This window comes from Pan troglodytes, chromosome 20 (genome assembly GCF_028858775.2).
Source record: "Pan troglodytes isolate AG18354 chromosome 20, NHGRI_mPanTro3-v2.0_pri, whole genome shotgun sequence".
Lineage (NCBI taxonomy): Eukaryota > Metazoa > Chordata > Mammalia > Primates > Hominidae > Pan > Pan troglodytes.
This window is the reverse complement of record NC_072418.2, coordinates 24,060,906-24,200,806: the sequence shown is the minus strand read 5'-3', so window position 1 is coordinate 24,200,806 and position 139,901 is coordinate 24,060,906. Positions and strand designations below refer to the sequence as shown.

At 42.2% G+C, this 139,901-nt stretch overlaps 1 protein-coding gene, 2 long non-coding RNA genes and 2 pseudogenes across 4 annotated transcripts; 3 read left to right on the top strand and 2 right to left on the bottom strand.

Moving 5' to 3' along the window:
- Positions 1-18,467: 18,467 nt before the first annotated feature.
- On the top strand, positions 18,468-66,043 carry LOC455894 (zinc finger protein 100). Its single transcript, XM_054672864.2, is given in 6 exon segments — positions 18,468-18,669; positions 20,321-20,413; positions 45,035-45,161; positions 45,990-46,085; positions 62,103-63,369; positions 63,371-66,043. Coding segments are annotated over 6 exon segments (1,863 nt in total). The 5' UTR covers positions 18,468-18,666; the 3' UTR covers positions 63,648-66,043.
- Positions 38,441-39,662, bottom strand: LOC107969850 (cyclin-Y-like protein 1; annotated as a pseudogene).
- On the top strand, positions 68,752-69,223 carry PANTROV1R-PS269 (vomeronasal 1 receptor panTroV1R-ps269 pseudogene; annotated as a pseudogene).
- On the bottom strand, positions 93,352-110,286 carry LOC107972488 (uncharacterized). The gene is made up of 4 exons (XR_002940786.2): positions 109,977-110,286; positions 109,089-109,170; positions 102,867-103,032; positions 93,352-94,046 (listed from the first exon to the last, which is right to left on the bottom strand). It is a non-coding gene; the product is annotated as an uncharacterized LOC107972488 (long non-coding RNA).
- A 1,533-nt stretch (positions 110,287-111,819) lies between these two features.
- On the top strand, positions 111,820-114,738 carry LOC107972489 (uncharacterized). Of its 2 annotated transcripts, none has more exons than XR_001715132.3 (3): positions 111,820-112,015; positions 112,523-112,758; positions 113,804-114,738. It is a non-coding gene; the product is annotated as an uncharacterized LOC107972489 (long non-coding RNA). The 2 variants fall into 2 exon arrangements; XR_001715133.4 differs by having other exon boundaries at positions 112,612-112,758; positions 113,804-114,737.
- Positions 114,739-139,901: the final 25,163 nt, after the last annotated feature.

The window sequence follows — 139,901 nt, the reverse complement described above, 5'->3', positions numbered from 1 at the left end:
AGTGCAATGGCATGGTTTCAGCTCACTGCAACCTCTGCCTCCTGGGTTCAAGCGGTTCTCCCACCTCAGCCTCCCGAGTAGCCAGGACTACAGGCATGTGCCACCACACCCAGCTAATTTTGTATTTTTAGTAGAGATTGGATTTCACTATGTTGGCCAGGCTGGTCTTGAACTCCTGACCTCGTGATCCACCTGCCTCGGCCTCCCAAAGTGCTGGGATTACAAGCGTGAGCCATTGTGCCTGGTCTACAGTTTGTGTTTTTAATCCTCACGTTTTTTTGGCAGCTAAGAAGGACCAGCTCCAGGTAAACAATACCCAACTGACCTGTAAATCTTGCCAATTATATCACTGCATTAATCATAGCACATTGCAAACACACAGTGTCTTTACTTTGATGATTTTAGATCGCATCCCTGGACTATGGATTCCTGTCAGTCTGTCCAAGCCTTGTACTCTCACACCTCCTTTGCATTTTGTGAAACTTCTTCTAACTCAGCTTACTCATCATGTACGTAGAGCCTTAGGCATGATAATTTTCACTATTGTTTCCTTGGTCACACTAATAACTTCTGTTGTGATGTCCTCTGTAGCTTTGCATAGTTCTATTCAAACAGCTCAGTATGTGGAGAACTGGACGCGCACAGCTGACCAAGCATGGCTACTTCAGAATAAAATTAACACTGAGTTTCAAACTGAAGTGGCAATGTTAAAATTCATGGTTCTATGGTTAGGAGAACAAGTACAAAGCTTACGATTGCAGGAGCAATTGCGTTGTCATTTTAATCACACTCATATTTGTGTAACCAACTTAGAATATAACCAAAGTGAGTATCCATGGGGCCTTGTGAAAGCCCATTTGCAGGGAGCTTTCACATCCAACATCACCTTTGATATTGGTGAATTACAAAACAAAATTCTTATTTAAATAGGCAAACTCAAGAGTTTCAGCCTTCTTTAGAAGACTGGACTGAATTCCAGCAAGGCCTGGAGAGCCTCAACCCTTGGAACTATCTAAAGCACCACGTTAACTAACATCTTGTATGTAGTTCTTGGAATAATGTTGTTTTGTCTCTGTCTTCTGTTCACAGTCTGTAAAATCAGATGGAATGCCAATTGGAAAATGAGAGCTGCCCAGCCCGGCCTTACATTGTTTTAATTAATACATAAACACAAAGTGGGAGAGGTTGAGAGCCAAAAAGGCCAAAGGGATTGTGACCAACTCAGCATTCCACTAGAGGCCATATGATCAAACAGCAAGCTGTTTGTCATGAATGCAGGATGTGAGCAAACGCACAACTGCGCCTACCACCAGAAGGTTTGCTGAGGGTGGTCACTCCCTGGCACTGGGCTCCTTGAGGTTATCTACTGGGACATCTAGAGCCTATTGTTCAAGGAATGCAGTCTTGCAGGCCTACTCTGGACTGAGCAAATGACCTCTTCTTCCATCCCCCTTCTCACTATCTCTTTTACCAATAAATACGAAGGGCTGTGGAAAATCTGGGCCCTTGTCTACTAGAGACAAGGTGCCCCCGACCCCTTCTTTCAAATATACTCTTTTGTCTTTGTCTTTCTTTCCACATTCACCCTCCTTTCTTCAGTCCACCAGGGATCGAGGTCAGTAACAGACTCAGAACTTTGGGAGGTCGAGGCAGGGGGATCATGAGGTCAGGAGTTTGAGAACACCCTGACCAACATGGTGAAACCCTGTTTCTACTAAAAATACAAAAATTAGCTGGGTGTGGTGGTACGTGCCTGTAATCTCAGCTACTCAGGTGGTTGAGGCAGGAGAATCGCTTGAGCCTGGGAGGCAGAGATTGCAGTTTGCCAAGATCACGCCACTGCACTCCAGCCTGGGCGACAGAGCAAGACTCCATGTGAAAAAAAAAAAAAATAGAATAAAGAGTTTATTAAGAATTTTATGGCTGGGCACAGTGGCTCCCACCTGTAATCCCATCATTTTGGGAGGCTGAGGCAGGTGGATCATGAGGTCAGGAGATCGAGACCATCCTGGCTAACATGGTGAAACCTTGTCTCTATTAATAATACAAAAAAAAAATTAGCTGGGCATGGTGGTGGGCACCTGTAGTCCCAGCTACTGGGGAGGCTGAGACAGGAGAATAGCGTGAACCAGGGAGGCGGAGCTTGCAGTGAGCGGAGATCACGCCACTGCACTCCAGCCTGGGTGACAGAGTGAGACTCTGTCTAAAAAAAAAAAAAAAGAATTTTATAAGGTTGTTTGAGTATTAAATTTAAAAATGCATTTGAATTTTGTGCTTTGTAAATAGTAACAAGCTGCAGAAATTTTTGTTACTTGTTCTTTGTCTTAAGCTTTGCACCCATCAACATTAAATACCATTCATTGCACAAAATAGTTATTTAGTTGTCAGGAACTAAGTAAATTAATATGAGAAAATAATATAAGATTTTGGTAAAATAAAAACAACCTTCCATTTACTGACTCTCTTTATCTGTGTTGTGTGTTACACCAGATGAATAACGTAAAAATCCCTTAATGATTCAAAGCAGGAATTCTTTACACTTAAAGCTCAAAACAGCATTCTATGCAAGTGCTGTTTTCCACATTCTCAATCATTCTACTTCTGTCTTGCATTTCCACCTGGAAATATGCCTTTCAGTATCAGTTTTGAATTGTCAATGTTTCTGCCATTTTGCTAAGATCATTCCCTTCCTTAATCACAAAACTGTGCGAAACCATAAGAAACCTCTGGTAGGGTCATTGTTCCCATAGACCTTTTTTTCAAGATATGCTCAGATTCCCTAAGACAAAAATGGGAAATAAAGCATTTGAGGAGAAGAATATAAATGATTTACAACAATATTCACTTTGAAAACAGAGCCAGACTTACAAAGAAATGGTATCTTTTTTTATTTTTTTTTTTGAGACGGAGTTTTGCTCTTGTTGCCCAGGCTGGAATGCAATGGCGTGATGTCAGCTCACCACCATCTCCGCCTCCCAGGTTCAAGTGATTCTCCTGCCTCAGCCTCCCAAGTAGCTGGGATTACAGTCATGCATCACCAAGCCTGGCTAATTTTTTGTATTTTTAGTAGAAACAAGGTTTCTCCATGTTGGTCAGGCTGGTCTCCAACTCCTGACCTCAGGTGATGCACCTACCTCACCCCCCAAGTGCCGGGATTACAGGTGTGAGCCACCATACTTGGCTGAAATGTTTTCAATAATTTAAAGACACTAGAAATCAAGGTGTTATCCAGGAATATAAATTGTTTAAATTATTTAACCTTTTTGATATATTAACTTAGATGTCAGGGGTTTCTGGAATTCAATTCTAGTAATTTCAGATATTTAACAACTTTATCTGCATCATTAATTTAATTTTACAACTTTATCTGCACCATTAATTTAATTTTTGCAAGTTTGTGACTTGTGATTCTTTTTTGCCAAATAAGTTAATGTCTTCTATATTCTACAATAGAAATAAATTTTAGAGTCATAAAATATGTCTAGAAAAAGGGTCTGTTTCAAATTCTTTCTCACTAGTAGTTTATCAGAAAGTTGTGATTAAGATATCAGTGGGACATCTAGGAAATACTGATGTTACATTTACAGAGAAAGTAAACAAGCAATTGCTCTGGTGGGTTCAGATAATCCCTAAATTATCTAGTTTAATCTGGTGTACTTAAAGATATCCTGGCTGCAGAAAATCTGGTTGAATTTGCATGAGTGTAAGAATGTGAGGATGTGTGTGTGCCTGTTTGTATATACATGTTTGCATAGTGGGAAAGTTTAGAATGAAAATCAAGTTCTGATGCAAAAGAATTAATGTCACAGATATTCATTAAAAAGTAATCTCTCTGTCATTCTGCTATTAGTGAGTATGCATTCTGTCCACACAAGCCTGTTTTCTGCTTTCTGAGGTTGCCACAGGCCATTTCAGCTTTTCTGATTCAGTTGCTTCTAGTGATTGCAGATATCTTCCACTGCAGAAAATTGCAATTTATTAGTTCCTATTCTGTTTCCTAGACTCATCTACATAGAGTGAGTACTAAAAGATTCAGTTTTAAAAAGTTTTTATGCACATCAAAAATATTATTCCTCTTTTGTTACTCGTTCATGTCTATGTCTATTATTTGCATCAGGTAATGACTCAAACATTTCTCAAAATCTAGGAAGTTTACTGTATTTCTCTTAAAGTTGGCTTATTTAGGGACTATAAGGTAATAAAATTCAATAAGAATAGAGCTAGACCTACTAAAATTATTCAGGACTATTAGATAATCTATTAAATAAATTCTACGTCAATCTCGAGATAATTATGTATTTCAAGTTTTACTCTAAAAAAGTATTGTAGGCGGGGCGCGGTGGCTCACACTTGTAATCCCAGCACTTTGGGAGGCCGAGGGGGGCAGATCACGAGGTCAAGAGATCGAGACCATCCTGGCCAACATGGTGAAACCCCATCTCTACTAAAAATACAAAAATTAGCCTGGCACAGTGGTGCATGCCTGTAATCCCAGCTACTCAGGAGGCTGAGGCAGAAGAATCGCTTGAACCCGGCAGACGGAGGTTGCAATGAGCTGAGACCGCACCATTGCACTTCAGCCTGGGCGACAGAGCGAGACTTCGTCTCAATAAATAAATAAATAAATAAAAGCTCAGAATTATAGGAAATGTATTTCGTATAGACTTAGAAAATTCCCATTTTTGTATGATCTTGGGTGCCTTATGTTTTTAATTTTTTCCTTTTTTTTTTTTTTTTTTTTTTGAGATGGAGTCTCGCTTTGTCGCCCAGGCTGGAGTGCAGTGGCGCGATCTCGGCTCACTACGAGCTCCGCCTCCCAGGTTCACAGCATTCTCCTGCCTCAGCCTACTCAGTAGCTGGGACTACAGGCGCCCACCACCACGCCCGGCTAATTTTTTGTATTTTTAGTAGAGACGGGGTTTCACCGTGTTAGTCAGGATGGTCTCGATCTCCTGACCTCGTGATCCGCCTGCCTCGGCCTCCCAAAGTTCTGGGATTACAGGCGTGAGCCACTGCGCCCGCCCTCTAGTTTTTTTGTTTTGTTTTGTTTTGTTTTTTTTAATATATATGACTGAAGACTGTGTGTACTTATCTGCCCTTACTGACAGAAAATCAAGAGTGCACATGAAAGCATTCTCTTGAATAAGGAAGGAAGCCTTATTTCTAATCTTCTGTAGACTGAATTATGGAAGGTAAGATTAGTGAAACACTCTATGTCCAGAGCACTGAATGTCTTTCTGTCCACTGGCCACAGTAAGTTTGAATAGGTGGAGGTCAATGGTCAACACTAGGAATCAACAGGAATAATGCCAAAAATAAGGGGTCAGCTTATGAGAGACTAGATGACAAAATATGGCTTGAACTCACTCAGCAAGTATTACAAACTTTAGCAACTGATGCCCACTGACACTTTACTTAACAATAACAAGGACTGGTGGCTGGGCATGGTGGGTCACGCCTGTATCGAACACCTGAGTTCAGGAGTTTGAGACCAGCCTGACCAACACGGAGAAACCCCTAATATACAAAATACTAAAAACACAAAATTAGCCAGGCATGGTGGTGGGCGCCTGTAGTCCCAGCTACTCAGGAGGCTGAGGCAGGAGAATTGCTTGAACCCAGGAGGTGGAGGTTTCGGTGATCCAAGATCAAGCCACTGCACTCCAGCCTGGGCAACAAGAGCAAAACTCCATCTCAAAAAAAAAGAAAGGCCAGGCGCGGTGGCTCACGCCTGTAATCTCAGTACTTTGGGAGGCCGAGGCGGGCAGATCGCCTGAGGTCAGTTCAAGACCAGCCTGACCAATATGGTGAAACTCCGTCTCTACTAAAAATACAAAAATTAGCCATGCATGGTGGCAGGCACCTGTAATCCTAGCTACTCAGGAGGTTGAGGCGGGAGAATCGCTTCAACCCTTGAGGCGGAGATTGCAGTGAGCCAAGATCGCACCACTGCACTCCAGCCTGGGCGACAGAGCGAAACTCCGCCTCAAAAACAAAAAAAAAAACAGAAAAAAGAAAAAAAAGAAAAAAAAAGAAGGCCTAGTGACTATAAGAATCTTTATATTAGTATTTATTTATTATGTTGTTTATATATTTATTAATTATGTTTATTTATTAATTATATTGTTTATATTAATTATGTAGCTTATGTTTTTAGCAAGAACATTGAGTCTGCACATGTGTGCACAAGTTCACATTTTAAAACAACAGAGAACATTAAAACAAAAAATCTTTCATTAAAGTGAACCATTCCAACCTCAAAAAAGATTAAGTTAAAACATGAAACCACTCTTTATATCTTGCTTCAAATACCTCATAATTATCACAGAGATTGTAGAGAGCACCTGTTTTGTTTAATAAAATATAAGCATATAAGTTTAAGATGGTCTGGGGCAAAGGTAGCAGACAGTGGGAAAGTCTTCTGGATTTGTTTTTGTTTTCCACATTCTGAAAAAGTCCTACGAAATAGCAAAAAAAAAAAAAAAAAAAAAAAAAAAGACTTCTTAAGCTATTGCATGCAAACCCAAACCCAATAAGATATTAAAGTCAACTGATTCCCTATGGATTCACTGAGGGGGGAGAATTTCAGTACCAGTTGTCTAGGTTTCAGATTAAGTCATGGGCTCAGTGAGTGAATTCATGGTATTAGCTCTGTGTGTGTACACAGGATGCTGTCATTGCATCACTGTGAGGACACAGATGGCAGCATCACTCATATATATCTTGGGGCTCTTATAATACTGTTATAACCATGGGTGTGCAAGTATTACTTCCAGTTCCTGCTTTGCATACATAGGCTTTTTCTGTATAATGTTCAAAGAAAGAGATCAAGCTTTTTTTTTTTTTTAATTTAAATATTGAGTTTTCTAAACCATTTGTTGGAGAGTCAGTTTTTCTCCCCATTGTTTGGTCATGATAATGGCCATGCAATGCCAAGCTGGAGCTACTGCTTTGTCCATTTCTGGAGCACCCAGTCCGTGAGTGCCTTCAGATTTGCCCCAGTGCCCCTGCCTGAGGTGTGAAATGGTGGCAACTTCTGGCACCTGTTACTGCCTGACCCATGGAGCTCCCAGCCCTGCTGTCCCCTCTGTCCTGGGTATCCTGTGCCTGGAGGTCTGGTCACTCCTGCTTCCACAGCACGCCTCCTATTCTGGCTCCTTCAACTCCCTTCCTCCTAGTTCTCATGGTCGGGCACCTGGCTTCTTAGAGATGCAGAAGCAGCATGGCACCTTGGGTTCTGAACAGGGTGAGCAGATGCAGAAAATGGGGGCAAATAATATTTTGTAATATGTTAGAGAATATTTATTAAATATTAAGCCAACACTTATTTTGTGAAAAAATATTACTTGATTATGGTATGTAATTTTTTTTTTTTTGAGACAGTCTCACTCTGTTGCCCAGGCTGGAGTGCAATGGCGTGATCTAGGCTCACTGCAACCTCCCCTTCCCGGGTACAAGCCATTCTCTTTCACCAGCCTCCCAAGTTGCTGAGATTACAGGTGCACACCTCCACATTCAGCTAATTTTTGTATTATTATTATTATTTTTTTTTTAGTAGAGACAGGGTTTCACCATGTTGGCTAGGCTGATCTCGAACTCCTGACCTCAAGTGATCCACCTGCCTCGGCCTCCCAAAGTGCTGGGATTACAGGCCTGAGCCCCAATGCCTGGCCTGTAATCTTTTTTTTTTTTTTTTTTTTTTTTTTTTATTGAGACAGAGTATCTCAGGTGGCTCATGCCTATAATCCCAGCACTCTGGGAGGCTGAGGTGGGCGGATCACCTGAGGTCAGGAGTTCGAGGACCAGCCTGGCCAATATGGCAAAACCCCGTCTCTACTAAAAATACAAAAATTAGCCAGGCGTGGTGGCGGGCCTCTGTAATCCCAGCTACTTGGGAGGCTGAGGTATGAGACTCACTTGAACCCGGGAGGCAGAGGTTGCAGTGAGCCAAGATCTCACCACAGCACTGCAGCCTGGGTGACAGAGGGAGACTCTGTCACAAACAAACAAACAAATATACAAACAAAAACAAGAAAAAAATTACATGGGGTAGAAAAGTACATCAACAACTAATAGCTGAAAACTTTAGCAATTGGTAAAACCTTATTATGTTGATCTAAGAAGATTAACAACCTGACAAGGAAAATACAAATTAAAGCACATCTTAGGCATATCATAGTCAAACCACTAAAAATCTAAAGATAAAACAATATAAGAAAAAAATTATACAAACCTAATAGTCTTTTTTTTTTTTTGAGATGGAGTTTTGCTCTTATTGCCCAAGCTGGAGTGCAATGGCACAATCTCGGCTCACCACAACCTCCCTCTCCCGGGTTCAAGCGATTCTCCTGCCTCAGCCTCGAGAGTAGCTGGGATTATAGGCACCCGCCACCATGCCTGGCTAATTTTTGTATTTTTCTAGAGACGGGGTTTCACCATGTTGTTGGCCAGGCTGGTCTTGAACTCCCGACCTCAGGTGATCCGGCCGCCTCGGCCTCCCAAAGTGCTGGGATTACAGGCGTGAGCCACTGCGCCCAGGCTCAAGCCCAATATTCTTAAATGTCTGTAAGTTACTCTAAAATATCTTTGCTTTACCAGAAACATTTGTACATATATAAAAATTCTGGTTGAACTACCTCTGAATTCATTACTTAGATAGGCTTCTATTTTATTAGATTCACTAAGCAAGTCACACCAAAATACCTTAAAAGTAAGCCTTTTGCTGTTTGCCATGTTGACAATGTGTATTTAGCTAAAATATGGCTGTTTTTTCCCCTGACAAAATTTGCCTGCTTGTAAATGCCCAGAGTGAAAGGACTAAAGTTCATAAAATATAGATACAAAGTCTGGCACTGAAAAGATTCAAGAGTTTAAATTTCAATGAGCCTAAAATTATGGTATTTACCCAAAATGTGAGGATTCTAAATAACCAGCTGTGGGAGAGTTAAAGAACCACTTAGGGTTGCATTCCCGTGGAGGCTCCCTTGATCAGAAACACTGCCATAGTCACGAGGGATGTCTACAAACCAAGATTCAAAGTATATGTTTTTATAGCTTAAGATACCCCATTTTAAGGCAGGAAAAATCTCTGTCAGATGGTCTAGTTTGATGCTAATTTTAATGAGTGACATATTCTAGTTGAACTAATTTGATATTTGTTACAGAAAAAAAGGCAGCAGGTGGATTCCCATTTCCAGGGCATTAATAATTGGATGCTTGGTGTCTCAGGGTTTATTCTAACCAAGATGACTGAGAGTAATGGACACAGTTTTACCTTTACCCAAAAAAGTTTATTTCAAGTGAAACATTTTTTAAAAGTTTACTTTATTAAATATAACTCTAAGAATATAGAGGTTTTTTTTTTAATGACTTCTCAAGAACAGGTATTGGCAAACTTTTTATAAGAAAGCAGAGAGTAAATAATGTATACTGTACCACGTGACATTTGCCACATCCACTTTCTTCAGCCCTGAAGCTCTAAGAGGCTGGAATAAATGAAGGCAGTGAAGGGGTGCCCAGTGGGGCCTCAGCCAGCAGGCCCATGGCTGCTGCTGGTCCCTGATATGGGGGGATCCACAAGGGAACACAGCAGGTTATGCAGGACACAGACCCTTGAGTTTGCTGAAGTTTCCCATGGGGCCAGGCTCTGCCCCAGAAATGCCACTAACAGTACCCACTCATCGTGAGGGCTGTACGCACATCTTTTGCCTGCTCCCACCCTTTGCCCAGCCTGGAGCCTGCTGCTGCCACTGCCAGGGGAACATGGCCACCTGCAATGAGATCAGGCAGAGGAAATAGTGTAAGGGTCAGGATTTCAGCAGCTCCCCATGTTTCTACAGGCAGCTTCTTTTTCCAGGAACAGGGTCCTGCTTCCAAGCTAGCATCTGGGATTGTGGGGGTTCTTACGTGCTGCTGGAAGGGGCTCTTGGCTGCAATCTTGGGCAAGGGTTTTAGGAGGTCTTCAAAGGCACAGGACTAAACTTCTAAACATGGCAGCTGTGCCCTGGGGTCTTCATGCCACCATTCTGACTGTGGATTTATTCATAATGATAAGATTTCACATTTTTATCACTTTAAAATAAAGAATTTTTATTTTTAATTAAAACTTCCATGCCTTCTGTAATATTTTCAGATACTATATTTGAGGCTATCCTGCAAATGTCTTATACTTGTATCTTTTGTGGTTGTTTGCATGTTTCAATAGTGATGTTATTATTACTGTAAAAGTTTTAAGTTTGTGTTTTAGGAGACTTTGACCTATTTGTGGCCTCTTTTTGAGACTCATGTTTATTGTAGAAAGAGGAATCACAGAGGTCCATGTTTGAGTCAGATCAATCTCCTTTTGCCATCAGGGATTTAACATCAGAGGCTCCAAAAATGTAAAAGCTGATTTAATCCTGAACAAAAAGCGTATGTATTATTAATATGACACAGTAAAATATTTTTGTTCATCTTTTGAATAAATTGAAAAGGAAAAACAGAAAAAATAGGACTTTTTTCATGCTGGCTTTTTCAGGTCTTTTGATTGAAAAACTGAATCTCCTGTATCAAACAATAAAAGATTATTTATTTTATTTTTTTCTGAGGCGGGAGTCTCACTCTGTCACCCAGGCTGGAGTGCAGTGGTGCAATCTCCACCTCCCAGGTTCAAGCGATTTTCCTGCCTCAGCCTCCCAAGTAGCTGGGATTACAGGCGCCCACCACCACGCCTGGCTAATTGTGGTATTTTTAGTAGAGATGGGGTTTCACCATATTGGCCAGGCTGGTCTCAAACTCCTGACCTTGTGGTCCACCTGCCTTGGCCTCCCAAAGTGCTGGGATTACAGGCGTGAACCACTGCACCCAGCCCAAGATTTTGGTGTTTTTTTTTTTTTAATCTTTTAATTATCACTTTGGCTAAATAAGTGGCTATTATTTTATGAGAACTTGTGGTTCTATTTTGGTCAAGTGTTTTAACCCTTTGACGTATTTGACAGGTTTTCCAGAATGAAATTTCAGCTTAATAATTGTCTTTTCTTTGACCCTTAACTTTTAGATGCTGCAGAGGGCTAATGCAACATCCAGAAGAGTAATCATCAGAATTATTTGATATGTTAAGTTACATGGAAGGCATCATAACATTAAAAATGATGTCTGACCTTCTTCAACTTATATTTTAATAAATGCTATTAGCATTTATTTGAAAATTGTATGAAATTTCTGAGTATATGCTATTAGTCATAATTATGGCTATTATGATAGGTTATTGTAGGACACAGATAAAATCAATTTTTTCATTTGTTTCTTTATAACTATTTTATTTCCACAGTTAATGAATTAATTTTAGCATAGTTTTATGAAAAGATGGAAAGGACCCAGACAAGTTGAGTACAAGTTTCTGATAATTTGACAATCAAACTGTTTAGACTGGGTAAGAATTGTGAGAATTCTAATGAAGAGAATGACTCTTATGAAACTAGTAATCCAGACAAAACAAAAATTAATTGAACATCATGAAAATACTCTACCACATTTTTATACTAAATTAGCCAGTACTAAAATTGTTTTAGATATGCCATTTGAATAAACTCTGTGGTACAAGTCAAATTATGTATGATAACTTCTCAGTTATCAGTGCTAGGCACCTGAATTGAAGAAACAAACCAGATATTGAAGAGGACATAAATTTAATGTTGTGTGTGGACTCATGGAGAACCTAGACAGCCAACAGCCACTTGTTTATTTCTGAGTTCTTAAAGTTTCCTCTATCAAAATCACCGCATTTAATTACTCATCACAGAAGAGATAAAAAATAAATTAAGTTAAATATAAATTGAGTGTGTGTGTGTGTATGTGTGTGTGTGTGTTTGGTGACTATTCTAATTACTAAAATAGGTTAGGACCAATTTTTTTTTTTTGTCAAACAGAATCCCGAGAAGACAATCAAAACTTCATGTACATTTCTGCTACCCAATGGGCTATTTAAACATTTGTAAAGAAATTTTAGGCCGGGTGCAGTGGCTCACTCCTGTAATCCCAGCACTTTGGGAGGCAGAGGTGAGTAGATCTCTTGAGGTCAGGAGTTCGAGACCAGCCTGGCCAACATGGTGAAACTCTGTCTCTACTAAAAATACAAAATAGCTGGACATGGTGGCACCCACCTGTAATCCCAGCTACTCAGGAGGCTGAGGCAGGAGAATCGCTTGAACCCAGGAGGCAGAGGTTGCAGTGAGCTGAGATTATGCCACTGCACTGCAGCCTGGGTGACAGAGCGAGGTTCTGCTTTAAAAAAAAAAAAAAGAAAGAAAGAAATTTTATTTAATTGTCATTTTTAATTCATGTCTCTAGAATAAAAGCTTTCTCAGGCCGGGCATGGTGGCTCACGCCTGTAATCCCAGTACTTTGGGAGGCCGAGGTGGGTGGATCACCTGAGGTCGGGAGTTCAAGACCAGCCTGACCAACATGGAGAAACCCTGTCTCTACTAAAAATACAAAATTAGCAAGGCATGGTGGCACATACCTGCAATCCCAGTTACTTGGGAGACTGAGGCAGGAGAATCGCTTGAACCCGGGAGGCAGAGGTTGTGGTGAGCCGAGATCGTGCCATTGCACTCTAGCCTGGGCAACATGAGCAAAACTCCATCTCAAAAAAAAAAAAAAAAAAGTTTTCTCATGCAAAAAGTTTGATGTTATAACAGTAGCCAAAATAATATTAGGAAATATGTTTTGCTCGTGAAACATTTCTTAAAAAGTCTCCAATAATAGGGATACTTATTTTACTAGACGTGTTATAAAACTGTTAAATAAGGTATTACAGAAACAGTAATATTGAGCAAAGTTAACTAAATTGACAGAATTGCTTTTGTAGTTGCAGATTGATGACAATCAGGTTAACTGAGAGTGAAAAAATGTGTTGACGATTGTAAAATAGTCATTGGAAGGCTTATGCACCTGATAAAAGAACCGCATGTATCTTCTGCTACTGAAGTCTAATATGACTAAATGCAGCAAAGCTTTAATGCATTACGGCAAAGCATATTTTCACTAGGTAAAGAATGCTTTTAATGGTTTACTGATGGAATACTATAAAACCCTTTATAATTTAGAAACCAGAGAGATTGAGTCTGCCTGCCATCTACACTGCAGCAAGACTTCAGGACTTTAAACCTTGGTTTGATAATCTCATGACTCAGAAGGGCCCCTCCAAACTTGCAGTTGTATACCCATTGGAGATCTTAAAGTAAAGCTAAGCAGGGAAGCTTCTCCTCAAAAGCAGATGGTAACATTAACATAGATAGCTTTTTTTTTAACAAGATAAAAAAATCAAGAAAGACATCTCTGCTATTACGACACTCTTAGTCCACTGTTTTTTTCTTATGGCTCTCCAAATGACAGAAATAAAAAAGGGGTCACTTGTGTGCCTTCGTGAGCTACACTTTTACATGAAAATGATTTTGCAGCCAACCTTCTATATGGGCAACTTATGCCTTGATAGGTAAAAGACGAAGGGCCAATATGGGAGAGATTTTTTTTTTTTGAGATGGAGTCTCACTCTGTTGCCCAGGCTGGAGTGCAGTGGTGCGATCTCAGCTCACTGCAACCTCCGACTCCGTGGTTCAAATGATTCTCCTGCCTCAGCCTCCCGAATAGCTGAGATTACAGGCACATGCCATCACGCCCAGCTAAGTTTTGTATTTTTAGCAGAGACAGGGTTTCACCATGTTGGCCGTGATGGTCTCGATCTCCTGCCCTCGTGATCTGCCCGCCTCAGCCTCCCAAAGTGCTGAGATTACAGGCGTGAGCCACTGCACCCGGCCTGGTGAGAATATTTAATAGGACATCTGTTGCCTCATAATATCAAAAATGGAATATTTGTCCACTGCTCTTAACCTACCTTATAAGTTAAAGAGAACTTATTCAGAATAGATTACAGAGTGTTGCCAGGAGGCCAGTACTCTTCTTAATGGGTATCACTTGTTAGGTCTTTTTTTCCCCCATGGTTTAGAGTAAATAGGCAATGGTTAAAAATTTATTCCCTATGCTGGCGCAGTGTCTCATGCCTGTAATCTCAGCACTTTGGGAGGCCGAGGCAGGCAGATCACCAGGTCAGGAGTTTGAGACCAGCCTGGCCGACATGGTGAAACCCCATCTCTACTAAAAATACAAAAATTAGTAGGGCGTGGTGGCGTGTGCCTGTAATGCCAGCTACTGGGGAGGCTGAGGCAGAAGAATCGCTTGAACCTGAAGGCAGAGGTTGCAGTGAGCTGAGATCATGCCACTGCACTCCAGCCTGGGCAACAGAGTGAGACTCTGTCTCGGAAAAAAAAAAGAAAAAAAGAAAAAAAGAAATTTATTCCCCATAATAGGGCTCTATAGCAAATTCTATTGTAAAGGCTATGGTTACACAATAGACTTTAATTTTTCTTAGTAAAATTGTGGTAAGTAATAGAATTTCTCTAGATTATTTACTGGATAAACAGAGAAGTATCTGTGAAGTTGCTAATACTTATAGTTGCACATAGAGAAATTCACCAGGTATTACAGAGATTCAGTTGTAGGAGATTAGTGAATAGGCTGCTTGTTTGAAATGAGGAGAACATTTATGTAGCTAATTATTTGATCTATTTAATTTTAGTTGGTGGGTTCATGGGACCCTGACTAAAAAGCATACTTGAAACTTTTGATTATTACCCCCAGATAGTCAAAATAGTAGTCTCCCTACTGCACTATATTCTCTCAAAAGTTATTGAAGTTTGCATGCAGTTATCTCTAGAATGTGAAATAGTCTCTCTTTAACTGGAACCACAAAAAGTCAAATACATACGTGACCATGAGGACATCATAACCTATGAATGACCTGATAAAAACAAAAACCAAAAATAATGGAAACTGAGAGTGACACTAAGACCCTGAGTTTTAGTCACACTCTGACCTATTTGAGAACTTAACCAAAAGGTGGAAAATTTTTAAACAAAATTATTGGAGGCCATTATTCTGGACTGACCTTGTGCACTAGGCCCAAACAGACCAAATCAAAGTAAATGGAGTCACTCATGCTAAATGTGAAATAATCAAATTTAAAAATTTGAGTAAATAGGTAGATCTTAAAACAGGGCAGGTTTTATTTTTATTTTGGAAACAGCGGATTTCGATACAAGATGGTCTCCTCTACTGCAACCCTAAAAAACAAATAACGTGAAGTCCTTGTTTCCACTTTTAAAACCCACAGTTCTGCTATTTCACAGTGGGATTTGAGACTAAATAAGTACACTTTTGATGGTGACAGAGTAATACCAATGTCTAAAGTTTTGGTCTATCTCTCAAAATTGAGAACGTGACCAAAAGGGAGAAATTGTTAAATTAATTATCTCTAAAGCTGCCCCCTTTCCTGTTTAACTTTGGTCACTAGGTTTTTTTTGTACATAGTAAACTGAAACCTAACTGGATATATAAATAGACTGTAACCCATTATTGTACCAACCACTGTGCTTCTGCCAATAAAAGAACATCAAGTGTTCAAATCATGATTAAATAAGGCAAATCCCAACCTGTAATCAATCTGGCTGTTTCTGTACCTCACTTTCATTTTCTGTATGTCACTTTGCTTTTGCTGTCTATAAATCTGTTTTCATCATGGGGCTGTGCTAGATTCTCTCTGCGCCTACCCTGGATCCACAGGCTACCCAATTTGCAAATCATTCCATGCTCAATTGAACTCTGTTGCTCACGCCTGTAATCCCAGCACTTTGGGAGGACAAGGTGGGCAGATCACGAGGTCAGGAATTCGAGAGCAGCCTGACCAACATGGTAAAACCCCGTCTCTACTAAAAATACAAAAATTAGCTGGTCGTGGTGGCGGATGCCTATAATCCAGGTACTCAGAAGGCTGAGGCAGGAGAATCGCTTGAACTGGGGAGGCCGAGGTTGCAGTGAGCCAAGATCGCACTGCTGTGCTCCAGCCTGGGTGACAGAGCGAGACTCCATCTCAAAAATAAAAAATAAATTTAAAAAATTTATTAATTTCTCTAAAGATTTTTCCTTTTAATGGATTTCAACTATTTTCTATGATGAAAAATAAATAATGTGTTGTTGGTCTTTGATTTTCTAAACTCATCCTTCAGCTATTTCCCCAAATTATTTTATATCTTTTCAAAATGCTTCTCCAATTTTTTTCTTTCTTTTTTTTTTTTTATTTTTTATTTTTGAGACAGGGACTCACTCTGTCACCCAGTCTTGATTGCAGTGGTATAACTACTCATAGCTCACTGCAGCCTTGACTTTCCAGGCTTAAGCAATCCTCCTGCCTCTGCCACCTAAGTATCTGGGACTATAGGCATGCACCACCATGGGTGGCTAATTTCTTCATTTTTGTCATGGAAACAGAATCTTATTATGTTGCTCAGGCTGCATTGGAACTCCTAAGCTCACATAAATCTCCCATCTCAGCCTCCCAAAGTACTAAAAATACAGGTGAGAGCCACCGTGTGCTTCTGCAATTTTTGTGAGGATTATTCCCAATGATAAAAAGTACTCTATGAGCACAAATCTAAAAGGAATCTGACTTCTACTATGGAAGTGTCACTCCCCAGGATTTCAATAGTCTAGGGCAGGGCAGCTACTTTAGTAGTGTGATCTATGGAGGTGCATGGGCTTTGGAGTCAGATAAAGTTGATCCTGAGTCTCAGCCCAGCCACTTAGTAGCCGTAGGACTTTGCACAAGTTTCCTGATGTGGAAGAGTTCTATATACCACATATGCAAAAAAGGTAGAATGATACTGATTGCAAAATGACATTTTTTCATCCCTCTTGTATCTATGCCCATAACCAGGTGCTTTTACAGCTGTTTCCATCAAGATCTGGAATCTGTTTTCAAAACCCTATATCTGGCTGCCCTTATTTGCTCAGGTCAATAGAAACCTGTGAACATGACAGTGGGCCAGTTTGGGGCCCAGGCTCAAATGGTATTGACTGCTTCTGTTTTTCTTTTAGAATGCTGCCATCTCCATGAATAATGCCCATGTTAGCCAGCTGGAAAATAAGATACCATGAGGAGGAGAAGCAAGGTGCCCCTGTTGACAGACCCAGGAGCAGAAGCTCACCCCCAGATGCACAGCTGTCTAGTCAAAAAGCAGGTGATGATACATGTCTGAAGGAGCTCAGCTGAGACCAGAAGAATGGCCCCACTCAGCTCGGCCTAAATGGCCAACCATTTCAATTCTAAACTAATAAGTTTTGGATGATTTGTTATGCCTCAATAGCTAACTAATACATGCACCCAGTACAGATAAGTTGCCAGGATTCAGTGACAGGTTGACTAAGAGTTGGCTTCTAACAGTGGACACCCTCTAGGTACTGATTTCTTCCCCTGATTTAAAGTTCGATGTTTTGTAAGAGAATTTTGGGTAATGCAGAAATACCTGTAGACATGTATGCGTGTGATTGGTGCTTAGACTCACATAGTCCCCCACACCACAGGAGAAAACAGATAAACACAGCCTGATCGTTAGGGCCAAGACCATATAGCAAACTATGTTTGTTTTTAATCTATTTTCTCCATCTCTAAATACTGGAGTTCAAGTGTGTGGACAGAACTGAAGACATAGTTGTTTTTTCTCCTGTGGCCCCATCATCCTTTGTTCTCTATCTGGTCTCTAAAAGAAAGGTGGGCAACAGGTGGCCAGCAGTTTTTTATTACCTGTGGCTATTTTATTCCTATTGCCCTCAGCTCTTTCTATGGGCACTATCTGGTCCACCCTAGGAACCAAAGAGAGATGTTTGTAGGGAGAGTCTCTTCTTTCACTCTCGCAGGAAAGAGATGTTCAGGCCCTTCACACCGCTGACATCAGAGCTGCACTTCAATGTGACAGCTATTGTCCATGTGTGGCTACTGGGTTCCTACAATGTGCCTGGTCTGAAATGCGATATGCTAGAAAGGTAAAATACAAAGTCAGCTTCAAAGATTTAGTTCCAAATATTTATATATTTTATCAATAATTACATATTCCTCACACATTAAAATGATAATATTTTGAATATAATGGGTGAATTACATTGTTAACAATCAGTTCAACTTGTTTCTTTTTAAAGTTTGGCTACTAGAAAATTTCAAATCCACATGTGGCTTACATTCATTTTAGATGATTTTCTCTTTTCTAAAATCTCAGGCTGCCTGCTCAAAGGGCCAGAAGCCAGGAAGGTCATAAAAGCTGAAATTTTAAAATAATTGTTATATTCTTTTCACTTGTGTATAGCTATATAATGTATTATTTATTTATGCATATGACCTTATACACAAATTTAAAGGCAAATACTCTCTGGGATGGGCCTGGCTCAGCTGAGGGAGGAAGCCCTGTCAGAAGAGGGGGCAGTCTAGGCTGTCACTCTTTCTTCATTGAACCCGCATCTGATCACATCTTCTGTCACTCAAAGCCTGACAGGGCGGGGATTTAAGCATTATCCAACCAGGGACGCTGGGCTGGAAACCGTCCAATCAGGCATGCAGCTGGAGCGGACTGGACGGCTTCCGGGTTTGGCGGGGTCTTTGTCTCTCGCTGTAGCCGGAGCTCCAGGTTTTGCCCTCACTTCTCTGTGTCTTCTGCTCCTAGGGGCCCAGCCTCTGTGGCCCTGTGACCTGCAGATATTGGGAGATCCACAGCTAAGACACCAGGACCCCCTAGAAGCCTAGAAATGGTGAGAGTGCCCGGTCCGACATCCCGAGAGACGGCGAAAGGGCTGGTTGGAACTGGTGGGAAGTAGCTGTGGCGGGACTCAGGCCTCTCCGCAGTCAGGTTCACAATCTGCGCCTTGCCCAGCTCGGCCTCCGTCCCCTTCAGCCATAAGATGGCGGCTGCGCTGACAGCCAGGACCCCAGGCGTCCTTTCTCTTCTCTGCGTAGTGACTGTGCCCTGGCCTGGAGCCCTGTCTTGGCAGCTCTGCACCCGCAGCGCCGCGTCTCTCTCAGATTGTGCAGGGACCACGGGAGGGTCGTCAGGGGAAAATCCTGACTCGGGGTGCGGGTTCATGAATGGGAAGATCTTTGGTCCGTGGCTTTCCCAGTTCCTCTTTTCTCCTATTAAAAATGTATGGGAGTCACTGCACAAATATTAACGATTTTTTTGTTTGTTTGTTTGAGACGGAGTCGCTCTGTCGCCCAGGCTAGGGTTTAGTGGCGCGATCTCCCCTCACTGCAACCTCCGCCTCCCGGGTTCTGGAGATTCTCCTGGCTCAGCCTCTCGAGTAACTGGGATTACAGGCGCCTGTCACTGGGCCGGCCTAATTTTTTTGTATTTTTAGTAGGGACGGGGTTTCACCTCGTTGGCCAGGCTGGTCTTGAACTCCTGACCTCGTGATCCGCCCGCCTTGGCCTCCTAAAGTGCTGGGATTACAGGCGTGAGCCACCGCGCCTGGCCTAAAGAATTTAATCAAACAGTGATTCAGAATCATAGAGTATCCAGCTATGGTTTGTAGTTTGTTGTCTATGGGAGAGGCTTGAAGGAAAGTCATTTATAAAATGTATGATGAAGAAAACTAAATTTAGTAATTGGTTAGTTACAGTAACGTAGTTTCTTGATTTGTACAATACAGGTGAAGATTTCCTGGTTGTGTAATCAGAGGTTAATTAACAGTTTATAGTTGTTTAAGCCTACATTTTCTCTGAATGTAGTAATTTAAAAAAAAAAATGCACCTGAGTTAGATTTTTTTTTTTTTTTTAAGTAGGAACCCAGGGACTAGAGACACCTCAGTGGAATTGCCTGTCTCTTAATTATTTTCACACTCCACGGGGAACTGATTTTCTGCTGCATTTTTCACCTGTGTCCCAAGCAGGTTGTTAAGTCTAACCCCCGTCCCCCATTTCTCCAGCCTCACTCTGGCTTGCAGTAAGATACTAAATTTCCAATTTCTTCTGGCGTTCCCAAATGTCAACTTTTCCTTCCTAATTCACATTATCACCTATTTGTCCTTTAGTGTACTTGTTTATACCATATTTTAATTAATTGTTTTTGACAAAGCATTAAATGGCGCTTTTAAGAAGATGTGTTATCCCCTTGTAAATATTTCCCACGAAAAGGAAACAAAGACTAATCCTCTGACACTGTATTGTAGAAAATCTCTGTGTCTCTTTTCCTTTTACCTTCTCTAGGCACAGAGATTTATCAGAATGTTTTTGGGTCAAGGTTTTGGTTTGGAAAAATCTATGGGGTGATGTGTCCTCAGCCACCCTTTAGTTTTTTCCTGGTCCTGGGTTTCAGTACTATCTGTGGATAAACCGAGATATCTGCCATGGTTCTGTCAGCTAAAGTGCCTAGTGAATGTCAGCTTCTGGTTTATTTTCTCCCGTAGGATGACCCGAGGTATGGAATGTGTCCTCTCAAGGGAGCAAGTGGATGCCCTGGGGCTGAGAGGAGTCTTCTGGTGCAGTCTTATTTTGAAAAGGTAACCCCTTGAGACATTAAAATTGTCTTCACCCAACCCAGCTTTCATTTCTTGGAGACACGTTGCTGGTCAGCCAATCAGATGCTGGTATTGAGGGGAAACACAAAAATAATTTCTGCTCCCTGGATCATCTAAGGGGGGCAGAAAAATAGTGAAATAAATATAAAGAAAAATATTGGGAAAAAAAGTGAAAATTTTGATACCAAAAAGTATTCCAAAAGACAAACAACAACAGAACTGACCCCAGTGAGATGGTGTAAGAGCTTGCAAAGTAAAATGCACCTGGGGCAGTCACTGGGGCATAATGCAGTGTCTTCTGAGTGGGTGGTTCTTGAGCACATAAGTGAGCAGGAGTGGGTGGAAGAATCTCTCCAGTGATTGAATGACCTGACTTGAAACATGAGTCAGACACATCTATTATTTAATCAACACTGCCACTACCTGGGTTTGTCACCTTGAAGATATTTGTCACTTATTTTGACCTCAGTTTTTTAGCTGTAAATTGCATTATATTAGTAGGGCTTGAAAGGTAGAAAAATATTTACAAAGGTCATAAAAGAGGGGGGTTTCAGAAAAAAATGTCTGATCATGTATTTCATTTGTCAAAAATTTGTTAAAAATTCTCATTTACCGTTTTTCCCAGAGTGAGTTAGGAATTTTCTCAGGTGTGTTTTTTTTATGGCGGGGTGATTTCAAACAGAATTTCAAGGCTTAGCTTTTAGAATGCTACTCCCAGGCAAAATCTCTCAATTTTAGCTGTAGAAAATGAATACATTTCCACAAGAAAATGTGGTGGATAATCGGTGAGTTACATAGATTCATTAAAACATCAGTTTCTTTTTTTTCAGGGTAAATTTGTGACAGTGAATATCTGTGTTCAGATCCTGTTACATTGATTTTTGAGTTTTATGCTAAATTTTATGAGATGAAACTCGGTACTGTCTAGAAGTGCTCCCATATGACTCATTGTTTACAAAATAATTTTAAATGGAATTAATAAAGTAATACATTTATTGTCTGAAAGAAATAGATACTTTTGCTTTTTTTTTTTTTTTTTTTTCCCCACACAGAGTCTGGTTCTGTCACCCGGGCTGGAGGGCAATGGCACCATCTTGGCTCACTGCAACCTCCGCCTCCCGGGTTCAAGTGATTCTCCTGCCTCAGCCTCCTGAGTAGCTGGGATTAGAGGCGCACCACTATGCCCGGCTAATTTTTGTACTTTTAGTAGAGGCAGGGTTTCACTGTGTTGGTCAGGCTGGTCTCAAACTCCTAACCTCGCGATCCGCCCGCCTTGGCCTCCCGAAGTGCTGGGATTACAAGCATGAGCCACCATGCCCGGCCTGATACTTTTGCTTTTCTTATTGAGGTATAAAATGTAAGCACCTTAAAATTTCCTTCCCTTATATGAACACTGAATAATTTTGCTGGATTTTTCAGACACTTAATTTCAACAACCAAGTGAATAACTTTTAACATGGAAATTAGAGCTTGGTCCCAGTGACTCAGAGCTAAGGCTAATATTGAGCCTGCAGAAGAAATTTAATAACGGCGTTGTTAGTTTTTTCTGGGGAGTCTCTCCTGCAGATGTCCCAGCCTTCTCACTGCAGCCATGGAAGACGCCTATCTGCTGAGAGAAGCTAGAGAGTCCTGGAAAGCTGGGGGCTCACAGGCAGATGCAGTTAAGGTTAACATAAAAGGGGATTGGGAGGGTCTTGCTGATGATGAAGTTGTTATTGTTTTAAGGCAGTTTCTAGACTTTGTAATGTATAACCAAGTTCAATTTATTTAAAAAATTTGAATTCCAAAAAAGTATTGGAACAGGAGGAATACCAACTATAAAAACTTGAAGAATTGCCAAGTTCAGGCAGACAAGGGCTTTCTTTCATACAGTGGAGCAAAAAAGATTAGAGAGAAGGTGGGAAGGGGAATGGCAGTTGGAGATTGAAAAGGTTAGAGTTTAGATTAGAGAATGTTTTACCCTGAAGTCAGCATGTTCTTAGGAGGGGCACAGAATGAAGTTGTAAGTTAGCTCAGATTGAGGGTAGCTCAAAGTTCAGGAGCCCACGTAAAATTTTATTTAGACCACTGAAGACAAATTTAGCTGATTTTTTTCCCCCCGGGATGGAGTCTCACTCTGTCACCAGGCTGAAGTGCAGTGGTGCAATCTCGGCTCACTGCAACCTCTGCCTCCCAGGTTCAAGCGATTCCTTTGCCTCAGCCTCCCAAGTAGCTGGGAATACAGGTGCGTGCCACCATGCCCAGCTAATTTTTGTGTTTTTAGTAGAGACGGGGTTTCACCATGTTAGCCAGGATGGTCTCAATCTCCTTGTGATCTGCCCACCTCGGTCTCCCAAAGTGCTGGGATTACAGGCATGAGCCACCACGCCCAGCCTTAGCCCATTTTTTTTTTTCATGAGAAAAAGAAAAAATATGTGCAGAGATTTTACCGAAAAGGGTCCCAATCCAAACCCCAAGAGAGGGTCCTTGGATTTCACTCAAGAATCAAGGTGAGTCCATAAAGTGAAAGTAAGTTTATTAATAAGAAATAAAAGAATGGTTTACTCTACAGGCAGAGCAGCCCCAAGGACTGCTGGTTGCCCATTTTTATGGTTATTTCTTGATTATTTGCTAAACAAGGGGTGGAGTATTTATGCCTCCCCATTTTAGACCCTAAAGGGTAACTTCCTGATGTTTCCATGGCATATGTAAACTCTCATAGCACTGATGGGAGTGTAGCAGTGAGGATGACCAGAGGTCACACTCATCACCATCTTGGTTTTGGAGGGTTTTATCTCACTTCTTTACTGCAAGTTGTTTTATCAGCCAGGTCTTTATGGCCTGTATTTTGTGCTGATCTCCTGTCTCATCCTGTGACTTAGAATGGTTAACTATCTGGGAATGCAGGCCAGTAGATCTCAGCCCTGTTTTACCCAGGCCCTATTCAAAATGGATTTGCTTTGGTTCAATATGCCTCTGACATTTTCCCCCTCTATTATTATTATTATTATTTTTTTAAACAAGGAAACCCTTAATCCTAAGGGTTGTAGTGGGACCAAGATCAATCTTCTGTTACTACTTCATGCTGAATAGAGGTGATGATATTCTTGCCTATTAGCGTCTTTTGTATTTGAGGTAGAGAGGAGCTCAATCAGAAAGCATCAGTTTGATGAGGGCCATTCCTAACTCCCAGTTCCAACAATAGGTGATATCTGGAAGATTAATAAGGGTTCACTTTAAGAAAACACCCAGTAAGTTTATTCTGCATTTCTACACAAGGAGTAGAATGGCAATATATTCTACAACAGTAAAGCAAAATAAGCAAAATTCTTCCAAGGAAACTTAAGAAAGCTTTTCATGAACTGGGCATTTGTTGGAACCAAGCTGATAGGAAGTTGGTGGCTGATTGTAATGTCTTCATAATTCAAACAGTAATCCAGATTTTTACATAATCCATCTTATGACACTGTTAGTAGTAGAAAGAGAAAGCTAAGCTTTGTGACTGTTTTGTTTAGTAGTGCTATTTTTTTTTCTTTTTTTGAGGCATAGTCTTGCTTTGTTCCCCAGGCTGGAGTGCAGTGGCATGATCTTGGGTTACTGCAACCTCTGCCTCCCAAGTTCAAGTGATTCTCCTGCCTCAGCCTCCTGAGTAGCTGAGATTACAAGTGCACACCACCATGCCCAGCTGATTCTGTATTTTCACTAACTCTTAACCTCAAGTGATCTGCCTGCCTTGGCCTCCCAAGTGCTGGTGAGCCACTGTGCTTGGCCTACTGGTGCTATTTTAAAAATATCTTTCAGATTTGTGCTTTCTGACCGGCTCTAGCCACAGACTCAACTCTGTGAACTCTGTTGTCTCCAAGATGTGAGCAAAGCAAGATCAGCAGGATGCAGGTTGGGAGTGGGTGGTGGATATTACCTGTTGTGTTAGCCACCAAATTAACATGAAGAAGTGAACTGCTATGGCTGGAAGATATGCCATCTTCAAGTTCAAAAATAACTGCAAATAAACATAAGACAATGTGAAGTGTGAACATAAAAAAAAAAGTTTTAGTCTTATACTTGGCCCGATTATTTCTATAAAGTGTAGCAAGAATAATTATTTTTCACATAGGCCTTTTAAATTGGCTTTGATGGAACCTTGTTTCATAAAAGGAATCTCAGATAAGAAACTTTTTTATTTACCGCTAGCCAGGAACCCTGTACAGGGGCTGTGTAGACAAGGTATAATACCAGTTTTCCCATGGAGCTTTATTGGTTCTACAAGTCAAGTTTAGTTCATTAAAGCAAAGTATGTCATTCTAGTCAAAAGCCTTGGTAAAATAACAAGTTTCTCTAATTGTGTCCTGTTGTAAAAGAAAACAGTTTCTTATTGCACTTATATAAATAACTAAATTGTTTTAAGTTCAGAATACTCACAAATATTTTCCAAATTTTTTTCACAGGTGTATACTTTACTCAATTGTTAAAAGGTGTGAATAGTTCAAAAGAATAGTTTTTTTGACTCTGAAAAACAAAACAAAGGATCAGTGATGTTTTAGGCAAAGTCAAAAAATATTACTTCAGTCTTCTATTAGTTCAGTCCACTCAGTTAATTCCTGTTCTGTTTGATAGTCATGACCATTTTAGTTCTCCATTAGTATTGAAAGTTCTTCCTTAGGCCGGGCACGGTTGCTCACCCCTATAATCCCAGCACTTTGGGAGGCTGAAGCGGGCAGATCACGAAGTCAGGAGATCGAGACTATCCTGGCTAACATGGTGAAACCCTGTCTCTACTAAAAATACAAAAAAAAAAATAGTGGGGCATGGTTGCAGGCACCTGTAGTCCCAGCTACTCGGGAGGCTGAGGAAGGAGAGGGGCATGAAACTGCAAAGTGGAACTTCCAGTGAGCCGAGATCGCACCATTGCACTCCAGCCTGGGCGACAGAGTGAGACTCCATCTCAAAAAAAAAAACAAACAAACAAGAAAGTTCTTCCTCTATTCTAATGTCACAATTTCTAATGTTATCAGAAACTTGCATTTAAGAACATCTATCATTGTCTTATAGTGGACTACAAATCATCTTTTGAAGAGGATCAACACAAGATGATTGTCTGGATGGCAAAGTCTTAGGGCAGTTACAGTAAAAAAAGATTGACAAGGAAATTTGGTTAGCTCTGTGGCATACAATGATTTTAGGTAACAATGTAATTATTATTATTTTTATTTTTATTTTTAGATGGAGTCTTGCTCTGTCCCCTAGGCTGGAGTGTAGTGGTGCAATCTTGGCTCACTGCAACCTCCGCCTCTTGGGTTCAAGTGATTCTCCCGCCTCAGCCTCCCAACTAGCTAGGATTACAGGCACCTGCCATCACGCAGGGCTAAGTTTTGTATTTTTAATAGAGACGGGGTTTCACCATGTTGGACAGGCTGGTCTTGAACTCCTGACCTCAGGTGACTCGCTAGCCTCAGCCTCCCAAAGTGTAATTATTAATAACATATACTTAGTCATATTAGAATAATAGCAATTTCCTTTTTTTTTTTTTTTTTTTGAGACGGAGTCTCACTCTTTTGCTCAGGCTGGAGTGCAGTGGTGCGATCTTGGCTCACTGCAACCTCTGCCTCCTGGGTTCCAGTGATTCTCCTGCCTCAGCCTCCTGAGCAGCTGGGACTACAGGTGCATGCTACCATGCCTGGTAATTTTTGTATTTTTAGTAGACATGGGGGTTTCACCATGTTGGCCAGGCTGGTCTTGAACTCTTGACCTCAAGCGATCCGCCCAGCTTGGCATCCTAAAGTGCTGGGATTACAGACATCAGCCATGTTGCCCAGCCCTATAATTTTGAAACACATACCAATAGCATATTTATACAAATATAGTCCAGAAAGAGTAAAACATGATTTCACATTTGATAATGTTTCCTGTATGATTTTTATACTAAATAATCCAAATTTCACCATTATATTTGTGAATATTAGTGATGTCAAACCCAATGGCTTGATCTCGGCTCACTGCGACCTCTGCCACCCACTTTCAAGTGATTCTCCTTCCTCAGCCTCCCGAGTAGCTGGGATTACAGGTGCCTGCCACCGTGCCTGGCTAATTTTTGTATTTTTAGTAGAGACGGGGTTTCACCATCTTGGCCAGGCTGGTCTTGAACTCCTGACCTCGTGATCCACCCGCCTGAGCCTCTGAAAGTGCTGGGATTACAGATGTGAGCCACTGCACCTGGCCTTAATGAATCTTTAGACAAATGTATCCAGTTTTAATGTTTGACCATAAGGTAGTATTCTCATAAAACTTTTATAACTATTTACAGATTTTTTGTTGTTAAAGAGTTGATCAGTGCTTTAAGAGAACGTTGTCATTTTTATCTCAGTGTTCAATGTATATTAAAACTGGATAATACCCCTTTAACTTTAGTCAATACACTCACAGAATCTCTTTTACAATTAAATGTTCAAAAATTATCCACAATTTGTTAAAACTTTCAGTTTTATTCTATCTAATTTAAAACAACCTTTTAATCTAGACAAAGAATCTACATTTCTTTTATAAACTTTTTATCAAAAACACATTTCATTTTCTTTGCATACCTTGCATGTAAAATTGTTTTATAGTAGTCACATGTTACAGTGTTAATTCTTAGTAATTTTTACCTGTGGTGAAAACCTTGATAAGTAAGGGACTGTAGTTATGTACTAGGTGTGGAGTCTAGGACCCAGGCACAAGTGTAGATAAGGTCTGACTCTTTCCAGTGTATTAATAGTTAGAGGGTGTAGCTAATTCCATGTGCCCCAGGCCTTACCTAGCTGTCAAGCTGGCAGGTTGTACAGTAAGAGTCTTAGTGGCATTTTATGAAGTATTCAGAAGGTCTAATCACCTTTAAATTGTACAACATTTCTTGTATAAAATCCCTTTCATGAATGCTTTCATTTCTTATACAGACTATCTACAATACATTTGGACTTTCTGATTTGTCCTAAACATCCGTCTTTTTAAATAACTAGTCATTTTATTTTAGGAAAATAATTTGCTATACAAGATTTTTTTAAAAAACATATAACCTTTTTTCTTTATAACCTTCTTTGTATAGTTAGGGGGCATGACTAATTCCATATGTCCCCAGGCTTTATTTAGAATCTAATGGCTTCAAGATAGGAAAATTGAACAATTTTTAAAAGTTAAAGAAGCAGTTTATGACCTTAAAGTATTTGGTAAACCTAGTATCTGACCTGTATAATTTTGACCAAATTATATTTTGAAGACATTTTTCCAGTAATCTTTAAAACTGCTTAATTCCCAAAAGATTACTTGTCACATGTACTAAAAGGCATTACACTTTTTACTTTTCTGACAAAATATTTAAGTTCTTATTGTTTTTAAACCAATTAATCAGAGCTCTTTTGTTTCACACACACAACACAGAAATATACAGACAAAAGATTCAGTAGTTGTAAGGTTTTTCGTTTGTCAGTTTCTTAATTGAATTACTAGCTTCAGAGTGGATCCCAGGGCCAGGAAAACATGTAGTTGTTACGGCCTAAAAAGTAAACACAGCTGGAAGGCAAAACAGATCCTCTAAAACTGAGGGTTCTGTTTTAAAATCAGATCATGGATCCAAAAAAGAATCAGTTCATTCCCATGGAAATCTTATTTCTCAGTTGGGTGTGGGGACATCCCTATATTTTTTATGTGGTCAAGGGTATGTTTCTATTATCCAAACGTGAAGAGCTATTTCCCCATAACTGTTATTAGCCATCCTCAAAAGTATATTTCTTACCCAGTTATTACATACCAAAGTTCTTTCATATGTGAAATAATTTCTGATAACCCCAAAAGTAAAAAATATGAGATAATGAATGCAAAACAGAACAGAAACTCAGATGTTGAGAGATATCTATCCACTTTCAATTCCTGGGGTTTCATGAGGAGAAAAGGGTGTTTCCCAAACAGGGTCTGTGATACCTCCTCTGTTTTTCCCAAGGAATGTTAGGTCAAACACAATAAAATGGAAGATATTCAATCTTTTTGACATTTTACTGCATAATAAAATTATCATGCAGTAAAAAGTGGACTTTTGGGGGGCGTACAGTTCTATGAATTCTAACATATCTGCAGGTTTGTGTAATCCACAATATAATCAGGATGCTCAACAGTTCCAACAGTCCCCACAACCCCCTCAGCCATCCTACCTTGCCATGCTCCCCTCCCCCAACAGGCTGTTAGAGCTTGAATATCTGCTTTTAATTAAGGCTGACTTTTAAGCATAGTGCTCTTTTAAATTTCTTATTACCAGACTTTAGTCAGGTCAAACGGCCAATATCTCTCTGGCTTTTGAACTTTACCAAAAGCAACCTCACAGGTATTCTGAGAAAGGAGAACGTAAGAGGGTTCCTAGAGAGAAAGAGAATCTACAAATGGTAAAGGTCACTGAAATATCAAACAAGAAATTACTCATTCCCTAAGCTGGAAATTGAACCCTGAACCTGGGCCACTATTGTGATGGTGGAGACCAAGAGAAAGTACAGTCACATGGTTACAACATCAAGCTTCCAAGGACATGACTGACCAGCTTGCTGGGCCATCTTAAACCTACGAGGTCCTAGGCCAGCATTCTATCCTGAGGTACCCCCTCTTAATGACAGAACAATACAGAAAGACATAGCACAAAGTACAACAGATTTGTTATATCTTGACTAGTATCACAAATGCATTTTCCAATTAAAACTTTACAGAGGAGATAAACAGTGACTTTTGCCATTCATTCAGTCAGTTAGCATATATAGAGAGAGGCCAGAATTTTGATTGGTAAGAAATTTGTACCCTTCTGCCAGCATGCCAAGCTTCTGGGTTCCTTTTCCCTGAGTGGCCCTAGCAATATGGCTGGCTGTACCACAGCACTGGGGGCCAAGCCACAACACAAAGGAAAATTATCTTTTTTCATTTTGGCCAGAGCAAAATATGTGTGACAAAACACATATTTTTTGATATTGATTGCCTCTCTACTTAGCAATCAATATCAAACTGGCACGCCTTAAACTTGCCCCGGGTTGGGCCCTGTTATCAGTAATTCAACCTCCAATCAGGAGTTTGAACTTGTGGCCTCTGGGCAAGACAGTCATCCTGAGTAATAGAAAAGATAATAAAGGGAAAGGAGAGAAAAAAGCATTGCCTGTGGCAGGGTAGGGAAGGCAAAGAGCTCAAGGAGGCCAGAGAAAGACCCACCAATTGCAGCGACAATGAGAAGTTCATGTGGCTGCTTTTCAGTAGCAAAAGGATTATTTCCACCAGCAGTCCCATCAGCTCTCAGGTTTTTCCTTTTGGAGAGGAAAAAGCTCCCCATGTTCCATGGTCCTATAGATGCCTAATTCTGTCACCTATAGCTACCAGCAAAGACTACAAGACAGCTTAATCAAAAAAGAATAGCAATTAACATCCCATAGTACCAAACCAGTTCTTAGCTGACAGGGACTTTACTGAGAGAGGTGTCTAACTTTCTAAATCTTAGGAAGGACTATAACCTTCCTAAGTTGGGCCTCGAATCCAAGTTCAGCCAAGCATCCTTGCCTTTTATTAAGAGGAGACTTTAACCCACTCTGTCTTAGGAGAGACTGTACCTCCCCTAAGTTGGGCCCCTAACCCAATCCCATCCTTTACCCAGGCGTATGCACCCTACTCACTCAGAGTCAGCCATTAGTGTGCACAGATGGTTTTCCTTTGGGTCAGAGGTCTCTTCAATATAGTCCCTTTGTAGTTGCCGGAAAAATGTCACCGGAAAGAAGTCCTGACCCATATCCCAAGAGAGGGTTCCTGGATCTTAAGAAAGAATTCAGGGCGAGTCCGTAAAGAGAAAGCAAATTTATTTATTTATTTTTGAGACAGAGTTTTGCTCTTGTTGCCCAGGCTAGAGTACAGTGGCTCGATCTTGGCTCAATGCAACCTCTGCCTCCCAGGTTCAAGCAATTCTCCTGCCTCAGCCTCCCGAGTAGCTGGGATTACAGGTATGCGCCACCACGCCCAGCTAATTTTATATTTTTAGTAGAGATGGGGTTTCTCCATGTTGGTCAGGCTGGTCTCGAACTCCCAACCTCAGGTGATCCACCCATCTCGGCCTCCGAAAGTGCTGAGATTACAGGCGTGAGCCACTGCACCTGGCCTGTACATTTATTAAGAAAGTGGAGATATAAGAGAATGGCTTTCTCCATAGGCTGGTTGCCCATTTTTATGGTTATTTCTTAATTTTATGGTGAACAAGAAGTGGAATATTTATGCCTCTCCTGTTTAGACCATTATGGTGTAACTTCCTGATGTTTCCATGGCATTTGTAAACCGTCATGGCACCGGTGGGAGTGTAGCAGTGAGGATGACCACAGGACACTCTCATCACCATCTTGGTTTTGGTGGGTTTTATCCCACTTCTTTACTGCAAACTGTTTTATCAGCCAGCTCTTTATGACCTGTATCTTGTGCTGACCTCCAGTCTCATCTTGTGACTTAGAATGCCTAACCATCTGGGAATGTAGCCCAGTGGTTGCAGCCTTATTTTACTCAGCCATATTCAAAATCGAGTTGCTCTAGTTCAATAGTCTGTGGCTATGTGATAAAAAAGAAAAGAGAGCACTGTGTAATTCATCATGGAAAAGTGTTTCTTTCCATAAACTGTTCCTGGAGAACACAGAGGATGAAAAATTTTATTAATCACAGCTATTTACCAGGGTTATCTATATGTTTCATCTTTCCCCACCTCTTCTTTTTGTTCTATACATTTCTTCTATTTGATTTTTCCTGGGTTGTATCTTTTATAATCTGTAAACATAGCTGCAGTGTTTTGCTGAGTTCTGTGAGTAGCTCCATCAAATTATTGAACTTGAGGAGGGTCGCAGGAGTCCTCAGTTTTTAAACAGTAGCCCAGAAACATAGATGGGCCTATGGGGTTTGTGACTGGCAACTGCAAAGAGGGCAATGTTATGAGACTAAACCCTGAATCAGGGTCTTTGCTGACTCTGCATGGTGTCAGAATTCGAATGTTAGACATTGAGTTGGTGCTAGAGAATTGCTTGGTATTCAGCAAACTCTGCAGTTTTGGTGGTAGAAGAAAGATATCATGGAGACCTGGCCTGGAATGGAACTCTTGGTGTCTTGGAGTGGGAGGCTCTGTTCTTGTCTAAAGGAGAACAAAGCCTTTCATTGTCGTGTGATTCCAGATCTTCTAGGGTAAGAGAGGATGAAAACTTAGAGGAAAGGAACTCTGATGCCAGACCCCCTTGTTCCACAGCTATCACCACAGGATTCTGACCCACTCACAAACATACCCACTAGACATTGACGTGTCCACACCCCTCCCAGGACTAGTCATCACACTTGGGAATTTCACTACAGCGTTGTGGATCCTAGTATTTCTTGCCAAAAAGCCACAAAAGTGTCCACAAGTCTCCTGGCATATCCCAACCCCCAGACAATGAATCTGCAGCAGCAACCTGTTTTCTCCACCAGCCTAGGGTCCTGGACTACCTGTTCATAATCTTCTCTGCCTGCATGGACCCAGAAATAAATCAGAGTACAGCGCCACCTGGGCCACTGTCTGTAGAACAAACAATCCACTTACACTGCATTCTTCCCCACCCATGGATTTTCTTTTTCTACACGTGTACATGTGCAGGGTTGTTATATGGGTAAAATTGTGTCATGGGGGTTTGGTGTAGATTATTTTGTCACTGAGGTACTAAGCATAGCACCAAAGAGGTATTTTTTTCTGATCCTCTTTGTCCTTTCATCCTCCATTCTCAACTAGGCCCCGTGACTATTCCTCGTGTCCATGTGTTCTTATTATTTAGCTCTTACAAATGATAACATGCATTTGGTTTTGTGTTCTGCATGAGTTTTCTAAGGCTAATGATCTCCAGCGCCATCCGTGTTGCTGCAGAGATCTTTATCTTGGTGGTGTTTGTTTTATGGCCACATAGTCTTCCATGTTGCTTATGTACCATATTTTGTTTCTATTAAATCTTTTCTTTATTTTTTTTTAAGACAGTGTCTGACTCTGTCACACAGGCTGAAGTGCAGTACAGTCGTGGCTCACTTCAGCCTCAACCTCCAAGGCTCAAGGGGTCCTCCTACCTCAGCCCATTAAGTAACTGGGACTACAGGCACACACTACCCTGTCTGCCTAATTATTTTTATTTTTTGTAGAGATGGGGTTTTGCCATGCTGCCCAGACTCGTCTTGAACTCTTGAGCTAAGGCAATCCACCTGCCTTGGCCTCCCAAAGTGCTGGGATTACAAGAATGAGCTCTGTCATCTGACCATACCATATTTTTTTCAATCTAGGCTACCACTGATAGGCATTTAGGTTTATTCCATGTCTTTGTTATTGTAAAGAGTGCTGAAATGAACATGCATGTGCATGTGACTTTATGGTAGAATAATTTATATTTCTTTGAATATATACCCAGTTAAGAGGTTGCTGGGTCCGATGGTAATTCTGTTTTTAGTTGTGTGAAGAATCGCCACACTGCTTTTCACAATGGTTGAACTAATTTACACTCGCACCAACAGTGTATAAAAGCATTCCCTTTTCTCTGGAACCTTGCCAGTATCTGTTAGTGACTATTTTTTTCCTTTGAGACAGGGTCTCACTCTGTGACCAAGGCTGGAGTTCAGTGGCATATCTTGGCTCAGTGCAACCTCTGCTTCATGTGTTGAAGCATTTCTCATGCCTCAGCCTCTTAAGTAGCTGGAACTACAGACATGCACCACCATGCCCTGCTGATTCTTGTATTTTTAGTAGAGATGAAGTTTTGCAGTATTGGCCAGGCTGGCCTGAAACTCCTGATCTCAAGTGATCTACCTGCCTTGGGCTCCCAAAGTGCTAGAATTATAGGCATGTGCCACCTTGCCCAGCCAATTTTTGTATTTTTAGTGGAGACAGGGTTTCACCACGTTGGCCAGGCTGGTATCGCACTCCTTACCTCAACTGATCCACACCCACCTTGGCCTCCCAAAGTGCTGGAATTACAGGTGTGAGCCACCTCTCCCAGCTTGTTCCAGCACCATTTATTAAATAGGGAATTATTTCCTCATTCCTCTTGTCAGCTTTGTCAAAGAACGGATAGTTGGAGGTGTGTGGCATTATTTCTGGCCTCTCTATTGTGTTGCATTTTTTCTATGCATCTCTTTTTGCATCAGTATTATGCTGCTTTGGTTATCGTAGCCCTGTAGTGTACTTTGAAGAGGGTTAATGTAATACCTCCAGCTTTGTTCTTTTTGCTTAAAATTGCCTTGGCTATTCAGGCTCATTTTAGTTCCATATAAATTTTAAAATAGTTAAGTTTTAGTTCTGTTAACAATGTTTTTGGTAGTTTGATAGGAATAGCATTAAGTCAGTAAATTTCTTTGGGTAGTTTTGACATTTTAATGATGCTAATCTTTTCTATCCATGAGCATAAAATGGTTTTTCATTTGTTTATGTCATCTCTCACTTCTTTAAGCAGTGTTTGATCATCTTGTCATAGAGGTCTTTCACATTCCTGGGTAGCTGTATTCCTAGATATTTGTGTGTGTGTGTGTGTGTGGCAATTGTGAATGGCATTATGTTTTTGATTTGGCTTTTGGCTTGGATGTTGTTGATGTACAGGGATGCTACTGATTTAGTATCCTGAAACTTTGCAGAAGTTGCTTTTCAGTTTAAAGAGCTTTTCTGCTGAGACTGTACCAATTCTATGTCGAACAGGAGTTTTGAGGGAAGGCATCCTTGTCTTGTGCCAGTTTTCAAGGAGGAATGCTTCTCACTTGTGTCCATTTAGTATGTTGGCTGTAAGTTTGTGAAAGATGACTCATTTTGAAGTATGTACCTTCAATGCCTAGTTTGTTGAGGGTTTTAAACATGAAGGATAGTAAATTATATTGAAGGCTTTTTTAGCGTCTATTGAAATAATCATGTGGTTTTTGTCTTTAGTTTTGGTTTATGTGATAAGTAACATTTTTTTCCTCTTTTAAAAAATTTCTTCTAAAAAAGCAGGGAGACACACTTGCAGAACATGCAGGTTTGTTACATAGGTATGTGTGCCATGGTGGTTTGGTGCGCCTATTCACCCATCCTCTATGTTCTGTCTCCTCACCATTCACCCCTCAACAGGCCCTGTGGGTGTAGTTTCCCTCTCTGTGGCCATGTGTTCTCATTGTTCAGCTCCCACTTATGAGTGAGAACATGCAATGTTTTGTTTTCTGTTCCTGTGTTAGTTTGCTGAGGATGCTGGCTTCCAGCTTCATTCATGTTCCTGCAGAGGACATGATCTCATTCCTTTTGATGGCTGCATAGTATTCCATGGCTTATATGTACCACATTTTCTTTATCCAGTCTATCATTGATGGGCATTTGGGTTGGCTCCATGTCTTTGTTATTGTAAATAGTGCTGCAATAAACATACATGTGCATGTGTCTTTATAGTAGAATGGTTTATATTCCTTTGGGTATATACCCAGTAATGGGATTGCTGGATCAAATGGCAATTCTGGTCTAGATCCTTGAGGAATGACCATACTGTCTTCCACAATGGTTAGACTAATTTGCCTTCCCACCAAGAGTGTAAAAGTGTTACTATTTCTCCACAGCCTCACCAGCATCTGTTTCTTGACTTTTTAATCATTACCATTCTGACTGGTGTGAGATGTATCTCACTGTGGTTTTGATTTGCATTTCCCTGATGATCAGTGATGTTGAGCTTTTTTTTTTTTTCTTTTTTTCTTTTTTCTTGAGACGGACTTTCACTCTTATTGGCCAGGCTGGAGTGCAATGGTGCGATCTTGGCTCACTGCAACCTCTGCCTCCTGGGTTCAAGTGAATCTCCTGCCTTAGCCTCCCAAGTAGCTGGGATTACATGCCCCACCATGCCTGGCTAATTTTGTATTTTTAGTAGAGACGGGTTTCTCCATGTTGGCCAGGCTGGTCTTGAACTCCCGACCTCAGGTGATCCAGCCGCCTCGGCCTCCCAAAGTGCTGGGATTACAGGCGTGAGCCCGGCTGAGTGTTTTTTCATGTTTGTTGGCCACATAAATGTCTTCTTTTGGGAAGTATCTGTTGATGTTTTGCCCACTTTTTGATGGGGTTGTCTTTCTTTTAAATTTATATAAGTTCCTTATAAATTCTGGATATTAGACCTTTGTCAGATGGGTAGATTGCAAAAATTTTCTCCTGTTCTGTAGGTTGTCTGTTCATTCTGATGATGGTTTTCTTTTGCTGTGCAGAAGCTCTTTAATTAGATCCCATTTGTCAAATTTTGGCTTTTGCTGCAATTCCTTTTGGTGTTTTTGTCATGAAGTCTTTCTCATGCCTTTGTCCTGAATGGTATTGCCTAGGTTTTCATTTAGGGTTTTTATGGTTAAACATTTAAGTGTTTAACCCATCTTGAGTTACTTTTTGTATAAGTTAATTTTTGTATAATTTTGTAAGGAAGGGGTCCAGTTTCAGTTTTCTGCATATGGCTAGCCAGTTTCCCCAGCACCATTTACTTAATAGAAGATCATTTGCCCATTGCTTTTGTCAGGTTTGTCAAAGGTCAGATGGTTGTAAATGTGTGGTGGTATTTCTGAGGTCTCTGTTCTGTTCCATTGGTTTTTAACATGAAGGGATGCTGAATTTTATCAAAGGCTTTTTTCTATTGAAATAATTGTGTGTTTTTAATTAAAAGTTTATTAGCTTTTAATATAAACATGAGAAATAAAAACCACATAAATTGTAACATTCTTTTTAAAATAAAACAGCTATCAATACTTGACTCTCCAAGCTCTGAACTCCATAAACAATGTTTTGTTTCTTTTTTTTGAGGTGGTAGATTGTAATATTTTTATACCATTATTTATCATTTATTTCTCTGCCCTTTAAAAATGATGGAAATTGCAGCACAATATGATGTGAAGTATTGCTATAGTAGAGGAAGTATTCCTGGCCCAGGAATGCTTTGTTTATAAGCAAGATTCCTAGGATTAGATTTGAAAAAGTAGGAGAAATAGATTCCACATAATTGAGAACACTAATCTCCTTTTAGTTTTTCAAATTTAGATGGCATTATCAGCCTCCTAAAATTATTTGTTCCTTGCCTTTTAAAGCCTGAAGTAAGTGTTCCTAAGGGTTATGTAAGTTATTTCTTAAATAGCAGGACTTAATGGGACACCTACAGGTTGGTAGCATGTAGGATGATAAAACAGCTGTTCATATCGCCTTCTATCATTACGGCCCAGTTCCTTTTATTACATGTTAATTAACAGTGCTCTTCCAAATCTTCCTTTAAATTAAAGAAACTTCGGTGATCAATGCATATAGAGCACAGCTCTGCAAGTAATTCATTTTAAAAAGAGAAGGGCATTTTATGGAGATACAAGATATTCCAAAGGTTTAATGTAATTTTAAGCTTTGATACTTGTAGAAGTGCTACAAACCTTCATAAAACCTTGCCTGAATGTTTTTCTTTTCCTTCTTTTGAGATAGGGTCTGGATGTCGCCCAGACTGGAGTGCAGTAGCATGATCATGGCCCACTGCAGCCTTGACCCCCCAGGCTCAAGTGATCCTCCCACCTCAGCCTCCAGAGTAGCTGGGACTACAGACATATGCCACCATATCCAGCTAATTATTTTTATTTATTATTATTTTTTACAGACAGGGGCTCACTGTGTTGACTAGACTGGTCTTGAACTGCTGCGCTCAAGTAATCCTCCCACCTCAGCCTCCCAAAGTACTGAGATTATAGGCATGAATCACTATGCCCGGTGCATTTCTTTTGCATTTAATTTTGCATTTTTCTAAGAGATGGGGTCCCGATATGTTGTCCAGGTTGAAGTGCAGTAGCTGTTTCTATAGGCACCATCACGATACACTGCAGCCTCCAATACCTGACCCCAGGCAATCCTCCAGCCACCCAAGTAGCTGGAACCTCGGGTGTGCACCACCACGCCCAGCTTCATTTTGAGAATTTTGAATATAAAGCTTTTAATTTTTTGCTTCAGTCAAGAGTGACTTCAAGAGTGACTGAAACAAAAAATCAAAAGCCTAACATTCAGGAGACAAATGCGGGGTGCGCCTGCAGTCCCAGCCACTCGTGTGGCCGAGGCTAGAGGATGGCGCGAAGCCAGGAAGTTCTAGGCTGCAGTGCACCATGACTGCACCCGTGAACAGCCACCACACTCCAGCCTGGACAACACAGCAAGACCCCCATCTCTTAAAAAAAACAAAACTCTCAAATGATGTTTTTCAAAGGTTTATAGCATTTATACTCCTGCTGCAGTGCCTTGGAGGGCCCAAACTATATTAAAGCTTAAAACTGCTTTACTTTTTTTTCACTGTCACTGAACCACCGTGTTCGTTGGCATTATGAAAATATCTTTTAATACATTTATTTAATAAGATAAAAATTATCAGAAAATGAGAAGTACCATTTATAGTTCACAAGAAATGCAACATGGACCCCAATAGAAGTAGATATCAATAACTGATACTTCCTCTGTTTATGACCCCAGACATGCTAAAATGCTAAAGTAATGCTTGCAAAGAATATGAATGAGAAATGTTATCCATCAGCTTTTTGGTCTAAAATGATTGCCAATGACTAGCAGCTTTAATGGTGACAGTAGGGAGGAAGAACCCTTCAATACCTAACAATGCTGCAGTCTGCTCCTAAGTGGCTTTAGTTAGAGTCCCTTGTTTTAAGGGCAATACTGCATTGATTCTAAAGGCATATGCAGCAAAATGAGCAGGGGGAGAAAAATTGGAAGAAACATAAATGTTATATGGTTAGTGTCTTTAAAGTCTAAAAATTTAAACTATTGTTTAAAAAACCTAACATAGTTCAGTTACTGGCCCACATTGTAAGCAAATATCTGTGTGTGGGATGGGAGCCTTCACTTTGGAGTGGTTTTGGTGACTCTGTTTACATTAAAAAGGACAAGAGTGTTTTGTTGCATTGACAAGGTCCCATTCTTTTCTATGGAGTATGATCCTTGTTGTCCGTGCGTCTCTTGAATTTGAGATCTTTCCTTTTGATGAAAACACTAATTTTGCTGGTTTTTGAGCAGGAAATGTGGTATATCCCCAGTCTTTGTAGATGAAGGTCCCGTGACATTATAACCCCTCATTTCTCCCTTTAAGAGAGGATGGCTTTAGAGTGCTGAATACCAATGAAGTTGATCAGCGCTGAAAGACCTTCTTACAGCTGCTCCACACAAGTCTTTGTCTTCACATAACCTAGAAATAGCCTCTAGGTTCTGTGCTCTTTCTTTGCTAAGAGGAGCAAATAGAAAATTCAGGTTGTCATCTGCTAAGGAGCGAAGGTCAAGGTAGTGTTTGGCATAAACACTGGCAGGAACATTAATATTAAACTGAAGAAGCTCCGAAAAATGCCTTTCCATTTCATTCATGTCCTCAACTGTAATGTCCTTGAGGATCTGGCAGTAGACCACATTCCATACAGCCTGATCATCCCAAACCTTGGAGTCAAGAAGAGTGGCTCCCAGAACAATCCTTTTCCAGTTAGTGGGGCAAATGTCGATTTCAGCATAAGTTAAAAGCCTTTCTAAGTAAACCAGAGTTACTATTGCACATTCAGCTGTTAGCTGTGCAGCACTAAAAAGAGTATGAACAAATCTGTAAATAAATTTGTGCTCAGGATCATGCTTAAACTATTCCTGTGGAACTTTTTCTCGTGTGAGGGGATGTGATCTCTCACCAAAAATATCCAGGGATCTGTTTGCGTCTCTGTTCTTTATGCGGTAATATATTTCTAAGGTCACACATTTTACTGTGGTTCTAAGGTTAGGCTGGCTGACTGTTCTGTCACCTAGAAATATTGTTGAGCATGAGCTATACTTTTTAGTAAGCTGCCCTGGAGATAGATGATTTAAGTGGTTGCTCTTCCTCTTGTCTCGCACATCGGTTTGAGATTTGCTCAGGAAACTTGTGCTTGCCCTTGGATGGTCAGAAGGGTTTGACTCCAAAGCTAAATCTTAGGGCATCTCGTGGTCGCTGATGTGCTGCAGGTGGTGGCCCTCGCCCGCTCCGAAATCCAACTGGTAGGCTCCACAGAAGCGGGCGCTACCGCCACCGCATCCCCGGGTGCCGCCTCGTAGATGTCGGTTGCGCAGTACAGCTCTGGCACCACGCACCGGCCCAGCTTGAGGCTGGTACTGGGGGGACACGCAGTAGGTCAGCGTGTTCCCCATGGGGCGTCTCTGCTCCTCTCGGCCGGGGCTGCCGCCTTCTCTAGCCCCCTACTCCGCCGCCCTCAGCAGCCGCCCCTCCCCCAACAATGGCGCAGTCCAGGCTGCACCCGCGCAAGCAGGTGCCTCCTCGCTGGCAGTTCACCCGCCCACCCCGCGACCCGCCCTGGGCAGGGCTCCGGCCTCCCCGCACGCTCGCCGCGCTGCCGCTGCCTCCCCAAGCTGACTCATCTGGAGATAATTATGTGTTTTTCTCTTTCGTTCTCTTTATGTGATGGATTACATTTATTGATTTACATATGTTGAACCAGCCTTGCATCCCAGGTATGAAGCCGACTTGATAGAGGTGGATAAGTTTTTTGATGTGCTCCTGGATTCGGTTCTCCAGTGTTTTATTGAGGTTTTTCACATCAGTGCTCCTCAGGGATATTGGTCTGAAGTTTTCTTTTTTTATTGTGTCTCTTCCCAGTTTTGGTATCAGAATGATGCTGTTTTTATATAATGAGCTGAAAAAGAAGTCCCTTTTTCTCAATATTTTGAAATAATATTAGAAGTGGTACCAGCTCTTCTTTGTACATCTGGTAGAATTCATCTGTAAATTTGTCTGGTTCTTTGCTATTTGTGATTGGTGGCCATTTAAGACCAATTCAGTTTTGGCACTTGTTATTGGTCTATTCAGGGATTCAGTTTCTTATTTGTTCAGTCTTTGGAAGATGTATTTTTGCTCCAAGGTTACAGTCCTCAAGCTTGGCCCAGATGAACTCTCTACTTATATTCATGTTGCCTCAGTTTTTTCTTTTAGTTAGACATATTTAGAATGTGCCAGAGCAGCCTCTATGAGGGGAGCTCTCCTTTGATTGTAGTCTGTTTGCTGTAACACCCAAGGATGCAGAGTCAGATTGATCCCACCTAGAATCTGCACATAAGGTCTGGCCTCTGCCTAGGATTTACAAGACAGGGCCAGAAGACTTTGGATTGAGAATGTACTGAAAACCAACAGAAGGCATTTTCTGTATTGTGAGATGTCAGTGTAGAAATCTTGAAGCCCCCATTTGAGAGTGTGGCTCTTTAAGCTTTTCAGATCTTGTTTAGTGACCTGCTACAGTTATGTGAGAGGCTCCAGGTATAAATAGAATTTGATGACAGAATCTGTAAGTGTAAACGAGCATCTTAAGAGTGAGAGATCAAGGCCACAAAGTATCCAGAGCCATGACCACAACTATACCTACCTGTAAAATATGATACTGGAGTAGAGTATTCTTGTCCTCCTTCTTACCCAAAAGCTAGCAAGTCAGGATAGGTGATGCAGGTTCTGGAGCTCCACCAAGGCAGTTCCATTTTCTATTTAGAATCAGCATGAATCTCTCTCAGCCTGGCTTATCACTGGGCCATCAGCCCAGGGTCAGTAAGAACCTTCTCACAATCACCTAGATGTCTTTGAGACATTTGAGGATGTCCAGTGCAGAATTGTTTCAGGCTGACGAGTGGTTAATTCTGCTTCTGTCTCGGTGTAAGAGAAATGAGTCATTCTGTTTTTTTTTTTCTCCCTTCATACTCATACAAGAGATAACTTTGGTTGGTACCCAGATGAGAGTTTCTCTAGTTTGCTGTTACTTTGGTGAAACACAAAGAGGAGGTCCGGTGACTCAAAAGATAAACTAATTGCTTCCATTTCTTAAGGTCATTCAAAAAATAGATGAAGCAGTCACGGTCCCTACCATCCAGAAACTTTTGCTCTAGACTAGCAACTGGATACACGGTTGAATTAAACATCATATGGTTGGTACGGTGAATAGATGTGTGCAAAGCAAAACAAAACTTTGGCCTCTGCAGTCGGGAGCAGTGGCTCACGCCTGTAATCCCAGCACTTTGGGAGGCCGAGGCAGGCGGATCACCTGAGGTCGGGAGTTCGAGATCAGCCTGAACAACATGGAGAAACCCTGTCTCTGCTAAAAATACAAAAAAATTAACTAGGCGAGGTGGTGCATGCCTGTAATTCCAGCTACTCGGGAGGCTGAGGCAGGAGAATCACTTGAACCCAGGAGGTAGAGGTTGCGTTGAGCCAAGATTGTGCCATTGCACTCCAGCCTGGGTGACAAGAATGAAACTCCATCTCAAAAACAAAACAAAACAAAAAAACTTTGGCCACTTCTTTTTATATTGTTGTGTCTTCTGAGGTTATCACCTGAAGGGATATTTATGGACTGAAGAGTTGTTAGTATTATTTGTGTATCTTTTACTTTGTTAGAATACATACTTATCTTCTAATGAAATTATTCCAGAAAACTTTAAAAGAGTCATTTAAATTGCCTGTTAGTATAGTTATAAAATTGACAGAGCAGTGGCAAAAATAGATTAAAGTTACATAAACTCTAGGATTTAAGTTTTTCTTAGGTAAGCTTAGGAAAAACAGAACTGGAAATACCCCAGTGGCATAGAGAACAGAATTCTCCATAGGGTCCTTTCCCTGCCCCAGTTCTGTTCAGATTCACCCTTTTTGAAGGCCTTCTTTAGGTCTGGCCCACTTTGGAGTCTTGCCTTACAGAACTGATTTATAAAGGTCAGAGTTTTGGCCGGTAAATCCTTCTGCCTTTCTAGAGCTGGTGCTTACAATTTCCTGCAACCCAAAAGCAGATAAATAAGAAAAATAAACTATACATTTTAACATCTTATTTTTTTAAATTTTGTATTAAAACCAGTGCTTACAGAAACATTCCATTTAGCAGCTTGTTTTCTATTCTTGCAGATCCAGTAGTTGCTCCACAAGTCACAGACAAGTAAATATAAATATTAAACTCTTTCTATGCCCCCTCCTCTGTCTATATTTAGCCTTATTCTGTACATTTTTTTAAAAAATCAATAACAGAGAAACAGAGGAAGAAGTAATAATGCTGGGTCCTTTATCTAAATCCTGAGAATTACTGAACACTTAGTATCAACTTCCAATGTGTTATGGGGATTAAATCACATAATATGTTATGCCCAGCACAGTGCTCTATATTGTAATATTGAGCACATAGTACCTGCTTAATAATTATTGCATTAGTACATGTGTACATGTTGTTTTCCAAATGCAGACTTATTCCAACATTGCTGCCTTTTGTTTCCTCTGTAAACTTTAAAGAGCCAGCAAATAATATAAAACTTCAGGATGGAGTGTGGTTGTCTTCATTTGTACCAGAAGTATTTGTGTTGTGACAAGAGTGCTGAATGTCAGGGACTCTGTGCGGTGCCTGCTTTCTCTAACTAATGCTAATGATGAGCCTGGGGGAGCAACATCAGCATTGGCAGGGGACTTGTTTGAAACACCCATTCATGAACCCTTTCCAAACATGCAGAATCACATTACATAAAGTGGGACCAACATTACCAAGTGATTTTTGAGCTCATTAAAGCTTGAGAGGCAATGCTTAGCTAAGTGGTTATCAGCCCAGGCTTCTCATTAAGATCACATGACCAGTTGGCAGAAATCTCTTGTGCCGTCCCCACAGCTTCTGTTTATTGTTGTGGGTGGAAGCATCCATGTTATTTTAATGAAGTGCCTCATGTGACTCTAAGGTGAGGCCAGAATGAAGTATGAGGGCTTCAAGATACATTCGTGAGAGTTAAGTGCCACCTTTGCACTAAAGGATGGTTACGATACCTGTTCTGTTTGGGTTTGGTAGGGACAGGGCAATGTGGCCCATATGTTCATTACTGTAGCAGAAATTGCTGGTGTTTGTGGCGGGGAGGGCACCTGAGACAGGAAAGGAGAAACTTATATTTTTACATCCATGGAGCAGCACATTTTTCCTGAATCTCTTCTGTTATAAAGGAGAGGTATGGGTGGACTTTTTGGTCTTGGTCCTTCTGTCTGTGGGTGTGGTGCTAGCAGGTAAGAAGGTGGTGCTGACACATTTAAGGCAGTTTTCTCAAGATGTAGATGTTACTTCTTTAGAGAATTTCATCTGAAAAGGATTCCAAGAGAAGAAGGAGAAAGAGGAAAAATGATGTTTTTTTTTCTTCAGCTAAATAAGTCTCACATCAAGAGCTTTGTCCACTCTTTTCTAGAGTCTCATGCATTTAGTATTTGCAAACCTTTACTTCTCTACTTGTGTTTTTCCTTACTAATGAGTTTAACTACTTTTTAAAATTCTAATGATAGTCAAGGGTCTATGCAAAATATTTCTTTCCTATGTACTAGAGCCTTCTCTACATTCTCAATATCATGGCTTCTTATATGCCATGCAGAATTCCTACCATGAATTTATGATCTGCACTATTAAAAATGTTCCCATTGTGGCTGTTGAACATGGAAGGATGTGGATACTCAAGATTCCTATTGGGGAAAGCTGGGGTTTACGTGGAGAATATGTAATGTTGAGGTTCCATCTGTGTTCTCCATTAGCTCTATGCAGAACAGGATTAAGAAAATACTTATTTAAATAGGATGGCATTTATTACCCAGAAAGTTCTGAAAAAAGATTGAGAGATACCTGCTATATAGGGTGCTGAAGAAAGACTACTTAAAATCATTATTGAAAATTACAGAACATTGGAGATACCTGTATCTTGAACTTTGCATAAAACTGATGTTTCTGTATGATTGAATTCAGAATATAATTTACTTTTGGAGGGGCAATATCTAGGCAATGATGCTATGTTCTTCTGTGTGCATAAGCACAACATAAAAATTTGTCCTACCATGGTTGATATTAATAATTTACTTGGTTAAAAAGCTCTCTGATATTTCTTTCACTACAGAGTTAACTATTTTTCTTGTCATTATTAGGCATCTTTATGCAGTTAATGTGCATAAGCCATCACATTTAATCTGGCAGCTGCCCTTTTTTCTTATGTTTTCTTTGCATATAGCTGTCTTTGGAAAATGAAGGCTCTTTGTTTTACAGGCCAGAAAAATCTGGTAAAACACAGGCTCTTCCACTTACTGGATGTTTCACAGAATTTTCTTTTGGGGCCAAAAACTTTGGCATTACTAGTGAGCTCGTTAGAAATTCAGAAACTCAGACTTCATTCCAGATCTTCTGAAAAAAAATCTGCACAAGATTTCCAGTTTATTGTAAACATTAAAATTCAGGAGGTGCCTTCTAACTCAACATCTCTTTTTGTCTGAAAAATATACACAACTCATTCTTTATGATATAAATAATAACACTCAAAAATGTATATGTTTGTGTTTATGCTCTTAATTTTATACTTTATCTAGAAAAGTATCATATATACACTGGTGTTGTGGATCTTATGCCATTCTCTTCTCTCAGAATTAGAGAATATTTTAGAGAATATTTCTGTGTTAAAAATTATTGGAAAATTTGTCATTTCTATTAATCAGAACCAATTCTCTTCGCTCTGTCATTTCATTTTAATTCAAATAATAAATTCTGCCCATGGCCACTTGGTAAATATATGTGTGTCTGTGTGCTTGTGCTTTTCAGGGGCCATTGACGTTTAGGGATGTGGCCATAGAATTCTCTCTGGAGGAGTGGCAATGCCTGGACAGTGCTCAGCAGAGTTTGTATAGGAAAGTGATGTTAGAGAACTACAGAAACCTGGTCTTCTTGGGTGAGAATAACTTTAATACACAATTTCTAATATACCGTAAAGGTTTCTCTTTTTTTGTGGAATGATTTTTGGTAATTCATGCTTTGCATAAATGAGTTTCTGATCTGTTTTTTCAAGAAAATCTTGAGGCTGTGTGTGGAAAACAATGTATTCAAGATGTTTCATCTTGACCTGAACTTTCCATATTCCTGAGCTGATCTGTATCCTTCACTCTAGATTAGTGGTAATTCCAGTAATTTAGTGTCATAAAATATTGTTGCCCATGTTTTTAGGCCAGGCACGGTGGCTCACTCCTGTAATACCAGCACTTTGGGAGGCTGAGGCAGGCGGGTCACGAGGTCAGGAGTTTGAGACCAGCCTTGCCAACAAAGTGAAACCCCATTTCTACTAAAAATACAGAAATAGCCGGGCATGGTGGCAGGCGCCTGTAGTCCCAGCTACTCAGGAGGCTGAGGCAGGAGAATTGCTTGAACCCAGGAGGTGGAGGTTGTAGTGAGCCGAGATCATGCCACTTCACTCCAGCCTGGACAATAGAGCGAGACTCCGTCTCAAAAATAAATAAATGTATATATATGTACATATATATTTGCCCATATTTTAAAATCCATTCATCACCACCAATTTTTTGATTCATGAGTACCGGGTAGTGAAATTAAGAACCTACAAATTTAAAATATTTTCTAAATATTTAGAAATTTCTCTTATTAATTAGTATGTTAGGATTAATTTTCTAGAATATTCTATCACCTCCTCTTTACTAAGCATAGTACTAGGTTGGTAATTGGAGAATATGAGAAAGATTCATGTTATTTATTTCTAATAAAGCAGGTATTGCTCTCACTAAGCCAGACCTGATCACCTGTCTGGAGCAAGGAAAAGAGCCCTGGAATATAAAGAGACATGAGATGGTAGCCAAACCCCCAGGTAGGTGAGAGTGAACACAACAGATGACACAGATGTGAGGTCCAAAGGTCAAAAAGAAAGCTGGCCATTAAAATGTGGTTTGGGAAGCTGTGTTCCAAAGGAAATAGTTTCTGGGATGCCTGAGTGTTTTTGTTTTTTGGGCTTTTTTTTTTTTTTTTTTTTTTTGGCTGTCACGTAGGGGCATCTTCTGTCTTATGCTTTTAAATTCTTTAAAGATTCTACTTTCCTTTTGGTGATCTTCCTTCAGGTTTACAGTGAGAGCCAGAGTCCTTTTCAAGGCATATAAAAGACTGCACAATCTCCCTGCTTTTCCATTATTTGGGGGGACACACAGATATCTGCATAATTTTGGGAAACTCTATGTTAAACTATTTTTTAGTTCTCTTTTTTCATCATGTCTGAAATGTGTGAAAGTAGTGTTTTCTGTTCCGTTGTTTTGTTTGTTAATCTTTTTGCACATTCCATCCTGTTTTTATTACTATATTCTTGAAATATAGTTAGAAATTATAAAGTATAATACCCCTCTGCTTTGTTCTTTTGCCTCAAGATTGCTTTGGCTATTTGAAGTTTATTGCAGTTTCTTATAAATTTTAGAATTGTATTTTTTATTACTGTGGAAAAAAATGCCACTGGAATTTTAATAGGAAGTTTATTGGAGCTATAGATTACTTTAGATAATATGACACTTTAACAATATTTATTCTTTCAATCCATGGACATGAAATATTTTAAAATTTGTGTCTTCAATAATTTATTTCATTGATATATCTTTTTTGTTTTATTTTGTTTTGTTTTTTGAGACGGAATCTCGCTCTGTCATCAAGTTGGAGTGCAGTGGCGCGATCTTGGTTCACTGCAACCTCCACCTCCTGGGTTCAAGCAATCTTCCTGCCTCAGCCTCCTGAGTAGCTGCGACTACAGGCACATGCCACCACGCCAAGCTAATTTTTTAAATTTTTAGTAGAGATGGGGTTTCACCATGTTGGCCAGATGATCGTGATCTGTTGACCTCTTGATCTGCCTGCCCCGGCCTCCCAAAGTGTTGGGATTACAGTCGTGAGCCACTGTGCCTGGTCTATCTATGTCTTTTATTGTAAAGATTTTTTTTACCTTCTTGGTTAAATTTCCTCTCAGAAATTTATTATTTTAATGCTATTGTAAATAAGATTGTTTTCTTTATTGTATCAGATGGTTAAAATGTATGGAACAGTAGTTTATACTTGTATGTTAATTTTATATTTTGCTAATTTACTGAGTGTATTTATTACTTTAGACAAATTTCAATGTAGTGTTTATGGTTTTTTTATATATAAGATCATATGATCCACAAAAAGTAACTTACTTTTCTTCAATTTCAGTGGCTTTTTAAAAATGTTTTTGACTCATCATTCTGCCACTTACTTCCAGTCCTACGTTAAAATAGAAGCATTGACAATGGGCACAATATAGTTTTGCATTGGTGTCTGTGAATTTGATGGAGGAAATACCTCTTCAACTTTTGTTTTTTGTTTTTTGTTTTTTGTTTTTTGAGACGGCGTTTCACTGTTGTTGCCCAGGCTGGAGTGCAATAGCGCGATCTCAGCTCACTGCAACCTCTGCCTCCCGGGTTCAAGCAATTCTCTGTCTCAAAAAAAAAAGAAAAAGAAAAAGAAGAATTAATGGTTGTAAAAACACGTAACATAAAATTTACCATCTTAAATCTTTTTTTTTTTTGGGGGGGGGGGACAGAGTCTTGCTCTGTCGCCGAGGCTGGAGTGCAATAGCGCGATCTCGGCTCACTGCAACCCCCACCTCCTGGGTTCAAGCAATTCTCCTGCCTCAGCGTCCCGAGTAGCTGGGAATATAGGTGCCCGCCACCATGCCTGGGTAATTTTTTCTATTGTTAGAAGAGACAGGGTTTCACCATGTTCTCCAGGTTAGTCTTGAATTCCTGACCTCAAGTGATCGCTCCGCCTCAGCCTCCCAGAGTGCTGGGATTACAGCATGGGCCACCGCGCCCAGCCTACCATCTTAAATTTCTTTAAGTGTACATTTCAAGGCCAGACATGGTGGTGCCTCACAACTGTAATCCCAGGATTTTGGGAGGTCAAGAAAGGAGGATCACTTGAGCCCAAAAGTTTGAGACCAGCCAGGGCAACACAGGGAGATTCCCTTTCCACAAAATTATTTTAAAAATTGCCAGGCATGGTGGTATGCACAAGTGGTTTCAGCTACTTGGGAAATTTGAGAGAAGAGAATTACTTGAGCCTGGAAGTTTGAGGCTGAAGTGAGCCATAATTGTGCCACTGCACTCCAGCTTGGGTGACAGAGTGAGACTGTCTCAAAAAAAAAACGTTTTACATGCCAGATGTGGTGGCTCATGCCTGTAATCCCAGCACTTTGGGATGCTGAGATGGGCAGACCACCTGAGGTCAGGAGTTCAAGACCAGCCTGACCAACATGGTGAAACCCCATCTCTACTAAAAATACAAAAATTAACGGGGCCTTGTGACAGGTGCCTGTAATCCCAGCTACTCGGGAGGCTGAGGCAGAAGAATTCCTTGAACCTGGGAGCCAGAGGTTGCAGTGAGCCAAGATTGCCCCTTGCACTTCAGCCTGGGCAACAAGAGCAAAACACCGTCTCAAAAAAATAATAATAATAATAATAATTGCATTTTAGCCATGGTAAGTATGTTCACATTGTTATGCAAAAGACTTACAGAAATTTTACATCTTGTGAAACTAAAACTAAATACCCATTAAGTAACAACAACCCATTTTACCCTCTCCCCAGCCCTTGACAAACACCCTTCCACTTTCTGTTTTTATGAGTGTGACTATTTAAGATATCTCATATAAGTGGAATCATACAGTGTCCATCATTTTGTTTCTGGATTATTTCAGATGACATAATATTCTCAAAGTTTGTCTTAAAATTGACAAGATTTTCTTCTTTAAGTCTGTATAATATTCCATTTTATGTATATGTTACATTTTTGATGTGTTCATAAATCAAGAGACACCCGGGTTGCCTCAGCCTTTTGACTTTTGTGAGTACTGGTACAATAATCATAGATGTTCAAATATGTCTTCTAGGTCTTTTGTTGCATATTTTGAATATAGATTCATTAATAGAGTTGCTGTATTTGATAATAATTCCACTTTTAATTATTTGAGAAATGTAACATTTTAAAATAATGACTGCAACTTTGTTTTCTACCAACAATCAACAGAGGTTTCATTTTCATTGCATCATCAACAGAGTTGGCGTCTTTAAAAAATTTATAGTGGCCATTGTAATGGATGTGAGGTGATTTCATTTTTCATTTTTATTTTTACGTGTTTCTCTACAAATTATTAATTTGTAATTTGGTCAGGCTGGTCTTCAACTCCTGACCTCAGGTGATCCACCCACCTCAGCCTCCAAAGTGCTGGGATTACAGGTGTGAACCACTGCACCTGGCCCGAATATTAACTCTTATCACATGTGACTTGCAAATATTTTCACCCATTTCTTATGAGGCATTTTTACACAGTTGAATGTTTTTTTTTTCTAATGTGGATAAATTTTGAAGTAGCGTGTAGTTAATTTTTTCTGTTTTTCTGTTGTTGCTCATGCATTTAATGTTGTATCTAAGAAAATGGTGCCAAGACCCATGTCATGACTTTTTTCTATTTTGTTCTAAGAGATTTGTTAGTTTTTTTAATGTAAGTATTTTATTGAAAACATTTTTTATATACGGTTCAAGGAAATGATCCAACTTTATCAGTGTTGACATTTAGTTCTTAACATTATTTTTTGAAAAGATTATCTTTTCTCTATTGTGTGTTCATGGCAGCTTTGTGGAAGATCATTTAATCATATACACAAGGGTTCATTTCTGAACTCTCTATTCTGCTCTTTCATCTGTTTATCTGTCTTTGTATCAGTACCATACTGTTTTTGTTATTGTAGCTTTTAATGTTTCAAAATCAGGAAGTATAATGCCTGTTTGTTCTTTTCATGGGTGTTTGGTTAGTTATAGTTCACAATCACATTTAAAAATTTTAAAGAATATTTCTGTAATAACTGTGCTATTGAGATTTTTATAGAGATTGTACTGAATTTGTTCACCTCTGTAGGTTGTATTGGCATCTTAACAAAATTAAAAATTTTGACCCTCGAGCAGGAATATGTTGAAGAATGTGTTTTAATTTAATTTTATTTTATTTTATTTATTAGAGACAGAGTTTATTTATTAGAGACTAGCCTATGTTGCCTAGGCTAGTTTCCAACACCTGTGCTCAAGCAGGTCTCTTGCCTCAGCCTCCCAAAATGGTAGTATTACAGGTGTGAGCCATTGCACTCAGCCCATGTGTTTTATTTTTAGATATTGTTGGAGTTGCCAGTTTTACTTTTGCTTTTAATTCCTAGTTTTATTCAGTTTTGGTCAGATACCATGCAGTGCATGATTTTGGTCTTCTTAAATTTATTTGTTGTTGTCGTTTTCAGACATGATCATACTCCGTCACCCAGGCTGGAGTATAGTGTCATAATTTTGGCTCACTGCAACCTCAGCCTCCTTGACTCAAGTGATCTTTACACTTCAGCCTCCTGAGTAGCTGAGACTATGGACATGCACTACCATGCCTGGCTAATTTTTTGATTATTTCTAGGGACAGGCTCTCACTATGTTACTGACACTGGTCTTATACTTGTGGTCCCAAGTGATCCTCTCACTTTTGTCTTCCAAATTTTTGAAATTATACATATTAGCCACTACGTATTCTTTAATAAGACTTGTTATGTGTTCTAACAGAATACATCAGGTGCAAATAAGAATATTGTATATTATTTTGCTTTTAACTGAAAAATTTTGTACATGTCTGTTAAGCCTAGTTTGTCTGTGATATGGTTTGGATGAACGTTCTGCAAACCTCATGCTGCGATGTAATCCCCAATGTTGGATGTGGAACCTAGTAGGGAGGTGTTTAGGTCATGGGGACGAATTTCTCATAAATGCCTTGGCACCAGCCTTTTGATAATCAGAAAGTTTACACTTCATTAATTCAAATGAGAGCTGGTTCATTAAAAGAATGAACCTTTTTTATTTTTTTGAGATGGAGTTTCACTCTGTAGTCTAGGCTGGAGTGCAATGGTACCATCACGGCTCACTGCAACCTCCACCTCCCTGATTCAAGCAATTTTCTTGCCTCAGCCTCCCAAGTAGCTGGGATTATAGGCACCCGCCACCATGCCCAGCTAATTTTTGTAGTTTTTTAGTAGAGATGGGATTTCACCGTGTTGGTCAGGCTGGTTTCGAACTCCTGACCTCATCGACCTCCCAAAGTGCTTGGATTACAGGCGTGAGTCTCTGCGCCTGGCCTGAACCTGGCTTTTTCACCTTACACTTGCTCTTTTTCTTACCACATCCAGTTTCCATTCTCTGTATATGACTAGTCAGTTCTCCCAGAACCATTTATTAAATAGGGAGTTCTTTCCTTATTGCTTGTTTTTGTCAGGTTTTTCAAAGATCAGGCAGTTGTAGATTTGCAGTCTTATTTCTGAGTTCTCTATTCTGTTTCGTGGGTCTATGTGTCTGTTTTTATACCAGTGCCAGGCTGTTTTGGTTACTACAGCCTTGTAGTATAGTTTGAAGTTGGATAGCATGATGCCTCCAGCTTTGTTCTTTTTGCCTAAGATTGTCTTGGCTATATGGGGCCTTTTTGGGTTCCATATTAATTTTAAAATAGTTTTCTCATTCTCCATCAGTTTTTTTTTTCTTTTTTTTCTGTTTTTTTTTTTTTTTTTTTTTTTTTTTGACATAGTGTCACTCTATCGCCCAGGCTGGACTGCAGTGGCACAATCTTGGCTCATTGCAACCTCCACCTCCTGGGTTCAAGCAGTTCCCCTGACTCAGTTTCCTGAGTAGCTGGGATCACAGGCGTGTGCCACCACACCCAGATAATTTTTGTATTTTTAATAGAGATGGGGTTTCACCATGTTGGCCAGGCTGGTCTTGAACTCCTAACCTCAGCTGATCTGCCCGCCTCAGCCTCTCAAAGCGCTGGGATTACAGGCAAGAGCCACTGTGCCCGGCCTGCATCGATATTTATCAGGGATATTGGTTTTAAGTTTTTGTTGTTGTTGTTTTTATATCTCTGCCAGGTTGGATATCAGAATGATGCTGATCTTATAAAATGAGGGAGGAGTTCCTACTTTTCTTTCATTTAAAATGGTTTCAGAAGAAATGGTGCCAGCTCTTCTTTGTACCTCTGGTAGAATTCAGCTGTAAATCCATCTGGTCCTGGGCTTCTTTTGGTTGGCAGCCTACCTATTACTGTCTCAATTTCAGAACTTGTTGTTGGTCTATTCAGGGATTCAACTTCTTCCTGGTTCAGTCTTGGGAGGGTGTAGATGTCCAGTAATTTATCCATTTCTTCTAGATTTTCCAGTTTATGTGCATAGTGGTGTTTATAGTATTTTCTGATGATTGTATTTCCTTTTTTTTTTCTTCTTCTTTTTTTTATTTTTGGAATGAAGTCTCACTCTTGTCCCCCAGGCTGGAGTGTGATGGTGCAATCTCGGCTCACTGCAACATCTGCCTCCTGGGTTCAAGTAATTCTCCTGCCTCGGCCGCCTGAGTAGCTGGGATTATAAGCACCAGCCAACTAATTTTTTTTATTTTTTTATTTTTAGTAGAGACAGGGTTTCACTTTGTTGGCCAGGCTGCTCTAGAAGTCCTGACCTCAGGTGATCCACCCACTTCACCCTCCCAAAGTGCTGGGATTACAGGCATGATCTACCACGCCAAGCCCTGATGATTGTATTAATGTAGGGTCAGTGCTGATATCTGCTTTATCATTTTTTACTGTGTCTATTTCATTCTTCTCTCTTTTCTTTATTAATCTAGCTAGTGGTCTATCTCTTTTATTTTATTTTTTTTAAACAGCTCCTGGATATATTGATTTTTTTGAAGGGGTTTTTTGTGTCTCTATCTCCTATGGTTCCACTCTGATCCTGGTTATTTTTTGTCTTCTGCTGGCTTTGGGGTTTGTTTGCTCTTGGTTCTCTTTTCCTTTTAGTTGTGATGTTAGGAAGTCAATTTGAGATATTTCTAGCTTTTTGATGTGGGTATTTAGTGCTATATTTTCCCCCTTAACACTACTTTAGCTGCATTCAGAGATTCTGGTATATTGTCTCTTTGTTCTCATTGGTTTCAAAGAATTTTTTGATTTCTGACTTAATTTTATTATTTACTCAGAAGTCATTCAGGAGTATGTTGTTAAATTTCCATGCAGTTGTGTGGTTTTGAGTGAGATTCTTACTCTTGAGTTCTAATTTGATTGCACTGTGGTCTGAGAAACTGTTATGATTTCGGTTCTTTTGAATTTGCTAAGGAATGTTTTACTTCCAATTATGTAATCAATTTTAGAGTAAGTGCCATGTGGCAATTAGAAGAATGTGTATTGTGTTTCTGGCTGGTCAGTTCTGTAAATATCTATCAGGTCCACTTGACCTAGAGCTGAGTCCAAGTCCTGAATGTCCTTGTTATTTTTCTTTCTCAGATATCTGTCTAGTATTGGCAGTGGGGTGTTAAAGTCTCCCACTGTCCTACAGTTTGGGAGTCTAAGTCTCTTTGTAGGTATCTAAGTATGTTTTATAAATCTGAGTGCTGGCTGGACGTGTGGCTCATGCCTGTAATGCCAGCACTTTTGGAGGCCAAGGCAGGCAGATCCCCTGAGGTCAGGAGTTTGAGACCAGCCTAGACATGGTGAAACCCTGTCTCTATTAAAAATACAAAAATTAGCTGGGCATAGTGGTTGGTGCCTGTAATCCCACCTACTCAGGAAGCTGAGGCAGGAGAATCACTTGAACCTGCGAAGTGAAGGTTGCAGTGAGCCAAGATCGCGCCATTGCACTCTAGCATGGGCGACAGAGTGAGATTCCATCTCAAAAAAATAAATCAATAAGGCCGGGCACGGTGGCTCACGCCTGTAATGCCAGCACTTTTGGAGGCCGAGGCTGGCAGATCATGAGGTCGGGAGATCGAGACCATCCTGGCTAACAAGGTGAAACCCCGTCTCTACTAAAAATACAAAATACTAGCCGAGTGTGGTGGCGGGCACCTGTAGTCCCAGCTGCTCAGGAGGCTGAGGCAGGAGAATGGTGTGAACCTGGGAGGCAGAGCTTGCAGTGAGCCAAGATCATGCCACTGTACTCCAGCCTGGGTGACAGAGTAAGACTCCGTCTCAAAAAAAATCAATCAAGCAAGCAATAAAAACAAATCTGGGTGTTCCTTGAATTGATCCCTTTAGCATTATGTAGTGTCCTTCCTTGTCTTTTTTGATCTTTGTTGGTTTAAAGTCTGTTTTATCAGAAACTATGATTGCAACCCCTGCTTTTTTTCTGATTTTATTTGCTTGGTAAATTTTTCTCCCTTTATTTTGAGGCTATGTGTGTCGTTGCATGTGAGATGGGTCTCTTGAATACAGCACACCAGTGAGTTGACTCTTTAACCAGCTTGCCATTCTGTGCCTTTTTTTTTTTTTTTTTTTTTTTTGAGACAGAGTCTTACACGGTCACCCAGGCTGGAGTCTGGAGTGCAGTGGCACAATCTTGGCTCACTTCCAGCTCCGCCTCCTGGGTTCATGCCATTCTCTTGCCTCAGCCTCCCGAGTAGCTAGGACTACAGGCACCCACCACCACGCCCTGCTAATTTTTTGTATTTTTAGTAGAGACGGGGTTTCACCGTGTTAGCTAGGATGGTCTCGATCTCCTGACCTCATGATCCACCCACCTTGGCCTCCCAAAGTTCTGGGATTAATTGGAGCATTCAGTCCATTTAAATTTAAGGTTAATATTGTTATGTGTGAATTTGATCCTGTTCTCATGGTGCTAGCTGGTTATTTTGCAGACCTGTTGACGTAGTTGTTTCGTAGTGTCATTGGTCTTTGTACTTCAATGTGTTTTGCATTTGCTGGTAGTGGTTTCTTCTTTTCATATTTAGTGCTTCTTTCAGGAGCTCTTGCAAAGCAGGCCTAGTGGTGATGAATTCCCTCAGCATTTGTTTGTCTGAAAATGATTTCATTTCTCCTTCACTATGAAGCTTAGTTGCTGGATATTCTGGGTTAGAAATTCATTTTTTTTAAGAATGCTGAATATTGGCCCCCAATGTCTTCTGGCTTGTAGGGTATCTTTTTAGAGGTCCACTTCTACTCTGATGGGCTTCCCTTTCTGGGTGACCTGGCCTTCCCTTTGGCTGTCCTTATCATTTTTTCCTGAAGTTTAACCTTGAATAATCCGATAATTATGTGTCTTGAGGTTGATCTTCTCATGGAGTATCTTACTGGGGTCCTCTGGATTTTCTGAATTTGAATGATGGCCTGTCTTGTTAGGTTGGAAAAGTTTTTCTCGATGATATCCTGAAGTATGTTTTCCAACTTGGTTCCATTCTTTCCCTCTCTTTAGTGTACTGCAATCAGTTGTAAGTTTGATCTGTTTACATAATCCAATAGTTCTCGAAGATTTTTTTCATTCCTTTTTATTTTTATTTTTTCAATTTTATCTGCCTTATTTCAGCAAGGTAGTCTTCAAGCTCTGAAATTCTTTTTCCTGCTTGGTCTACTCAGTTACTGATACTTGTGGTTGCATTGTGAGGTTCTCATGTTGTTTTTCAGTTGCATCAGGTCGTTTATGTTCCTCTCTAAACTGGTTATTCGGGTTAACAGCTCCTGTAATGTTTTTCATGGTTCTTAGCTTTTTTGCATTGGGTTAGAACATGCTTCATTAGCTCACTGAAGTTCATTATTGCCCACCTTCTGAAGCCTACTTCTGTCAATTTATCCATCTCAGGCTTCTCCCGGTTCTGTGCTCTTGCTGGAAATAGTTTTGATTATTTGGAGGAGTAGGACACTCTGGGTTTTTGAGTTTTCAGCATTTTTTTGTTGATTCTTCTGATCGTCATGAGTTTATCTAGCTTTGGTCTTTGAGGCTGCTGACCTTTGGATGGGGTTTTTGTGGGGACATTTTTGTTGATGCTGCTGTGGTTGCTTTCTGTTTTTCCTTTAACAGTCAGGCCCCTCTTCTGTAGGGCCGCTGTGATTTGCTTGGGATCCACTTCAGATCCTATTTGCCTGGGTTTCTCCCACACCTGGAGGTGTCACCAGTGGAGTGTGTAGAACAGCAGAGAGAACTGCCTGCTCCTTCATCTGTAAGCTTTATCCCAGATGGGCACTGAGCTGATGACAGTGGGAATACTTCTTTATAAGTTGTCTTACAATGCCTGTTGTGGGGGTGGTCCTCACTCAGTCAGGATGCACAGGATTCAGGAACCACTTAACAAGGCACTCTGGCTGCTTCTTGGTGAAGGGGGTGTGCTTCACTGGGAGAAATTCCATACATCTGGACTGCCCAGATTCCTCAGCCAGCAGGGGGAAAGACTAAGTCTGCTGATCTGCAGAAATCACCTCATTGTTACTATTTTGTGTTGCTTGTAGATATGTCTTTTCTCATTTCCTGTGTTACTACCTTAATTTTTGTTTGTTTTAATTTTGTTGTGACTTGCTTTGATTATTTTTTATTTTGTTTTGCATACTTTCCAGAAGTATAATGTAATCATCTTGAAATATAATGTAACCATATTGAAAAACAGATTACATAAAACATCTTAAAGTTAAAACAATGTATTTTAATCTCATCACACCTTCAATTAGGTACAAAACCTGTTGTTATATTTTCCAATTAGTTATTAATATTAAAAACCATATTATCTTACATTGTGTATCTATTAACAGATTTATGCAGATTTATATCTTGTTTTTTATATCTAAAGAAGAACTGTAAGGGTTTTATGTGCATCATTATGATAGTAAAAAATTCTATATGTGTCTGTATTTACATTTAATAGAGAGTTTTATATTTATACTTTTTTTGATACTTCTGGCATCATTTTGTTCTTCAACATAATGGACTCATTTTAGCATTTCTTTTTGTTTATATGCAGAGTTTCACTATGTTTCTCTGGCTGATCTTGAACTACTGGTCTCAAGTGATCTATCTGCCTTGGCTTCCTAAAGCTTTAGAATTACAGGCCTGAGCCACTGTGCCTGGCCATCATGTAACATTTTATGTAGGACTGTGGTAGTTGTAATAAATGCCCTGAATTTTTATTTTGGAAAGTAACCTTATTTTTATCTTGTTTTTGAAGTAAAATAATTTTGAATTAAATATTGGTTAGAAATTTTTTTGTTACATCAAAATTTGGGAAGTTCTCAGCCTTTTTTGTCTTCAAGTTACCTCTGTATTACTTTTTCCCTATATTCTTCTAAGATTCATTTGATGAATATATTGATCTACTTGATGGCATCCAATACGTTTTACATTCCATATTTTAATTTTGTGTTATATATTTTATATATATTATATATATATTTTATATTGTGTTATATATTTTAAGGTATGACACCTAACACCAGTTGCTTGTGTTTTGGTGTTTTATTTTATATTGTCATTGTGTATGACAGTGTTTAACTCTGTACAATTTAAGACAGTGTCTAGCCAAATCAAATATAAATCAGCCATGTGTCTACTGCCAATATAATTACCTCTGTGTTTGTTTGCCTCTACAAATATCATCTCTGTTTATTTTATGACTTGTATATTTGTTGTGTAGGTTTGTTGTAAATGGTCGTTCAATCTTGGCTAGGTGACCAGTTATAAAAATTCTCCTAATTTCAATATCTGTTGTGAATCTACATTACTTCTATGTGGGAGAAACACTTTGGGATTTGAAGATAATATTGAAACTATTGTAACTGTATCTTTCTTGGTATTAATTGTTCATTTTTACTTGTCAAAAACACATAAAATATTAGCAAATTTTTTTTTTGAGACAGAGTCTCGCTCTGTCGCCAAGACTAGGGTGTAGTGGCGGGATCTTGGCTCGCTGCAACCTCCGCCTCCTGGGTTCAAGTGATTCTTTTGCCTCACTGTGTTGGCCAGGCTGGTCTCGAACTCCTGACCTTGTGATCCGCCCACCTTGGCCTCCCAAAGTGCTGGGATTACAGATGTGAGTCCCGGCACCAGGCCCATTATCAAATATTTTTTAATATTCTGTTTATTCCTCTTAATTATATTGATAATGTTATACAGCATACCCCTAGAATGTTTTATCTTGCAAAGCTAAATCTCAATGTACAACAACCAATTTGTCTGATGTTCTGGCACTTTGCAAACACCACTTTGTTTTCTATTTCTAAGAATGTGACTGCTTCATGTGTCTCATACAATCTCTGTCTCATTGTGGCTAGCTCATTTTATTTTGCATAATGTCATCAAGCTTTATTTTTAGAGTTATTAGAATATTTCCTGCTTTTTAAATCCTGGATGATATTCCAGTATTTTTATATTGCAAATTATATCTATTGGATAATTTGGTGACAGAAAGTTGCATTGCCGGGCACAGTGGCTCATGCCTGTAATCCCAGCACTTTGAGAGGCTGAGGCAGGCGGATATCAAGGTCAAGAGATCGAGACCATCCTGGCCAACATGGTGAAATGCTGTCTCTGCTAAAAATACAAAAATTAGCCAGGCATGGTGGCACACACCTGTAGTCCCAGCTACTCAGGAGGCTGAGGCAGGAGAATCACTTGAACCCAGGAGGCGGAGGTTGCAGTGAGCCAAGATCATGCCACTGCACTCCAGCCTGGGCAACAGTGCAAGACTCCATCTCAAAAAAAAAAAAAAAAAAAGGAAAGAAAAAGGAAAGAAACTTGCATTGCTTTTACCTATTGGTAAAAAATGCTGCAATAATTATGGATATGAAAATAACTCTTCATATAACCATATATGTGAAAGTTTCTATAGATGTGGCATTCTATTTTATTAGTCTACTTTTTAACCATTATACCAAATTGTTTTAATTATGTAGCTTTGCAATGTGCTTTTAAATCAGGAACTATAATGCCTTCAACATTTTCTTTTTTTTGAAGACTCTTGGGTACTTTATTGTCTCTTGACATTTTATATACTTTTGGGGTTGTTGTTTCTAGTTCCTCAAAAATGCAATGAGAAATTTTTAACAACATTGCACTAAATCTGTAGATTACTTTGAAAAGTATGGACATTTTCAAAATATCTATTATTTCTATGTTTGAACAGGAGCATGCTCAAGAGTGTGTTGTTTAATTTCCATATATTTGTAAATTTTTAATTGTTTTTCTCTTATTATACTCCCATTTTGTTCATATAATATAATCCATACAATTTCAGTCTTAACAAATGTGTTAAGACTTCTTTTTTGGCCTAACGTGGTCTATTAAGGAGAATGTTGTATGATCAATTGAGAAGCATGTGTATCCCGATATTGTTGAGGAATCTTCTCTATACCTCTGTTAGAAATAATTGTTTTATACTGCCTTCACGTCCTCTCTTCACTTACAAATATTCTGTTTTGATATATTTTTATTACAGAAAGTAAGTTTTTGAAATGTCCTACTATAGTATTGCTGTCTAGATGTTTCTTCAGTTCTATCAATATTTGCTTTATGTATTTGGAACCTTAATGTGAGATACACACACACACACACACATTTGACTTAGGTTATCAGTAAATGAATCTATTATTGTTTAATGCCCTTCTTTGTCTCTTTGCAGTTTTGACTTGCAGTACATTTTATAAAATATGAAAGTTTTTCATGTAAGATGTAGCTTATGTAATATTATTTTGACCTCTTCTCTCATTTGGTTAATATTTACATGCAATATCTACATCCATCTTGCCACTTTCAGTTTTTTTTTAATCAATAGATCTCAGCTTACTGTCGTAGAAAGGCAAGTTGGATCTCAGTTTTTAAAATATTTAAATAAATCTCTTTATTGAAAGTATGTCTCTTGATTGGAAAGTTAAAGATACATATTTAAATAATTTTCTGAAACAGACATACTAATGTTATTTTATTAATTGTTTTATTTGATTCTTATATCTTGGTCACTCATTTTCTCTCTGTCTTTGTATCTTTTTATTTTTATATTGATATGCTTTTACTTCTTATTTTGTTTTGTGTATCTATACACACATGTTCTTTTTTGGACCTTGGGGATTACGTAAACCTCTAAAAGATATAACAGTATATTTCAATCTGGTAAAAAGGAACTTCAGTTGCATGCACATTTTTTTTCTCATTACATCTCCCCTCAAATCTGTCATTGATTTTGCTAATTATATCTTTTTATGTTGTATATTTATTAACAGATGTTTATAATGATTTCTCTGATTTTCACTTTCAAATTTTAGAGAATAATTAAAAATGCTTTCTGCACCATTATGATAATGCTAAGAAATTCCATTTTGGTGTATGTGCATATACTTAGAAGTAAAAGTATATATGTGCATATAATCTTTCCCAGAAAGTAATGTATTTTTTTGTTGTTTTTTGTTTTTGTTTTGTTTTGTTTTTATTTTTTCTTTCATTATTATACTTTAAGTTCTAGGGTACATGTGCACAACGTGCAGGTTTGTTACATATGTATACATGTGCCATGTTGGTGTGCTGCACCCATTAACTCGTCGTTTACATTAGGTATTTCTCCTAATGCTATCCCTCCCCCCTCCCGAAAGTAATGGATTTTTATTTGACTGTGTTGTTTTTGTTGAATCATGTTATTTTCAATAGAAGCAACTGCTTTCAGTACATTTTGTATGTAGGGTTTATGGAGTTCCAATATACTTTTCAGAATTTTGTTACTTTTGAAAGTTATTTTCTTCTTATTTCGCAGGACAGATTTGCTGATGATGTTATGCTTACTTGATCGCTGTATTTTACAGGAGTTTGACTTTATTACACACTTCCCTTCTGGCCTGCAAAATTTTTGTTGACAATTCACTGGCTGTCTCATAAGACTACGCCTGCAAATGACGCGTCACTTTTATGTTGCAGCTCCCAAGGTTCCCTTCTTGTCTGTGACTTTTGAAATTGTGCTTATATATGTGTTTGTTATAAGTATCTTTGTGTGTTTCCTAGTTTGTTTGTTGAGCTTCTTCATCTTTACATCGTTTCTTTCAAGATTTTTCAGCTATTTTTTATATTTATTACCTCCACAATTTGTTTTTTTGATATTCTAAATATTTATGTTCTTCGTTTTTCTGATTTTCTATAGTTCTCTGTCTTCCTGTTTCACTCACTGAGTATTATTCAATTTATTTTCAGTTTTTAAAATCAATGTGTATACATCTTTTTTATAGTTTCTTTCTGAAAATTTTATATTTTTATGGAACCATATTGCCTTATTTTGTATACATTGTAATCCTTGATTGAAATTTGGACATTAAAAAAGGCTACCTGTCACAATCTTTATAATGTAGCTTTGTCCTGGCATAGTCTGAACAATCGTCTTGGTTAGAGATTCTGGGAGTCTCTCAAACATGTTCTTAGAATGTGTCTTGTCTGAAATTTTGTCTTTCTCTTTTAGTTAAAGGAGTTTATTCATGTTTCTTCTTAATAATAATCACGTGCTACACCTGTTTTCTGTCTGTGGTACAGCAGTCTCTCTGTTGCTGAAACATTTACCTTTGGTCTCAGCAAAGTTAAAACTGTCACTCCAAAGTATACCACCATTTCTTTCAGCATTGTATTTCAAGAGAGACACAAACCAGTGTCTGGAAAGGCTCCTAGAAGCAAGTAATAAAGATACATGTGCCAGTATTTTACTTGTCATTAAAAACAAGTTGGCAATTTACTTCTAAAGACAGTATGTTATATTGGGGAGCAGAAAGAGCTGTGTTGGGTAAATGTCCAGACTTTTACTTCTAAGTGGCTCTTTGCATTGTTCTCACCGGGGCACTTCACACACTTAACTCATTTATAAATTTTTTTCAGATGTAATTTGGTTGGCTTTTTTTTTTTTTTTACACTTATATGTCTATAAAGGAATGAGGGCCTTTGGTATTTTCCTATGCCATCTTATTTATGTAGTTTGTATATTAGAGGTTAGATTTGTAAACTATATTTATCTGTGTCTAGTAAGTAAAGTAATTTGTTATTTTTATTTCTTTCAGTTATATGTTCTCATTTTCCCCAAGACCTTTGGGCAGAGCAGGACATTAAAGATTCTTTTCAAGAAGCGATTCTGAAAAAATATGGAAAATATGGACATGACAATTTACAGTTACAAAAAGGCTATAAAAGTGTGGATGAGTGTAAAGTGCACAAAGAACATGATAACAAATTAAACCAGTGTTTGATAACTACCCAGAGCAACATATTTCAATGTGATCCATCTGCAAAAGTCTTTCATACATTTTCAAATTCAAACAGACATAAGATAAGACATACTAGAAAGAAACCTTTCAAATGTAAAAAATGTGAAAAATCATTTTGCATGCTTTTACACCTAACTCAACATAAAAGATTTCATATTACAGAGAATTCCTACCAATGTAAAGATTGTGGCAAAGCCTTCAACTGGTTCTCAACCCTTACTACACACAGGAGAATTCATACTGGAGAGAAACCCTACAAATGTAAAGAATGTGGGAAAGCATTTAACCGGTCCTCACACCTTACTACACATAAGATAATTCATACTGGAGAGAAACCATACAGATGTGAAGAATGTGGGAAAGCTTTTAACCGGTCTTCACACCTTACTACACATAAAAGAATTCATACTGGAGTGAAACCCTACAAATGTACAGAATGTGGCAAAGCTTTTAACCGGTCCTCACACCTTACTACACACAGGATAATTCATACTGGAGAGAAACCCTACAAATGTGAAGAATGTGGCAAAGCCTTTAACCAGTCCTCAACCCTTACTACACATAAGATAACTCATGCTGGAGAGAAACCTTACAAATGTGAAGAATGTGGCAAAGCTTTTTACCGTTTCTCATACCTTACTAAACATAAGACAAGTCATACTGGAGAGAAATTCTACAAATGTGAAGAATGCGGCAAAGGCTTTAACTGGTCCTCAGCCCTCACTAAACATAAGAGAATTCATACTGGAGAGAAACCCTACAAATGTGAAGAATGTGGCAAAGCTTTTAATGAGTCCTCAAACCTTACTACCCATAAGATGATTCATACTGGAGAGAAACCCTACAAATGTGACGAATGTGGCAAAGCCTTTAACCGGTCCTCACAACTAACTGCACATAAGATGATTCATACTGGAGAGAAACCCTACAAATGTGAGGAATGTGGCAAAGCTTTTAACCGATCCTCAACCCTTACTAAACATAAGATAACTCATACTGGAGAGAAATCTTACAAATGGGAAGAATGTGGTAAAGACTTTAACCAGTCCCTAAGCCTTATTAAACAAAATAACTCATACTGGAGAGAAACCCTACAAATGTGAAAAATGTGGCAAAGCCTTTTACCAGTCCTCAACTCTTACTAAACATAAAAAAATTCATACTGGAGGGAACTCCTGTGACTGTGAAGAATATGGCAAAGCCTTTAATAAATTCTCAATTCCTAACAGACATAAGATAATTCATACTAGAGAGAAATTCTACAAACCAGAAAGATGTGACAGTGCTTTGAAAACACCTCAAACTTTTCAAAACATAAATCATAGTGTTGAGAAATCCTAGAAATGTGAAGAATGTGATAAAGTTTTAAATGGTTGTCACACTTGATTGTAGGTAAGATAAGTTATACTGGAGAAAACTTCTACATGTGTGAACAGTGTGACAAAACTTTTAACTAATGCTCACACCTTACTTCACAGGAAAGCATTTATACTTGAGAAATATTGTACAAATATAAAGACTGTGAAAAAGCCATTAATACATGCTCACGTCTTACTCAACATCAGAGTTCATACTTAATAAAAACATTATAAGTGCAACTACTGTCAAAATATCTTTAAGAAAACATAAGCTTTTAAAGTGAAGAGTATTTTGAAGAAGAACATTGTAGTAGAATTGTAATATGTTTACTTGTATCACAGATCTTACTGTACACGTTTTGTATTAGAGGAAACCTCTGAAGCAGTTGCTCAAACTTTGTTCAATATCAGGGAATTTATATTGAAAAAAAATGTGCGAATGTAATAAAGTTGGAAAAATACTTTTTCAAAAACTACAGCTTAGAAAACACCAGAGAGTTCATACTAAAACATATTTTTGCAGATACAGGAAAAATTTTTTAAAAATTTTAATCAAAAATTAAGTCTGTGTAAATATCAGAGAATTTACAGTAGAAATATGTAAGGCACTGATGCTTCAGGTATTTTACTAAATCAGAGTGCTGAGTATAGAAAATCTAAAACTAAAATTGGTAAAATATTTGTATATAACTTTAAAAGTAGAAATTTTTTGCAGTTATTGCATTCAAAGTATGCTTAACTTTTTGAAAAAATTAGATTTTTTGAAAAGTGAGTAATAATGTAATTCAACTCTTAAATTATTTCCTGCTGCTTCTTCACTCCTATTTACATGTGAAAGCATGTGATCAATTGTTGCTGCATCAGATATGAGAGATTCTTTTTTATTAGGTGAGCATTATTTATAAACTTTGCTATGAAAAAGACATTAAAATATGAGATGTATGATGAAAATCTAAGTGAAGAGACTTTTATGGTTAACTTATAATATTAAGCAATGTGTGCGTTAGGCATTCAGAGTAATATTGTGCATTATGAGAAAATTTCATTTATAAGTAAATTAAAATTAGTATATTGTACTAATACTTTTATATAAAATGCGGTATATTTTTTAAATTTCAGATTATATGTGATGTTAATATATTCAACCTTTTTAACATGTTAAATACTATTGTGCATTCAATGAAGTGTTATTATGCCACAGACATTAACCAATTCCACCTTACTCAAGGGTGTACGTAAAACATGGTAACAGTATACTATTTGGTAACATAATGGATTAACATCTCTAGTAATCTCTTTTGCTAGTGGCTTTGACTGCAAATAAGTTAAAGAATATTATTTCTGTAGGTTAAATTTTTGTTTTTATTTTATTTTATTTTTGAGAGGTAGTCTTGCTCTGTCACCCAGGCTGGAGTGCAGTGGCACGATCTCGGCTCACTGTAACCTCCACCTCCTGGGTTCACGCAATTCTCCTGCCTCAGCCTCCTAAGTAGCTGGGATTACAGGCACCCACCACCATGCCCAGCTAATTTTTGTATTTTAGTAGAGACAGGGTTTCATAATGTAAGTCAAGCTGGTCTCGAACTCCTGACCTTAAATGATCCACCCGCCTCGGCTTCCTAAAGTTCTGGGATTACAGGCATGAGCCACCGTGCCCAGCCAAATGTTTATTTTATTTAAATTTATTTTTCTTAATTATTTGGGGTACATAATATGAGTATATATTCATGCAATTTATGGCATATTTTGATACAAGAATACAGTATGTAATAATCACATCAGGGTAAATGAGGTATCCATCACCTCTAGTATTTATCCTTTGTATTACAAGCAATCCAGTTTTATACTTTGTTATTTTAAAATGTAAAATTAAATTATTGATTACAGTGTTATTTTTATGGTCATAATAAAAGTTATGTAGAAGTATAATAAAATCCATACATTTCTGAGGCCTGAATAAGTATTTTTAAAGTTTTCTAATATTTATTTTTTGAGCATGTTTCCTGTCTGCCTGCAAACACATGCAGACATTTAGTTTTTACATATAGTTAAATATATGTTAGTCTAAAGATAAACCTTAAGTGTAAGAAAATTAGAGTGAGTTTGTGTGTATGAATTTGTACCTGTTTTCAGAAGAAAAAAGCAATACTGAACAAAACAAATCATTTTAACAAGATGACTATTAGAAAACTAAAAACCTCAAAAATGCTGAAAGAAAATGTATTCTGCGCTTTGTATTGAATTTATTACTGTACATTCTGTGGCTTATAGTTCTGAATCTCCCCATGAAAATTCTGTTTATACTTGCCTGGTACTCATGACAGACCCCTAATTATTTTGTATCTTTTTTCATATAAATATTTTACAGATTATGAAGTATTCATTATGTGAGCTGGTCTGTGATTATAAGAATAATTTTTACAAAATTTAGTGCATACAAAATTTTTAAATGTAATTCCACAATTAGTGTATTAAGTTACATTTTATTTAGTTAGAACACTTCATTTTGTTTTTAGTTGGAGAACTCTATAGCCCTTTAGTTATTTTTCTTTTCACTTTTTATAATTGACATAAGTAAATTTATTTATTGAGTCAGTTTGTTCAGGTAAGTACTAGGGAAGCTTTATAAGTCGTGAGGATGATTTTATATTTAAATGTAGCAAACATACATGACAGTTCTTGCTGTGTAACAGATGCTCCATAATAAGCCATAAGTATTCCTGCTAAAGTTAGCTTGTAACTTCAATTCAGAGCTGGAAAACATCAGTGGTGAAGAAATAAAATTGATTCTTCATGTGGAGAGGACATAGTTTCCAGGCTGCAATGCTGAATCTTGCTGAATTTAAAGAGAAGTTCTGCATCTTTTATTTCTTAATTATCTTCAGATTTCTCTGTATTTATTATGTGTATCCCAGCTATGTATGCAGCACAGCCCTTCTCCTTTTTCTGTGTTATGGCTTCAGTTTTCTCACTGTTGTCTTAATGCCGTTTCATTTCACATGGTACTTTGTAAATTTTGACGAGAAAGTTGGATTTTTTTTTTTTTTTTTTTTTGAGACAGAGTCTCACTCTGTTGCCCAAGCTGGAGTGCTGTGGTGCAATGTGGGCTCACTGCAACCTCTGCCTTCCAGGTTCAAGCAATTATCCTGCCTCAGCCTCCCAAGTAGCTGGGATTACAGGCACCTGCCACCACATCTGGCTGAATTTTTTTTTTTTTTTAATTTTTTGTAGAGACGAAGTTTCACCATGTTGGCCAGGCTGGTTTGAAACTCCTGACCTCATATGATCCACCTGCCTCAGCCTCCCAAAGTGCTTGGATTACAGGCGTAAGCCACTGCACCCAGCTGAAAGTTGGTATTTTTTAATGCACTGAATAATTGTTGTTGTGTTTTTTTTTTATTGATCATTCTTGGGTGTTTCTCGCAGAGGGGGATTTGGCAGGGTCATAGGACAATAGTGGAGGGAAGGTCAGCAGACAAGTGAACAAAGGTCTCTGGTTTTCCTAGGCAGAGGACCCTGCAGCCTTCCGCAGTGTTTGTCCCTGGGTACTTGAGATTAGGGAGTGGTGATGACACTTAAGGAGCATGCTGCCTTCAAGCATCTGTTTAACAAAGCACATCTTGCACCGCCCTTAATCCATTTAACCCTGAGTTGACACAGCACATGTTTCAGAGAGCACAGGGTTGGGGGTAAGGTCATAGATCCTTACAGGATCACAGGATCCTGTGGGTCACAGGATCCCAAGGCAGAAGAATTTTTCTTAGTACAGAACAAAATGAAAAGTCTCCCATGTCTACCTCTTTCTACACAGACACAGCAACCATCCGATTTCTCAATCTTTTCCCCACCTTTCCCCCTTTTCTATTCCACAAAACCGCCATTGTCATCATGGCCCATTCTCAATGAGCTGTTGGGTACACCTCCCAGATGGGGTGGTGGCCGGGCAGAGGGGCTCCTCACTTCCCAGTAGGGGCGGCCGGGCAGAGGCGCCCCTCACCTCCTGGACGGGGTGGCTGGCTGGGCGGGGGCTGACCCCCCACCTCCCTCCGGGACGGGGTGGCTGCCGGGCGGAGAAGCTCCTCACTTCCCAGACGGGGTGGCTGCCGGGCGGAGGGGCTCCTCACTTCTCAAATGGGGCGGCTGCCAGGCGGAGGGTCTCACTTCTCAGACTGGGCGGCTGGGCAGAGACGCTCCTCACCTCCCAGACGGGGTCGCGGCCGGGAAGAGGCGCTCCTCACTTCCCAGACTGGGCAGAGGGGCTCCTCACATCCCAGACGATGGGCGGCCAGGCAGAGACGCTCCTCACTTCCCAGACGGGGTGGCGGCCGGGCAGAGGCTGCAATCTCGGCACTTTGGGAGGCCAAGGCAGGCGGCTGGGAGGTGGAGGTTGTAGCGAGCCGAGATCACGCCACTGCACTCCAGCCTGGGCACCATTGAGCACTGAGTGAACGAGACTCCGTCTGCAATCCCGGCACCTCGGGAGGCCGAGGCTGGTGGATCACTCGCAGTTAGGAGCTGGAGACCAGCCCGGCCAACACAGCGAAACCCCGTCTCCACCAAAAAAATACGAAAACCAGTCAGGCGTGGCGGCGTGCGCCTGCAATCACAGGCACTCAGCAGACTGAGGCAGGAGAATCAGTCAGGGAGGTTGCAGTGAGCGGAGATGGCAGCAGTACAGTCCAGCTTCAGCTCGGCATCAGAGGGAGACCCTGGGGAGAGGGAGAGGGAGCTGAATAATTGTTTTTAACTGGAGAGTTCGGTTATCAATATAACTTTTGGATTAGTTAAGATAAAAGCATACATTGTCCACAGGTGAGAAGATTAAATCAGAATAGTTGTTCTTTGTTAAAAAAAAATTAGATTCTTAAAGTGTGGCAAACATAAAATTTGCAAGAAAATGTAGAAATTAAATTTTTAAGAGAGTTAATGGTAAGCGAACAATTTTAAATTTTTTTATTATATAACATACTTTTATAAAATATATACTTATATAATAAAAGTATAACACTACAAAATAATGAGCTCTGTGAATTTGAAACTTAAAAGAATATTGCTTTTCCATATTGATATTACAATTTGGAGGAATTTCTCATATAATTTTTTAAGTGGGTGAAGTTTAGTCTACAGTTTTTATTTTCTGTCCCTGAAATGCAGCCAACTCCTTGGTCATTTTTTCTGGATAAATTTTGGGCATCATGACAGCGTTTGGATTAAAACATTTTCTGTTACTTTGCATGCAAACTAGTTTACTGTGTTCACAGAGTGGCCAGTCATGGGACCATAAGCAACACCTGCTCTTTGAGTGTCTTTCATACCATTACCATCAGCACCAGAAACTCCAGGTGCCCGGAGCTTAAAGTAAAAATCCTAAAGGACATAAGCTTCTTCCATGCAATGTGCTGGGTCCAGAACATGCTGTTAAGTATTGGAGTTCCTACGGTTATGACTGACAAATGATAAAAACACAAAAACTATATATCTTGATACTATTCAACCAAGATTATGACAAAAACACGGACAGTATTTGACACATTGTTATCCTTCTATAAAGCTTTAAAAAATTAACTTGACAGATAAAATGTGTACTTTTTCTGTAGAACATAATATTTTGAAGTGTATATACATTGTCAGGTGATTAGTTCTAGGTAACTAATACTTCACATAGTTAACGTTTTTGTGGTGAGACCACATGACATTGTCTTACCACTTTTCAAAAATACAAAAACATGAGCTATAGTCACCATGCTGTACAAAAAAATCTCTTGAACTTATTTCTTCTATTCAACTCTATGTATTATTTGACAGACATCATTCAAACCCTCTTTTTTCTTTTTCTTTTTTGAGACAGTCTCACTCTGTCACCAGCTGGAGTGTAGTGACACAATCTTGGCTCACTGCAATCTCTTCCTCCCCAGTTCAAGTGATTCTCCTGCCTCAGCCTCCCAAGTAGCTGGGATTACAGGCATGTGCCACCACACTCAGCTAATTTTTGTGTTTTTAGTAAAGACGGGATTTCACTATATTGGCCAGGATGGTCTCCTCCTGACCTCGTGATGAGCCTCCCAAAGTGCTGGGGGATTACAGGCGTGAGCCACCGTGCCCAGCCCATTTTTTCTAAATACATTGGCCTCTGATGGTCACCATTTTACATCAATGAGGTTATGTTTTTTGGAATCCATGTGTAAGTGAAATCATGAACTATTAACCTTATCTCAATTAATGTTCTCCAGCTTAATCCATGTGATTAAAAATAATGAATTTTTTTTTTTTTTAAAGGCCAGGTGTGGTGGCTCACACCTGTAATCCCAGCATTCTGGAAGGCCAAGGTGCATTGCATGAGCCCAGGAGTTTGAAACCAGCCTGGGCAACATGAAGAAACCCCATCTTTACTAAAAGTACAACAAAAAATTAACTGGGCATGGTGGTGCACACCTGTAATCTCAGCTACTCTGGATGCTGAGGCATGAGAATCCCTTGAACCAGGGATGTGGAGGTTGCAGTGAGCCGAGATTGTATAGAGAGAGACTTGGTCTCAAAAAAATTCTTTTTTAAATAGTATTCCACTGTATATATCTACCACATTGTCTTTCTTTACTCATTAGACGCTGAACTGTTGATTTTTTTTTTTTTTTTTTTTTGATATGAAGTCTCACTCTTGTCACCCTGGCTGGAGTGCAGTGGAGCAATCCTGGCTCACTGCAACCTCCACCTCCTGGGTTTAAGTGATTCTCCCAACTCAGCCTCCAGAGTGGCTGGGATTACAGGTGCCCGTCACCCTGCCTGGCTAATTTTTATATTTTTAGTAGAGACAGGGTTTCGCCATGTTGGCCAGTCTGGTCTCAAACTCATGACCCCAAGTGATCCGCCTGCCTTGTCCTCCCAAAGTGCTAGGATTACAGGTGTGAGCCACCACACCCAGCCTGAACTGTTGATTCTATATTTTGGTTATTGTGAAGAGTGCTGCAAACAACATAGAAGTGTAAGTGTTTCTTCATTCTGATTTCATTTGTTTTGGAAATATACCCAATAGTGCAACAGCTGTATTACATGGTAGTTTGATTTTAAGTTTTTTGAGAAATCTCTATTTTGTTTTTCCTAACGGCCGTCTTCATTTACATTCAAACCAACAGTGTCCACGCAATGCCTTCTCATCTTTCATAACATTTTTTTCTTTTTCATTTTAATAAGAGTCATTCTAACAGGAGTGAATTGATATCTCATAGTTGTTTTTGGCTTGCCTTTCCCTGATCGTACTTAACATTGGGCATATTTAAATATATCTGTTGGCCATAAGTATGTCTTTTCTTGAAAATTATTTAAGCCTTTTGCTCATTTTAAGAGTTACTTGTTTTTGTTGTATAGTTAATTGAGTTTCATATATATTATACATATATTTATTTATATATATATATACATATATATGTAGTTTTTTTTCTTTGAGACTGACTCTTGCTCTGTCGCCCCAGCTGGAGTGCAGTGGTATGATCACAGCTCACTACAACCTCCACCTCCTGGGTTCAAGCAATTCTGCCTCAGGCTCCCTAGTATCTGGGATTACAGTCACGTGCCACCACGCCTGGCTAATTTTTGTATTTTTAGTAGAGACGGGGTTTCACCATGTTGGCCAGGCTGGTCTGGAACTCCTGACCTCAGGTGATCTGCCCACCTCAGCCTCCCCAAATGCTGGGATTACAAGTGTGAGCCACCGCACCCAGCAAAGTTTCTTACATACTTTTGATATTAACTCCTTGTCACGTGTAATTTGCGAATATTTTCTTTCATTTTTTTAGTTGTCTCATCCTGTTGATTGTATCAGATTCTGTGCAGCAGCTTTTTAATATGAAGTCATCTGACTCATCTATTTTTCCTTTTATTTCCTAAGATTTTGAGGTTAAATTAAAAAAAAAAAAAACTGGCCAGACACGGTGGTTCACGTCTGTAATCCCAGCACTTTGAGAGGCTGAGGTGGGTGGATCACCTGAGGTCAGGAGTTCAAGACCAGCCTGGCCAACATGGCGAAACCCCGTCTCTACTAAAAATACAAAAATCAGCCGGGTGTGGTGGTGGGTGCCTGTAATCCCAGCTACTTGGGATGCTGAGGCAGAAGAATCACTTGAACTCGGGAGGCAGAGGTTGCAATGAGCCGAGATCATGCCACTGCACTCCAGCCTGGGTGACCGAGTGAGACTCCGTCTCAAAAAAAAAAAAAAAAAAAAAAACAACTTACTGCCCAGAACAGTCTAAGGGGCTTTCATTCTATTTTTCTGTAGCAGTTTCAGAGTTTCAGGCCTTACATTTATTTGTTATTATTACTTTTGAGATGGAGTGTCACTCTTGCTGCCCAGGCTGGAGTGCAATGGTGCACGATCTCAGCTCACTGCAACCTTCACCTCCCGAGTTCAAGTGATTCTTCTGCCTCGGCCTCCCGAATAGCTGGGATTACAGGCGCCTGCAACCACACCCAGCTAATTTTGTATATTTAGTAGAAATGGGGTTCCACTACCTTGGCCAGGCTGGTCTGGAACAACTGACCTCAGGTAATCTGCCTGCCTCCACCTCCCAAAGTGGTAGGATTACAGGTGTGAGCCACCAGGCTCATCTCAAGCCTTACATTTAAGCGTCTAATTTATTTTGAAATGGTTTTTATATACGGTGTGAGATGAGGGTCTCATTTTATTTCTCTGCCTGTGGAAATAAAGTTTTCTCAACATCATTTATTGAAGATACTGTTCTTTTGGCTCATGCCTGTAATCCCAGCCCTTTGGAAGGCTAAGGAGGGTGGATCATGAGGTCAGGAGATCGAGACCATCTTGGCCAACATGGTGAAGCCCCATCTCTAATAAAATACAAAAAAGTAACCAGGTGTGGTGGCACGCGCCTGTAGTCCCAGCTACTCAGGAGGCTGAGGCAGGGGAATCACCTGAACCCGGATGGCAGAGGTTGCAGTGAGCCGAGATCGTGCCACTGCACTCCAGCCTAGCAACAGAACAAGAGTCCATCTCAAAAATAAAAAAAGAAATTGTCAGCTTTATTCCAAATCACTTGGCTGTAAATACATGGATATATTTCTGGTCTCTTTTTTTCTACTGCATTGGCCTATGTGTCTGTTTTTATTCAAGTACCATACTGTTTTAGTTACTATTGCCTTGTAGAATATTTTGAAGGTATGGTAATACCTTTACTTTTTTTTCTTGATTGCTTTGGCTATTCAGGGTCTTTTGTGGTACCATATAAATTAAATTTTCTATGCAGTATGCCACTGGTATTTTGATAGAGGTTGCATTACATCTGTAGATCAATTTGTGTAATATAGAAATTTATTAATGCAATTCATAAATGAGTAGTATTTCATTTGCGCATTACTCAATTTATGTAATGCTGTTTACAGTATAATATAAGGTGTTTCAACTTTTTGGTTAAGTTTTTTTCAAAATATAGTTACTACAGTTTTTGTAGATGGAATTATTTTTTAATTTCATTTTGAGATATTTGTTAGTGTACATAAATGCTACTGACTTTTGGATGTTGCTTTTGTATTCTGAAAGTTTAATAAATGTGTTTATTTTAATATTTTTCAGTAAAATCTTCGGCTGTTCTATACTTCAGATTATGTACAGAGATAAAAGATAATTATACAGGGATAATGTAATTTCTTCTTAACCTGGATGTCTTTGATTTTATTCTCTAATTTCTTTGTCATGGGCATTTAGTACTATGTTTAGTAAGACTGATTAGAGTGGGCATCCTTGTCTTGTTTTAGCTTTTAGAGTAAAAGTTTACAATATATCCCTGTTTAGTATGTTGTTAGCTGTGCATTTTTTTGGTTATATGTGGCATTTATTGGCTGAAGTGCATTTGTTCTATACCTAAAATTTTCAGAGATTTATCATAAGGGAATGTCAACTTTTGTCAAACTTTTATTCTGCATCTGTTTTTCTTTTTCTGTTGTTCTCTGCATCTATTTAAATATTAGAGATGTGAAATCACAACTAATCCTACATAAATGCAAAAAATTGTCGAGACTACTATGAACACCTCTATGCATGCAAACTAGAAAATTTGGAAAAAATATGCTGGGCATGGTGGCTCACGCCTATAATCCCAACACTTTGGGAGGCTGAGATGGGCGGATCACTTGAGGTCAGGAGTTCAAGACCAGCCTGGGCAACATGGTGGAAACTCATCTCTACTGAAAATACAAAAAATAAAATTTAAAAAAATTAGCTAGTCATGGTGTCACACACCTGCCACGCACCCAGCCTCCCGAATAGCTGGGATTACAGGTGCCCACCACCACACCCAGCTAAATTTTATATTTTTAGTAGAGACAGGGTTTTGCCATGTTGGCCAGGCTGGTCTTCAACTCCTGACTTTAGGTGATGTGCCTGCCTCGACCTCTCAAAGTGCTGGGATTACAAGCATAAGCCACTGCACCCAGCCGCAATGTAATTTTCAAACAACTGACCAGCCTTTTTCCATGTCAAATTCTCTGCTTAATCTATCCTTTATTTTCACTCTTCAAAGGCATTTTAACTGTTTTTTTTTTTTTTTAGATGGACTTTCGCTCTTATTGCCCAGGCTGGAGTGCAATGGCACAATCTAGGCTCGCCACAAGCTCCGCCTCTCAGGTTCAAACAATTCTCCTGCCTCAGCCTCCTGAGTAGCTGGGATTACAGGCATACGCCACTACACCTGGCTAATTTTGTATTTTTAGTAGAGATGGGGTTTCTCCATGTTGGTCAGGCTGGTCTCAAACTCCTGACCTCAGGTGATCTGCCTGCCTTGGCCTCCCAAAGTGCTGGGATTACAGGTGTGAGCCACCGCACCCAGCCATATACATGCTTTTATGACAAATCATTTTGTGATTATTTAAATTTTTAATTTAGCAGTGTTGTCTGGGTTTAAAATATGAATGGTGACATATCAGAGAAAGAAATAATAAAGAATACAAAACAAAGCATGATAGTGTTGATGGCTGTGTGAGACCTCGATTCTTCTCACTTTCAAAAAATTTAAACAAGAGACACAAAACAATGAAGATGCAGCATAGAGTGATTTATTGCAAAGTAGAAATACTATTTTAAAAGTTAGGTAAAGAATAGCCAGTACTCACTGAGAGAGGAGGAATTCAGGGCAGTCTGCTGTAAGAATGAGACAGCAAAGACTGGAACTAGGGAGACTCAGTTATGGGAGTCTTACGTAATTATTTACAAGGAGACGGGAAGAGGTGTTAGTAGTAAGCATGTTCTGGGTGGTCCTTTTGGTGCACAGACACAGTGGCTGTACATGCTTATGTGTCACATATCTCATTAACGCTTAAATCTTCACACACATGTTTATTTTTTACTATTATAATGAGTAAAAGGTCAGTTAGAGGACAAGTAAAATCAAAATGTGCATGTTCTCTACAGGGGAATTTCCCTACTGAAGAGAGCTTTGCTTGAATGGCTGAAATACAGTGTTAATGCTGGGGCTTATCGTGTTGACAATATGCAGTCAGCATGCAATTGCTGTGGTTGCTGCATCCCGAGGACATCGTCACTTTCTTGACTACCTAGCCTGCCTCAATAGTACTTGTCTTGATTTATTCTAAATTATCAACCCTGAGACTCAGATTTAGCTGTTATGTCAACAATGTCAACAGTGGAAAAGTCAAAATTTTTAAATCAAACATATTTGAGCTTGTTGGGTCACTAGCTGTGTATCCAAGAGAATTTATTTGACATCCCTGGAGCTTCAATCTTCATTATTAATATAAAACACTATTTCCCCTAAAGCTACTTTAATTGATGAATGATAGCTATAATACTTGTCTAAGTATTAAATATTAAAAGAAAAAATAAAATCTTCATATTTCAAAGATATGAGTGGGTATATTTTGTCATATTTAATGTATTCTTTTCTAAAAAAGTCATAATTGTATTAATTTTTTCTAGAATAACAGACTATGGGTATCTAAGTTATGACTTTGCTAATTTTTACATATGGTAAAACTGCTACTGTTAAATTTAGGTTAAATTTTAAACCCACTGTTTTTTAGCTTGTGTGATTTTTTGTTCATTTGGGGAACAAAATACGTTAGATGTTGACTGTTTGGGGTAACTTGGGTTCATTTCTGCTGTCTTTCTGTTATTCCATCTGGGGATTTAGAAATGACTAGGATTAAAATAAGGTTGGTTTGGAATCAAGCAACAGAAAATCCCAGAAAGGACTAAGGAAAATAGCTACTGGATACTGCCTTTCAGTGAGATTTATACATGAAACAGAGTTTAATGAAATTCATAAAATTATTGCAAGTTTTTTAAATTTAGAAACTAATTGCCTACAACATATTAGGCACTTGTCTTAGTTTGTCTATGGCAACCGTATGTTGGGGAAGCTGATATTACAGAAAAGGATATTGCTACTGTAATAAGATTTGGAACAAACGTTTATGTGCTTATGAACAGTCCCCCCTAATAATCCTTAGAGACGTGTCATTCTGGCTCAATCCTTTTGGCATGACTCTAATTCCAGAGACTCCTTCCCACCAAAGCAAGCCATGGAGTTTTCAGCTGCTTATGCTTATTTTCAGTTAGTAAGCTTCATAGTTGACGTCATTATATTGGGGTCCCCAGGAATCCCTGAGCCTTAGGGCTGATCATCCTACCTCATCCTTCTTGCTTCTCATGCTCTGTTGTTGAGTCCCTCTCATTCTATATTTGAGCCTTCACAAGACGTCAGTTTGGATAAACCAGAGAAATGGGTTGCCATATGTATTGAGTTGACAATCAGAATCCGTTTGAGGATAAAGACTTTACATTTATTGTTCATACTAAGTACAAAGCAGTATTTTTAAGATGTGAAAATGTTTTATTCAAACTGAATATAAATAATTTTTTTTTTAGATGGAGTCTCGCTCTGCCACCCAGGCTGGAGTGCAGTGACACGATCTTGGCTCACTGCAACCTCCACCTCCTGGGTTCAAGGGATTCTCCTGCCTCACCCTCACTCCTGAGTAGCTGGGATTACAGGTGTGCACCACCACACCCAACTAATCTTTGTATTTTTAGTAGAGACGGTGTTTCACTATGTTGGTCAGGCTGGTCTCAAACTCCTGACCTCATGATCCGCCCAACGTTGGCCTCCCAAAGTGCTGGGATCACAGGTGTGAGCCACCACACCTGGCCCAATATAAGTGATTTTATTGGTATGCCAATGTGATCAAAATAATTGTATCAAATTCACCAAATGTTCCGCTTTAGACTCTACCAACACAAAGATCAATATGTACACACTGGTCAAGTTAGTTTTTTTGGTGTATGGTTTTGTTTGTTTACATTTTTAAAGATTTTTTTCTACTTAATGCTGATGTTCAACTACACAAAGCTTACCAAAAGCACTATTTCACCACATTTTCAACTAAAAATTTAAATACTTAAATATTGAAAGTGACATTCTGGATTACCCTTTTCCTTATGATGGAGTCTGCGTTAATTAGTCCTACATTGCAGTTTTCAAGCAGGAGAATCCCTTGAACCCAGGAGGTGGAGGTTGCAGTGAGCCAAGATCATGCCATTGCACTCCAGCCTGGGCAAAAAGAGTGAAACTACATCTCAAAAAAGAAAGAAAGAAAGAAAGAAAACAGAGCTCCCATACAAAGGGAGGGGACACAAAGAGGGTAGCCCAAGATAATTTTTTTTTTTTTTGAGACAGAATCTTGCTCTGTCACCCAGAATGGAGTGCAGTGGTGTGATCTTGGCTCACTGCAAGCTCCTCCTCCTGGGTTTACACCATTCTCCTGCCTCAGCCTCCTGAGTAGCTGGGACTGCAAGGGCCCACCACTACATCTGGCTAATTTTTTTTGTATTTTTAGTAGAGATGAGGTTTCACCATGTTAGCCAGCATGGTCTCAATCTCCTGACCTCATGATCCACCTGCCTCAGCCTCCCAAAGTGCTGGGATTACAGGCGTGAGCCACCGTGCCTGGGCCTGCACTCCATTATTGACGACACTAGCTTTTAATTCTTTTAGTAATTTAAACTCTACAGGAGTGTGTTCATTTAAAAGATTTTGCGGATCATTCAGGTCAGGCCTTATGGTAATAGGAAAAGTGCAAGGTCCTAAAGGTTCCCTAGCCACAGCAGCAGTGCACAAAATTTTTTGTATGGGGGTTTCTACTTCTGTTATTGGAGGGTGTGGCAGCGGCCAATTCTCCTCTCCTGTTTCCTGCTTAGCAAGTGGCCAATTCTCCTCTCCTTTCTCCTGTTCATTGTGTTCAATAGGCGCAGTTGGAGGAACAAATAATTTTTTTAAATCTTGAGACTCAGAACCTGGCTTCTGTTGTGTGACAGAATAAGAAGGAGACAACAGCTGTAGGACCGTGTGAACAAAACCCCAAGAGGAAAAAACAGAAGGGTCTACTTTGGGACCTTTTTGATGAGCCCATTTCAATTTGTCTCCTACTCTGTCCCAATTTTCCACATTGAGAGTGCCTGCCTGCAGAAACCATGGGTTATGTGTAATAACCTCCTGCAGAAGCTTAGTTAATGTCTGTGAATTAACTTGAGCTCCAGACTGTTTCAATAAAACTTTAAGCAACTGCACATAATGTTTTTCTTCAACAGACAAATTCTACCCCATGTTACCCTGATTCAGAAACTTCCCATTCTCAGTACTTCTTTAGAGCACTGGCCTTATATTCCCTGCTGACAGACTTGTCCTGGGGTCCTGGTTCATCTGGTAAATTTCACTTCCTCTGCTCTAGCAGACCTTCTTCCTCACGTCCTTGAAGTCCCTGTTGTTGGTGCCACTTGTCATGGAGCCTGGAAAATGTAACAGAGGACGAACACGGGAATAAAGAAAGAGACACTAGAGTATGTTTTCAAGAAGGGGTCAGGGGGCTCCTTGCTTCTAGTGAGCAAGGCCCCTGAGCTTCTAGAGCCCTTTGTATTTATTAAGTAAAGGAAATAGGGAGAAAGGGGTGGTTGTCAATCAGCTGCTTGATTTAGTGCAGGCCTGCACGAATGCTTTCTTTGAACAGTAGACTCCAGATGTTCCAGTAGACAACTGCAAGGAGCACAGTGCCAGGGAGTGACTGCCCTCAGCATATCTTCTGGTGGCAGGCACAGATGTGAGTTTGCCCACATCCTGCATTCATGATAAACAGTTTGCTCTTTAATCGTATAGCCTCCAGTGGGATGCTGAGTTGGTCACGACCCTCAGGCTTTTGGCTCCTAACAAGAGCAGTTTGCTGTTTGCTCATATAGCCTCCAGTGGTATACTGAGTTGGTCACGACCCTCATTCCTTTGGCCTCCAACAGTAGCAGGCAAAGTGAGAGAATAAAAAAGGTTAATACCCTACAAGAGTTGCAAAGTACAACAGAAAGCATAGCAAGGAACAAATTATCTGGAGTGAATGTGTCTGTGTCTGGACCAGGATTCACTCAGCCTCCTGAGTTATCTTCTTCAGCATAATGTCCGGGGTCTGTGTTGTCCGAGGAAGCCACATCGTCCAGGGCTGTTAGGTCCTGCAGTGTCATTTCCTTCATTTCTGGTAGCGAGTTGGGTCCTAGCCAAGCCATGGTAAGGTCTGATGCCTCGTACTGGAATCCAAAGAGGACCTGAGGGGGTGTGAACACAAGCATACCCTCTTCCCCACGTTAGCAAATCATCTGGACCACACCATACATTACTATTTACATCTTTCCATAAAACTGAAGGTTTTATATCTTGAGTGATTTTTGCAAGGTCCTTGTGTATAGCTCATTGAAATTTATCATCTAAATTTAAGAAACTCAGGGTAAATAAGGCTTGTGCCAAAAGTGTTACAGGGTCCTTACTCATATTTCCCCTTTTTTGTTGTCTGAGCATATTTAAGGGCAGAGTGGACGCTTTTTATTATAGCCTGTCCTTGGGGGTTATATGGGATGTCTTGGAATGTTGGATGTTCCATGTGTGACAAAATTGGTGAAACTGTGAGCTGGCATAAGCCGGACCATTATCGGTTTTAATTTTTTGGGGGCCGCCACATAAATGCAAAAGTTAAGAGAAGATGTTTAATGATATATTGGATGGACTCTCCAGGAAGAGCATGAGTGCTAATTAGGTGGGAATAGGTATCAATGGATACATGTACATATCTTAGTTTTCCAAATTCAGGGACATGTGTAACATCTGTTTGCCATGCTGATTAGGTTCTAATCCTCTAAGGTTAACACCTGTTGAAGGAGGGGATGTGCCTGTGAGCTGGCAATCTGGGCATTGCAGGATAATTTGTTTAGCTAGTCTTTGGGTAAATTGAAATTGTTTAGTTAAGTTTCTCCAATTTTGGTGGAAAAATTGGTGTGATTGGGTGGCTTGGTCAAGCAAGTGACGTCATAACCTGCAGGTCTGCTTGATCGCTGTCATGAACTAGTGGGCTGGGCAGCAACCTTTGGGCCCAAATGTGTGTGATAAAAACAGGATGTGTTTGTTAATGTAGCAATTTCTTAAGTCAAAGAAAAAGGGCACACAGAGTGGGCTCAAGAGTTGACTTAATGAGGACGGTTTCAAGGTTTTGCAATAAATAAATGGAGTAAGCAGAGTCATTAACAATATTGATGGGCTGAGTGGAAAAGGTTTCCAGGACCAATACTAGGGCTCCAACCTTAGCTGAGTACTAGTAAATCTAGATCGAGTGAGGAAGTTATGCGGTTCCCACCAGATAGTGCTTTTCCATTTTTACCAGAGCCATCAGTGAAAACTGTTAAAGCGCATTAGGTATGGGGGAGTGAACTACCTTTGTAGGCATAATTACAGGAGTATAAGAGCTAGAGTAGTTCATCAGCGGGAAGGGTACTTTCTATATGGCCCACATAATCAGAGAGTGCTATTTAAAGATCTAGAGTTAAGGTCAGGTGCGGTGGCTCACGCCTGTAATCCCAGCACTTTGGGAGGCCAAGACAGACAGATCACGAGGTCAGGAGATTGAGACCATCCTGGCTAACACAGTGAAAGCCCATCTCTACTAAAAATACAAAAAAAATTAGCCGGGTGTGATGGTGGGCACCTGTAGTCCTAGGTACTCAGGGAGGCTGAGGCAGGAGAATGGCGTGAACCCAGGAGGCAGAGCTTGCAGCTTTCAGTCAGCTGAGATCGCACCACTGCACTCCAGCCTAGGTGATAGAGCAAGACTGTGTCTCAAAAAAAAAAAAAAAAAAAAAAAAAAAAAAAATCTAGAGATAAGGGCAGGACTCCTTCGAATTGTTTTTTACTTAAGGGTATTCTTATGACATCAGAGTCATAATCTTGCAATTGATTGCATCATCTGTGGCCTGTATAAATGACTTTACCAATTAGCTGGATATAGGGGGACAGTGTTTTAGTCCCAGTGTGTGAGCAAAAACCCATTCTAGGAAGCACAGCCCTGGGGCCATCTGTCCTATTAATCCTGTTGGGGAATGTTTTGTAGGAGAAACAAACAACTGGACTGAATATTGTGGGTCTATGCAATCTAGTTTCCTATGAGAAATAGCTTGCTCTATTTCCTCAATTTCCCTATTTGCAGTGGAGGTTAAATACCCAGGGGAGTCCAGGGTTTCATTGCCCTTTAGGATAGAAAACAGGTTCTGCAACTTATCAGTAGTTATGTCCAAGGTGGGGTGAAGCCAGGTAATATTGCCTAGTAATTTTTCATAATCATTTAAGGCATATAAGTTGCTAGTATTTAACATTTTGAGGTCTTACTGACCGGGAAGTTAGTATGTATCTAAGATATTTCCAAGGGGAGGACATCTGTACCTTTTCAGGTGCTATGATTAAACCTCTTAACTGTGTATTCCTTTTGACAGGGGCATATAAACTCAAAAGTATTGGCTCCATTGGGGACACCAGTAAGATGTCATCCAGATGATATTGCAATTAGGAAATTCTTTTCTACTGCGAAGCAAAGCCTGATTTACATGATACTGACACATGGTAGGACTGTTTAGCATTCCTTGAGGAAGTACTTTCCAATGAATTGGAGGAGCTGGCCTTTCATTATTTATAGCTGGTATTGTAAATGCAAATTTTTCTCTTTCCTGTTCTGCAAGGGAAATAATATAAAAGCAGTCTTTTAAGTCAATAATGAATATAGGCCAATCTTGAGGAATCACCGTGGGGAAAGGGAGCCCCTGTTGAAGGGGCCCCACAGGTTACAAATTAGCATTGATAGCACATAAGTCATGCACAAGTTTCCATTTACCAGACTTTTTGGGAATGACGAAAATAGGTGAATTCCAAGGGCTGTCTGATGGTTCTAAATGGCCAGCTTTTAATGGCTCCTCAACTAATTTATGGGCTCATTGTAATTTCTCTCCCTTCAAAGGCCACTGTTCTACCTAAATTGGATCTTGAGAGAGCCACGTCAGGGGTAGGGGAGGAATAACAACAGTGGCCATTATTAGAAAGAGGTCTGCAGAGTAACCCCCCATTGGGCTAATAGGTCCCATCCACAAATATTAACTGGGATGGGCATGATTTGAGGTTGTATAACTGCTTTCCTTCTCTCTGAATCATGACATATTAAGGGGTGTGTGCTCTGCTTGGCTGTGTGCACTTCCCTGATGATGACAATTTTTTGTTTCTGAGTGACCCAAGGCCAAGTTTCTGGCCAGTTTTCATCACTAATGATCAAAATGTTCACCCCTGTGTCCAATAGGCCAGTAAAATTTTTATTTTCAATTTTTAAGGTAATCATGAGTCTCTGATCAGAGATTGATTGGTTCCAATATACTCCTGTGGCTTCCGTGTTTCCAAAACCTCCTTGTCCCCTTTCCTTTCCCTGGGCATTGGGAACCCAGTATGGTAAGAGTAGTAACTGAGCTATTTTAGATTTAGGGGGAAGAATATGTAGACCTGTACATTAAATCATAATTAATATCTCACCTTGGTAATCACTATCAGTTACCCCAGTGAGCACATTGACTCCTTTACTGGATAGTTTTCATCGCACTAGGACCAGTCCCACTGTTCCCAGAGGCAGTGGACCCCAGATCCCTGTTGCAACCCTTTAGGGTGTTCTCCTTCTTTTAGCACTAATTTGTCAGGGCAGAGTAAGTCCAGTCCTGCACTCCCCAAGGTGGCTGCTCTGAAAGAGAGGACTGTGGGCTTTCCATCTAACCGAGGAAAGCCACTGGCATTGCCCCAGTGTGGAATGGGGCCTGGGGCCAGCCCCTCGTGAAATGTCCCACCTGATTGCTTAGGGGGTTGACATTTTTATCAAATTTGGACTTGCATTGATTTGCCCAGTGTTTCCCCTTTTTACATCGGGGGCATGTAGACGGGTTTTTTTTTTTTTTTCCTGAGTTACTTTGGTCTTTACTATTGGGGCATTCCCACTTCACATGACCTGGCTCTCCGCATAGAAAACAATTTGGGTTTTTCTCCCTTTTCACTTTAGGAGGCTTTAATACAATAGCCTGCATTGCCTGCTGGCAGTCTACATTAGCATTTTCATAAGCCAATTGCAACAATAAGATTTCAGCAGCCTGGGCGTGACTAATTTGTCTCTTAATTGCCTGTGTTAACCGACTGATAACAAATGGCTCCTTAGGCCCTTGTTGAACATTTACAAAAGATCCCTGTTGAACTCCATCTTCAGGAATTCAGTCCCAAGCCCTGCGAGCACACAAAGACACTTGTGCATAGGCCTGGGGAACAAAATTAATTGTTCTTGTACATTGACATAGGGACCCCTCCCCTGGAGCATAGCGGCCGTTATGTTTTGCCCAGCCAACTGATTCTGGTTGGCTTGTTGTTAGCACAACTCATCATATTCTGTCTTCCAGAGGAGATATTGACTGGCTTCTAAAGTTGTTTTAGCTAGCAGTGGCCAGTCCCATGGGGTCATATGGAAGTCGGCTGCTGTGGCAACTTTATAGGTGTTAAAAGTAATGGGTTCATGTACCCAATTGCCTTGTTGATCTTGCATCACCGGGCATGCCAAGAGCTCCCCTTCTAATGCTGCTTGCCTAAGACAGGGTCCCATAACTGTAGTGTATCCCTTGTCTTTTTTCCAATTTACTGGGGGAGGGGGCACAGGGAAAATCTCTGTCTCCTCTGTGGCACCTTTACCTGGTAACAGCAGGGCTGGGGTAGGAGGAGGAGGTGGGAAGGTAGATGATGGTTCTTCCTCCCTTCCCTTTTTAGGCACTTCTGTGTAGAGCGGGGCCAAAGCAGCCCTAACAAAGCCCCCTAACATTAAAGATGTTACTGGGACCTGTTGCCCTTGCGCATGATGTCATCTAAGATTTCTCCCCACTTGTTCCCAGAGCTCTAGGTCTAGCGTGCCTTCCTCTGGGAACCATGGGTTATGAAAAACAACAGTTTGCATTATGTCCCTTAATTGGGCTTCCAAAACTGAGGCTCCACTAGCTTGAAGCAGCTGTTTCAATACTTTTATATGCTGTTGCTGTTGAGCTGATAACTGTTGTCCCATGATGAAACCCTAGCTTGAAAATTCCCTCAAACTTGGAAATCCTGAACGGGCACTGATTACTTACTGCACAGTCTCTTCACCTTTGTTTTTGAGGGTTCCGTTGCAGCTTTGTTCACATGGGGCACCAGCTGCCGGGTCTGTCCCATAGACCCTGGCCAATTGATGAATGAAAGGAGTACTGAGACACAGGTATGCAGTGTAAGAGCAGCTAGAGGACTGCCCAGCACTTGTGGTCAAAGACGAGAGCAGCCCCGAACAGCTGGAGCTGCTTGCTTTTATTCAGTACAGACATAATGCGGAAAGCCTGGAGCAAACACAATCTGCGGGTAATTAACATTATTGTTCCCCCTTTCAGAGAGCAGTCATGCACACGGATGATCAAAGCTCAGCTTCTGGACAACATAAGCAAACAAGCCTATTTAAGATAAATTCCCCTACATTCCCTTGTACCTATTCCTCACCCTCTGCCTCAGGGTAAGAGAACGGCTGCCATCAGCTTATTCTCCCCCAAAGTTTTGCAGAGCCTTCTGACCTTTCAAAACGCCTGCTCCTTTCCCTATAATTTCTCCCCGCATTTTGACTAATCCCCCACAATCTGTCATTTAATTATTTCTATAAAATTATTTAAGGCCAGGTGGCATGGCTCACACCTGTAATCTCAGCATGTTGGGAGGCCAAGGCAGGTGGATTACCTGAGGTCAGGAGTTCGAGACCAGCCTGAGCAACATGGATAAACCTCATCTCTACTAAAAATACAAAATTAGCCAGGCGTGGTGATGCCTGCCTGTAATCCCAGCTACTCAGGAGGCGGAAGCAGGAGAATCACTTGAACCCAGGAGGTTCAGGTTGCGGTGAGCCAAGATTGCACCATTGCACTCCAGCCTGGGCATCAAGAGCAAAACTCCATCTCAAAAAAAAAAAAAAGTTAATATGTACAAACCATGATTAATCAATAGGACAGCCCCCAGACATAGTTTGTGGTTTGGGGGCTGTAGGGAAAAGAAAGAGAGATCAGACTGTTACTGTGTCTATGTAGAAAGGGAAGACATAAGGGACTCCATTTTGAAAAAGACCTGTACTTTGAATAATTGCTTTGCTGAGATGTTGTTAATTTGTAGCTTTGCCCCAGCCACTTTGACCCAGCCACTTTGACCCAACCTGGAGCTCACAAAAACATGTGTTGTATGAAATCAACGTTTAAGGGATCTAGGGCTGTGCAGGAAGTGCCTTGTTAACAAAATGTTTACAAGCAGTATACTTGGTAAAAGTCATGGCTATTCTCTAGTCTCAATAAACCAGGGGCACAATCCACTGCGGAAAGCCACAGGGACCTCTGCCCTCGAAAGTGGGGTATTGTCCAAGGTTTCTCCCTATGTGATAGTCTGAAATATGGCCTCATGGGATGAGAAAGACCTGACTGTCCCCCAGCCCGACCCCCGTAAAGAGTCTGTGCTGAGGTGGATTAGTAAAAGAGGAAAGCCTCTTGCAGTTGAGATAGAGGAAGGCCACTGTCTCCTGCCTGCCCCTGGGAACTGAATGTCTCAGTATAAAACCCAATTGTACATTTGTCCTATTCTGAGATAGGAGAAAAACTGCCCTATGGTGGGAGGCAAGACATGTTTACAGCAATGCTGCTTTGTTATTCTTTACTCCGCTGAGATGTTTGGGTGGAGAAAAACATAAATCTGGCCTACGTGCACATGCAGGCATAGTACCTCCCCTTGAACTTAATTATGACATAGATTCTTTTGCTCACATGTTTTTTGCTGACCTTCTCCTTATCATCACCCTGCTCTCCTACTACATTCATTTTTGCTGAAATAATGAAAATAATAATCAATAAAAACTGAGGGAACTCAGAGACCGGTGCTGGTGCAGGTCCTTGGTATGCTGAGCGCCGGTCCCCTGGGCCCACTGTTGTTTCTCTATACTTTGTCTCTGTGTCTTATTTCTTTTCTCAGTCCCACCTGACTAGAAATACCCACAGGTGTGGAGGGGCAGGCCACCCCTTCAGGGGCTACCAGAGGGTCTTGAAGAAAAGGATTCTATAATGTGTATGAGGATGGAATGCAAATTAAATAAATGATTGGGTACAGTTAGGTAGTCGCTTCATTTGGAGTGTCCAGGAGAAAACTTTCTGGTAACGTAATCAGGGATTAAATGGAAATTTATGGTAGAATAAGCCTGAATCTTGTTTTCTCCTAAGGTAGTAACTTACAAAAAATGCATTTGAGTTAGATTTTTTTCTTTGTTACATAGAAACCTAGACCGCTAGAGCCACATCAATCTAATTACCTGCTATCTAATTATTTTAACTTTAATCAGGAACTCTAGCTAGGTGTAGTGGCATGTGTCTATAATCCCAGTTACTTGGGAGGCTGAGGCAGGGGAATTGCTTGAACCAGGGGGCTGGAGGTTGCAGTGAGCCAAGATTCTGCCACTGCACTCCAGCCTGGGTTTCAGAGTGAGACTCCTTCTCAAAAAAAAACAAAAAAAGGACCAGGTGCAGTGCCTCATGCCTGTAATCCTAGCACTTTGGGAGGCCAAGGCAGGCAGATCATGAGGTCAGATCAAGACCATCCTGGCTAACATGGTGAAACCCCATCTCTACTAAAAATACAAAAAAATTAGCCGGGTGTGGTGGTGGGCACTTGTAGTCCCAGCTACTTGGGAGGCTGAGGCAGGAGAATGGTGTGAAACTGGGAGGCGGAGCTTGCAGTGAGCTGAGATTGCGCCAATACACCCTAGCCTGGGTGACAGAGCAAGACTTTGTCTCAAAAAAAAAATTAGCTAGGCGTGGTGGTACGTGCCTGTAATCCCAGCTACTTGGGAGGCTGAGACAGGAGAACCTCTTGAACGCTGGAGGTGGAGGTTGCAGTGAGCTGAGATGACACCACTGCACTCCAACTTGGGTGACAGAGTGAGACTCCATCTTGAAAAACAAAATTTAATAAACAATTAAGTTAATAATATGTAAATACTTCTAGAAGGTGCCAAGTACCATCTTATAAAATTTAGCTTCAGCCAGGCATGGTGGCTCACGCCTGTAATCCCAGCACTTTGTGAGGGCAAGACAGGTGGATCACCTGAGGTCAGGAGTTCAAGACCAGCCTGGCCAACATGGTAAAACCCCGTCTCTACTAAAAATACAAAAATTAGTCAGGCATGGTGGTGGGCACCTGTAATCCCAGCTACTCGGGAGGCTGAGGCAGGAGAACAGCTTGAGCCTGGGAGGCAGAAGTTGCAGTGAGCCAAGATCGCACCACTGCACTCCAGCCTGGGCAACTGAGTGGGACTCTGTCTCAAAACAACAAAAAACAAAATTTAGCATCAGACTCACACATTCAGGTGACAAGATACAGAAAAGAGATTCAAAATATTAAAAATTCTGCAGCTTGCAAAAAAAGAGAAACTAATATAATCATGCCCCAAAAAGGACAGACCAAAGAAATTTAACTGCACTCACTCTGGTGGAGAAAGAAGTAAATAAGAATTTGTACTAAGTGAAACATGCCAAATATTTAATTTTTTCTGAAATTAACCTCTTTCATGCCCTTTGTAAGTATGTTTTTTGCCTTTTGAGCTCTGAAGATAAAATTCAATTTACATCTAATAAAAAACCAAAGTTGAAATAAGTGAACAAATCTGTTCAAGGTGGCAAACTCAGGGAGTAATAGTGTTTATTGCAACAGACACATATCTGACTCAAGTGTCAAATCAGGCAACCCTATCACTTGGGACATTCTCCCACCCTTACCCTACTCACCGAAGTGCTCAAAGATCACCCTCCCAGAAGACACTGCACTGTACCCCACTCTGTGTCCCTGGTACTTTTTTGCTTTGCAGGTTCTTGCATTGCCTCCGTGCGGTGGGTCTATTTTGTCTTTCAGCATAGTTTTTCTCCCTTCACAAATATGACACTATTCTGAGGACAGACATGATTTCTGCCTTTTTCTCTAAATACCACCATCTGATTGGCTAACCAGCAAGAACTGGAATTGGGAAAAGAAAATCTTAAAATCCCAAAAGGTTCTGTTTTTATGGGAAGGGTAAGCCAGGATATTTATCTGAGCCCCAGGGCATTCAGTTGCTCTCCTGAGAAGCTACATTCCCATACGTCAGGGTGTCCTCTGGAAGGAGAAGACGAAGGGGCTGATAGTCACCAAACCTTCCAAAAGGCATGGCTGTTGTGTGTATCTTGGGCCATCCCAAGACAGTTCTAAAACTCAAGACTAGAAAGAGATCAGAGTGTGGCTGAGGACACATGGCCCCATCAAGTTTTCAAAGGGAAACCTCAATCCAACGATGTCCTGATAAGGCATTTGTGCCTAGGGAAGATAAAAGGAGAAAAGGCAGAAAGATTTTTGACAGTGGAGTGTAAGGGGATGATTTTATGCTTTCCTCTCATGAAAAAATTTACAAATAGAAAACAACTATTTTATTGGGAGGCCGAGGCAGGTGGATTAAAAGGTCAGGTGTTAGAGACCAGCCTGGCCAACATAGTGAAACCTGTCTCTACTAAAAATACAAAAAAATTAGCTGGGCGTGGTGGCAGGTGCCTGTAATCCCAGCTACTCATGAGGCGGAGGCAGGAGAATGACTTGAACCCGGTAAGCAGAGGTTGCAGTGAGCCAAGATGGCATCGTGCTGCTGCACTTCAGCCCAGGTGACAGTGAGAGACTCCATTTCAAAAAAAAAAAAAAAAAAGGAAAGAAAACAAGTATTTTAAAGAGTGCCATCCACAGGTCTGTGAATAAGTGATTAATTAAAATGCTGTTTCTAAAATGTAAAATAAAGGACAAAAATAGTTGATAATGTTGTGAATTGGAGGGGAGGAGTTGGCTCTGGGAAATGTTTGAAAGAAACTGGAAATTTAAGATTTTACTGGCCTGGCGCAGTGTCTCATGCCTGTAATCCCAACACTTTGGGGGACCCAGATGGGCGGATCACCTGAGGTCGGTTGTTCGAGACCAGCCTGACCAACATGGAGAAACCCCATCTCTACTAAGAATACAAAATTAGCCAGGCATGGTGCCGCATGCCTGTAATCCCAGCTATTTGGGAAGTTAAGGCAGAAGAATCGCTTGAATCTGGGAAGCGGAGGTTGTGGTGAGCGGAGATTGAGCCATTGCACTCCAGTCTGGGCAACAAGAGCGAAACTCCATCTCAAATAAAAATAAAAATAAAAAATAAGATTTTACTGCAAGCCAAGTTAGGCTGGCAGAACAGAGTAGTGGATTTGAGGTCCTGCTTGCCACACATTTGGAAAATGTAGGGGGACACCAGAGCCCCTAAATAAAGTTAAAATAATTAGATAGCAGGTAATTAGACTGGAATGGCTCTAGTGGTCTGGGTGCCTATGTAACAACAACAACAAAAATCTAACTCAAATGCATTTTGTGTAAGTTACTACCTTAGGAGAAAACAAAATTCAGACTTAATCAACCATAAATCTCCAATTAATCCCTGATTACATAACCAGAAAATCTTCTCCTGGACACTCCAAATGAAGCGACTACCTAACTGTATCCAATCAGCTATTTAATTTGCTTTGCTTTCTCATACACCTTATAGAAGCCTTTTCTTCAAGACCCGCTGGTAGCCCCCAAACCACAAACCATGTCTGAGGGCTGTCCTATTGATTAACACTGTTTCTGCATATTAACTTTTTTTTTTTTTTGAGACGGAGTTTCACTCTTATTGCCCAAGCTGGAGTGCAATGGCGCGATCTCGGCTCACTGCAACATGCGCCTCCTGGGATCAAGCTATCCTCCTGTCTCCGCCTCCCAAGTAGCTGGGATTACAGGCATGCGGCACCATGCCCGGCTAATTTTGTATTTTTACTAGAGACGGGGATTCTCAAGGTTGGTCAGGCTGGTCTCGAACTCCCGACCTCAGGTGATCCACCCGCCTTGGTCTCCCAAAGTGCTGGGATTACAGGCATGAGCCACCATGCTCGGTCTCTCCTGTTAAAAATTAAAGGGAGTCAATGTTAAAACGTTAACGAGTTTATTTGAGCAAAGTGATTGGTGAAATGGAAAGCACCCAGCCATGATTTGAGGTCCACCTGAGGGGCATAAAGAAAAGGGTTTTATAAAGTGTGTCAGAAGGCAAACCAGATTCAATAACTGGTTACAGTTATGTTGTCACCTTATTTGTATGATCCAGGTAGAAATTTCCTGGTTATGTAATCAGGTTAATTGCAGGTTTATGATTGGATAAGCCTGAATTTTGTTTCTGCCTAAGAGTAATTTATAAGACATGCATTTGAGTTAGGTTTTAGATTTTTTACCAATGAACACAGGGCACTATAGCCACTTCAGTCTAAGTTCGTGCTCTTTAATGATTTTAACACTCCACAGAAGGACTGGTTTTCTTTTTTTTCTTTTTCTTTTTAGTATTTATTGATCATTCTTGGGTGTTTCTCGGAGAGGGGGATTTGGCAGGGTCATAGGACTATAGTGGAGGGAAGGTCAGCAGATAAACATGTGAACAAGGGTCTCTGCTTTTCCTAGGCAGAGGACCCTGCGGCCTTCCGCAGTGTTTGTGTCCCTGGGTACTTGAGATTAGGGAGTGGTGATGACTCTTAACGAGCATGCTGCCTTCAAGCATCTGTTTAACAAAGCACATCTTGCACCACCCTTAATCCATTTAACCCTGAGTTGACACAGCACATGTTTCAGAGAGCACGGGGTTGGGGGTAAGGTTATAGATTAACAGCATCCCAAGGCAGAAGAATTTTTCTTAGTACAGAACAAAATGGAGTCTCCTATGTCTACTTCTTTCTACACGGACACTGTAACAATCTGATTTCTCTTTCTTTTCCCCACATTTCTCCCTTTTTCTATTCGACAAAACCGCCATCGTCATCATGGCCCATTCTCAATGAGCTGTTGGGTACACCTCCCAGACGGGGTGGCGGCTGGGCAGAGGGGCTCCTCACTTCCCAGAGGGGGCAGCTGGGCAGAGGCGCCCCCCACCTCCTGGACGGGGCGGCTGCTGGGCGGGGGCTGCCACCCACCTCCCTCCCGGGTGGGGCGGCTGGCCGGGCGGGGGCTGCCCCCCACCTCCCTCCCGGGCGGGGAGGCTGGCCGGGCGGGGGCTGCCCCCACCTCCCTCCTGGGCGGGGCGGCTGGCCGGAGGGGGGGTGCTGCCCCCCATCTCCTGGATGGGGCGGCTGCCAGGCAGAGACGTTCCTTACTTCCCGGATGGGGCGGCTGCCGCAAGGAGGGGCTCCTCACTTCCCAGATGGGGTGGCTGCCGGGCGGAGGGGCTCTTCACTTCTCAGACGGGCGGCAGGGCAGAGATGCTCCTCACCTCCCAGACGGGGTCACGGCCGGGCAGAGGCGCTCCTCACATCCCAGATGGGGCGGCGGGGCACAGGTGCTCCCCACATCTCAGACAACGGTGGCCGGGCAGAGATGCTCCTCACTTCCCAGATGGGATGGTGGCCGGGAAGAGGCGCTCCTCACTTTCCAGACTGGGCAGCCGGGCAGAGGGGCTCCTCACATCCCAGACGATGGGCGGCCAGGCAGAGACGCTCCTCACTTCCCAGACGGGATGGCGGCCGGGCAGAGGCTGCAATCTCGGCACTTTGGGAGGCTAAGGCAGGCAGCTGGGAGGTGGAGGTTGTAGTGAGCCGAGATCACGCCACTGCACTCCAGCCTGGGCAACATTGAGCACTAAGTGAGCGAGACTCCGTCTGCAATCCCGGCACCTCGGGAGGCTGAGGCTAGCAGATCACTCGCGTTCAGGAGCTGGAGACCAGTCCAGCCAACACGGCGAAACCCCGTCTCCACCAAAAAACTCAAAAACCAGTCAGGCGTGGCGGCGCGCGCCTGCAATCCCAGGCACTTGGCAGGCTGAGGCAGGAGAATCAGGCAGGGAGGTTGCAGTGAGCCCAGATGGCAGCAGCACAGTCCAGCCTTGGCTCGGCATCAGAGGGAGACCGTGGAGAGAGAGGGAGAGGGAGAGCAGGACTGGTTTTCTTCTGTGTCTTCCTAATGTATGGCAAGCAGGGCCTCTAATCCACCACTCTTTTCCCCTAGCCTAACTCAGGCTTGCAGTAAAATTATAAATTTCCACTTTCATTCCTACATTCTCAAATGTAGAAAAGAAAAGTAGAAAATAATCCTCTGACACTTCACTGTAAAAAGAAAAAAATCTGTGTGCCTCTCCCTTTTATCTTCCCTAGGCACACACACCTTATTAGTATGTCTTTGGGTTGAAGTTTTGCTTTGGAGAAATTACAGGGCTCTTTACAGCAGCCCTCCAGTCTTTTCTTGTTCATGAGTATTAGAACTGTCTGGGATAACCCAAGATGCCCATAGTGGCCATATCTCTTGGAGTGTCTAATGAATATCATCCCCTGGATCATCTCTTAGAGGACAGTCCGAGGAATAAGAGTGTAGCCTCTTAGAGGAGCAGCTGGATGGCCTGGGCCTGAGGACAGTCTCTTGGTATACCATTTGCCTAAAAAACTAACCTCTTAGAACATTGAGATTTTTGTTTTTCTCAAAGGAACACTTATACACTGTTGGAGGGAGTGTAAATTAGTTCAACAACTGTGGAAGACAGTATGGTGATTCCTCAAAGACCTAAGGACAAATACCATTCGACCCAGCAATCTTGTTATTGGGTATATAGCCAAAGAAATATAAATTCTTTTGTTATAAAGACACACGCATGTGTATGTTCATTGCAGCACAATTCACAATATTAAAGACATGGAATCAACCTAAATGCCCATCAATGATAGACTGGATAAAGAAAATGTGGTACATATACACCATGGAATACTATGCAGCCATAAAAAAAATGAGGTCATGTCCTTTGCAAGAACGTGGATGGAGCAGGGGGCCATTATCCTTAGCAAATTAACACAGGAACAGAAAACTAAATACTGCATATTCTCACTTATAAGTGGGAGTTGAATGGTGTGAACACATGGACAAACAGAGTGGAACAACACATACTACGGCCTATTAGGAGGAGAGAGAGGATCAGAAAAAACAACTAATGGGTACTAGGCTTAATACCTGGATGATGAAATAATCTGCACAACAAACTCCCATGACACATATTTACCTATGTAAGAAATCTACACATATACCCCTGAACTTAAAAGAACTTAAAAAAAATTAAAAAATAAAAAGAATTTGGTACCTTTTCCAATAATTCCCTGAGAGCATTTTGATTCCATGTGTATATATATATAACACCTATTATGTATCAGATATTTGGATTACATAGATGAGTAGGGTTCAACATATCTGCCCCATTTATAGTCCATTAGTGTGGATAGATGCATAAATTATTAATTTATTCTGGAGAATAATGCTTGTTCATAAAAAGATATAAGGTATTGAGGCAGCCAAATGGTAGTAGTGATTAATTCTCCCCCTGAGATAGCAGTGAGGGAAATCAAGGAGGGTTTTATAGGGGAGGTGACATCTGAGTGGGTGTCAGAGTTTAACAGAAGCTTTTGTGTCAATGTTGATGCAGAGTATACCATTTTAAAGAAATTATTTTTTAGGCCGCATGCAGTGGCTCATGCCTGTAATCCCAGCACTTTGGGAGGTTGAGGCAGGCAGATCACCTGAGATCAGGAGTTCTGTAGTGGGATATTTTAAGGAATCAGATATACTGAGGGATTGAGGAGGATATTTATTATTTAGGTGCACCGACCCAGTCAGATTTACATCCAAAGGACTGAGCCCTGAACAAAGAGCTACGTTACCTTTTAAGCATTTTGTAGGGCAGGGGGAGATCTGTGCAGGGGGAAGCATATTACAGAAGTGAGAAACAAAGACAGTTATTCAATTAATTGAAACATGCATTACATCATTTCTTACTTTTCAAGGAAAAACATGTTTTATGACTTGAGTTGATCTGTCTAGTGACCTTGCAGCTGCACAGCTAGAGAAACAGTCTTCACAATGCCTGGGAAAGGAGGAGAGATAAGGCTCACTAGCCACAGAAAAACAGGCAGTTAATTTTTAAACGACTCCAGCTCTTTCTCTTTCTCATACATACAACCGAGTTTCTGTTTACACATTCTTTAATTTCTTTTTATTCCTGTTCAATTCCTCCCTTTGGTGCTTTTTATAACAAAGATGTTAATAGAAAGCACCACTGTCACCTCTTCACAGGGCTGTGCTTCTTCTACTGGCAGTGGCTGATAATCTGGTTAATGCCATCAACTGCATGGTAGTTTTTTTGGTTACTATTGCCTCTATAGTTGACTGAATACTCCTAATAAACAGAGGTAAAAGGCAGGGGAGGATGAGGCAGATGCCAAAAATAAGCAAGAACCCACCAATGAGGGTTTTAATTTTTTTTTTAAGGTTGAGAACCATCCTCCAAACAAGGAATCCAGGGACCACCCAGATCAAGTTTGAACTGGAACATGGGTGAATTCGTGCATTCTAGCTGTGATTTCCATGACAGCTCGGTCATTATCATCAATTTCTAGGCAACAGTTGGTTAAATTAAAATTTTCACATACTCCTCCTTCCGAGGCTAATAGGTAATCTAAACCCAGCCTATTTTGATATATGGCATGCCTCATTTGTGTTGCTTGTATTGCCAATAAATCTAGTGCCCTTGAGGTTTCATTGGTTATAATTTCAAGGACTGCCTGCAACCTTATGATGCGGTTGAGCATATAGATGGGGGTACGGTACCTCCATGACCCATCTTGCACCTAGGTAGCTGGCCCATAACATTTAATGATTCTTTCAGGAGGCCATTTATTATCTTTCTAGTTTCCTATGTCCACATCTTTTTTGGTATTTGTGTCTCTTTTTATTATTATGCTTCTAGTTGTTTTTTTATTTTTATCATAAACTGGATATCCTAAGAGTTCCTCTTGCTTTAGAGGAATTAGAAAGAATGATGGCTTGATTGTTCCTAACACGCATGCCCCTGTCCATTTAGCTGGCAGTTGCTGATATGCCTGTGCTCCACAGATCCAATATAGGCCAGAGGGTGCCTTTCAAGCATTTGGAGCCTCTAGCTGATGCCAAGTGTGGCTTAGATTAGAGAATTGAGAGAAAGGGTTTGGATCTGATAAGTAGGAGTCAGTCTGGGCATTTCTCCATAGAGTTTTGTTTTTAGTCTCATCATAATACTGTTGCCCTAGGCAGGTTGTTTCTCACACTGCCTCTGTGAAAGCCTTTCCTCATCGGGTGATACAGTACTTTCCAATTATGGAGGTATTTGACAACCAAACGCTGGCTGAGGCTGTTGGTTCACTGGCAGTGTTAAGCGAAGGGATCTTGTGGCATTAATTCCTTTGCCTCCCATGGCCACTGGTATTCCATATTAGTTCTTCTACATACATAGCATGAGGAAATTCCTAAGCTGCCAGCTATGTTTTCAGCTAGTTGAGCAAATAAGTTTTTGGTTGATGGGGGAAGCTCCAGCACTGACTGATCAAAATGCTTATAGAATGACTTATGGACCTGGAATTGTGGGGTTGCATACATTTGAGTCCTTCTAGTCTTTTTGACAATTAGTAGTGGAACTCCAAGTTCTGCTCCTTGTCTATCAACTCATAATAGTGTCATCTGTCCTGTAGACCAAGAAGGTAGCTCTGGCTTTAAGATAGTAAAATTTAAAGGATTGCATGTTCTTGTCTTACAATCTGGTTTGGTTGACATACTAATTAGCAGAGCAGTCCTTCCTGAATGTAAGTGTTGGAGCTGTGTTAGCATAGACCACTGAATGTTCAGTCTCGACATCTGATTTGTGGTTTTCTGTACAGATGTTTAGGACTGTTGCTGCTAAGTCTCTCTTGTGTTAAACTATTGCAGACTGTTTCTGGTTGTATGTGCAGGTTCCTAACTTGGTTCCTGTACATTCATAGTCAGTATGGTACAGTAGAGGTTCAACTAGGGTATTCCTTATCCAGGTAGTGTGTACACAGTGTGGGCATTCTTCTAGGAATTTCTTCCCTTCTAGTATAGGCAGAAATGGTAACAACATCAGTGTATGTAATAGAAACATGCTTACACTACACATGGGCATGGTAAACCTTCCTCTGGGCATAGACTTTTGCAGTATTTGCAGTAATAACATAACAACAGAACAATCAGTATTGACAGAATTATAACTAGGCTTATAAATTGTATCCACATTTACTTATCCAGAGATGGTCCTCTTAGCTTTGGCTGTGCGTAGACTAGTCAGCTTCCAGGATGTGACTAGAGCAGAGCTTGCAGGATCCTCAAGCTTCAGCCTTGCATAGACTGACCAGCCTCCAGTGTGGTCAGAGCTGGGCAGTTGTCCTTCTTATCGGTGGTTGGGTTTCACCATGGGACTATTCAGGTGGGGCAATCTGGGTCTTGTTGGCTAATCCACTGGTCGTCTTTGGGAGTCACTGCTGCCACTGGTTTCAGCCGACTATGGTGAATCCAAGGTGTGACACCTGCAACTTTAACAGCAGTGGGACTAGGCATGATCACAATATGGGGCCTATCCTATATGGGTCCTAGAGTAGTTGGATTCCATTTTTTTTCCTTTTTTTTTTTGGAGACGGAGTCTCACTCTGTCGCCCAGGCTGGAGTGCAGTGGCGCGATCTCAGCTCACTGCAAGCTCCGCCTCCTGGGTTCACGCCATTCTCCTGCCTCAGACTCCTGAGTAGCTGGGACTACAGGGGCCCACCATCACGCCCGGCTAATTTTTTGTATTTTTAGTAGAGATGGTGTTTAACCATGTTAGCCAGGATGGTCTCGATCTCCTGACCTCGTGATCCACCCGCCTCAGCCTCCCAAAGTGCTTGGATTACAGGCATGAGCCACCACGCCCTGCCTCCATTTTTTAACTTAAACAAAATCCTTAGGTTTGAAAGGGTGTACTGGGTCTGTTAGACTTATAGGCATTTTTTTCTATATCCAGCCATGCATTTTTGCATGGCCATCCTTAAAGCCTGAATTTGCCTTCTTAAAGTTAGTTCTTCTAGTTTGCAGAGATTACCTTTAATCTGATTTACGATGGCGGGTGGCTGGCTGAATAAAATCTTACAGGGCGAATACCCAGTTGTTTGGTGGGAGTGAACTGACTCGGAGGAGGACCACAGACAAGACCTGATCCTACTTTTGATGAGTTTGACAAAATTTCTTCAGCAGCTGTTTGAGTGTCTGGTTTATGCACTCCACTTTACCTGAGCTCTGCGGCCTGTAGGCTGTATGTAATTTCCACTTTATTTTTAATAGTCAAGTAAAGTCCTGAACTATTTCAGCCACAAATGTTGGTCCATTGTCTGATCTTAGAGACAGTCCAAATCTGGGAATAATGTCTTTTAACAATACCTTGGTCACCTCTAGTGCCTTCCCTGTCTGGGTGAGGAAGGTCTTGACTTATCCTGAAAAGGTGCAAATGAACACCAACATGTACTGATAGCCCTCCCTCTCAGGGCAATTAGGTGAAGTCCATAAGCAGTTTTTCACAGGGCACGGCTCCCTGGCTCCTGTTTCCTGAACTCCCAGGGGCCGAGTAGGCCCTCCTTGTCATGGATTGTTCTGAGTGCAAGTTAAACACTGTTTGTTTACAAATGGCTTGAGTAATAGCAGTGAGCCATGGCACTTAGAAATGATGCCTTAATAATGTCTTTAGTGCTTTTTTTTTTTTTTCATGTGAGTTCTTTGGTGGAACTGTTTTACAAATCTGGGGGTCACCATTTCTGGCATGGCTAGCCTCCCACTGGAGAATTTTTACCATCTTCCTTTAGTGTAGTTCTTATTTTTCTGGGCAAAACAAGCCCTTTCACTTGGAGCATAGCTTGGGATCTCCGGGAGGGGAATCTCTGGGAGGAGAGGCATAGCTAAGGCTTCCTCTTTAGAAGGTGGAGTTGTCATTGCAGCCTGCTTTGCCTCTTTGTCTGCTTTTTTATTTTTATTTTTTTAGCCTTTAGTATTCTTCCTTTTTGGTTCCCCTTGCGGTGCATCACTGCCACCTCTTTTGGGTCCTATACAGCATTTAAGAGCTGTAGAATTTCTTCCTTGTACTTTATTTCTTTACTTTCAGCAGTTATAAGTCTTTCTTCTTTGTAAATCACCTCATGAACATGCAAAGTGGCAGAAGCATATTTGGAATCTGTGTAAATATTTGTCTTTTGGTCTTTTGCTAGCCAGAGAGCTCTTGTCAGAGATATTAGCTCTGCTTTCTAAGCAGAAGTTTCTGTAGGCAGAGACTGCACCTCTACTACTGAGTCCAAAGTCACCACTGCATACCCAGCTCGGCAGACTCCCTTTAGTGATTTTAGTGAAAATCACTGATTTTCAGCAGCCTCAGGGTTAAATGGAGTGCACAATCAAAATGCCTTACAAAGTCTTTCATAAAACTTTATTACGAAACTGCTTCCATCAGTAAAATATTCAATGTCCAGGTTCCCCAAGGGGCTATCAAATCTCTCTGGCTTGAGAAAACTTCATCTATCATGTTGACACAGAAATGAAAGGGGTCTCCTGGCACTGACTTGATGAGGAGCAAGGTAGCCAGGTTTAGGCTATTCACAGTCTCTAAAGTCAGTTTATTAGCTTCTTGCACCAGTAGGGCAGTGGCAGCTAGCGCTTTAATAGCTTTAAAACAAGGAGGCCATCCAAGTGCCACAAAGTCTAATTGCCTGGATAAGTATGTCACTGGGTGATGCCATAAACTTATGGCTTGAGTTAGAACCCTTATGGCCTCCCTTTCACTTGCGGACATACAAGAAGATAGGCTTAGTTAGTTTATCTGGCAGTCCTAAAGCTGGGGCCTGAGTCAAGCTTTTTTGATTTCTTTAAAAGCCTTCTCCTGGGAGCGTCTCTGCCTGGCCGCCTTCCCATCTAGGAAGTGAGGAGCGCCTCTTCCCGGCCGCCATCCCATCTAGGAAGTGAGGAGCGTCTCTGCCCGGCCACCCCATCTGGGATGTGAGGAGCGCCTCTGCCCAGCCATGACTCCGTCTGGGAGGTGAGGAGCGTCTCTGCCCGGCCGCCCCGTCTGAGAAGTGAGGAGCCCCTCCGCCCGGCAGCCGCTCCGTCTGAGAGGTGGGGAGCCCCTCCGCCTGGCAGCCGCCCCGTCTGGGAAGTGAGGAGCATCTCCGCCCGGCAGCCACCCCGTCCGGGAGGGAGGTGGGGGGTCAGCCCCCCGCCCGGCCAGCCGCCCCGTCTGGGAGGGAGGTGGGGGATCAGCCCCCCGCCTGGCAAGCCGCCCCGTCCGGGAGGTGAGGGGCGCCTCTGCCTGGCCGCCCCTACTGGGAAGTGAGGAGCCCCTCTGCCCGGCCGCCACCCCATCTGGGAGGTGTACCCAACAGCTCATTGAGAACGGGCCATGATGACAATGGCGGTTTTGTGGAATAGAAAAGGGGGAAAGGTGGGGAAAAGATTGAGAAATCGGATGGTTGCTGTGTCTGTGTAGAAAGAAGTAGACATGGGAGACCTTCTATTTTGTTCTGTACTAAGAAAAATTCTTCTGCCTTGGGATCCTGTTGATCTATGACCTTACCCCCAACCCCGTGCTCTCTGAAACATGTGCTGTGTCCACTCAGGGTTAAATGGGTTAAGGGCGGTGCAAGATGTGCTTTGTTAAACAGATGCTTGAAGGCAGCATGCTCGTTAAGAGTCATCACCACTCCCTAATCTCAAGTACCCAGGGACACAAACACTGCGGAAGGCCGCAGGGTCCTCTGCCTAGGAAAACCAGAGACCTTTGTTCACTTGTTTATCTGCTGACCTTCCCTCCACTATTGTCCTATGACCCTGCCAAATCCCTCTCTGTGAGAAACACCCAAGAATGATCAATTAAAAAAAAAAAAAAAAAAAGATAAGCTCCTTGGCATCTGCCATGAAAGGCTCTGGCAGCTGCCACGAAAGGCTCTACCCACATCAAAGGTGTTCCTTGCAAGACCACTGGACAGCCTGGCCCAGACCAGGAGATTCTTTTTGTCTCCGTTGCTCTTCATGGACTGGTTCATTAACCTTTATTTCCCATTTCTTTTCTCTTGATGTTAAATGTTATTTTGTTTGTTGTAGATGTTCAACCCATAACATTTATATATTGATTAGGTGTACTATTATGTATAATTTGCAATATAGAGTGACTTGTGGAGTGGCTTCAAAAAAATAAATAAATAAATAAAAGCCTTCTCCTGGTTGGCCTCCTAGAGGAGAGGCTCATTCTTTCCTCCTCTTTGTGGCTTTGTATAATGGCTTAGCCATGAGCAAGAAATTTGGGATCTAAATGTGGCAGAACCTTGCTGCCCTTAGGAACTCTCTTATTTGACGCCAGGTTGTTGGAGTAGGAAGTACACAAACAGCCTGCTTTTGTTTACTACTAAGCCATCTTTCCTCTTGGTTTATATAAAAGCTTAAATACTGGACACTTTTAGAGCAGATTTGAGCTGTTTTCTGATACTTTATATTCTGCCTTTCACAGCAGGTGCAGGGGGTCTTGGGTTTTCCTGGGTGCAGTAGCCCTTGGCCGGTGGTTTTTTTTTTTTCATACCATGGCCTTGACAATTCTCCTTATTCTTTTTATGTTTTTGAGATGGAGTCTCGCTCTGTCACCCAGGCTGGAGTGCAGTGGCGCGATCTCAGCTCACTGCAAGCTCCACCTCCAGGGTTCACACCTTTCTTCTGCCTCAGCCTCCCGAGTAGCTGGGACTACAGGCACCTGCCACCATGCCCGGCTTTTTTTTTTTTTTTCTTTTTTCTTTTTTTTTTGGTATTTTTAGTAGAGACGGAGTTTCACCGTGTTAGCCAGGATGGTCTTGACCTCCTGACCTCGTGATCCACCTGCCTCAGCCTCCCAAAGTGCTGGGATTACAAGCGTGAGCCACCATGCCTGGCCCATTCTCCTTATTCTTTTGACGTTTATCCTTCTAGTTTCCTTTCCTTTTGCACCGTGCACATAAATCTCTCTCTAGCCTCGGCTAGCTTTCAAACTCCTGTCCAGACTAGCCTTTTCCATGACTGTGTTCACGCCTGCATCCATGCCTCTTTGCAAAGCCAGCTTCTCTTCCCACAAGGGCTGCTGCTAGTAAATTAGCCTTTCTTAAGCCTCTGATCAGCTTTCTTCTTTGCCTCCTGATCATGTTAATGTACACCTTGGTAGCCACTTTAATAAGCTGAGTAGCATTCATGCCTACAGAGCTTCTAACTTCTGCAATTTATGCCTGATATCTCCTCGGGTCTGCCTTACAAATGCCGTATTCACCATGCACTGATTTTCAGCAGCCTCAGGGTTAAATGGAGTGTGCAACCAAAATGCCTTACAAAGTCTTTCATAAAACTGGCTGGTGCTTTTATCTGCACCCTGGAGCACCTCTGAGATGTTTTATATTGGTTGCCTTTTTCTTTTACCATCCTTTAGCCTTTGCAGAAGTGCTTCTCGGCACTTTTGTAGGTGCTGAAGCTGGACTGCATCATCTGCATCCTGGTGGGTGTCCTCTTGTCCTTTTTAGAGGCAGAAGCATAACTTGGGCATGGCTCGACCTCAGATGGCCTGCCTGACTTTTCCAGCCTTTCGCTTTAACTTCCCAGAGCTCTGATTTCTCTTTCTCGGGTGAGACTGGGAGCCTGTATCTCTTTGAACTTAACTCCTTAGGGGTAGTTAGCCTTGGTAAAGGGGGGTAGATTGGAATGTAGGGAGGAGGGGTCTCTATTCCCTCCTGTGGTTCTTGAAAAACTGGTTTTCTTTTTCCTAAGACTTTTCTTTTGTCTCCATAGCTGCCAGGGTGGCTGATTTTTACTTTCACTTTTGGCTTTTGGTGCTATAAGCCTCTGTGACTTTCCCTTTAACTCTGTAGCTGCCAGTGCAGCTGGTTTCTCTTGGCATGAGCTGTGAGCATTCTACGATAAACTGCTAAGCAGGGCTGCATTCATTTAGCCATGAGTCAATATAAAGACTAGGTCTGAATGTCCTGGCTGTCCTCTGATCCTAGTCACCACCTTAAAACACATGGCCAATTTCTCTATAGTGCCTTCGACCAGCCATCCAACACTAAAACAGGGCTATTCTAATTCACAGTATGTCTTTAACTTTTGAACATCCAGTTTCATCCCATAATCACCTCTAAATCCTTTTTTAAAAAAATTCTTTATTGTGCACTCTAAAGGAGTTGGTTTCAATGCTTTCCCTCTCATTTCCTCCCTTGCAGTGCATTCTCACTCTCATTTTCACCCTCAGGTTCACCAGACTGGGTCCTATTACAGGAGTTTTGGATGCTGCTTAGCCAGGAATGTGCCTTCCCCTGTCACAGCCTGCTGCAGCTGCAAAGCTGATCCGATCAGCCGTATGCAACATCCTAGGTCTGATTTTGCCTACGCTCGCCTCAGAGCACACAGCCTGCACTAAGGGATCTGTGCCTCCCCACATCAGTCCCCATGTTGGCCTCTCCTGAGACCACCTCTTTCACACACTTTCACACACCTCCCTTGCCCCAGGACTCCTCACTGGATGAAACGAGCCTCTCTTGTGTCCTGGGTGAGCCTAGTTAGGCTCCCACATTCACACACATAAACCCATCACTCCTACCCCAGGACCCCTCATCGGACGAAATGAGCCTCTCTCGTGTCCCGGGTAGGTTCACATGCACCCACACACTCCCAGTTCCTGTCTCCAGATTCAGTGAACCACTTTCACTTTGTTAGTGGGGACACAAAGTTCAATCAAATTGGCAGGCCACTCCTGCTGCCCCCAGCCACTCTGGGTTGGATTAATGGTCAGTCCCCTTCATCCCTATGGGATGGGCTTTCCTGCCTTGGGCCACTACTCCTTACCATGGTTCCTGAAGTGCTGGTATTGTCCTGCATCTCTGTCCCCAGTTCTGTTGCACTGCTGGGCAGGGCACCAGGACATGGGGAGAGCTGGTCTCCATCCAGGTGAAGCCCCCTCATGGCGCATCTTGGATGCTGCTTCTCCCCCAGCCCCGGGGCCCTAGACACACTGGCAAAGGAGACAGTAAATCTATCATCTCCAAACCCAGATAAGCCCCCAGAAATGTTGCAGGATATTTTAAAGAATCAGGGAGACCGAGGGGTTGAGGAGGATATTTATTATTTAGGTTCACTGGCCCAGTCGGATTACATCCAAAGGACTGAGCCCTGAACAAAGAGCTAAGTTATCTTTTAAGCATTTTGTGGGGTTGGGGGAGATCTGTGCAGGGGGAAGCATATTGCAGAAGTGAGAAACAAAGACAGTTATTCAATTAATTGAGACATGCATTACATCATTCTTACTTTTCAAGGAAAAACATGTTTTACGACTTGAGTTTATCTGTCTAGTGACCTTGCAGCTGCACAACTAGAGAAACAGTGTCTGGGAAAGGAGGAGAGATAAGGCTCACTAGCCACAGAAAAACAAGCGTTAATTTTTAAAGGACTCCAGCTCTTTCTCTTTCTCAGGGGGAATTGGGTTTTCTTACATACAACTGAGTTTCTGTTTACACATTCTTTAATTTATTTTAATTCCTGTTCCAGTTTAAGACCAACCTGGCCAACATGGTGAAACCCCGCCTCTACTAAAAATATGAAAATTAGCCAGGCATAGTGGTGCATGCCTGTAGTCCCAGCTACTGGAAAGGCTGAGGCACAAGAATCACTTGAACCCAGTAGGCGGAGGTTGCAGTGAGCCGAGATTGCGCCACTGCACTCCAACCTGGGTGATAGAGTGAGACTCCATCTCAAAATAAATAAATGAAATTTTTTTTTTTAATTTACCCCTTGACTCTGAAATGTATTTAGGATTTCCCCCCAATGAAATAAAAATACACAAGTGTGCAAGCAGTTAAGAAAAGGGTTTTTTTAAACCCCAATTTTTATTCTTTGTAGACACATTGGTGATCAGCCAATCAGAGGTTCATATTGAGGAGAAAAGGCAGAAATAATTCCTGCCCTTTGGATTCGTCAGATTTGTGAAGAAATAAAATTTTTTCCAAAGGACTAAGAAGAACCCATTTTAGTAAGGCAATGCAAGAACCTGCAAAACAAAATGTACCTGAGGCCCACAGTGGAGTACAGTACAGTTTCTCCTGGGAAGGTGGTCGCTGAGTAATTGAATGGGTAGGATGGGGATGGGAGAATATTTTGAGTGATACCATGGTCTGACTTGACAGTTGAGTCAGACATGTTTGCATTCCAATCGGCACTGCCACCCCCTGAGTTTGTCACCTCGGAAAGATTATTTTACTTATTTCAACTTCAGTTTTTTAATTACCTTAAATTACATTTTATTAGTAGAACTTAAGACATTTTACAAGAGTCAAGTACCCAGAAAGGTGGATTTCAGTAAAATCTAGTCATATATTTATTTCATTAAAGATTCTTATCTATCTTTATTATCCCCAGAGTGAGTGTAGTAAGTTTCTTATGTGTGTTCTTTTTGGGGGGTGATTTCAAGTAAAATTCCAGGGCTTTTCTTTGAAAATGCTACCAGAAGGCTGAGTGCGGTGGCTCACACCTATAATCCTAGCACTTTGGGAGGCTGAGGCAGGCAGATCACCTGAGGTTGGGAGTTCGAGATCAGCCTGATCAACATGGAGAAACCTCATCTCTACTAAAAATACAAACTTCGCTGGCCATGGTGGCCCATGCCTGTAATCCCTGCTACTCGGGAGGCTGAGGCAGGAGAATTGCTTGAACCTGGGAGGCGGAGGTTGCGGTGAGCTGAGATCAAGCCATTGTACTCCAGCCTGGGCAACAAGAGTGAAACTCTGTCTCAAAAAAAAAAAAAAACAAAAAAAAAAAAACAAAAAAAACACGAAGCTACCAGGGAAATAAATAGGAAAAATCGCTCTTGCATTATGGCTACAGAAAGTGATATAGTTCCACAGCAAATGTGATAGATTAACCGGTGAATTGCGTATATTTTTCAAAACATCAGCTCCCACTTTTTGCAGGGTCTGGAATTTGTAACAGTGGACATCTCTGTTCTGTATCCTGTGGTCTGGATGTCCAAGTTTAATGCTAAATTTTATGAGATGAGACTTAGCACCTTCTAGAAATGTTCCCATACGGTTATTTATTAAATTATTTATCATGGAAATATTTAAATGACACGTTTATTTTCTGAAAGAAATAGATACTAAGTGCCTTACAATTTCCTTACAATATTCTATAAACACTGTGTTTGTGTGATTTTGCTCTTTTCTTCAAACATTGAGCATTTTCTTATTTAAAACTAAGTGAATAACCCTGACTGGGAAGTAGAAGCCTGAATTCAGTGACTCCCCAAGCTAACAATAGTTTTGCCTGCAAAGGGAGATTATTGAAGGAGCAGCCAGTTCTGCCTGAGGAGCCTCCCCTGCAGATGCCCTAGCCTGCTCACAATAGCCACGGACAGAGCCTTTTATACTTAGAGAAATGACAAAACCCTGAAAAGCTGGAAATCCATAGGCAGACACAGTTGGGATTGGCATGAAAGTGGGGTTGGGAAGCTCTTTCTGAGGATGGAGTCGTTATTTTCCTGGGGCTATTTCTAGATTTTGTAAAATAAGACAAATTCAGATTTAGGTAAGAAGTTACATGATTTTAAAGGAGTATTGCAACAAGGGGAAAGCACCAACTATAAGATGCTGGAAGATCTCAAAAGGTAGGCAGAAAAGGGCTTTCTTTCATGAGGAGGAGGAAACAGGACAGAAAGAAAGGTGGGAGGGGGAGGGAGGAATAAAACATGGTGAAATCAGGTCCCAGATCAGAGAATGTTTCACCCAGAAGTTAGCCTGTTGTATTTTGTTGTTGTTGTTGTTGTTTTAAAGACCAAGTTTTGCTCTTGTTTCCCAGGCTGGAGTGCAATGGTGTGATCTCAGCTCACTGAAACCTCTGCCTCCTGGGCTCCAGCAATTCTCCTGCCTCAGCCTCCTCGGTAGCTGGGATTACAGGCATGCACCACCATGCCTGGCTAATTTTGTATTTTTAGTAGAGATGAGATTTCTCCATGCTGTTCAGGCTGGCCTCGAACTCCTAACCTCAGGTGATCCGCCCACCTTGGCCTCCCATAGTGCTGGAATTACAGGCATGAGCCTCTACACCTGGCTAGCCTGTTCTTAAGAGGGGTATAAAGAGGAGTTGTGTGTCAGCTCAGAGTAAGGTCAGGTCAAAGTTTGGGAGCCTGAGGAAGGAAAGAAACTTAGACAAAGTTTGGTTAACAAGTATTTTGTTCTGACCACTGAAGACAAACTTATTATTTAATTGTTTATGAGACCCCCAAAAAAGGGAATTTAGAGTCTGTGGCTTTGTGATATCAAAAACAGGAAAGATGTTTCTTTGCAGTAAGATGCTCTTGGAAAACACAAAGAATGGGGGATTTCTTTAATCACAGCTGTTGCTGTTACCTACCCACCCCATTCCCCCCACCGCTTTTTCTTGCCATTTATATTTCTTCCATTTGGCTGTTCCTGACTTGTATCTTTATAATAAACTGGTAAATGCATGTATAGTGTTTTGTTGAGTTCTGTGAGTAGTTATATTAAGTTATTAAACTTGAGGAGCAGGTTATGGGAGCCCCCAATTTATAGGCAGTAGCTCAGAAGGATAGATGGGCCCCTAATAATTGCAGCTGGGATCTGCAGTGGGGGCAGTGTTGTGGGACTGAGCCCTGAACTTTTGGCGTCTGCGTTGACTCAGGATGGTATCAGAATTGAGTTATTATTGGACAACCAATTGGTGTTGGAGAATTGGTTGCTGTTAAAACTCTATACATTTGGTGTCAGGAAAAAATATTCCAGGGGTTTAGGCAGGAGGGAAACTCTGTTCCCCTGCACACAGTCTGTCACAATGCACATTGTCCTGTGATTCCAGATCTCCTCTCAGGGTAAAAGGGGACTGAGGACTTAGAAGAAAGGAGTTCTGAGAACAGACCCCCTGCCCCCAACCTGCTACCACACAATTCTCACCTACTTATGAACATACCCACTAGGAATTGATGTGGCCACACCCTCCACAAAACAAGACTTGACCATCAGGAATTATGTCTATAGGGCCTTTGCACCTAGAATTGCTCACCAAAAAATTCACACAAGTTCCTAGAGGACTCCTGGCTCTTTCCTACCCTTGATCCTCAAACAGCAGCAGCAACCTTTCCCTCCATCCACCTAGACCTGTGGACCACCAGTCATAATCTCATCTGCCTGTATGGACACAGGAACATATCAGAATATAGCCCTGCCTGGGTTAGTGTCTGTAGCATAAACCAGTTCTCCCAGCTATTATGTACTGTCCCCCACTCATGGGTTCTTGATAACACCTTTCCCTCTATTGCCTTTCTTTTTTTTTTTTTTTTTTTTTTTTTTTGAGACAGAGTCCCACTGTATCACCCAAGCTGGAATGCAGTGGTGGGATCTTGGCTCACTGCAACCTCCAAATCCTGGGTTCAAGCAATTCTCTTGCCTCAGCCTCCCAAGTGGCTGGGATTACAGGTGCCCACCACCATGCCCAGCTATTTTTTTTTATATATATTTTTAGAAGATACGGGGTTTTGCCATGTGGGTCAGGGTGGTCTTAAACTCCTGACCTCAGGTGATCCACCCGCCTTGGCCTCCCAAAGTGCTGGGATTACAGGCCTGAGCCACTGTGCCCAACCTCTTCTGCTTTTACTTCCCCACAAACCCTTTTGATGTGCACAGTATGCCCAAGGTCACCCCTCAGGTGCCTGAATCCAGCACCTACTAGAATTCAGATGTCCATGAAAAAAGAGATTTTTCTCTTCCCCTTTTTTTAAAACACATTTACTTTAGAAAACTTTTTTTTTTTTTAGAGATGGAGTCTCACTCTGTCACCCACGCTAGAGTGCAGTGGTGTGATCTTGGCTCACTGCAACTTCTGCCATCCAGGTTCAAGTGGTTCTCCTGCCTCAGCCTCCTGAGTAGCTGGGATTACAGGCACCTGCCACTGCGCCCGGCTAAGTTTTGTAGTTTTTAGTAGAGATGGGGTTTCACCATCTTGGCCAGGCTGGTCTTGAACGCCTGACCTCATGATCCACCTGCCTTGGCCTCCCAAAATGCTGGGATTACAGGTGTGAGTCACCACGCCCAGCCCAGAAAACTTTTATACTTAAATTATTTTTCTGCCAACTTGAAATATATATAAATTATTCTAACTGCTAAATAGGTCTTTTGTGAGTATCTCTGACTCAGGACTGTCTTTCTCTAGGACCTGAAATCATTTATTTAAAATGTAAATAGCAAAGAAAATAGAGCTCTATTCCACACTTTCTGTTGGAAGATAGGAGCCAACTTTCATCACGCACCTGGCTCCAAGTTTCCAAACTACCTCTCATGAAAGCATAAGTTTATTTTCCCTTTGAATATAGCCAATTAGCAACCAGAGATGACCTCCAATTTTCAGGGGAATTTAGGATAAACTGTATGTGACAAATTCCAGAGATATGTCACAATTCCCCCTGTCAGCAGGGTCCAAGCAGGAGATTCACATAACCTTTATGCTGGGCCCAGAAATATGTCACAATGCCTTCTGAGGGCAGGGCCAAGGCAAAACAAATAACATTACCTAGTCGTTGGGCCAAGCAAAAAGACACAATCTCCTCTGTGAGCAGAGCCTAGTAAGAAAAGTCACATCAGCCAGGGATTGGGTTCAGCGATATATCACCATCCCCTCTGTGATCAGGGACCAGGCAGGAGAAGAGAATCACATCACCACGGTGATGGGCACAGAGGTATGTCACAATGCCAGGGAGGCAGGGCCCCAGCAGGAGGGTTGTGTCGCCAGCTTGTTGGACCCAGCAATATGTCACAATGGCCCTTGTAGGCAGGGCACTAGCAGGAGAGCCACATAACCTGTGTGCAGGGCCCAGTGATATGTGAAAACACCCTCTGTATGCTGCGCCAAGGCAGTAGAATACAGTCCCATCTTCTAGGTGCTGCATCCAGTGATACTCTATTCTCCAGTGCTAAGGCAGGAGAATAGAGTATCGTCACCTAGGTGCTGGGTCCAATGATATGTCACAATATGAAAAATATGCAGAGCCACGCAAAAGAAAAAACTTACATCATCTAGGTATTGAATGCAGTGATATGTCACAATCTCCTTTTTTCAGCATGGCCCAGGCAGAAGTGGTCAGTCACATCACCTAGGTGATAAAGAAAAGATATGTAATAATACCCCAGTGGGCATATGAATGAGAGTCACATCACGTAGTGTCAAACCAAGCCATATGTCACAATACACAATAAAATTCAGGGCCCATTCAGGAGAGTCAAATCCCGTAGGTGCTGGAAACAGTGATATATCACAATTTTTCCTTGGTCAGAAGCCAAGCATTAGAGAGGAGTCACATCGCCTAGGTGCTTGGTCCAGCAATATGTCACAATACCCTTGCACTATGCCCCCTGTGAATAGAAATCAGGAGGAAAAAGATGGTCACATCATCTAAATGATGGGCCCAGAGATAGGTCACAATGGCTCTTGCGTGCAGGAACCAGGCAGAAGAATCACATGAACATTGTCCTTGGCCCAGTGAGAAGTCACTCTCCCTTTTGTGGGCATGGCCCAGGCAGGAGAGGAGACTCACATTACCAAGATATGTCCCAGAGATATGTCACAATCTTTCCTATTTGCAAAGCCCAGGTAGAAGAGGAGAGTCACATCAAATAGTTGATGGGTCCAGACATATATCACAATGCCCCCTGTATGCAGGGCACAAGCAACCCATTATTTAGGTGCTGGAGCCAGTGACATGTGAAAATAATCAAAATATGCAGGAACCAGGCAATAAAAGGGAGTCACATCATCCAGGTGTTAGGTTCAGTGATATGTCAGAATCCCTACTTCAGCAGGGCCCAGGCACATGAAAAGAGTCACATAACCTAGATAATAAATGTAAAGATATGTCATAATACCTCTGTGGGCAAAACCCATTGAGGAGAGTCACATTACCTTGATGTTGGACTCAGCCATGTGTCACAATACACAGTATATCCAGGGCTCAGGCAGAAGAGAAGAGTCACATCATCTAGTTGCTGGTCCAATGATATGTCGCAATCACTTGTTTTGGCAGAACCTAGGCAGAAAAGAAGAGTTATATCTGCTAGTTAATTGATGCAGAGATATGCCAAAAGGCCGCTTTTGGGCAGGTCCCAGGCAGGAGCCTCTCATGCCCTGGGTATTTGTTCCAGAGATTTGTCACAGTGCCAAATATATGCAGGGCCCAGGCAAAACAGGAGAGTCACATCACTTAGGTGCTGAGTTTGGCGATATGTCACAATCACCCCTTTAGGCAGGGTCAAGACACAAAAAGAGTCACATCACCTAGGTGAGGAACAAAAAGATATGTCATAATAACCTGTAGGCGGGGCCCATGCTGAGGAGTCAGAACAACTAGGTGTTAGTACCCAGTGAAGTCACAATGTATAATTTATGCAGGGGGCCAGGTGCGGTGGCTCATGCCTGTAATCCCAGCACTTTGGGAGGCTGGGGTAGGTGGATCACTCGAGGTCAGGAGTTTGAGACCAGCCTGGCCAACATGGTAAAACCCCGTTTCTACTAAAAATACAAAAATTAGTTGGGTGTGGTGGCTCACGCCTGTAATCCTAGCTACTCGGGAGGCTGAGTCAGGAGAATCACTTGAACCTGGGCAGTGGAGGCTACAGTGAGCTGAGATGGCACCACAGCACTCCAGCCTGGGCAACAGAATGAGACTATCTCAAAAAAAAAAAAAAAGACCACAATTGATGCAGGGCCCAGGCAGAAGAGGAAAGTCACATAACACATAACCCAGGTGCTGGGTTCAGTGACCCATCACAGTTCCTCCTTGAGTAAAGCCCAAGCAGTAGAGGAGTCACATTACCTAGGTCTGGATCCAGCCCTATATCACAATACCTCCTAAAAAAAGAGCCCAGGCAGGTGAGTTCCATTACCTAGTAGATGGGCCAAGAGATATTTCCCAATGCCCTCTGTAGATAGGGCTCAGAATCATCAAAAGAGTCACAGAACCTAGGGGCTAGGCCCAGCTGTATGTCACAATTACCCCAGTTGGCAGAGCCTTGATATGAGAGGGAAGTCACGTCACTTGGGTGCTGTGCACAATGATTTGTCACAATTATCTCTGCAAGAAAAGCCCAGGTGTGGGAGACACACCACCTGGTTGCTGAACCCAGAGATATGTCACAGTCTTCTGTGCGGGCATGGAGCAGCCAGAAGAGGAGAGTCACACCTCCAAAGTGATGGATGCAGAGATCTGTCTCAAGGTCTCCTGTGGGCAGGGCCTAGGCAAGAGCCTCCCCCTCCTTCGGTTTGACCCAGTGATATGTCATAATACCCAAAATACAAGAAGCCAAGGTGAAAAAGGAGAGCCATATCACCTAGATGCTGGGTCCAGTGATATGTCACGATCTCCCCTTTTTACAGTGTTTAGGCAGAAAAGGAGAGTCACATCACCTAGGTGAAAAAAAAAATGTCATAATAGCCCTATTAGCAGGACGCATGCAAAAGAGTTGCCTAACCTAGGTTTTGAAAATAAGTCACAATAAACAATAAATGCAGGGCTTTGGAAGGAGAGGAGAGTCACATCAGTTAGGTGCTAGGACCAGTAATGCATCACAATTACATCTTGGGCACAATACCCACTGACAGGAGGACCCTGGAAAGAGTCACATCACCTAGGTAAGGAGCCCAGAGGTATGTCACAATGCCCCCTGTGAGTAGAACTCAAAAAAAGAGGAGTGTCATATAACCTCAAGGCTGTGCCCAGCTTATATGTCACAATCACCCCAGTGGGCAGGGCCCAGGCATGAGATCAGAGTCACAACATGTAGGTGCTGGGCCAAGTGATATGTCACAATGCCCACTGTAGACAGGTTCCAGGAAGAAAAAGAGCATCACATCATCTAGGTGATAAACCCTGAGATATCTCACAATGACCCCTTTGTGCAGAGATCACAAAGAAGAATCATATAACCTGTGTGCTGGATCCAGTGGTAAGTCACTCTCCCTTCTCTGGCCATGGCCCAGTCAGGAGAGAAGAGTCACATCACCTACATTCTAAATCCAGAGATGTGTTACAATCTCTCCTATAGGCAACGGTCAGATAAGAGAGGAGGGCCATGCCAGATAGTTGATGGGCCCTAAATGTCACAACGCCCAGTGTGGGCAGGGTCCAGGCAGAAGACCCACATCACCTTGGTGATTAACCCAACAGTATGTCGCAATGCCTTCTGAGGTCAGGGCCAAGGCACAAAAGTGACATAACCTTGGTGTTTGGTCCAACAATATGTCAGAATCTCTTCCTGAGCAGAACCTAGCAAAAAGAGAAGAGTCACATCAGCTGGATGGTGGCCAAGAGATATGTCACAATCCCATCCGTGGGCTGAGCTAAGGAAGGAGAATAAAATCACCCAAGTGTTGAGCAGAGGCAGATGTTGAAATCACTCCTGCAGGAAGGCCCAGGGATGAGATTAACAATACTGAACATGTCCTTGTTTTAGGTATGAAAGTCAACACCTGTATTTTGGGTCTAAGTACATGAGACACAATGGTGGACAATCTATACTGAGAGCCTCAATTCTTCCTGTAGACAGTGTCTCCTCAGTGGAGTAAAAGCCTCACGGTGTGCTGAATCTTGGTCTGAGAGTCGCCAACCCACTGGTGGACCGGATCCACTTACAAGAGTCAATGTTCAAACTTTCAACTGTCTCCAGCTGTGAGATTCAGAACCTCAACAGTGAGTTGTGTTCATGTGTGTGGATGACAATCTTTATTGTGGGATGGGGGTGCATATGAGTGTTACAATCTCATCTGTGTACTAGGCCCTGTTAGGACGCTTACTGGCCTGAGGCTTTAACTGGTATGCATGAGAGTCACAATTCCTCTGAGTCCCTGTGTTGGTATTAACCCATGATCATACCTATGGCCCTGAACCCAGGTATGAGAACCAACATCTCTTCAACTGTCTGGGTCCAGATAGGAGAGTCTTCCACTGGCTATAAGCTGGGTTAGGAAATTAGTCAGCATTCCAACTGTGGCTGGATGTTTACATATAGTGCTCGCAATACAAACTGCATGCTGAGCTCAGCTGCCCCCTCCTCTAGAAAGCCTTCCTGGGTTTCTCCGTGTCACCATAAGATCATGTCTGCCTATCTCTAACAGCTCCAACTTTTCTAGTTTGTCATTGTCTCCCTTTCTCATGGTGCTTTAAATTCCCTCAGGACTGCACTGTTCCGCTTCTAGAATGTCCCCAGAGTACAGGGCAAGGGCTGGCCCAGATAAGGAACCCCATAAGAGTTTACTAAGCAAATGCTGAATGGTGTGACTAAGCCCCCACCTGTGGTCCCCAACCACTGGCCCACCCTGCCCCAGTGACTTGCAGCTCTCCTCTGAGGATTCCACTGTGAGGTGGTGCAGGCCTCTGGAAAGGTGGTATGGGTCCCATCAGGTGACCCCTGGGTGCTGGCCCTGCCAGACCACAGCAGACTGAGGAGCAGCAGCAGGCCACCTGTGCCACAACAGAAGGAGCTGACCCACTGGAGCAGGGGCTGGGGTCCCCAGGCACAGGGTGTTCTGTGGGTGGGACAGCTGGCCAGGCTGGGCACCTGCATCCCCTTGGCTCCACCAAGTCAAGCAGTGTCCCAGCCACAAGAACCACCATGGTGCTGACCATCATGCAACAGTAGAGGCCCCCATCACACATCTGGACACAGGAGAGAGAAGAGGAAATGGGTCACATGAAAGGTACTGGAGACCTAGGTGTTAGTATTTCTTTGCCCTAGGTCACTTTACAACCTCGGAGAGGTCATTTAACGCCTCTGTACCTCAGTTTCTTCATCTGCACAATGGAGATGATGTCCCAGACTTTGCAGCACTATTTTGAAGGTCAGAGATAATGGGTATCAGCACTGCGCCTGGGACATGGTAGGAACTAAGTGTGACACTCTACGCCTCTCCCCAGTCCTCAGGAGCCTCATCTACTGCTGCATATTAAGATTCCCCACCCACGGCCGGGTGTGGTGGCTCACACCTGTAATCCCAGCGCTTTGGGAGGCCAAGGTGGGAGGATCACCGGAGGTCAGGAGTTCGAGACCAGCCTGGCCAACATGGTGAAACCCCATCTCTACTAAAAATACAAAAATTAGCCAGGTGTGCTAGCACATGCCTGTAATCCCAGCTACTCAGGAGACTGAGGCAGGAGAATCGCTTGAACCCAGGAGGCGAAGGTTGCAGTGAGCTGAGATCACGCCATCGCACACCAGCCTGGGGAACAAGAGCAAGACTTTGTCTCAAACAATAATAATAATAATGATTCCCCACCCTGATGCCTTATGGGAAGCGGAGAGGGAGGAGAATGAATACTTGTTGGGTGGACCAGGCCTGCCAGAATCAGGGTTTGCTGGCTATGCTCTGCCTTACTTCACGTGGTCACAATCCCATGAGATCCACGCTGTTAACTCCACTGGACAAAGAAGACACTGGGACCTAGGGCAAACAGAACATTGAAACAGAGCATTGAAATGTCTGAAACTGAAACTAACAACATGGAGCAAAACTTTGTGCAAAAAGATGTTCACCATGCCCTTGTTTATAAGGGTTATCATTTGAAAAATGCTCAAATGTCCAATTATAAAGAAATGGTAAGTAAAATATGACATAACTTCTAGATGAAGTAACTAATATTAATAGTTTTTAAAAAATCAAGCTCAGCAAAAAGGTTTAATAACAGGAGAAAACACTTACGATATGTTACTTTTTTTCAACTTAAGTATACCAAGAAATATATAGAGTGTTATCTAAATTAAGTAAAGAAAACCATGGATGGGGGGGATAAACCTGGGTAAAAACCTGGCCCCAGACCACGGTAAGAGGCTGAAGCCTAGGTCCAGGTTATCCCATTATCTCTCTTCAAGGGCCAGCTCAGCCTCACCTGAGACGCCTTCTCTGCTGACACTTTTCACTTTAACACCCAAGTCCTCTGGGCTGTCCTCACCACAGCATGCACCTGTCCTAACTTCTGCTACACCTGTCCACTATCCCAGACTGTGAGCTCCCGGAGGGCTGGATCCATTCTGGCTTTGTTCACCACTATATCCCCCCAGTGCCTAGCACATAATAGCTGCTCAATAAACGTCCATTGAGTAAATCTTCCGAAATGAGGGAAAGTGCTGCTGGATGAGCAGATGCTCATTGGGTGAAAATTCTCCCCCACCATTGCAAAGAGCTGAGAAAGGGGCAAGAATGCAGGATTCCAGCTGCCACAGCACTGTTGAGGGAGTGCAGTCCTGGATTTGGTTCTCGCTCTGCAGCTTGTCCTGGGGAAAACCACTCAACTGCCTGGGACTGCTATCACTTAAAGGGCAGGCTCTCTGGCAGGCTGAGAGGAGGATTTGCAGATACACCAGCCATCTGCTCTTCCAGAGGCTGAGTTGGTGCAGCAGGAAGCAAAGGAGCATAAACCCTAAGGAAGATGTCAGGAACCAGCAATCCCTTCAAAATTGGGCTTGCCCAGCCAAACGACAATACACAGTGGTGCAAAGTCATATTCCCGTGGGAGGTGAAAGGCATGGTACATTTTTAAGATATAGGAGGTGAAACTTTAGATTTCAAAGGGGTATAGTTTCAAATATGTTTACAAATGTGTGTGTGTGTGCATGTGTGTGTGTCTGTGTGAGAGAGAGAGAGACAGAGAGAGAATGTATACATGTAAAAGGAGTGCTCTAGGAATGGACCCCAGTATCTTTGAACCCTTAGACTACTGGACACATACAATGCCATTTGTAAATTCCCTGCAGTTCGCCTCCTGTGAATCTGTCCTGGGGGCAAGTACTTCCTGTCTCCAGATCAAAGCATTTTCATGGAGAGAGAAAAAGAACCTGACTACCCGCCACTCCTCAAAGTTGACAGCCAGGAAAGGCTGTTAAGAGGAGAAAACACTTGACCAGGCGCAGTGGCGCACGCCTGTAATCCCAGCACTTTGGGAGGCCGAGGCCAGTGGATCACTTGAGGTCAGGAGCTCGAGACCAGCCTGGCCAACATGGTGAAACCCCATCTCTACCAAAAATACAAAAATTAGCCGGGTGTGGTGGCACGCACCTCTAATCCCAGCTACTCTGGAGGCTGAGGCAGGAGCATTGTTCAAACCTGGGAGGTGGAGTTTGCAGTGAGCCAAGATTGTGCCACTGCACTCCAGCCCAGTTGACAGAGGGAGACTCTGTCTCAAAAAAAAAAAAAAAAAAAAAAAAAAAAAAAAGAGGAAAAAACACTTTGGGGGAAACACACAAGCAAATTAAGAACAGTAACCCTTGTCTGTGTGATACAATACTCGACAGTTCTTTATCCCCAGCATCTCACCCGCCTCCCTACACTGAGGCAGGTGGCTGGGCTGGAGAAAATTCCCATGTTACAGATGAGGAGACTGAACCCCAAATGGTGAAGAATCTTGCCTGTAGCCGGGTACAGCAGGGTTGTCAGCACTAGAGGAGCTCACATCTGGGCACACCTGCACAAGGCAACTTACAATACATTTTACTTTCTATCAGTACAATAGCTGCTGCTCATTGTGGGAAAAAGAGAAAGCCACAGGAAAATGAGAATGAAAAATACAAATCCCCACAAATCTTGCTTCTCACGGATGAGCATAATCTCCATATAAAGTATCTTGTCCATTTCTCCCTCGCCCTGTGCATTTCTCCCTTTCTCTCCACACCACACAGGACGATGGTGGCACCAGGTGTGTGCTGGGCACTTAGAGGCCAGGCACCACGCTAAGCACTTTACAGACATCTCTTCACTTATTCCTCACAATAGTGTTATGTCCCAAGAACACTGGGACTCCTAGGGTGACCCCTTGTCCAAGGTTGCTGCTGGATTTGGACCCAGCTCTAGTCTGAATCAAATCCCTGCCTGTGTGCACAGCCAAGTTTATCACTATTTTTGTTGTTGTTTTTGCTGTTGAGACGGAGTTTCGCTCTTGCCACCCAAGCTGGAGTGCAATGGCATGATCTTGGCTTACTGCAACCTCCACCTCCCAGGTTCAAGCAATTCTCCTGCCTCAGCCTCCCGAGTAGCTGGGATTACAGACATGCACCACCACGTCCAGCTAATTTTGTATTATTAGTACAGACAGGGTTTCACCATGTTGGTCAGGCTGGTCTCAAACTCCTGACTTCAAGTGATCGACCCACCTCGGCCTCCCAAAGTGCTGGGATCACAGGCATAAACCACCGTGCCCAGCTTATCACTATTTTTTTTTTTTAAGATGGGGTCTCGCTCTGTCGCCAGGCTGGACCGCAGTGGTGTGATCTCGGCTCACTGTAACCTCCGCCTCCCGTGTTCAAGCGATTCTCCTGCCTCAGCCTCCCATGTGGCTGGTACTACAGGCACGTGCCACCACACCCGGCTAATTTTTTGTATTTTTAGTAGAGATGAGGTTTCACCATTGCCGAGACCAGCTCGGTCGGGAGACCTTAACGTAGCGGCGCTAGAGGACTTAAAGACACACACAGAAATACAGAGGTATGAAGTGGGAAATCAGGGGTCTCACAGCCTTCAGAGCTTAGAGCTCTGAACAGAGATTTACCCACGTATTTATTAACAGCAAATCAGTCATTAGCATTGTTTCTATAGATGTTAAATTAACTAAAAGTATCCCTTATGTGAAACGAAGGGATGGGCCAAATTAATTGAATAGGTTGGGCTAGTTAACTGCAGCAGGAACACGCCCTTAAGACACAGATCTCTCAGGCTTTTGTTTGTGGCTTAAGAATGCCTTTAAGTGGTTTTCCACCCTGGGCGGGCCAGGTGTTCCTTGCCCTCATTCCTGTAAACCTACAACCTTCCAGCTTGGGCGTTAGGGCCATTATGGACATGTTATAGTGCTGCAGAGATTTTGTTTATGGCCAGTTTGGGGACCAGTTTATGGCCAGACTTTGGGGGGCTTGCTCCCAACACACCATGTTGTCCAGAATGGTCTCGATCTCTTGACCTCATGATCTGCCCACCTTGGCCTCTGAAAGTGCTGGAATTACAGGCATGAGCTACCATGCCCAGCCACTATCTTTTAATACATAAAGTTGAGGCCATGCTGTGAATGGGTGCAGGTGTTAAGTCTTTGGCATAGGCAGCTCTCACTCTGGAATGCACTGCCTGCCTTACTGGCTTAACCTCTCCCACACCTTGGACCAGTCCCTGCAATTGCCCTTTGCATGGTCTCACGTGGCATCATGGTCATCTCCTTCTATGTGGGTCTCCCTCCTTCCATGTGGCTCCCTCATGGCAGGCAGGGCACGTGCTAACCTGCCATCTGGGGGATTAGGGGCACGTGGAGAGGGTCAGTGTCTACTGGATGAAGGACAGCCTGTTTTGTTTTGCAGTGACTATTTTTGCAGTAACTGTCAGCAGGGTGTCCCACCCCAAGAATTTCCTTGAGCCATATCAGAGAATTGGTGAAGCAGGTTACTGGTCCCTTACACTGTGTACCTCCAGAACCTGTACCCTGCTAGGAAAAGAAGAGTTACCTGCCCTGGAATGCATAAGCCCACCCCAGGGCAAGCCAGGAACTCCCCTGTCCCTGAGAAGTCCCACCCCCAACCCTAGCACTCATGCAGGGCCTCGGAGGGTGGCCCTGCCTCCCTCAAATGTCCTCCCCCCAAACTCCTATCACCTGGAAGCCTCTACTAGGCCTGTGCCCCATTCCAGGGAGCCCTGTGCTCCCATCCAGGGCCCTCATTTCACCCGTTCCCTGAAGCCTGTCTGCGGCTGTCGCCATCTCCCTCCAGCCAGGGGAGGGTGCTCCCTGACCAGATGGCTCCACCTGTCACTCCCTGTCACTATGGTGGTCCTTCCTCCTCTGAACTCTGGGACCTTGCACAGGCTGCTCAACACCTCTGAGCTCGAATCTCTGCTCCAGGGGATGCAGGTTATGAAGATGAGAGCGTGAGACAGCGAGCTGTAAGGGAAGCAGGTTACACAGGGATGGACAGAGGATGGGCCCTGGCCCTCATGTTATGAAGCTTCTCCACCTGGTGCCCTCCTCTGTCAAATGGGCAGAAGAATATCCTTTTGATAGAATTAAAATATACGAAAACCATTTATTCTCCTGTTACAATGATTTTTATTTCCACAGCAACACTTAGTACCTGCCCCCCCTCCAGCTTGCCGTGCCCACCAACCAGGAGCGGGGCCAGCCTGGATCTCTTCTCTGCCGCTGGCGTGGGGGCGGGGGCCGGGGACAGTGTCTTCAGCAAAAGTCTGCGGATAAAAAGGCCCCGCCCCTGTCCGGACAGCAGGCATGGGAGAGCCGCCTCCTCCCCCAGCCCCATGGAGCAGGGCAGAAACGCTGCCCACTGCCCTGCTCCTGCCACCAGGAAGGGCGTGTGGGGGGCCACTTTCTGTAAAGAAGAAACCTCCTGAGCAACAAGTGGCTCAAGGCACCCTTGTCTAACGACCAGGGACACTGAGCGCCACGGCCCAAGTCACCAGCAAGAGAAAACCCAGGCGGAGCCCAGGGTGTCCCCCACTGCCCACCAGCCACTGCGGTCAACGTGAAGGGCAAGGGTGCAAGCGGGATCGCGTCACAGGGAGCCGAGTGCGCCCAGAAAAGTAGGAGAAGGACGTTTCCACCCACCTGGAGCGCAGTCCGTTTGCAGCCGGCGGCAGGTGAGGTTTCAGCGCGGGTAGCCAGCGGGGTTGAGGCCTGGGGGGAGCGGAGCGGGGCGCCGGCCCCTGGAGTCCCACGCAGGCGCTCGTTGCAGAAGGCCCGGCGTTGTCCCCAGCGCCGCTGCCCGGCTAGCCGAAGTGCCACGGGGTTGGGCACCGGGCGGGTCCGGCGCGCTCTCCCGCCGCCACTGCCAGCTGCGTCCGCTCGGCCGGCCGCCCTGGCGCGGAGGGTCCGAGCCTGGCTCCAGCCCGCAGGCTCCGCTGCTTGTCCCAACACCCGTGGTGAGCGCCCGGTCAGGGGGTGCTCGGGCTCGGGGCGGCCTCTCCGGGGTCCGCGCCCACCGCTGCCGGGTTCCACCGAGACTCCAGGTGCCGCTGCACCCGGCCCCAGCCCTCTTTAAAGCTAGAGTGAGAGGGCTCTGGCGGGGACGGGGCGTCCCGGGCGGCGGGGGTAGCACAGCTGCGGACCCGAGCGCCTGGAACTGTCTGGAACCCGTCCCGGGGGCCACCCTGCCCCAGCAAACCCTCTCGGGCGGGCTGGGGGAAGGGAGGCAAACGCAGAGCACCGTCCTTGCTCAGCCCCGTAGGGCTTTAGGAATCCTGAGCTCATGCCTCTTCACCTGCATTTTACAGAAAGGGAAACTGAGGCCCAAAGAGGGGAAAGTCTTTTTTTTTTTTTTTTTTTTTTTTTTGAGACGGAGTCTCGCTCTGTCGCCCAGGCTGGAGTGTAATGGCGTGATCTCGGCCACTACAACCTCCGCCTCCCGGGTTCAAGCGATTCTCCTGCCTCAGCCTCCCAAGTAGCTGGGACTACAGGCGCGCGCCACCACGCCCAGCTAATTTTTATACTTTTAATAGAGACGGGGTTTCACCATGTTGGCCAGGATGGTCTCGATCTCTTGACCTTGTGATCCGCCCGCCTCGGCCTCCCAAAGTGCTGGGATTACAGGCGTGAGCCACCGCGCCCGGCCGGGAAAGTCTTTTGACTCAGTGTTTGCCACCTGCTGCTTTGACAAAACCGGCATTTTTTTTTTTTTTTTTTTTTTTTTTTTTTTTGAGACGGAGTTTCGCTCTTGTTGCCCAGGCTGGGGTGAATGGCGCGATCTCGGCTCACGGCAACCTCGCCTCAACCAGCTTGTTTGTTTGTTCAGCCGTCAGACACCAAGCCCTCCAGGTCTCTGACCTCTAGAACTGGTCCCAGCAGCAAGTCTGCCGTGCTGCCTGGGCATAGTGGTAACCCTCTCTGAACAAGCAGCCTCAGATTTTCCCTGCCCCCAGCTGGGTCACTCAGAGGGGACCCTTGGTCACCAGCTTCCGCCTCAACAGGGCAGGGAAAGGAGCTACCACTTCACCTACTTATTACTGGTCACCAGTCAGGCACTTTTCACATTTAGTGAAAAGTGGCTAAGTCATAAAGGCTCAGAGGGCAGTGCCTTGCTTGGGTTTCACAGCTAATAAGTGAGTGGGGAGTGGGGAGAGGAGGTGGGGTTCCCACATCTGTCTGGACCTTCCAGACTCCTATGCACTTCTCCATTTTTGCCACATTGTTCCCTCCTCAGTGACAGCCTGGGCTGCTGCTCCTGCCTCTCACTGGCTTCTCTGTCCCCAGGCTGCCTGCCCTTCATGAAGCACCAGCTTGAGCTACCAAAACAGCACCCAACCAGTCCCTCACCTGGCTGTGCCTTTTTTTTTTTTCCGAGATGGAGACCCACTCTGTTGACCAGAGTGGAGTGCAATGGCGCAGTCTGGGCTCACTGCAACCTCCGACTCCAGGGTTCAAACAGTTCTCTTGCCTCAGCCTCCCGAGTAGCTGGTATTACAGGCGACCACCACCATGCCTGGCTAATTTTTTTGTATTTTTAGTAGAGACAGGGTTTCTCCATGTTGGCCAGGCTGGTCTCAAACTCCTGATCTCAGGAGATCCGCCCATTTCGGCCTCCCAAAGTGCTGGGATTACAGGCGTGAGCCACCACGCCTAGCCCTGGCTGTGCCTTTCAGTGGCTCCTCATTGCCCTCGGAATGATCCCAGTTCCTAAGCATTCACACCCTTGTGATGAGGTCCCTGGCCACCTCCTAGTCTCACTTCCTGCACCTGAATTCACTGTTTATTGTGTCCCGGGTCCAATGTCACACCTTGGCTACAAAAGTTCTACTTTCATCTGGTGAACTCATGCACTTCCTTTAAAATTCAGGTCACCTTCTGTGGGTGACTTCTCTTCAGTTTCCTAAAGTGGTATGAACCAGTCTCTCTTCTAGGCTTTCACAGGACTTTCCAGGTCCATACATCATACCCCTCGACATGCTGACAAAAATAAACCTGCAAGCCTTCCTTCTTTTTTCCAGTGGAAAAAAGATAGCTAGGCCAGGCACAGTGGCTCAGGCCTGTAATCCCAGCACTTTAGGAACCCGAGGCAGGTGGATCACGAGGTCAGGAAATCGAGACCATCCTGGCCAACATGGTGAAACTTCATCTCTACTAAAAATACAAAAATTAGCTGGGCTTGGTGGCATGCACCTGTAGTCCCAGTTACTCAGGAGGCTGAGGCAGGAGAATTGCTTCAACCCGCGAGGCAGAGGTTGCAGTAAGCCGAGATGGTCCCACTGCACTCCAGCCTGGGCAACAGAGTGAGACTCCATTTCAAAAAGAAAAAAAACGCTGGAAACTGCAGAAAAATTAGAAAATATCAGTCAGTTAAAAGAAATCAGAATATCTCCCTTCACAGATAAAGAACAGTTTCGAACCCTACAAAGAAGGAAAAACATTCCCCTAAATGCAGCCATTCCCCTAAATGCAGCCACACTTGGAGAAACAAGTACTAAGCACTGGAATCAGATAGGTCTGGTAGAGATGCCATGAAGGTTAAATGAGTTATTATATAATATGCTTGGCAACAGTGCTTGGCTTATAGTAAGTGCTTAGTGATATTAGCTATTTTTTTTTAAAATCTGTAAGTAGGAGAGAAGCAATGGGAGAATCCACGATCTTCTTGGAAGAACCTCCTTTCTCCCTCCTCCATGACAGGGGTCCAGTGTTCTTTTCCAGTGACTTAAGACTCATTACCACCCAGAGACCACCCATCACTGTGACATTTTTGATATAACTTTTTCCTAACGTGTATTTTACAAAACTCTGGGCATGCATTGCATATAGTTTTTTATTGAACGCGATCCATCGTGAGCACCTTTCCATAGCCCATGCATGCTAATTATTTGCTTATATATCTGGCTCCCCTGTGTACAGCATCTGGAGGGCAGATAAGGACATGTCATGTCCTGTCCCCACCCCCATACCATCTCCAAACAGCACGCAGTAGGCCACCATGTCATGGCCAGCATGGGCGATGTGATGGTGGGTTGCTCTGTTCCCTGCCTAGGAACATGATACATTTCCACAGGGATGTCTCAAGGCCTGCATTGAGCAGCCAAGGCCCAGCAAGGTCTGTAGCAGGAGTATCTTTATAGAAAGATACCTGAGCACATCCTTAACACCAATAGAAACAAGATTCTCAGATTCAAGATCCTAAAAGAGTCAGCAAACATTTTCTGTAAAGATCCAAATTGTAAATATTTTAGGCCTACAAAGCCTAAGATATTTAACTTTATAGAAAATGTTTGGGCTCCCTCTCCCTCTCCCTTTCCCTCTCCCTCTCCCTCTCCCCACGGTCTCCCTCTCCCTCTCCCTCTCCCCACGGTCTCCCTCTCCCTCTCCCTCTCCCTCTCCCCACGGTTTCCCTCTCCCTCCCTTTCCACGGTCTCCCTCTGATGCCGAGCCAAAGCTGGACTGTACTGCTGCCATCTCGGCTCACTGCAACCTCCCTGCCTGATTCTCCTGCCTCAGCCTGCCGAGTGCCTGCGATTGCAGGCACGCGCTGCCACGCCTGACTGGTTTTCGTATTTTTTTGGTGGAGACGGGGTTTCGCTGTGTTGGCCGGGCTGGTCTCCAGCTCCTAACCGCGAGTGATCCGCCAGCCTCGGCCTCCCAAGGTGCCTGGATGGCAGACGGAGTCTCGTTCACTCAGTGCTCAATGGTGCCCAGGCTGGAGTGCAGTGGTGTGATCTCGGCTCGCTACAACCTCCACCTCCCAGCTGCCTGCCTTGGCCCCCCAAAGTGCCGAGATTGCAGCCTCTGCCCGGCCGACACCCCGTCTGGGAAGTGAGGAGCGTCTCTGCCTGGCCGCCCATCGTCTGGGATGTGAGGAGCCTCTCTGCCTGGCTGCCCAGTCTGGAAAGTGAGGAGCGTCTCTGCCCGGCCGCCATCCCATCTAGGAAGTGAGGAGCGTCTCTGCCAGGCCGCCCATCGTCTGAGATGTGGGGAGCGCCTCTGCCCTGCCGCTCCGTCTGGGATGTGAGGAGCGTCTCTGCCCGGCCGCCCCGTCTGAGAAGTGAGGAGACCCTCTGCCTGGCAACCGCCCCATCTGAGAAGTGAGGAGCCCCTCCGACCGGCAGCCACACCGTCTGAGAAGTGAGGAGCCCCTCCGCCCGGCAGCCACCCCGTCTGGGAAGTGAGGAGCGTCTCCGCCCGGCAGCCACCCTGTCCGGGAGGGAGGTGGGGGGGTCAGCCCCCCGCCCGGCCAGCCACCCTGTCCGGGAGGTGAGGGGCGCCTCTGCCCTGCCGCCCCTACTGGGAAGTGAGGAGCCCCTCTGCCCGGCCAGCCGCCCCGTCCGGGAAGGCGGTGGGGGGGGTCAGTCCCCCGCCTGGCCAGCTGCCCCGTCCGGAGGGAGGTGGGGGTGTCAGCCCCCCGCCCGGCCAGCCGCCCCGTCCGGGAGGTGAGGGGCGCCTCTGCCCTGCCGCCCCTACTGGGAAGTGAGGAGCCCCTCTGCCCGGCCAGCCGCCCCATCCGGGAGGTGAGGGGTGCCTCTGCCCGGCCGCCCCTACTGGGAAGTGAGGAGCCCCTCTGCCCGGCCAGCCGCCCCGTCCGGGAAGGAGGTGGGGGGGTCAGCCCCCCACCCAGCCAGCCGCCCCGTCCGGGAGGGAGGTGGGAGGGTCAGCCCCCCGCGCGGCCAGCCGCCCCGTCCGGGAGGGAGGTGGGAGGGTCAGCCCCCCGCCCGGCCAGCCGCCCCGTCCGGGAGGGAGGTGGGGGGGTCAGCCCCCCGCCCGGCCAGCCGCCCCGTCTGGGAGGGAGGTGGGGGGGTCAGCCCCCCACCCGGCCAGCCGCCCCATCTGGGAGGTGAGGGGTGCCTCTGCCCGGCCGCCCCTACTGGGAAGTGAGGAGCCCCTCTGCCCGGCCACCACCCCATCTGGGAGGTGTACTCAACAGCTCATTGAGAACGGGCCATGATGACAATGGCGGTTTTGTGGAATAGAAAGGGGGGAAAGGTGGGGAAAAGATTGAGAAATCGGATGGTTGCCGTGTCTGTGTAGAAAGAGGTAGACATGGGAGACTTTTCATTTTGTTCTGTACTAAGAAAAATTCTTCTGCCTTGGGATCCTGTTGATCTGTGACCTTACCCCCAACCCTGTGCTCTCTCAAACATGTGCTGTGTCCACTCAGGGTTGAATGGATTAAGGGTGGTGCAAGATGTGCTTTGTTAAACAGATGCTTGAAGGCAGCATGCTCGTTAAGAGTCATCACCACTCCCTAATCTCAAGTACCCAGGGACACAAACACTGCGGAAGGCCGCAGGGTCCTCTGCCTAGGAAAACCAGAGACCTTTGTTCACTTGTTTATCTGCTGACCTTCCCTCCACTATTGTCCTGTGACCCTGCCAAATCCCCCTCTGCGAGAAACACCCAAGAATGATCAATTAAAAAAAAGAAAAAAAGAAAAGAAAATGTTTGGGCCGGGTGCGGTGGCTCACACCTGTAATCCCAGCACTTTGGGAGGCTGAGACGGGCAGATCACCTGAGGTCAGGAGTTTGAGACCAGCCTGGCCAACATGGTGAAACCCAGTCTCTACTAAAAATACAAAAATTAGCCGGGCATGGTGGCGGTCACCTGTAATCCCAGCTACTCGGGAGGCTCAGGCAGGAGAATCTATTGAACCTGGGAGGTGGAGGTTGCAGTGAGCTGAGATTGCGCCATTGCATTGCAGCCTGGGGGACAAGAGCGAGACTTCATCTCAGAAAAAAAAAAAAAGAAAAGAAAATATTTGTTGACTCCTGCCCTAGGCTGTAGCTCAGCCCTGTCATTCATGTGCAGTGCAATCTTGGGCAAGTGACTTCACCCCTCTGGGTCTCCTCACTTGTAAAATAGGAATGAAACTGCTCTCCAGAGATGACGGATATATTTGTATTCTACTGTAGCACAACAAACTATGACAAATGTAGCAGTTTATAATAATCCCTATTGTCTTCCTCATAGTTCTATAAGTCAGAAGTCCAGGTGGGTTTAACCGGGCTCCCTGCTTAGGGTCCCACAAGGCCAAAGTCAAGGTGTTGGCTGGGCTGGGCCCTTCTCTGAAGGCTCTTGGGGAGAATCCGCTTCCAAGCTCATTCAGGTCATTGGCAGAATTCAGGTCCTTGCAATTGTAGTACCCAGGTCTTTCTTTTTTTTGTTTTTTTTTGCGATGGAGTCTTGCTCTCTTGCCCAGGTTGGAGTGCAGTGGCCCAATCTCAGCTCACTGCAACCTCCACCTCCAGGTTCAAGCGATTCTCCTACCTCAGTATCCCGAGTAGCTGGGATTACAGGCACCTGCCACCATGCCTGGCTAATTTTTGTATTTTTAGTAGAGACGGGGTTTCACCATGTTGGCCAGGCTAGTCTCGAACTCCTGACCTCAGGTGATCCACCTGCCTTGGCCTCCCAAGTGCTGGGATTACAGGCATGGGCCACTGCGCCCGGACCCAGGTCCTTCTTTATAGCTGCCAGCCAAGGTGCTGCTCTCTGCTCCTAGAGACTGTTCTCAGTTCTGTCTCAAGGACCCCTCCAACTCAGTAACTGAAAACTAGCCTCAAGTCAAATCTGTCTCCCACTATGAACCTCTGATGGCCTTTTCTGCTACTAGCCAAAGAAGACTCTGCTTTCAAAGGGCTTCTGTGATTAGGTTAGGCCCACCCATCTCCCTAGCATAAGGTCTGCTGATCACTAACTTTAATGACATCTACAAAATTTCTCTTGCCATGTCACATAATTATAGCATTAACACCAGGGGGCAGAGGTCAGCAGAATCATCTCAGAATTCTGCCCACCATAGGTGCTATGCCAAGGGACTCAGAGCACATGTGCTATGAACACGTTCCTCACAGGATCACTCCCTCTGTGCCAGGTGCCACCAAGCCAGAAACAGAGGGCAGGTGATGCATTCACAAATAATTTGGAAACAAGCCAGATGGTGACCAGAGCTTGCCTCTGAATGCCCCTTGTTGGGGATGCTATACAGAAAGCCCAGGATTTTTAGCTGAACCAACAAGGAGGCTTTGAAAAGGTGACATCTGAGCTGGGTTGTGATACATGTAAAATTTCAAGAAGCAAAGAAAGGGCTGGAACTGAGGGTAAAGAAGGGCTATCTGCTCAAGGCCCACATTGATTACGAAAGGATGCATCAGTATTATGTTAACAATGAACATAATTGTAAGCTTTTGTATAAACCAGCCTGTTAAGGATTACCAACAGAATAAATGTTAGCATATTTTGAACACCTACCAAACGCCAGGCACTATGTATACTAGGTACACTAGGTATATTGTATTCCTAGCTTATTTAATCCTCAAAGAACCCTACATGGTAGAACTTTTTCTTCCTACAACTTTTTTGAAATATAATTTGCATACTAGAAAAATCACTCATTTAAAGTGTACAATTTAATGGCTTTCAGTAAATTCACAGAGTTGTGCATCTATCACTACTAAAATCGAATCTATCTTAGAACAGTTTTATTACCCTCAGAAGAAATTCTACGCCCCTTAACCATGACACCCTAATTACTCCCTAGCTTCCAGCCCTAGGCAATCACTAATCTAACTTCTGAGTGTGGATTTGCACATTCTAAACATTTTATATAAATGAAAACATAGAAAATGTGACCTTTTGTGTCTGGCTTTCACATAATATGCTACGTGAAAGGTACATCCATGTCTTAACATGTGTTGGTACTTCATTCCTTTTTATTGCTGAATAATATTCCATTGTATGGATATACCACATTTTGCTTAATTATTCATTAATTGACAGACATTTGACTTGTTTCTACTTTTGGCCATTATGAATACTGCAGCTATGAACACTCACATACAAGTTTTTGTGTGGATGTATGCTTTCATTTTCCCTGGGTATGTAACCTAAGGATGAACTTGCAGGATCATATAGTTAATTCTACATTTAACTGATTGAGGATAAGATAGGAATTTGTATCTTCACTTTAGGATTGAGAAAGCTGAGGCTCAAAGAAGTTAAAATAGCTGCCCAAGATTATAGAACAGAGAAGATTGAAACACATATTCATCATACATCAAAGCTCTAGACTTCCATGGCTCTACATACATACAAAATAAGACAGAGGTCTCTTTTAACAAGTCTCATCTTAAAATATACATTTCTCAAGAGCAGAAATTTTTGTCTGTTTTATCTCAAAAAAAAAAAATGTGATTTTGATTTCTCCAATTAGCTCCACATGAATGGGATTTTGAATTGAGCAAAGAGATAGGCAGGAAAAGGACATTTTGTGGGCTTGAGACCAGCATTGACTTCCTAACTCTAAGGCAATCTTCTGATTTAGTGCTTCCTGCCTTTGGATGAAGCAGGAGCTCCTCTGATGGACCAGCTCTGTGTGGTGTTGAGAGCCATTTCTGGAAATTGAGCCTAGAGTTTCTGTCTTCAGCCCTTTGAGGCTGAGAGCCATCTAAACCACTTAACCCATTTCCCATTTAGAAGAAAAGGTGCAGCTGGTTGCCAGTGCTCATTTAATTTTACATAAACATCCTCCTTGAAGCTGAAGCAAATCTGAATGATTTTTATCTTGAAAATAAAATATAAAAACTTTGTGAAGTTATTTCTAAACAGAACTTGTCTCTAGTCCTAATGTAACAGAATTGTATATGATGTCACATTAGGATTAGAAACATGAGTATTCTCAGGGCAAATGGGAAATAGGTTAATGAATTCTTGTCTTCTTAACCCACACAAGTAGACATTATAAGTCCCACTCCACAGATGAGTAAACAGAGGCTTCACTGGAAAAGCTAAATGTTTTGTTAGGGGTAACTCTACTAATAGTGGCAAAAGTAGAAATCGACCCAGATTTATCTAACCAGAAACTTGTGTTCTCCCCTATTACTGACCCCCTGTGACAGTCAAGGTGTAGAATAAACTAAAAGGCATTCCACCCCAAGAAAGGAGCTGAATGTTTAGTTAACAACAGAAGACACAGTGGATGGGAGTGGTAGAAGGTAAGATTTCATCGCTGCTGTGATAGTGTTATGGCCAGCATCCCAAGGAAGGCTTTATCCTGCCTTGATCTTCCCATAGGGTTCCTACCCAAGGTGCTATAGACAAGGAACAATGGCTAAATGCGAATCACTGGCTCACTTTGTTAGTATTTGACTTAGTGTCCAATAACTGCCAAAATGATAAAAGTCTGAGGTACAGTATAAAACTTAGGCCTGGTCGAGCACAGTGGCTCATGCCTGTAATCCCAGCACTTTGGGAGGCCGAGGTGGGTGGATCACCTGAGGTCAGAAGTTCAAGACCAACCTGGCCAAAATGGCAAAGCACCATCTCTACTAAAAATATGAAAATTAGTGGAGTGTGCTGGCACACACCTGTAATCTTAGCTACTTGGGAGGCTGAGGCAGGAGAATCACTTGAATCCAGGAGGTGGAGGTTACAGTGAGCCAAAGTTACACCACTGCACTCCAGCCTGGGTGACAGAGTGGGACTCTTTCTCAAAAAAATAAAAAATAAAAACACACTGCTGGGTGCGGTGGCTCATGCCTGTAATCCAGCGCTTTGGAAGGCTGAGACTGTCAGATCACAAGGTCAGGAGATTGAGACCATCCTGGCTAACAGAGTGAAACCCCATCTCTACTAAAAATACAAAAAATTAGCTGGGCCTGGTGGAACATGCCTGTAGTCCCAGCCACTCGGGAGGCTGAGGCTTGAACTGGGAAGGTGGATGTTTCAGTGAGCCGAGATCACGGCACTGCACTCCAGCCTGGGCGACAGAGCGAGATTCTGTCTCAAAAATTAAAATAAATAAATAAAAACATATTTAAGCCTGAGGCTAAAGTGAGTCTTTCTACCTGTCTCCATTCCTGCTAGAATCCAGTAGGCTCAGGTGAGTTCTGATCTTTAAGAAACACTAATCCTGTTTGGTTCAGCAAATGTCTTAGGGTCAAAGGACATAAATGACTTCTGGAGTTGAAAAGGTGACCAGAGGCAGGTCTGATTGTAAAGGAAGGCAGAGAGTGCATCTATCTTACACAAATTCTTCCAGAGAATTGAAAAAGAGAGAACATGTTCTAATTCATTTTATGAGAACAAAAGAAACCTTAATGACGAAACTACAAGGACATTACATGAAAGAAAAATTATAGGCCCGTCTCTCTCATGAAGTTCCGTTTAACACTCAAAGATTAAGCTATGTGAATTAGGGTTTCCACTCCTCAATACTATTAACAATTTTGGTTGAATATTCTTTGTTGTGGGGAGACATTCTGTGCATTGTAGAATGTTTGTCACCACCCCTGGCTTCTACCCACTAGATGCCAGTAGCACAGACACACACCCAATTGAGCCAATCACAAATGTCTCCAGACATTGCCAAATGCTCTCTGGGGAGAAAAATTACCCTTGGTTGAGAACCGCTCATGAAATTATTTCATTAACAGAATAAGTAGAAAAATCTACAAGATTATCTTAACAGATGTAGGAAAAGCATTTTTAAAAATTGAACACCGTGGGAGGCTGAGGCAGGAGAATCCCTTAAACTTGGGAGGCGGAGGTTGCGGTGAGCTGATATCATGCCATTGCACTCCAGCCTGGGCAACAAGAGCGAAACTCCATCTAAAAAAAAAAAAAAAAAATTGAACACTGGCCTGGCACAGTGGCTCACACCTGTAATCCTAGCACTTTGGGAGGCTGAGGCAGCCAGGTCACAAGGTCAGGAGTTCAAGACCAGCCTAGCCAACATGGTGAAACTCCATCCCTACTAAAAATACAAAAAAAAATTAGCTGGGCATGGTGGCAGCACCTGTAATCCCAGCTACTTGGGAGGCTGAGGCAGGAGAACAACTTGGACCCAGGAGGCAGAGGCTGCAGTAAGCCGAGATTGCACCACTGAACTCCAGCCTGGGCGACAGAACAGGACTCCATCTCAAAAAAAGAAAAAATTGAACACCAATTCATAATTTTCTAAAAAGCAGCAATCTAGAATGAAAGAAAACTTACTTAATTTAATAAAAGGTACCTACTTTTCAACAATCTATAGTAAGCATCAGATTTCTTTTTGTGTTTTTTTTTTTTTTGGCAGAGTCTTGCTCTGTTGCCCAGGCTGGAGTGCAGCAGTGTGACCCCGGCTCACAGCAACCTCCACCTCCCAGGTTTAAGTGATTCTCCTGCTTCAGACTCCAAAGTAGCTGGGATTACAGGCGTGCATTACTAATTTTTGTATTTTTAGTGGAGATGGGGTTTCACCATGTTGGCCAGGCTGGTCTCAAACTCCTGGCCTCAAGTGATCCATCCACCTCGGACTCCCAAAGTGCTGGGATTACAGGCATGAGCCACTGTGCCTGGCCAGTTATTATGATTTTCAATGGTAAATTACTAAAAGTTTCCCCTCCTAGATCAGGAAAAAGACAAGGATGCCTGCTATTATTGATTCTATTATATTTCATTGGAGATCCTAGCCAGTGCAATAAGGTAAGGAAAAAAAAATTTAATAAGAAGAAATAAAACGGTCATTTGCACATAATGATTGTCTTGTGTAGCAAATCTGTAAGAATTTGCAAGTGAATTTACCAAGTTCATTACATACAGCTTCAATAAACAAAAGTCAACTTTTTAAACTAAACTAGCAATAAACAATCAGACAATAAAAGTAATAAAGACTGGCCGGGTATGGTGGATCATGCCTGTAATCCTAGCAGTTTGGGAGGCCGAGGTGGGTGGATCACCTGAAGTCAGGAATTTGAGACCAGCCTGGCCAACATGGCAAAACCCCATCTGTACTAAAAATATAAAAATTAGCCAGACGTGGTGGTGTGCTCCTATAGTCCCAGCTACTCAGGAGGCTGAGGCAGGAGAATCACTTGCACCTGGGCAGCGGAGGTTGTGGTGAGATGAGATTGCGCCATTGCACTCCAGCCTGAGTGACAGAGTGAGACTCTGTCTCAAAACAAAACAAAACAAAACAAAAAAACAAGTAATAAGGACCATAATTCCCTGTACCCTTTTCCACCTGACTGGTCTGCTGTGAGGGTCAGGATGAATCATTCTGAGCTAAACAACATCCTGGGTTTACAGGCATGAGCCACCATCCCTAGCCAGGAATATTTGGATAAATGCATGTCTCATAATTTATTCATTCAGAGAGAGGGAGACACACAGAAAGAGAAAGGAAGAGATGTTTTTATACGTGAGTGTATATTAATATGTACATTTCCAAACTCTGTCTGCTGAGAGCTTTCAGAAGCAGTAACACCCCAGTATTAATAAGAATACCTAGCTCTCATATTATGGTTCCTAAGTACTATTCTTCAATAAAAGGAAGCAACACTACTTGGACAAATAGATAATTCTGGGACTGGAGTGAAAAATCAAACTTAAGGTAGAGTATTTTGTAAAGCTAGAAAGTTAAAAAGTGCTTTATGAACAACAGAAAGAGACATGTCAGAGGAAGTGAACCTGAAAGAGTTTCCAGCAGCCCAAGCTGAAACAATGTGAGAAACAAAATAATAATACCCTTGGATTATAACCTAGAGAATAAAAGAGCTATACATGAGTCCATGCAGATATAGACAAAGTAGAATAAGAAAAAAGGAAAGAAGAAAGAGAAAAAGCAAATCTTCTTAACAGAATTCTAGGTACTAATCAATGTAGATAGATAATGCAAAATAGGAAATCACTACCAGGACACCACAGTAATAATTACTGTAGATAAAGATGTATTAAAGAATGCACAAATTGTGGGTAAAATTTAAAGGAGAAACAGTGTATTTACATAGCCCAAAATATCTGCCTCCAAATATTTATAATACCATTTTCTCTTAATTTCTTTATAAGACTTATGACTAAAGGAAAAATTATAATGTAAGTATTGTGAGATATAGAATGTGTAGATGTAAAATTTATGAATAGCACAAAAATAAAAGGAGGTAAGTAAAGCTCGTCCATAGCAAGGTCTTCATATTTTACATTTATTACAATTGTGCAGTATTAACTCTAGGTAGATTGTGATATGTTAAAGATGCATATGGTTATCCCTAAAGAAACCACTAAAAAATGTAAAGAGTTGTCATTTAAATGCTAGTAAAGAAATTAAATTATATATCAAAAAGTATTTGTACCAGAATGTTTATAGACCTTTTAGTCATAATAGCTTAAAGCAGAAAACAACCCAAATGTCCATGTCTAGGAAGATGAATAAACAAATCATAGCTCATTCATACAAGAGAAGGCTACTCAGCCATAGAAAGAAACAAACTGAAGCACACACCCTGGATGAATCTCATAAACCTGCTGAGACAAGCTTGATATAAAATAATACAAATTGTATAATGTCTGGAAAAATGAACTAATGGTAAAAAAAAATACCAAGTAGCCTCGGTAGAGATTAAAATTGTCCAAAAAAAGCAGGAGGGAATTATCTGAGAATAATAAGAATATTCTATCATTTTATTATAAATTCTATTAATAGAGAAGGGAAATATTCTATTTATTCTTAAAAGATATGAAGGTCATATGGGTGTATTGTCAAAAATCTTCAGTTAGGATTTGTGACTTCCAATGTATGTACATATGACGTCACAAAAAACAAAACTGAAGAAAATAATGAAGGGTGGACAATGGGTTGGCCAGGGATGACCGAAGTAGAGAAGAATAGGTGAAACCAGAATGGCACAAGATTAGTAGTTGTTGAAGCTTCATGATAGAATTTAATAATTCTATTAAATTATTTTTGTTGTTGTTGTTTTGCATATGTTTAATTTTTTGTAACAAAACACTTGAATAAAAACACAAAATTGAGCTACAATGTTAACTCTTAAGATTATGGTTATTGTCCAGGTGCAATGGCTCACGCCTGTAATCCTACCACTTTGGGAGGCTGAGGCAAGAGGATCACAAGGTCAGGAGTACAAGACCAGCCTGGCCCAGATGATGAAACCTCGTCTCTACTAAAAATACAAAAAAATTAGATGGGCGAGGTGGCACGTGCCTGTAGTCCCAGCTATTTGGGAGGGTGAGGCAGTGAATTTCTTAAACCTGGGAGGTGGAGGTTGCAGTGACTCGACATTGCGCCACTGCACTCCAGCCTGGGTGACAGAGCGAGACTCTGTCTCAAAAAAAAAAAAGGTTATGGTTATTGTTGGAGAAGAAAAAAGAAAGTAATTGTTGGAACATGGATGAGGCTATTTTATGTATTGTATTGTATTGTATTTTAGAGACAGGGTCTCACTCTGTCAGCCAGGCTAGAGTGCAGGGGTGTGATCTCAGCTCACTGCAACCTCCACCCCCTGGGCTCAAGTAATCCTTCCACCTCAGCCTCATGAGCACAAACGTACACCACCCCATCTGGCTCTTTTTTTTTGGTATTTTTTTCAAGCACAGACTTGCCATGTTGCACAGGCTAGTCTGAAACTCCTGAGCTCAAGTGATCCGCCCACCTCCGCCTCCCAAAGTGCTAGAATTACAGACATGAGCCACCCACCCAGCCTAGTTTTATTTTCTGATTACACAAGTGTATTCATTGTAACAATTTATTGAGCTTTACATGAATGAATGCTTTGTGCATGTACTTTTGTATGCATTATATATATCGATAATAGATTACATAGTACATATTTGCACAAAATGCTAATTCGGTATCTCAGAATAATGGTAGCATTTTTTGTTTGTTTGTATGTTTTATGGTGGAACAGACTCATTCAGGACATGATCATACAGATTTTAATATTTCAAAGGGAGTATTAAAGCCCTAACCTTTGGGTGAGACCATAGCTGTTTTCATGTTTGCCTCAGTTTGGTATGTGGCATGTTTTTAATTTTGGGGGAATGCAATCTTTTATCCAGAAAATTTTTCCATCACAGTAATGATCACCAATGCCAGGGCACCTGGCACAGTGCCTTGTACGTAGGGTGCACTCAGTATATATGGAACTGGGTTGATTCAGGAATAAAACCAATAGTAGGGTTGGTTCTACAAAGAATAATAATTTGCTAATAGTGGTAAGACTGAAAGGCCATCACTTAGCGGCAAACATTTTTACATTCATTTGAGAAATAATTTGCAACTAGGTCACCTAAAAGTGTTGGTTTACAGCAGTGGCTTTGAGCTTGGCTGCACTCTGTCATCACCTAGATCACCCCACTGCTGCCTGGATTCCACTCCAGGAATTCTGATTTAATTGGTGTGTGGCAACTTGTGTTTGGGGGATTTTAAAATCACCCCCCAGCTGATTTTTACATGCAAACTAGGGTAAAAACAATTGGTTCAGGGTAAGGGATGCATTCACTATGTGTGATTTCCATGTGTGCTGCTAAGATTTGTCCCCCATGGCTGCTTCTGACTTTGGGATCTTGAAAAGCAGCTCTGCCACTGTAAAAGTCAAAAGATGGCCGGGCGCGGTGGCTCATGCCTGTAATCCCAGCACTTTGGGAGACTGAGGTGGATCACAAGGTCAAGAGATTGAGACCATCCTGGCCAACATGGTGAAACCCTGTTCTCTACCAAAAATACAAAAATTAGCTAGGGTGGTGGCGTGTGACTGTAGTCCCAGTTACTCAGGAGACTGAGTCAGCAGAATTGCTTGAATCGGAGAGGATGAGGTTTCAGTGAGCCAAGATTGCACCAACGCACTCCAGCCTGGGTGACAGAGTGAGACTCCATCTCAAAAAAAAAAAAAAAAATTCAAAAGACAACTTCAAGACGTATTCAGCTATTTTGCTATACTGCAGCAGAATAAAATGTCTTTTTTAGCAGATCTGTCTATAGTCACTTGATTTCAAGGTAAGAAGTTGTTTCAGGCACATTAGGTCTAGTCAGTGTTGAAAACCATAAACAGCTGACAAATATCAAAAAGTATTTTAACCTTCGATATATTTTACAGGCTTCCCAAAATAAAATTTCAGCTTAAAAATTGTCTTTTTTTTTTTTTTTTTTTTTTTAGCTTCTAACTTTTGGATGCCACAGAGGGACAGTGCAGCATCTTAAAGAATAATAAACAGAATTATTTGATGTGTTAAATTACATAGGAAGCATTGTCAAATTAAAAATGATGTTTGGGCCAGGCGTGGTGGCTCATACCTGTAATCCCAGCACTTTGGGAGGCCGAGGGGGACAGATCACTTGAGGTCAAGAGTTTAAAAACTAGCCTGGCCAAGATGGTGAAACCCCATGTCTATTAAAAATACAAAAATTAGCCAGGTGTGGTGGCGTGCACCTGTAGTCCCTGCTATTCGGGAGGCTGAAGCAGGAGAATCACCTGAACCTGGAAGATAGGGCTGCAGTGAGCTAAGATTGCACCACTGCACTCCAGCCTCGGTGACAGAATAATAAAAAATTAAGTAATCAAAAACTAAAACTTTCCATCTTGAAAAATAGAAAAAAATTAAAAATACAAAATAAAAACGATGTTTGACCTTCAAATTGTATTTTAATAAATATTTAAAATTAATTAACTTTTTTTAAATTAAAAAAAGTTAAAAATTTTAAAATTAATTTTAATTTTAAATATTTAAAATTAAAATTAATTTTAATTTTAAATTTTTAAAATTAAAATTAATTTTAATTTTAAATTTTTAAAATTTTAAATTTAATTTTAATTTTAAATTTTTAAAATTTTAAATTTTTAAAATTTAAACTTGTAATTTAAAAATTTAAATTTTTTAACATTTAATTTTCATGTTAAAATTAACATTAAATAAATATTTAAAGTAAATTAACATTTATTTCAAACTTCTATGAAATTATTTAAATATACTTGAGTATATGCTAGTAGTTATAATTATGGGGATAAATTATTATAGGTCACAGATATAATCAACTTTTTTTTTTTTTTGAGTCTGAGTCTTGCCCTGTCACCCAGGCTGGAGTGCAATGGCGTGATCTTGGCTCCCTTTAACCTCTGCCTCCCGGGTTCAAGTGATTCTTTTACCTCAGCCTCCCGAATACCTGGGATTACAGGCATGCACCACCATGCCCAGCTGATTTTTTGTATCTTTTAGTAGAGACAGGGTTTCACCACATTGGCCAGGCTGGTGTCAAATTCCTGACCTCGTGATCCACCCATCTCAGCCTCCCAAAGTGCTGGGATTATAGGCATGAGCCACTGTGCCCAGCCAATCAACTTTTTTTTTTCTTTTTTTTTTTGAGACGGAGTCTTGCTCTGTCGCCCAGGCTGGAGTGCAGTGGTGCCATCTCAGCTCACTGCAAGCTCCGCCTCCTGGGTTCACACCATTCTCCTGCCTCAGCCTCCCGAGTAGCTGGGACTACAGGCACCTGCCACCATGCCCGGCTAATTTTTTGTATTTTTAGTAGATATGGGGTTTCACCATGTTAGCCAGGATGGTCTTGATCTCCTGACCTCGTGATCCGCCCACCTCAGCCTCCCAAAGTGCTGGGATTACAGGCATGAGCCACTGTGCCCGGCCCCAATCAACTTTTTAAATTTGTTTCGTTATAACCATTTAAGTCATTTCCACAGTTAATGGTTTAATTCTGATTTCATTCCTGAAAACCTGACAAGCTTGCAAAATCCTAGAGTATTGTGTCTCTAAGAAGGTTCATGAAAGGACGGAAAGGGCCCAGTCAAGTTGAGTACAGGTTTCTGATCATTTTCGGATCATATTGTTTAGACTGGGTAAGCACTGTTTGAATCCTAATGAAAAGACTGACTCTTATAAAATTGCTAACCCAGGCAAAACAAGAATTATGAATATTAGAAAAATACTCTATGTGTATTGCAATGTGGCACCGTATTTTAATGTATTATGCTAAATCAGCCAGTACTAAAATTTTTTTAGATAGGACTTTTTTTTTTTTTTTCAGATAGAGTCTCGCTTTGTCATCCAAACTGGAGTGCAGTGATGTGATCTCAGCTCCCAGGTTGAAGCAATTCTCCTGCCTCAGCCCCCTGAGAAGCTGGGACTACAGTTGTGCACCACCACACCCAGCTAATTTTTGTATTTTCAATAGAGATGGGTTTTCACCATGTTGCCAGGCTGGTCTCAAATTCCTGACCTCAGGTGATCTGCTCACCTCAGCCTCCCAAACCGCTGGGAATACAGGCCTGAGCCACTGAGCCTGGCCAGATATGACATTTGAATGAACTCTGTGGTCTAAGTCAAATTACCTGTGATAGCCCCTCAGTTATCAGTGCTATGCTCCTAAATTGGAGAAACAAACATGTATATAAGAGAAAATAAATTTAATGTTAAGTGTGGACTCATGAAGAACCTAGACAGCCAACAGCCACTTGTTCATTCCTGAGTTCTTAAAGCTTCCATTATGAAAAGCTCTGCATTCCATTACTCATTGCAGAAGAGATAAAATAATCTAAATGAAATGTAAATTGTGTGTGTGTGTGTGTGTGTGTGTGTGTGTGTGTGTGTAGGGAGACCCCCTGAAACTATTGCTACAGAATAAAAGATAAAATTCTCCTGATTATTGTAAATACAAAATTGCATGCAGGATTGTGTAATGACAATGCCAGGTTGGACTGCCAGAATGTGCCAACAGCTCGTGATGTGTTTCCCCCTGCAGAGAGTCTATGAACAATGTGCAGTCAGGGAGGTTTCACATCACCAAGATTCCTATCCCTGAAAAGCAGATATTCATAGCTCTGGGAATGGAATGCAACTCTTGTGGAGAGCCTATAAACGGACGCATGAGGGGCACCTGTTCATATGGATAAGATAGGGCTATAAACGCCCTCATCTTGCCACAGCTCTCCTAGGCCTCTTTAGGGTTAAGGCATACTCCCTTCTGAAAATTTCTGGTCTAACCGGTTGTCTAGCTTGACGTCCTATTTCTATGGATTGTAAAGTTGCAGCTTTTGCTGTAACTGTTACTGCTGATTAATATCTTGCTAATCATAGGTTATGGAGAGAACTGTATTTCTGTTTTAAGGCTCTGTTAGATATTACTGATGCACACACTATATTGTAAATTCTTATCTCTGTATTCTTACTTCTGCATACTGATGTTATGTTAAAGAATTACTTCATCCCCATGTGACTATCTCACCTCATAATCAAATGACCCTAAATCCCTCACTAACCTACCCCCACCCTCACTAAAATTATTAATAAATGCTGGCATATCCAGTGCATTGGTGGCATCACGGGACCAGAAGGCGGTGACCCCCCTGGACCCAGCTTTCACTATCTTGTGTGTGTCTATTATTTCTCGACCTGACGATCTGCGTGGGAACAAAGAAAGAGCCCTGTTGCATTGCAGGCTGCTGGCCAGATGCCGCAGTATGTGCGTATGTGTGTGTGTGTGTGGTGATTATTCTAAAATAAATTACTAAAATAGGTTAAGACCAATGTTTTCTTGTTAAACATGTAATCCTGAGAAGAAAATCCAAACTTCATGTACATTTCTACCTGATGGGCTATTTAAGCATTTATAGAGAAATTTTACTCAATTGTTATTTTCAGTGCATGTTCTCTGGTAGTATAAAAGCTTTCTCATGCAAGAAGGCTGATGTTATAACAGTATGTAAAAGGATATAAGGAAATATGTTTGCCTCATGGGACATTTCTAAAAAGTCTCCATCGATAAAGATACTTATTTCACTAAGCAAGTTGTGAAACTGTTAAATAAGGTATTACAGATACAATAGTATTGTGCAACACTAACTAAATTTACTGGATTGCTTTCATAATTGCAGACTGAGGACAATCAGATTCACTGAGAGTGGAAAAAATATGTCAGCCCTTATAAAATAGTCATTGGAAGGCCTATGCACCTAACAGAACCTCATGTATCTTCTGCTACTGAAGTCTAATATTACTAAATGAAACAAGGCTTTAATGCATTATGACAAAGCATATTTTCACCAGGTGAAGAAAGCCTTTAATAGTTTACTGACTGAGGACAGTAAAACTCTTTATAATATAGAAC